Raw genomic sequence first — 144,179 nt, forward strand, 5'->3', positions numbered from 1 at the left:
ACACACGCTGTATGCTACACACACATCTACACCCAGAGACACACTCATACTGTACACTCTACACATGCATGTTTTTTAAACCAGCAAGGAACTAAAGAATAATAATAAAATAGATAACCGAGCAAGGAACTAAACTACATTAAAATTAAATAAACTGGCAAGGAAGTAGCAAGAATGACCAAGGAATATCCTTTTAATAGAAGCTCCACTTCCTTCCTCACAAAATTATTGTGTCTCTTCAGTTCCCTTCCTTCTGACCACTCCAAGTGAGCCTGTGGGCTGCAATGTGCCTGAGGCTTCCTTCAATAAACCTCCCTTGGTTGGTGTTCCCCATTAGGCTCAGAGGCCCCATTCCAGGGCCACCAGACAAACCTGTCAATGTGAACCCGGATCAACGTAAGTTACCTGCTCTTTGGATCTTGCATGAACCCTTGTGTGGAGAACACAAACCCATCCACCTAGCTTAGTGAAAGACCAAAGCACCCACACCAGAACTTTCCATGTGGCTTGGCTCAGGCAGAACGCTAGAGTGGGTCCCAAATAGCTCGTATTCGCTAAGGACACACACTTGAATGAGCATGTTCATAGATTAACTTCTCGAATCTTCACAATGACTCTGTGAGGTAGGCAAAAGTACTCATTTCCAGAGGTTTGTTCTCCATTAAGAATAAAGAGAGATGAAAAGCAGAAAGGATACATAATTTTCCTGATGTTGCTTCTGACATAAGTTAGACTAAAATCAAACCAACCAACCAACCCAGGACAGTGCCTCAGCACTTAGTAGGGGGTAGGAAAATGTTAACCGTTATTGTGAAATATCCATCTCTACCGGTCAACCAGCCTAGTAATAACGATTCTTTGAGGGAAGCATTGTTCCGTCACTTCCATGTGAAGAAAACAAGGTTCTGAGGAGGCTTATCACCTGCCCCATCACATCCTCCCACAGCGGCCAGATCTTTGAGCTACACTCCAGCATTCGTTCATGGTTCAGGCTACCCATCTGTGAGGCGACCCTTGTGGCCACTCTTGCATGCTGGTCATCTTCCCGGTCAGATATGGACAGGCCGACATCCCGATTACATTCTGTTTATTCTCCCTGGAGCCATTCCCAAACCTCAGAGAAGAAAAGACTTGGGTTTCTAGCCACAGAAAGCTGTAGGTATTTCCTTAATTTTGATTCTAATAGGGAATTAAATCTGGAACACTTGCCAGACATTTTTATTTTTCCTCTTAACTTTTACTCTTTATTTTCTTGGGATAGAACAAATATGCCTACCTAGCTCCAATCATAGCAGAGCTGAAATAACCTACTGCCTTGTAACATTTTGCCCACGGCCAACCCTCCACCACCTCATGTTCACTCTCTGCAGTGATATAAGATAACTCACAATGCTCACAGGGGCTTAGCCCTTCTGGCCATATCAACCTTTCTCATCTACTGGGATCCGGGATCTCTTGACATAAAATGTGTAGCATTACTGTTCGCAGAGCAAGTGAAATGTCACTGGCATATTTTAAGGTTTACCCTCGGCTAGCAGGGAGAAAAACGAGTCCTCAGTCTGAATTCACACCAAGAACATTCTAAGTGTTCTGTATTGGTCCTGACAGCAAGCCTGCTGGACTGTACAGAAATGGGTGTTTTGTCCTCTGACCTCTGTTGTCTTGAACAAAAGATTTACCTTCTCTGGGTATCAATCTCGTTCATGAAACCTACTTAACCCAAATGTTGCCCTTGAGCGAGGCTGTAGAAGGATGTTGAAATAGATGATAGCAGAGGTTGCTTTCAGATCTGTTGATAAGTGCAAGATTCTGTGAGCGGGATGGGTTGGTAGGATTCTTTCTCTCTGTCATGTAGGTTCCTCTGGGATGTGGGCTTGCTCTGTCATGGAACTGGGAATCATAGCGGGAAACGATGATTAGTTTGGGGGCGTTCTCATCTGCCCTCAGTAGTCTCTTCTGGCTTTGAGCCTCACCCCTACTCCCACCACCCTCTGAGTTCTCCTTGACTTGCTTGCTGAACCTCTCCACTGCAAAACCCCTACAAGGCAGAGGTCGAAAAGCAGCCAACCCAAGTGGTTCAAAGAAACAGGCACGATCTCAGCTCCTTGTTCTATGGCTGGTGTGTGGCCCTGGGTTGAGCTCCTTCGGATCGGATCAGTTTTTATTAAAGTATTAATGTATTTCTCAAGGGGTGCAGTGCACCGGCGGGACATCTGAAACCGGGTGCAGAACAAGAGTGCTGCGTGCAACCGCATCTGCTTCCCATTACGCTCTGCGAAAGACAAAAATACAGCCCAAGGAGTCTAAAAATACTTCCTAGTTGTTAGCCAAAAATGCATTTATTCTTGGATTCATAAAAATGCAGGCCATGTGAAATATGTAGGGGGCATGCACTGTCATTGAAAAAAATTGACCAAAGAAAGAGAAGAAAAAGTTAAACTTGAAAATCCTTTATTGAAATTAAAAGGAGAAGGTGGAAATGATAAGGCTTGGGGTATGACTGGGAAGCCCAACACGAAACACTTGGCACCCATTTCTAAGGACCAGGCTGCTCTCCAGTCCCTCCTCAGGAAGGCCCTGAACCCTAGGCCAGGCTCCCCACTCTCACCACTTTGGGGCAACTAGGAAGGCTAGGCAGGAACCTACCCCAACCCCAAATCTCAGCATCTTGGTCTGTGCATTGCTTCTCAAAGCTCCTGGGATTCAGAACCAGTTTTTTTTCCTCCCTTTAAATCCATGGGGAGCTGGTATTTTTACAAAATAATGTTAAGTTAATAAAAATGAAATTAAAAAGACATATAAAATGATCCCCACTCCTTTATTACTAGAGTCGACAGACACAAAATTACATTTCAAAAGTATTTTAAGGGGTTCCCGGGTGGCTCAGTTGGTTGAGCAGCTGCCTTCAGCTCAGATTATGATCCCAAAGTCCTGGGATTGAGTCCCGTATCGAGCTTCCTGCTCAGCAGAGAGCTTGCTTCTCCTCTCTCTACTTGCCTCTCTACCTACTTGTGCTCTCTATCTATCAAATAAATAAATAAAATCTTTAAAATATATATATTTTAAAAAAGAAAAGGACTAGGGGCAGCTAAGTGGCTCAGTCTGTTAAGTGTCTGTTGGACTCTTGATTTCACCTCAGGTCATGATCTCAGGGTCATGAGATCAAGCCCCACATGGGGCACCATGCTCACTGGGGAGTCTGCTTGAGATGGTCTCCCTTTGCCCCTCCCCTAGCTATTTCTCTTTCTCCCTTCCTTTCTTTCTCTAAAATAAGTAAATCTTAAAAAAAAAAAAAAAAAAAAAAGAACTAGTATAAAAAGTTCCTGAACACACAACCACAATATCTGTACTTACTTGACATGGATCAGTAAGAACTGAGTGCCACACTTTGAGCAATACTGGTCATCAAAGAGCATATATCTGAGAGGTTCACAGCCCAGTCTAGCTGTCCCAGGTGGTAAAGGTGTACCCTTGGGCATTAATAACCATTCTGAGCCTCTGATGTCTACTCTGGAAAATAGGATGATACCTGCTTATAAGGACAAGGAAGGATAGAGGGAACATGCCTGGAGGGGTGGTGTTTAATAAATGCTATCATGGGTACCTGGGTGGCTCAGTAGGTTCAGCATCTGACTTCGGGTCTCAGCTCAGGTCTTAATCTGGGGTCATGAGTTCAAGTCCTACACTGGGTTCCATGCTGGTAATGGAGCCTACTTAAAAAAAAAAAAGAAAAAAAATCAAAGGGTGCCTGGGTGGCTCATTTGGTTGAGTGACTAACTCTTGGTTTCGGCTCAGGTCATGATCTTGTTGGTCATGGAATCAAGCCCCACATGGGACTTCATTATCAGTGGGCTTCTGCTTAAGATTCTCTCTTTCCCTCTCCCTCTGTGCACATGCTATGTCTTTAAAATAAATAAATAAAACTTTTTTAAAAAATAAAGAAATTTTTAAATAAATAAATAAATAAATAAATAAACAAGTGCTACCAGGACCTAATATTTCCATTACCACCTGGGTTAGTTTCCTATTGCTGCTGTAATCACGAAAAATTTAGTGGCTTAACACAGATATACTGTCTTACAGTTCTAGAGGTGGGAAGTCTGAAAATCACTGAGCTAAACTCAAGGGGTCTGTAGGGCTCTGTTCATCCTGGAAGCTCTAAGGGACAATCTGTTTTTTATCTTTTCTACTTTCTAGGAGCTGCCTGTGTTCCTTGGCTCATGGCCCCTCCTCCATCTTCAAAGCCAACAGCATAGCATTTCAGATCTCTCTCTGACTCTGTCTGACTTTTTTAGTTTCTTTCTTCCTCCTTAAAGGACCTTTGTGATTACAGTAGGCCTTCCTGGATAATCCATGATAATCCCCTTATTTTTTTAAAAAAAGTTTTTATTTATTTGACAGAGACAGTGAGAGAGGGAATACAAGCAGGAGGAGTAGGAAAGGGGGAGAAACAGTCTTCCCGCTGGGCAAGGAGCCTGACGTGGGGCTCGACCCCAGGATCCTGGGATCATGACCCGAGCCAGAGGCAAACGCCCAACAACTGAGCCACCTAGGCACCCCTAATCCCCTTATTTTAAAGTCAGTTGATTAGCAAACTTAACTCTATCCACAACTTTAATTCTCCCTTGCCAGGTGATATCCATATTCATGTTCCTACTGAACATACTCAAATTCTGGGGATTAGAATGGTGACATCTTTGAGGGGCATTTTCTGCATATATCATTTGTTCAACAGACATTTATTGAGTGTCACTTTGGGAAATGTACAGTGCTGACTTGAGGAATACAACCAGACAGAAGACAGAGGTGGGTCTTGAGTTCATGGAGTTTGTACTTTAGAGAAGACTAACATCACACAAATTATTAATAAATACCGAAGAGTTAAAGTATATGATGAGCACATTGTCTGGGAATCCTGATGTCAGTTGAGGGAGAAGTTCATTTAATATATGTCTAAAGATACTATTCTGTGTGTGTTAACAAAGACCTTAATGGAAAGTCTTATAACAATTGCTTCAGACTTCCTGTATCAGAAAAACTTGGAAAAATTATTAAAACTGTTAAAATCTCAGGTACAGAGCCCAGGAATTAATATTTTTTATACACACTATGCACGTCATGAATACAATGATTCCTTCCCACATTACAATCTGAGAATCAGCACTTCACTTTCCAAACTGGGCTTGGTCAAAGCAACCAATGAAGTTTATCACCCCGCTCCAGGCCTTCTGTGTCAGATTCTTCAGGAAAGGGATTTGGGAATCTTCATTTAAAACCAATTGCCCGGGGTGCCTGGGTGGCTCAGTGGGTTAAAGCCTCTGCCTTGGGCTCAGGTCAAGGTCTCAGAGTCCTGGGATCAAGCCTCACATTGGGTCTCTGCTCAGCGGGGAGCCTGCTTCCCCCCCCCCCCCTCTCTGCCTGCCTCTCTGCCTACTGGTGATCTCTGTCTGTCAAATAAATAAACAAAATCTTAAAAAAAAAATTGCCCTTCCCCCACCCCCAACATAGACACCATGGATTCTTATAATTGGACAATTTTGGGAAACACAAGTGTAGTGGCAAGAAATAACCAGTGATCTGGGAATCAGGAAATTTAGCTTTTAATCATTTATTTTCTACTTTAGCAGATTCCCAGAACTCAAGGATCCACATTTATAATATTCAAACAGAGGTTTTGAATGGGACAATTTTGTCTCCCAGGAGATATTGGACATTGTCTGGATACATTTTTTATTGTCACAACTATGGAGAAAGGAGGCAAGAATGGGAGATAGGCTACTGAGAGCCCAGGGTTGTGGGGAAACCTCCTACAATGCACAAGGCAGCCCTTACAGAAAAGAATTACCCAATTCAAAATGTCCACAGTGCCAAAGTTGAGAAATCTTGTATTTAAGTGATTTTTTAGAATGTGTTCCCAGGGAAAATCTGTAGAGGAGAAGGAAGAGGAGAGAGAAGGGTAGAAGGCCAAACAAGGGTGAGGAGCCAGGCTATGGCCTGTGGAGAAGATCTGAAGAAGGCACAACCTCAGAGATGTTCTGGTCAGAGGCAAGGGAGCGCTAGTATTTATACCCCCGTAGTTCAGTCACTAATTGTGGACTGCCTCTGTTCTAGTTCTCCACGTGTGGGCAAAGAGAGTATTGGCTCCAGTGTGAGAACTGCCTTCAGCCAAAGACCCAGATATTGGCTGTTGGGAATGAAAGCATTCAGAAATCCATGGAGAGGAAAACAGTGAAAGATCCTTAAGGTGGAGGTAGACTATTGACAAAATCTGTTACAGTAGAGCATGAGTTTCTAAACTTCTTTTTCACTACAAATCTTTATTAGAAAAAAGCTCTTCTTGGAAGCTCGATATGTACTATTAGCAAACACAGGGTTGCATTGGTTGAGGAAGAGAAGAGTGGAGCCTGTTCCCTCCACCTCAATCCCCACCCCTTGTCAACTCCAGGCTCCACAGAGTTAGAGCTTCCTGGAGAACATTAGTGATACGCTGTGTAAATCTATCAGAGCTGCTACAACAAAGTACCACACATTAGGGGACTTAAACAACAGAAATGTAATCTCTCAGAGTTTTGGAGGCTAGAAGTCCAAAATCAAGGTATAGGGAAGGTCATGCTCTCTCTGAAGGCTCTAAGGAGAAAAATCCTTCTTTGCCTGTTCCTACCTTCTGGTGTTGCTGACAGTCCTTGGAATTCTTTGGCTTGTAGATGACCTTCTTCTCCCTGTGTCTTCACATTGTTTTCCCTCTGTATGTGTCTATTCCCAAATTCCCTCTTATAAGGACACAAGTTATATTGGATTAGAGCCCATCCTATTGACCTCATATGTATTTGGGGTTAACATATTAATCTACAAATTTTGAGAGATGCAATTCAGCCTATTACATACAAAATCCCTAAAATCATTTTATTATTAAGCTTTAGTGTCCAATATTTCTATATTAAGTGGCTAACTCATCCTTTAATGGTGTTTTTTGAAGATTTTGTGTGTTAAGATTAGTGACTTGAACACCATCCTCCAGAGTTCTCACCCTTAGTGAACCCCAAGAGCACCTCAAATTGCTACCTCATTCACAACCAATCCAACAGTCAAGTAAGAAGCCTGAGAGTCACCTACATGTACTGAGATGAGCCAAGCATTATTCATGAACATGAATAATACCACACACCAGACACAAGAGTCTCTTCACCGCTATTATCCTATATAATTTTAAACCACTCAGGAAGGTGCTCAGGGCAGGAATGTTATTCCCATGAGTCAGATGGGGAAACCAAAGCTCAGAGCATGACTTGCCCAAGTCCACATGAGGTCCAGCCTTCTGCCACTCACTAGTGAAGCCTAGTGCTCTTTTTAATAAAACCAGCTTACCTGGTTTCTTCCAGCTAATAAGGAAAGTTTTTATAGAGAATGAAACCTGTGTCCAATGCGTAGGAAAAGATGATATAATGTTTTTGACTAAACCAAATTTTCCTTTGAAGAAAAATTAGTTTACATCTTTATGAGTTGGTTGAAGAAATTTAACTTAAATTGAATGCACGTGAACTTAAATAGTGGGCTTATCATGTGTTAGGCATGATTCTAAGGGATTACATGTATTAATTTTTTAATTTTTACAACAAGCATTATTATTCACATTTCATGGATGAGGAATCAGATGAGAAATCATTCCTGCTGGTACTGCTCCTAAAAGTACCAGCTAATGGTAACAGCAATAGTAGTAAAGATATCTGAATTTCTTACATGCTTTACATACAGCTTTCCCTCTGAATATTCACAAGGACTCCAAGAGCTGAGTTTTTTTCATTTTCATTTCATGGATGAATAAATCAAGGCTCAGAGTTCAAGTAGAATGGCATGATCCCATGGTTTATAGATGATAGATCCCAGACAGGTCCATCCAGCTTTTTTGTTCCATTTTCAGACTCTCCCAAACAGCTGGTCTGACAAGAATGGCTTTTGTGTATAAGTTAGACCTTTGGGGAGAGGGATGTTAGCTCCAAGTCTCAAATACCTCTAGGGCAGTAAGTAAAGTATTCTTTTCCAGAATTGGGAAATACCGAGGAATGGGCATTATGGCTAGATATTCTTTCTAGGTACACTTTCTAAGCTCATGTATTTCTTTAATGATTTTCTAGATTAAGAAAAAAATACAATATAGTGTCATTATCTTCAGGCAGCAAGATGCTAAAGCATCAAATTGGCATCTAAGTAAATAAAATGACTTATATTATAATTAACTGAATTTTAAACAACCTATTGGTACATTTTAATATACTTTGAGTAAAAGTGACAATATGCCAGTAGCCACAGTTTCAATATGTAAAATAATAAATAGAACAGTTTCTAATAGATAAGAGACATTCAACACATGCCATTTATGTGTGTTTACATATACTAACTCATTTCACACAGAGGCTATCCCAAATAAAAAGCAGATATGGTCAATTTTTTTCTTCATTCTTCTTTTAAGCTCCTCCACCCATGAAAACTTTAAAGCTAGAATTTTGATATTTCCATAAAGTACTTTGTTTCTTAGCAAGAATGTTCTGAATAATATCAGGAATATAGGAGATGGGTAAGAGTGTGCGTGGGGATGAAGAGATCTTTGTCTTATTCAATATTTTTATGGATGACTTGACAATTATTTTAATTAGGCAATAGGGAAGCCAAGGGGAAATGGGTCCAAGTTATTTAGGAGAAGCTTATCCAGCTAAAACAATGGGTCAAAAATAATTTGGTCAAAAGCAGACAGGTTAACTTGACCATACAGTCAAATGACAATTTGGTAGAGAGCAAATATTCCAAACTCCAGAACTCCTTCCCCAGTTGGAGCAAATCTACCTGGTGGAAAACCATAACGTTCTTAGAAGAGAGGAGCTCCCCAGCCTTGTCTGGATGGTTGCTGTCTACTGGAATGGCCATGGTATCTGCAGATATCCCGGGAGGAGAGAGTCTACTTTCCCTTCCCAGGTCATCAGGCAGGCCACTGTGTCTCAGGGTGCCAGCAAAAAGATACATCAGAGAACAATAGAACAAAGAGAAGGAGAGGAGGCATCACTAGACTTGACATCTGGCTCATTGAAAGTCCCCAGAAAGCAATTCTATCACCTACACACTCACTACTTTTTTGAGAAGATGGAGGAATCACGATGGACGGTATCCCTGATGTTCTCCAGGACCCACTGGTGGCCAGGGTACATTTAATCCACACTTCGGTCTGCCCAAGAGTGCTAGTATGAATCCCAGGCTATTCGGAAATTTGCCAGAGTAAAGCAGCATCCTTTAGGAACCAAAACAAAAAACCAAAAAACTTTACCCTTTAATAGCAGTGGGGTTGCTACTTCAAAATTCAACATAAATATCAGCAACAGTGATGAAAAATCACATTGTTCCTTTGAAGACACATTTAGAAGCTCATAAGATTTTCTTTTCTCTCTCTTTGTGGTGAGTAGAGTGACAGAGAACACAGTAGTCAACTCATAAGCACCATTAACTGATTACATACCTATGAGCTATAAAGGGTTCTGTTTTTCTAAGGAAATGAAGGTCAAGGATCCACAAGATTATTTTAGTACTTCACAAGAGCCTTCTCATTCCTTTATTTCTCGAGAGCCTTCCAGGGGAAGGATTTTTCCTGAAATGGTCTTCTGAAGTTGGATCAAAGTAACTTGATTTGTAAGTAAAGTTTAGGATTACTTGATACACACTGTGATATACCAGCCATCTTCAGGAATGAAAACAGCCATTAAAAGTGCTGTAGTTAGAAACACTCAGTGTCAAGCACTGAGATGAATTACCCAACACCTGCCTGGCAAAGTAGACCCCATTGCTGGTGGGAGGTGAGCCACAGGGAAACCCTAGTACTAGGTAGCAATGCAATTGTTAAGACTTTTGGCCAATGATGAACTGGGATGATACACTGGTGGAAAGGAATTCATTAGGTGGGGCTATCTATCAGGTATTTGAGAAATATGAGGGAAATAATATTTTAAAGGACAATGGCACTGGATGGCTATTGGTAAGCTCAGTGATCTGGAAAAAAATAATGAAAAGCCAAGTGTGATTAGCAGACAAATATAAGTTAACAGTAAATGTTGGAGAGAATTCTCTGGTAGCATGTAAAGAGGTATAATCTCCTATGGTGGAGGGTTGAGAAAGCTGGGAAACAGCTGCAGGAATTTGACATAGTAGTTTAGTTTCCAGGAAGGTTAAACTCCCAACTAAGACAGGGCGCTGGTTGAAAAAGAATGGGACTTTGACACATGGAATAGGGACATCTGGCTTGATACCCTCCCTTCCTCTAACCTTCGCAGACTGCAAATGTGGCACCACTGCTTCCTACTAAGGGATAATATGCCTGTCTTTCTTGAAGGAAATACAAAAGTCCCTTTCCTGAAGGTAACATGCAACTTCTTCACTTCACAATCTGCTCCTACTCCCCTCCTGGCCACTAGATCAATAAATAGGGTTAGATTATAACATGATTGGGTTTTTGGTTTTACATAGTATATTCACTCCAGCATGCCCTCTTCTCTGAGACTGTTAATTCCCCTTTCACAGTAAGCTGTGGCAATATCTGGCCTCGCCTCATTTCTTTGGGCCTTCCTAGCATCATGCTCAAAACATCTCCTGGGGCATTTTCCCATTACTTAGTTCAATATTCTAGGAGAGAGTTCCCAAATCAATCAACCCTCCCTCATTTACCTTTCTATTGTTACCCTTTATAGAGGTGACAGTCATCTTATCTCCATTTAATTCACCAGTCTGCCTCCTACAGAAACCAGATGGATCCTGAAGGATAACAGTGGATGGCAGAAACTCAACAAGTAGTAGTCCCAATGGCAGCTGCTGTGACAGCTAAAGCAGATCAATATTGCCCTATGCTCACAGTATATGTTCTATATTCTTTTATAATCTTCTCAAAAAGAGTTTGATGCTTCATAGTCATTTGGAATGTACACTGGTGTGTGTTCACTATCTTGCTCCAAGGTGTGAACTCTCCCATTTTTTCTTCAAATAGAGTCTGAAAAGACCTGGACATCCTCTAGAACATCATATTGGTTTACTCTATGGATGGCATCCTATTAATCAAACCAGATAAGCGTGATGTGGTCAGTTCATTGGAGACCCTGGTGAGACTCGTGCACTCTAGAGAATGTGAGATAAATTCTTTGAAGATTCTAGGGTGAGTTATAGTAAAATTCTTAGGTACCCAAAAGCCAGAGGCCAGTGATAACACACTCTCCAAAGCAAAACAAACAAACAAACAAACAAATGAACAAATACTTCTTGTACCTCCAGCATTAAAAAATGAGTATAACAACTGATAGGCCATTTCTGATTCTGGAGGCAGACTAGTCCTCACCTAGAAGTGTTGCTGTAACTGGTAGAGCTGGTGACATGAAGGGCTGCCAGCTCTGAGTTGGGACCAGAAGGAAAGGACTTTGTAGTAGGTCTAGGCTACAAGGCTAGGACCCCAGAGTCCAGGCTACCAATTCAGAAAGTCAGGTGGAGGCAGAAGCAACCCATCACACAACGGAAGTGCCGCATCGAGGACAGTCCCCAGGCAGCACTAGAACATAAGCCAGCTGTATGGGTAGGTAGCTCAGATCACCATGTCCTCCATTACTCTTACTCTAGTACCCGTCCTTCAACTCACACCTGTCACCATATATGGGCTCCTTTAAGACCAGCTAACGGAAGAAGAAAAAGGCTGAGCTTTGTTTTCAAAGGGTCAGGTCATTGTGTACACCCTGGAAATGAATTGTGGTTGCATTACAGGCCCATTCAGGGCTGCCTTAAAAGACAATGCTGAGGAGAAATCATCCCAATGGGCAGAGATTTGAATGGTGCAACTGGTCTTCCATTTGTACAGAAGTGACTTGAGGTTGGAATATACACGGACCCACGAAGACTGCTGAGTGACTTGGCCAGATAGGCAGGGCCCTAAAGAGAGAAAGATTAGGAAATCAGGAACAAGGAGTCTGGAGTAGTTGCTTACAGACTGTGGCAAGCAGAATAATGGCCCCCAAAGATGTCCACACCCTCATCCCTCGAACCTGCGGATATGTTACCTCACATGGCATGGGACCTGGCAGATGTGATTAAGGTATGGTCCTTGAGCCTGATTTTTTAGGTGGGCCCAATCTAATCACATGAATCTTTAGAAGCACAGAATCTTTCCAGGCTGCACTGGGAGAAAGAGAACAGTCCAGGAAGGGTTGGAGAGATGGCAGCCCAGGAAGGATTTGATGTTTTGTTGCTGGTTTTGAGTATAAGGGGCTATGTGCAAAGATGGGAGAAAGCCTCACAGAACTAAGGTCAGCCCCTCACTGACATCCAGCAAAGATACAGAGTCTTCCATTCTACAGCCACATGGAACTGAATTCTCCCAAAAGCTGAATGAGGAAGAAAACTTACAGTCCCCCAGAGCCTCCAGAGAGGAATGTAGCCCACTGACACCGTGATTTCAGTTCAGGAAGACCCATACGGAACCTCTGACTTCCAGAATTGTGAGATAATACATCTGTGTTATTTTCAGCCATTGAGTGAGTGGGAATTTGTTATGGCAGCCATAGAAAATGAATGCGTGGATAGACATAGGATCTGTGTTTTGCTTCATTGATTTTAAGAAATATGTAGCTGGGATCATTACTTAGCTGTCTGTTCTGAGTATCAGAGTCAACCTCAACTTTGTCTATTGAACATAGACTCGGCTTTGCTCAGGGCCTCCCATGACGTAGGATTTGGTTCCTGCTCTGAAGAATTTGACAATCTGGTAGGAGAGGTAGTTACGATACAAACAGCACTTATCACCTGCTGTTACCAAGGAGAGAGAGAGAGACAGAAGAAAGAGACACAGAAAGGGAGGAAGGAAAGGGAAGATAGAAAGGGGGAAAAAAACCCAGATACAATTTTTAACACTCAGAAGAAGTTAGTCATCTTTAAACAAATGTTTAATGTTGAGATGATAGAAACCACAAAGGCTGTCCTGAGTATTATCACTGGAGAAGATAATCCACTTTCTTTAAAACTCACTAAATGTGGAGCCCCCATACCATGGACTATTGTTCAGCCTTTAAGTAGAAATTCTGACTTATGCTTTAATATGAAAATGCTAAGTGAAATAAGACAGCCACATAGTGACAAATCTGTGTGACTTTTACTTACAAGAGGTACTTAGAATAGGTAGCTTCATTAGAGGCAGAAAGTCCAAGGGTGGTGGCCAGGAGCTGGGGGCAGGGTTGGGCAGTTCCTGCATAAGGAGCTTCAGTTTGGGAAGACTAGAAAGTTCTGGAGATGGACCATGCTGATGAGGGCACAACAGTTGAGTGTTCGGTGTTAAGCTACTGAAATGTCTGCTTAAAAATGATTAAAATGGTACATGTTTTGCTATGTAAATGTTACAATGATTAAAAAATCAAATCTTAAAAACCTGACCAAGAGTCACATAACTGAGCCCTCTCCCTGCTAGTTCAGAATGGAGGATCCAGTCCTGCTCAGTTATGAAACGGGCTGCCTCTCTCCTGTTCCTGTGTCACTTTAGATGAGGAATTTTACGTAACAGGGCTCGGGGAGGCAAAATGTATCCTCCTGCATTTCCTGTCAATCTCTGCGTTTTAAAGGAAAACGGGCCAGAGGATAGGTTCTGCTCTGTGACCACCGTCCCACCGCAGAGCCGTGGTCAACCAACTTCATCTTTTCCCTCTTTCTCAAAGCTTGCCTTTCTCACAAACACAACTTTGGAATTGTCTGCTCCATTTTGGTTTCTTCTTTATAGACGGTGCTGTGTTCTTATTATTCCCTATCTCATCCCCTAATCTTGAATCCCTGTTGCTGGCCTCCCTAGATTGTCATTTAAATTGAGTGCGGAGTTAACGGTGTATGTGTGTTGAGGGGTAGGGGAAAGCATATTCTAGATGCCGCTCAATTTATAGTTTCCTCCTCTCGGCATTTTCAGCTTTCAAAATGGGTCTGGATATGGTGATTTTAATCAGAAAATAATGATACACACTTAAGTTTGAGAGTATATTTTGGTAGACTCTCTTTAAAAAAGAAAGCAAAGCTAAAATAATGAACAAAACCCATGTTGGAAACCTGGAGAGAGCATATTTTCTCTTGCTAATGAGGAATTAAGGTGTAGCATGCAGTTAAGCAAATTCCCCTTGATCTGCAGCAGATACATTGTCGTCCATTGGGTCAGTTTCTGTGGGCTGGCAGGGAGTTCTGGGAGCAGAGGAGCAAATGTGTTCCTGAAGAGAGATGTGAATGGTACGTAGGCAGACGAGCCAGAGAGATCCCACAACCCACAGCAATCATCCCAGGGGGAGTTCCTAATGACTGTTGCCAAGGGAAGGTGTACATAACATAAACTATTATAATATAAATTTTATTCTATATATAGGATATATGAATCTATAAGTGAACAGCTGAAGCCAGAGTCATTATTACCAACAGTAAATGAAAAAAAGATCTGTATTTTACTCTCAAATTTCATTTGCCACGTCGTAAGTAGTCTAGTATGACCTAGGTAATATATGACTATTTGCTCAGATTTATTGCTAAGGCAACAGTTTCTAATTCAGCAAGGTCTAAGAAATGAAATTTTAGAAGTGTTACAAGGAAAGTTTGGGCACAAGTTGAATTTCAACTATGTAACTCAGGAGGCTGAGTTTGAAGCTATTTTAATGATGAGGGTCTTCGGTGTTCTTTAAGGAGCTGCTAAGTATGGGAAATATTGTCTGCTGTGGTTGGGCTAGTGGTTGGGGGATGGAAGCAGAGCTGATCCAAATATTGCCTTAGAAAGATTGATAGTATTGGGGAGAAAGACCCTCTTCTTCCCTTCAACATCCATCTATCTGGACTTAGCAAATTGACATAAATGGATTAACAGGAGAAAATCAGATGTAGTAGCGTACTCCTCAAAGGCACGAAATTCCAAAGACAATGAGGTAATAGGAAGTTTGAGCTAAGGAGAGGAGTAGGGCCAAGACAGGCCAGTAGCAGGCCAGTTTTTGGGAAACAAAAATTGCCCTATTATTCAGTTAAGTTTTAAGTAAAGGCGGGTCTCTGTTAATAGCTTTCTTCCTGGTTCAGGTTCTCCTTTCCCATATAAATTGAGGCTATTGGGAACTTAGAGGAGAGCTTTTTCTGCACCTGCTTGGTTTTGTTTACTTTTAACTGAAAATAATGTTCAGGCCAAAATAACATATTTTGGGGGCAACCTGTCCTTGGCCCCTGCACTATCTGCTGAGAGAAAGGCCCCCTCTTTCCTTAGAGTTTGCCCAAGCTGAAGGGTGTAAGTCAGCAGCTGCAGAAAGCAAATTCTCTACCATGTAATTAAGTTTTTCTAAATGAAAAACTAAGATCCAGTAAAAAAAAAAAAAAAAAAAAAGCAAGAAGAGAAATGATCAGAAAAAGAGTTCTGGTGGCATTATCACTGTCCCTCCAGAGTCTAGCACCAATGACTGCAAAATAACAGGACAATAATATTTAGTGGAGGAATAAATGAAAATCTTAACAATTGGAACGTATCCTAGGTGTCTACGAATGATAAAAATGAGAGCTCAAACCATGCTTAGGTATCCGTGTGCTTTCCCAGAGCTATGTTGTTTTTGTCCATGTGTACACTTGAGTACAGGGCTAGGTCTAAAATCACCTGTCTACCGGACCCCAAGAGATGAGACTTCTTATCCTGCCCCACCTCCCACTGGGCTCTATCTCTGCAGCTAGAGTAGAATTAATTTTATCCACTGACTATTGCTGTGGGGGAACCGATTTACTCCATTTGTCTACAAAGGAGACATTTATTCCTATACATTGTAACACTTCCTGGTTTTGTATCCCTCAAATCTTTTAAAACTGCTGATCCCTTACCTGTATTCTGCAGATCTCCTCTTAAAAGATTTTTTTCCCTAGGGAATTTAGAATTCTCCCCTTAGGGGAGATTTTGATATACATCCCTGCTGAGGAAATTGGGCCTCTCTCCGGAGGCAGATGCTTCACCGGCTGAGCCACCCAGGCGTCCCTAATACCACTTTTTTTTTTTTAAAGATTTTATTTATTTGACAGACATGAGAGAGAGAGAGAAAGAGAGAGAGAGAGAGAGAGAGATCGATCACAAGTAGGCAGAGAGGCAGACAGAGAGAGAGGGGAAGCAGGCTACCTGGTGATCAGGGAGCCCGATTCAGGGCTTGATCCCAGGACCCTGGGATCATGACCTGAGCCGGAGGCAGATGCTTAACGACTGAGCCACCCAGGCACCCCTAATACCACTCTTAATGTTAAACTCCAGGAGCACAGTTCAGAGGGGCTTGGAAGAGGTGTTCTATCCCTTCTCAGCTGAGCTTCCACTGAAGGGTACAGATCCCAACATTCATTCCCACCGAGGGAAATGCCTTCCCTCCTGGCTGGGGTCCCTCAGAGAGGGAGACAGAGTCCTGGGTGGTTTGTGTGATGCCTGAGCGTTGGGGACCATGAGCCCTCAGAAGACCTAGGACACACCTACGGTGCCCTCCTCCCTTCCCTCTCCAGGGCCTGCCTTCAGAACAGATTCCGCCAGTTCCACATTCCACTAGGAGGGAAGGAGGCCTGTCTGAAGCCTGAAGCAGATGCACATTACACAGAAATGCAGCCTTACAGCCAACTTTCCAGGATGTTCCTTAGCAAACACGGGAAGAAAAGCCCTCGGCTGGCCCGCTCTGCCCTCACCGGGCTGAGGTGGAAGGAGCATGGAAACTCCAGAGCATACACTGAAGAACGTTTCATTTAAACTTCGGGCTTTATTTTAATTTTGTCTGACTGAAAAAGGGCCAACTGGGAAATGGGCTTTTTATTTCCCCCTGAATATGGCCAGGGAAACTGGGGATTTGGAAGAGCCGGAGGGAGCAGTGGGCACCTGGCAGTTCCCCGAGAACAGTTTGCACAGCTGCAAAAGGGAGTTTTCCGTGCACTCGCTCCAGGGCGAGCCAGAGGGAGGCGAGGGGCTGACTTCAGCGGGGCCTCCGCGGACCTGGTCCCACACCCTCTCCCAGTACTCACAAAGCCCCCCACCACACCCTGGCTTTCGCTTCCAAACGTGGAGCTTCTGAAAGGTGTCAGAGTCCTGGCCGGGGAAAGGGGAACCACAGCTGGGCAGAGGAGAGGGGGCCAGCATCTGGGCCTGGAGGAGAGACAGCCTGTCACGTGGCACAGCCGGTTCTGAGGGGATCGGACTGAGTGTGTGGTGGCCGGACTTTTGGCGTTGGACCTTCATTTCCATCTTGCACTGCTTGAAGCTGATTTAGAAAGTCTCTCTTTCTTAAATAGGAATGTATTTTAGATGTGCAAAATCTGCTTACCATATTCTCCTGGCCTATTTGCCTCCAACAGATTTTGAAAGCCTCCTTTGTCCTGACGGTGCCAGCGCCTAAGCCACCCAGAACGTCCAGTTTTCCTCCAGATCCGCATCTTGAAAAGCAAAGATTATTAGCTCAAAAGCATTTTCTTTCCTTGGAGACCGTCACATGGAGTAGACAGTGAATTTACGGGGCTAGTGTCTCTTTAATGTGGCAGTAGGCACGGTGGCAGGGAGGGGGCCCTTCCCAGAGAATGTTCTCGGCACTAGGAGCACAGACGGTTGTCTCCCTGGCCCCTGAGCTCCCCATTCATCTCTTCTCTGTTGCACCTCGGCCACTCATGTTCGTTACTGATCTGATCTTCACCCGTTGTTTAACCCGTGAGACTCCCGATTTCCTCCTTTGCAGAATGAGGATAATTTCTCCCGTTACTAAGCTGCTATGAATAGAAAATGATATTGTGGATGTGGAAGTGCTTTAAAACGTTCTAAATGCTAAGTCAATGTCTAAACGTGAGCAGAGAGAGAGAAATACAGAGGCCAAGTGTTCAAAAGCACCGTCCACCACCTTAGTGCTTACCTGAGGTGATTTCAGAGTCCCCAGTCTTGCGGAAAGAAGCAACAGCCGCTTGGGACACATCACAAAGTGATAAAGGAAAGATGCTTCGGTAGACATCGCCTCTTTGCGAGTCTTACTCTCTGCAACTCACTGGCCAAGGACTAGAAGACCCTGGCCGTGGTCCTGCCTGTTCCAGTGCCCCCCACCACCCCATCCCCTGCTGTCAGACATACTGACCTCCCTCATCACTGAAGTCAGGGCTGAGACTGGAAAGGAACTGGGGAGACACATTATCCACCAGCTGGTTGGTATTTGTGTATGTGGCAAGTATTACTTTCTATGATCTGGACCCAATTTTCTTACCATTTTCCCTCAGAAATTCTGTGCCCCAGTCAAACTGGAATGCAACATATTACTTAAAATTTCTACACGTTTTCAGGACCAAAGAAGGTGGGAAAGGAGGTCGGAGTAGAGGGAACAGCATGGCGAGGGCACAGAGGGAGAAGATAAGAAATCCTGAGTGAGGTTGGGGTGTAGGCTGGAGAAAGTGGTTTTCGAAAGGTGGTGTGGTTTGGATAGGTGGGGAGGACAGGTAAGGGCAGGTATATAGGGTTTTAGAGCAGGGAGAGCTCTCAGAGCCTTTCCAGGCCAATGGCTTTTTGATTGTATTCTGCAAATTGTCAAGAATTGTACAGTGTGGGGCTCCTGGGTGGCTCAGTGGGTTAAGCCTCTGCCTTGGGCTCAGGTCATGATCTCGGGGTCTTGGGATCGAGCCCCACATTGGGCTCTCTACTCAGCGGGGAGCCTGCTTCCTCCTCCTCTCTCTGCCTGCCTCTCTGCCTACCTGTGATCTCCCTCTCTCTGTCAAATAAGTAAAATCTTTAATTAAAAAAAAAAAAAAAGAAAGAATTGTACAGTGTGCTGCCTCCCAGAGGTCACTGTGTAAGGGAATTGAGGCTTGGGGTAAGGAGAGCCCCAGTATGCGAGAATCTGGACTCTGTGTTGGTTATCAATAAAAAACCTCATTTTTCTTAATTCACTCTACTTACAAGATGTCACATGAAGAGAGAGTTTTGAGTCAAAGAACAAGCAAGCAAAGAAGAATTGTAGGATCAAAGTGTCCAAGCCGGAAAGGGCCTTTGTAAGTGACTGGTGACATTTTAGTAAAATAGGTTAATCTCACCTACATTGCAAATCCTCACCCTGGAGCTCTTCTTTGCAGACTCTCTTTCACAAGATTTCTTTCCTCCCATTCCTGATTAATGTCCAAAGATGGCATTCAAAAGGTTGAAAACGTGGGTGGGGAAACAATGCTGGTAAGGCAGGGAACTGAGACAAGAAAGACAAAGAAGATGCCCGATGAAATTTAAAAAAGATAAAATACAGCCCTTTCCACAATAGGAAGGATAACTCAGAGAAGTTCTTCAGAATGTAGACGAAGAGGGGAAAGTCCTGGGTTATTAGCATAATAATTGGACAGGATGGAGAAATCATAAGTGTAGCTGATCAAAGAATTTGAAGAGGAAGGTAAACTTTCTCCACACCATTAAAAATGAATAAGGAAAAATTGATTGACTTAGTTTTAAAAAATATTGTTTAACTCACTTCAGGGAAATAAGCTAATAGACACTGATAGAGACAGTCTTACATAGGTGGTTTGCATGTAGAATAGATAGATACAAGGGGAAAAAAAGGAGGAACTATCTTGATCTTTACCATCTATTAAACACAGTTTTTTAAATATACTGTATTATTCTTAGTGAAGGGAGGAAGAGAGATGCGCCTAAATGTCAAGTTCAAGTAAAATTACATGAAACTTCTCCCTTACCCTGAAATTCTGCCCTCTCACACATACATGCATACATATCAACTTATAAAACTGGTAAGGAAGGAAATTTCCTTTATTTGGGAAGGAGAGTGTGTCAAACAGAGAGTACACATACCAAAGGGAGCTAAGGTTAGTGTTGTAAATTCTATCGGAAGTAAAATAATATGACCAACTTGATACTGCTATCAAACATTTTTGTGAAGGTCCTAAACAATTCAGTAAGACAGGGTAAAATATCAGAAAGGAAGAGACATAGGGTCATTGTTTGCAATATGATTATACCTCAAAACCAGAACTAGGAGAGTTTAAAATGTTCAGATAAGAGAAAAATATTTAATTATCAGTTATTCATATAACTGAAATATTTTAGAAATTCCTAAATATTTTACAAAGTTTCAACAATAGTCTTATGCTATTATATATGGGATCTTTTAAAAATTTTATTTTTCTAAGACTTCCATGAAAAACAAAAGACTTAAAATAAATGGATTTTTATATTGCATTTCCGCTTAGGAAGAGTCAGTCTCATATAAATTTCAATTCTTTCCAAACTAATCTATAAACGTAACATAATTCTAATAAGGTCTTAAGAACAATTTTTTTCTCTTTTTTTTTGGTGTAGGGAAACTACATTGATTCTAACTTTCCTTTGGAAGAGTAAATGCATAAGAAGAGTAATGAGTAGAGATCTGCCATCCCAGATACCAAAACATACTTTAAAGACACAGTAATTGAAACACTCTGGATTTGAATGATGTATTAAAAAAAGAGATCAGTGAAACAGATCAATGGCTTCAAACAGTCAGGCTTATCTGAAGCTACATGAATTTGGAATATGAAAGGCTGGCCTTGGACCTGCTGGCATCAAGCTGTGTGTTCATGATCATCCAAAGGGGAGTCACTCCAAAACAAGAGGCCAGGATGGAGAATGGCACAGGAGACCTCCATCAATGAGCCTCCCCACCGTGGACCAGCCAGGCTCAACGGTGGAAATGCAAAGACTACAAGGCCCCTTGACCAGAACTCAAAACAGGTCAATGATCCACTTTTTAATTTGAAGTCCCAGAGCCACAAGTCACCCAATGATAGCTATAAGACCAAGAACGAAGCAGGTGGGGGGATGCCCTGCCTTTCTTCTGACTTACTTCAGGGTTCAGTTTGGAGTCACACTGTGGCCGGGAGGGTGGCGCGCCGTGATCGTATAGTGGTTAGTACTCTGCGTTGTGGAGTCACACTGTGCCTTTCAGGGGAAGTGGTACAAATACCACTGTTCAAAGCCATGTTCTGAGAGGCCCACTGCAGGTGGGGACACGAAGTGGGGTCTACAGAACTTTCACAGAGAAGTTGCATTGACTCAGTTCCTCCTGTAAGTTCCCAGTGCACTTGTGAGAGAGGGCCCAGCTGGGCTCGGGCTGAACCGACAGTGTGGCCACAACCCATCCTTGGGTGTGGAAAGAGAACCAAGGTAGAACACACCAGAACTGTCTAACTCAGCCTTCTCTACATTTGTTGAAACCTGATTTCCTGAAGAGTGGTCAAATGATGAGTGTCGCATTCTGTTGACTTTTTCCAAATCGTGGGCTGCCATTGTCAAACCTTGGTCATGATGTCCTTTTCAGGCAAAATGGCTGAAATAGAAGCCCATTGACTTGGGCAGTAGTACATGATAGTAGTAGTAGATGATAGCTACTCGTAGATGATAGGAGTAGTAGTAGCAGTAGTAGATGGGGTAGTAGATGCTAGCTGCTTCAGATGCCAAACTCCTGGAATCTCAGTTTCTTCCAAGAGCAGTGGCTTATATTATGCTCACGTAACATTTCATATGAGTTGGGAGGCTTTCCTCCATCTTGTAACTTTGCTGTATATATCATCTGATCTCCACGTTCTCCTCTACACAGCATGTGAAGGACGGAGAAAGAATATTGATCTGAATTCACTAGAATAGGCGTATACTCCACTTTTACTCACAGTCCAATGCTGAGTGGTCATGTGATCCCAACTTAAAGGTAAAGGAGGCTGGTAGTTGTTAGAGGAATACATGGATAATCATTCTGTCCCAATCGTCCATGGCACACTCATAATACGGAGAATGTTTCACAAAATGTCAAAACGGAAGGACAGAACAATATAAAGAGCCTTTGACTGGCAGTGCAAGTACAGGGTTCCAGAGCTATTTCTGCCACTAGTTAACCCTTTCCTTCTCCATACTTCAGTGTCCTCATCTGTAGAAGATAAAATGGGGTTGCCTGACAAATATTCTTTCTGGGTCAAAAAGATACAATTCTATGGGAAGCATGTGGATGACCTCTCAGCATTTCTACACCTAGAAAGCCTTAACAGGAGTCTTATAGATGAGACCAGAAAGAGGAAGATGCCCCCTCAGAAGCCTTTCTATGGATTGGTCTGTTGTTCATTCTCTGAGGCCCAGATTCCCAGACAAAATGCCTACCATGAAGGGTTTCAAACCATTTCACATTCATTCCTAATGTTACAACTGTAAAAACCTCAGAGGAGAAGGGAGTTGGGGTAAATTGGAAGGGGAGGTGAATCACGAGAGACTATGGACTCTGAAAAACAATCTGAGGGGTTTGAAGTGGCGGGGGGGAGGTGGGAGGTTGGGGTACCAGGTGGTGGGTATTATAGAGCACTGGTTGTGCTGAAAAAATAATGAATACTGTTTTTTCTGAAAATAAATAAATTGAAAAAATTAAAAAAAAAAACACCTCTAGGAGGAAACTTATAATTTTGCCTTAAAATGTCTTTGTTAATGCTTCTGAATGTGATCAGCTCTGATGTCTCCCTGGTATATTGGGGAAAATGTTCTAGGTCTTATAAGGCAAGACATTTAAGAGCACTCTGTTCTGAACTTAGCTCCTAAATTCTCTGTATTCTTCAAGGCACTTTCTCCTGGAGAAAGCTGCAGTCCCTCTTTCTGCAGGGCTGGAAGGTACATTGCTCAGGGAGGGATCTATTCCATGTGTGGACCTAGCTGGCAGACATTCAGTCAGCATCTGCGTTTGGTATGGGCTGTTCGCTTAGGAAGAAAATTATGATTTATGCAAAAAGCCTAAGGCTAGAGAATATGGGGCCTGCAGGAAACACGAGGCAAAGGATATGTTGGGGCTGAGTGTTCTAGTCTTCTTTGTCTAAATAAGATGACCTCTGAAAAGTTAATGGGACCTTTCCTTCTGAAAGCACAGAGGATATCTCTGCGTCTTCTGTGAACTAGCCTCTCTGTCTCCTCCTTAAAGTGGGGTATGGGAACACCTGTCTCTGCCTAACTTGCTCTAAAGAGACTAGAGCTCCAGACTCTTGCTCTGGGCTAATCTTCTGACTGCCCGGATGTGAAACCGTGTTATCACTCTTGAAAGCCACCTAGCATTTCTCACCCTCAACCTATTTTGTCATCAGGGCAGTTCAGATGGAAATTTATTCTACATGGAAACCTCAAATTATTTTCCTGTTTTCTAACCAATAAGCCCCTTTTCCCTCACTGCCCCTGACCCAACAACCTTCCCCTCCGCTCCTCAGAACCATGCTGTCCCCACCCACTCCTTGACTCGTCGCTAAGGTTGGTTCCAGCTCTCTACATGTTTCTGTAAGAACAGTTGTTTTCAATTACATTCCAAAGCCTGGGTGAGCATTTCTGAAAGCAGCTTCCTAGTTTTCAATTGGCCGTGGCAATAGCAGCCTCGGAGAAGAAAACTCTTTCCAGGAAGAATGCAAACCTCACTTACTCAGAAAGTAATTTGAGGCTTCTTTTTCCATCGCACAACAAAAATCACTGAGGGTTTTGCTGTGCTCATAAGGAGAGGCTTCTCAGCAAAGCACTCTGTGTGGAAGTAAGTGCTTCAGAGGTCCGGATGAAGGGGCCATCACATAGACTTGTGGCTTCCAGAGCTGGCCTGAAAGCCAAGAAAAGCAGCAGTGAAGGTCCAGATCTTTCACTTCTGGAGAGAGTATGAAATTCAGGCCAAATGAGACCTTACAGTCTTCAAAACTAAGGTGATCCTTCATCTGTGGCATGAAAAGAAGCTTGGAAGTTCCTGACCAGAGTGCCGATTGATAGGAGACAGTGAGAAAAAGGCAGCATGATGGGACAGAGTAGGAATGATGGTATGTCAAGAAAGGGGGCCGAGGCCAGGCTCAGCCACAAACCATCTGTCTGTCTTGTGCTGGAGAAATTCCTTGTGTTTCTTTCAAATCCATTTTCCACCCTCTCCACCCCTGCCGTCTGTCTTGAGAGGCTGCTCCCTAAGGGCTAAATCAAGAGCAACCAGGTCTTCCAGCTTCTGGCTGGGGTCAGTTGATGGCAGGTCCGGGCAGGAGATCAGAGAGAGAAGGTGGACCAGGCATTGGTTCCCCAGCTTTCTCCCCTGACCCTAGAAGGTGGACTGCTTCTATCCGCTGGAGGCATAGCGAGACAGCCATGTTCTCCAGCTTCTGGAACCGTGCCTTTCTTTTGTCCGTTGTGTCTGAGGGGAGTGATGGCTCTCAAAGCTCATAAGTCCTGAGGGTATTGACCCATACTTTTCATTTCTCCTGAGTCCTGTTCACATGTAGAGTCCATGATGCAATGCTTCTCAGTGCTGTAGTTTGTGTGTGTCTCCTGGGATCCTGAAGGCTCTATCACCCAGTTCAGCTTCAGGGTGTTATTAGGGGTAGGGACTTTGCATCTCCCAGGGCCCCTCCATAGAGTCTCCATGGAACATTTCATGGAGAATGTTCCATGAAAGCAGAGACTTTCCATTCTTGAACTTGAAAACTGAGGTCCAGAGAAGTAGTCCATTTATCAGGTCTACCTCGCTTAAACTGTGCTTTAGCAGCCACTGGAGGGAGGGGGTGAGGGCATAGGATGACATGAGAACCCCCTACCCGTGCGTCAGTGACAGTAGCTCTGTTTTATCTGTTTAACAAAATCTTCAGCAGAAACAGCAAAATGTCAGAGAACGGAGATGATGGCCACAGAGTATTGTGTGCTGAGCAGAAAAGCTGGTATGAAGACTGGAAAGGAATGGGAGCGCTGGTGCCATTTTATTAGAAGAACCCGCACTCCTGGAAAAGTAGAAGGAAAGTGCAACGGAAGCATTTTGCATCGCCTGCCCGCCACCTGCCTTCCTTTTAGAATCAACCAGTTCTTAGAGCGCTAGTGTGGAGGGGGCGCAATGGCTGCCACCCCGCCCCATCACCGACCACAGAGAATTGTGCTCAAGCAGATGCCTGGCCCAGGAGAAATGCATCCTTGGCTTGGCTGAGAACACGAGCTTCTTTCTCTGGAGAATTTGAGCCAGGTGACCTCCAGTTGTCATCTCATGATGTTATGCCATAGAGCAACGGTCATGTGGTGCAGGCACAAGGGAGAGGCTTAGGCCTTCTAGAGGCTTTGGCTGGTCGAAGCAGCCGCAGAGAGCATCTTTCTTGGTTTCTCCATGTGGTCCCTTGTCTCAGCTTTTAATAACTGTGCAAACTCTGTCAGGCTGGCACTTTTTCCTTCTGTTGGACTCTAAGTGATTTCCTGGAAATTTACTAACAAATACCCTATTCTTCTGCTTGATTAAGAAATGAATAAATAAATAGATGGAGAAAGGACAAATCTTCCTTACAGAAGAATTCCACATGACATATGAAGATATTTCTCCTTTAGTCAATGAAACTTAAATTCCCTCCTTTTAAGTGTGGGCTGGACCTGGTGACTCCCTTCTAACAAACAGAGTACAGAAAGGAAAAATAGAGCTTTATAGTGAAGAAGCCTTAAAGATACTACCATAATGGCTGATCAAGGGGAATAGCACGAGCGACAGTCATGTAAAGTTCATGTACCCCCTGATATTTACCCCTTAAAGGGAAAAGGCATTTACTTCTGTGGCATTTTTGCTTTAAAATTCATAACTCCTATTAAATAATAAAAAAAAAAACAAATCAGGTAAGTCCAACCTGAGCGATATTCTACAAAATGATGGACCAGTCTTCTTAGAAAACAAGGAAAGACTAGAAACCCCTCTCACAGATGAGAGGAGACAGAAGAGAGGTGACAACCAAAGGGAAAGTGGCTTCCTGATTTACATCCTGGAAGAGAAAAGAGACATTGGTGGGAAAGCTAGTGAAATCCAAATAAGGTATGTAGCTCAGATAGTAGCATCACACCAACGGTAGTTTCCTACTTTTGATAAATGTACCACGGTTGTATAAGATACTACCACTAAGAGAAGCTGGATGAGTGTATGTGAGGACTCTCTGTACTATCTCTATAACTTTTTTATAAATCTATAATTATTTCAGAAAAAAAAAAAAAACTACTGAGAAGTTCAATGAATCTCCAGGAGCACCAGAGGACCAGTTGTGATGGATACAGATCCAACAAAGACTACAGAGCCCATGCTGGGCTGACACTTCAGGCTTCACCACCACTACCACAAAACTGGGAGCTTATGTGTCATTGCTGCCTCTAGAAACTGGATGTCACTTCTGCTACCACCATCTGTCACCAGAATGGAGTTGGGACAGCCCCTGCTTCCTCCCATTGCTGGCTATGCTTACACACTAGCTGCAAGGAGATTGGGACTTGAGTATTTGACATTTCAATTCTATCTCTGGAAAGGAGCTCTATTTCATAAAATAGGACATTTCCCAGACATAAGTATGCTTACTTGATGGAAAGAAAGATAATGTCCATAATGGACATTGATTGAGGTGATTGAGGTCATCTAACTGGAGTGGTCAGACAAGGTCCGTTGGAGGAAGTAGAATGTAGATAGGGCAGTGCTGTAGTGAAACCAGATTTGAAATAAAACTAAACAACATTTGGCACTCAGCCCTGTGGCAGAGGTGAGATTCTAATAAACAGAAATGCGTCATTCTCACACAAAAGTTGTGTTGAACAAGCAGTACATAAAGTGTAAGAAGAAAACCACTTTATTTTTGTCTTCTGCTGAACCTTTCAATCAACTTTGTGGGTCCACATCTACTACGTTTTCAGTCAGGGGTAGGAGATGTCCTCAAGAATTTTATAGTCACTCTTGAGTAATACACACAATTCTAGGGGTCATTTTAAGTCACAAATTATAATTTCAGATTAGCATTAAAATGTCAGCCTTATGTAATAGTCAAAATTTCAAATTTGCTTCTAAGTTGAGCCTTCTTCCCTTCCTCTGGTTTGGGCCTGAAGTCAAGGAAGGAAAGGGTTGCTCTTCCCTCACATCTGTTCTTCTGACTAATCATGTTTCAGTCTCCCTGGGGTTGAAGCCCAGTAATGGTAATAGGTCACGGGAGCAGAAAAGTTTCTACTTATCTGTAAAGTTAGATTTTATAGTCTCTGTTTTTGTGCAAATTTAAAGTGACTTTTCTCATGAGCTTTCACGTGGTTCTTCAGAGATTTTTGGAGATCTCTTATCTGCAACTCCTTGGCAGGGCAAATGCAAATCTTCTCTGGCTGGTCACTTCCTTTTCCCTTTATTTTCTAGAAATCTAGGAGTTCCTCAGCTTCTCTCTACTCAAATCTTATGTTTCTAGGCCACCCTCTTGCATAGGACCTAAGATAACCCCATGCCAGCTTGCTCTCTGGACCCACTGCTAGTCCCCAAGAAACACTCATGTATTTACCCATTGACCTGACAGACTCTGGAAGGCCTGACCTCTATCCTCTCATGGGCACGTCTCCATTGTACCACCATAAAAGCAACCGGTAGTCTCTCTCACATACTTTAGACAATTCTGTTCTCCTCAGATGCAGGGAACATATATTAAGCTCAATGTAGGTCTCTCGAAGCCCTTTTTCCTAAGCTTACGTTGGAAGTTCAGACACTTGCATCCCTTTTCCTGAGGGTAGAAGAAAGGTAAGACTAATGACCAGGAAAAAAAAAAAAAAAGCTCTAAAATTCTTCTCTACCTGTTTCCAATTCCTAACTCTTTTCCACCCAAAATACAAAGGAGGAGTTTGAGTTATCTAGCCTCTTTCTTGTCATTTCTTTTGAAAATATTTCAGCGTGGTAAGCCTTTTGCTTTCAGCTGTGGCATCTCTTCACTTGGTGTTTTAGATGAATCTTCCCTTTTAACATCTTGTGATGCTTGGATATCCATCTTCAAAGCAAAACCAAAACCCAAAAAACTTGTATGATCCCTCTTGTATATTCCCACTTGCTAGAACAACCTGAATTTCAACAATCATCTGGGGGTGTGCTGGGTTAGGGACAGCAGCAGACACAGCCACCTGTGGTAGAACAATATATGGTCAACTTCTCCAGTGTATTTCTGGTGGATTCTCTTATCGTAGAGGCCTACTCAAAATGCCAGTTATCTTTTCAAATGTGATCTGTGCACTACACCAAAACAAAATTTTTCTGCTTTTTCTTCAGATTCAGATTTTCTTCAAATTCAGATTTTTTTCTTTTTCTTTTTTCTTTTTCTTCAGATTCAAACATTTTAAATGCCTAAATTCATTCTATTTCTATTCCACAGTAAAACCAACCTTTCTAGATAAAACTTGTTTGATTTCCATTCAATATAAATTCTTCTGTTTGAGCTCATGCCCCTGAAGTGAGAAGCTTATAGCAAGAGTACTAACAGAATGCAAAAATCTTCAAAAAATACTAGCAAACTGGGGTGCCTGGGTGGCTCAGTGGGTTAAAGCCTCTGCCTTCGGCTCGGGTCATGGACCCGGGGTCCTGGGATCGAGCCCTGCATCGGGATCTCTGCTTGGTGGGGAGCCTGCTTCCCTCTCTCTCTCTGCCTGCTGCCCTGCCTGCTTGTGATCTCTATCTGTCAAATAAATAAATAAAATCTTAAAAAAAAATACTAGCAAACTGAAGGCAGCAATATACAAAAAAGATTATACATCACAACCAAGTGGGATTGGTTAGTTAAATATCTTTTTAAAAAATCAATTAAGGTAATATATCCTGACAGTAGAATAAAGGACAAAACCACATGATCATCTCAATAGATTCAGGAAAAAAATGTGACAAAACTCAACATTCCTTCCTGATAAAAACACTCAACAAACGAGGAGTGGAAGGGAACTTCCTCAGCCTGATAATAAGTATCTACAAAAACCCTACAGTTAGCAATATATCTACCAACAAGAGAGAGAAACTTTCTCCCTAAGATCAAGAACAAGACAAGGAGGTCTACTCTCACCACTCCTATTCAACATTGTACTGGAGATCCTACAAAGGGTAATTAGGAAAGAAAATTAAATAAAAAGCACCTAGTTTAGAAAGGAAATAAAACTATCTTCACTTGCAAATGAAATAATCTTTATATAGAAAATCCTAAGGAATCCACTAAGAAACAATTAAAGTAAAAATACTACAACAGACTTTTGGGTTATAAAATCAATATCCAAAGATCAGTTGTACACTAGCAATAAACAAAACAAAAATTAAATTAAGAATATAATTCAATTTACAATAGCATCACAAACAATAAAATATTTAGAAACAAATTTAACCAAAGAAGTGTAAGACTTGTACATTGAAAGCCACAAAACATAATTAGGGAAAAAATAAAAATTAAAAAAAAGACCTAAATAAATGGAAAGACGTCCCATATTAATGGATCAGAAGACTCAATCACTCAGCCATAAAAGAAGAATAAAATCTCATCATTTGCAGCTTCATGGATGGATCTAGAGGGTATAATGCTAAGTGGTTTCACCCATAAGTCGAATTTAAGAAAGAAGACAAATGAACAAAGGAAAAAAGAGACAAACCAAAAAATAGACTCTTCTTTTTTTTTTTTTTTTAAAGATTTTATTTATTTATTTGACTGACAGAGATCACAAGTAGGCAGAGAGGCAGGCAGAGAGAGAGGAGGAAGCAGGCTCCCCACTGAGCAGAGAGCCCTATGTGGGGCTCGATCCCAGGTCCCTGGGACCATGACCTGAGCCAAAGGCAGAGGCTTTAAACTACTGAGCCACCCAGGCACCCCCAAAAATAGACTCTTATATACAGAGACACACTGGTTGTTGACAGAGGGATGGTGGGTAGGGGGATGGGTAAAATAGGTGATGTGGATTAAAGAGTACACTTACCATGATGGGCACTGAGTAATGTATAGAATTGTTGAATCACTGTATGGTACACCTAAAACTAATGTAATACTGTATATTAACTCTACTGGAATTAAAACAAGTAAGTAAATAAATAACTTTTTAAAAAGATACAGTAGTCTCTAAATTTATCTACAGATTCAATGCAATCTCTATCAAAATCTTTCTTGCCTTCCTTGAAGAAACTAACAAGCTGATTCTAAAGTTCATATGGAAATTAAAGGAGCCCAGAACAGCCAAAGCTATCTTGAAAAAGAACAAAGTTGGAGAACTCACTTTCTAATTTCAAAAGTTACTGTGAAGTTACAGTAATCAAACAAAGTGGTAGTGGTATGAACATGTATATTTTATATGTTATATATATGTCATATAGGATATAGACATATATATCACATATATAACATTTAATATAGATGTTATCGATAATGGAATAGAACTGAGAGTATAGAAATAATCTCTCACGGTCAACTCATTTTTGACATGGGAGCAAAGATAATTAAATGGGAGAAAGAACAGACCTTTCAATAAGCAGTGTTGGGACTAATTATCCACATGCAAAGCTTGACCTCTACTTCATACCATAATCACCATATATTAAAATTAACTCAAAATGAATCAAAGACATAATTTTAAGACCTAAAAGTATAAAGTCTTAAAAAAAAAAAGAGACCTACATTTTTATCAGTTTGGATTAGGAGATGGTTTCTTAGATACAAGACCAAAAATATAAGAACAAGAAAAAAATAGATAAATTTGACATCACAATTAAAATCCTCTGTGTTTTACAGGACATCATCAAAAAAATAAAATGACAACCCACAAAATTGGAGAAAATTTTTGAGTATCATATATCTGATAAGAATTACTATCCATGATATGTAAATAACTCTTAAAATTCAAGAGAATAAGAACAAATAATCCAACTTTTTTAAATGGACAAAGGATCTCAGTAGACTTTTTTAAAAAAAGATTTTATGTATTTATTTATTCATTTATCAGAGAAAGAGAGCATGCGCATGAACAAGGCAGGGGGCAGAGGCAGAGGAGAAGCAGATTCCCTGCTGAGCAGGGATCTCAATGCGGGACTTGATCCCAATCATGACCTGAGCCAAAGGTAGACACTTAACTGACTGAGCCATCCAGGCATTTCTTTAAAGTAGTTCTACAAATGGCCAAGTACATGATTGCATAGCTCCATGAAAATACTACAAACTATCGAATTGTATACCTTGAATGGATTATTTGGTATGTAAATAATATTTCAGTAAAGCTATTATTAAAACAAATGCTGAGACAGTCTTTACCTTGAGAAACCATGAGCAGTGCTGAAACGAAATGCAGAAGAATGTTTGTAAAATAATACAAAATGCAATAAATCCTGGTCTTGCTACAAGTTGCAGTGAATAAGTTATTGTTTCTCAAACCCAGCACAACCAGCAGAGACACTGCAATGAAAAGTTAGATTTTTAACTAGATGGTGGTTTGGTAAAGCTCTGACTGAATTTGGCTGATTTCAAAACAGAGACTGGGGTTAGGGTCTGTGGCTACTACAAGACCTGCGGGCTCCCAGCGGCAGGCCGACAGCACTGTCCCACTGGCCTGGGCTGTGTGAGTTGAGGGGTCCCTCAGGGTGCAGGCCCTCAAGATGATAACCCAGAACTAACTGTTCCTAACGGTCCCGCGAGAACCGTGAGGCAGCGGACCCCCAGCCACAGGGTCCATGGTCCCAGGGCACACGACACAAGGAGAACTGTATCTTAGCCTTGTGTCCTAGCCTGGGTTTCCTTAACAGCAAAGGATCCTCTGTGAGCGGGAGCAGGAGTGAGGGCAGGGCTAATACTCAGGGCAGGAAGAGGGCCCAACACCCTTATGATTTGTCTTCCACCTGTGGGACATTCTGAGAAGCCCCACGGAATGCATCTTAGAAGAGTTCACTCCTGAGCTGACAAGAAGACATATTTAATCCCCAGTTCCTCTTCACCACTGGGTAAGGGCTGTCCTGTGGGGAGTTAACCTCCCACTTCTGGGTTGTGCCAGCCCAGGTTCCCACAGGTGTGCTGTGGAGACAGAGGGGCCTGGGAACACCGCGCCTTCACCCAGAGCCCTAAAGATGCCTGGAATTGGCAGAGCTGGAGGAAGAAGCCAAGCGGAGAGAATCTGAAGCGATGCTTGAGACTTGAGAGGTGTCTGATGCAATCATCCGCTAGGCTCTGTGAGGTCTCAGGATTAGCAGGGCCCAGTGAGGCGTGAAACCGTGGGCGCTTTGTTCAAAAATTACTGGAATTTCAAGATGGCTACAGGAGAGCATAAGCCAAGCTCAGAGCCCTCTTGAGCCCCGTGTGGCTTCACTGGTTGCCTATGCCCCTGAAGCTGGCCTTGTTCTGGACTCTTAAACAGCAACTTACCTCTCATCCCCACGCCTCCCCCGCACCCTGCCATGCGTGCGTGCGCGCACACACACACACACACACACACCCAGGGGATGGCCTGTGTGCATCTTCCTAAGGAACACCCCCGCTGAGGAACTGACTTTCCTCTTCCGTGTCTCTGTCTCTCCCTCAGCCCTGGCCACACAACTGTAAGCTCGGCCTCCATGGGGGTTGCTGACTCCGCTGGGGTGTGCTGAGGTTTTTTCCAGGCCACAGTCAGATCTGGGCAAAGCAGAGAAGTTTTCATAAAGCTGCTTAGTAGTTTTCTATAAAGTTCTTTATTATAAGATTTTTGTCCTTACTTAAGAAATGAAATTATGGTGATGGCAAATAGCATTTTTTATTTCGGCAAGGTATGATATTATTTTCTTTAAGTGGCAGTCCTTGGCCAATGCTGGACTTCAGAAGAAAATTACTAGCCTGTGAATGCCTGAGAATAATGGGATGGGAGGTGGGAGAAGGGGTCCGGGTTTAAAATCAAAGACCTGGTGGAGGTAGGGATTTGATCGTGTTGGGACAGGAGGGGAACAAACCAGGGTTTTTCACCAACAGTTCAGCACCTCCCATCCCCCACAAGACAAGAGAACCGTCAAGACCCATGAGCTCCAGCCTGGACCTTAGGAATGTTCCTGGTGTGCTCTTTCTTTCATCCAGTTTCTGGCCAAGGCTCTGTCCACTGAGGAAGGGGAAAGCACTGCCTGCCCAGTGGGACATGAGCGCTGGGGCAGCTCCTCATCTTAAGAACACATCCCCTATCTTCCACTTACCCACCAAAGTTCCACTATCGGTAACGTGCTGCTTTGGGTAGAATGCGAGCCCTCTGGTTTCTTTAAATGATTGAGTACATCGGTGCTTTAATTTTTATTTCCTAAAGATCTATTTATTTATTTGAGACAGAGCATGAGCAGGAAGGGCAGAGGAAGAGGGATGAGCAGACTCCATGCTGAGCACAGAGCCCGATGCAAGGCTTGACTTATGACCGTGAGATCATGACCTGAGTGGAGACCAAGAGTCCAAGGCCTAACAGATCATGCCACCCAGGTGCCCTGCATTACTTCTTTTAAAATGCACTGAAACTGTACATAAGAAAATGTTTCTGTGGCAGTTAGTATGGTGCCTGGTGCACTGAGAATGTTATACAAAGATGATTATGATCGATGATGATGATGACATTAACATCACTAAATCCTAGCAAAGCCCCAAAAGATAGGTGCTAATATTATCCCCAATTTTTGGCTGAGGAAACTAAAATTCAGAGAGGTTGAATAAGTTACTCAAAGTCACACTGCTTGGAAGTAGAGAGCCAGGATTAAAATAGATGCAAATAGTGTCCCTAGGCCTGCTGGGGCACTTTGAGGGACCGCTGGTGCAAGATTGGGCCGACGGGGACTTTACCGGTCCAGTGAACTCCCCCATTCTCACTGTACCACTGGATGGGCATACTAGCTTAAAAGCACTTCAAGTGAAAACACGAAGCCCTTTCTTAACCTCTATTTCTCTTTGTCCTTCTTTTTCCATACCTTCCTCTCTCTTGGCACCCCGTGTGTGACTCTGGAAGAACCTACTAGAGGAAACAAACCAGAAAGGTCCTCTCAGGACATCTTGCATCTGTAATATCTGGAAGCAGTATCTGATATTTAGTTTCATATACCCTAGGTGCCTAATAAATGTCCAATCATGAGAAGACAGCCTCTCTCAGGTATCTGTCAAGCAGTCAGTGGTGTTACTGGAGCGCCCTAGCCAAAGGCTCCATCACTGAGCATGCCCCACAGAGAGCTCTATGCCCACTTTCAACCCTACATCTCTCCCTACACATGGCCATGCTCAAACTCATTACAATGCTTCTGAAAGATGTAGGAAGTATTAGCACAGTCCTACTGTCAAATTCAGGAAATGTCATCTAATATGTACCATCACCTACCATTACGTACCATCCACCCTCCAAATGTTTCTACTACAGTCCTGGAAATCTGAAAAACCAGTGAGTAAAGGTAGCACCTGTCCCACAGCATCTAATTAATGCAGGACTCCAAGGAAGAGCATGAAGGTGGTGGACCAGGGTCCCTGAAAGATTAGAATTGGTCAATGCCTCCAGATATGGAAAAATGTTAGATGTTGACTCCCAGCCCACCGCAAAGCATACCTTCTTTTAACAAAAATCAGCCATTCTTCTGATATTAACCTTTGACATTCATTTATTAAATCTCCAGTGATTTGTTAAGAGGCAGTGAATTAATTGTGACAAAGACTAGGCAGTTGTAGCTCTGTGTATGGGAGAAACCATTTAAAACTGATTTTCCATTCCCAACACTTTAATTTTCAACACTAAACAAGCATTTGCCAAAACTTTTTATTTCATTTTTTTATTTGAGCCAGCACCAAATGGTAGGCATTTTTTTTTTAATTGAATCCATCTGTAAATCAGAAGAATATTCTAGATGCTCTGGAAGAAAACTTTCCAAGCTCTATTAATTACTGAGTCTTGACATCTGGACCTCTCGCTGATATTCTTGCTCTAGCAGGCACACTCACAAACAATGTGCAATATCATTTCAAAGCACCGGTGTCTGTTTCGTTCCAATATGGATACTAATTTTATTTGTTTGAAGTTGCAGAGTTATCAGGAAAAGAGGACGGGAAATCAGAATTTTTGGCCAGGTTGGTAAACCTAACTTCACAGATCTTTTGGTCGAATCAAGCAAGAGGCCAATGTGGTCATAGAGCCAACTCTATCTGGCTCTTCCTCAAAGAACAGGCATTCTCCTTGCCCAGCCAAGAGAGAACACAAAACCCACTAACTGGACGCAAAGCTGTCCCTCAGCTTTCATTTTCTGTGCGCGGGCTCACGCACACACTGCTGTTCTGTTCCTTCTGAGTGCCTGGCTGCCTAGAAAAGCTTGAGAATAATTCTGAGTTGCACCGTGATCACACCAACTTTGGGTTAAGGCTCTCGGTCCTCCTCCTTTCTAAAAGGATTAAATACAAAAACACTTGAAAGGGGTGACATATAATTCAGGAATGCAGAAAGGTAGGGGAGAATCACTTTAGGAAGAAGAGTGGAGAAGTTTTCTTTAGTACCAGCTGTCCATAGCATTTGATCCAGGGCTCTAAGACATGGGTAGTTATTTCTAGGCCTAAATATGGTATGCTTCCTTTTATTCTGTAGATTATGAAGTCCGTTTCCACAAAGATCAGTTAAAATTGGGTTGGGACAGAAAAGCAACCTAGAGAAGCAGAAGAGGGAAAGGATGAGAAAAATTCTCGTGCACATGGAACACATCAGAAGCGTTAGACATCTGGGGACACTTTGACCTCATCTTTACCTTTGTAAATATACTGCCTCACTTTTTTTATTTCCTCCTGATGTGTCCCACCTGTTAATACAAGGTAAAATCTGTTCCTTTGTCAAGGAATATAAAGAAATGAGGCTGCCTGCAAGTTTTTTTTGGTTTTTAATACAACCTCTTTTAAAAACATTTGCCAATTACAGTTTCAACCACATAATGGAATTTTCACTCTTTTATTCTGTTTTTAGGACATAGTTGCTGCTTAGAGTTGGTAATGAGTTTATTAATCTTTCACTGGGTAGACAAGAAGACCCTTCACTGTGGCATTAACCAGGGTTTCTCAACCTGGGGATTTGTCGAAGTTTTGGACCAGAAAATTCTTTGTTGGGGCTGTTCTGTGTAGTGTTGGATTTTGGCAGGACCCTTGTTTTATACCGAGTAGCACCTGTTGTGAGAACGAAAAATGTCTCCAGACTTGCCAACTGCCCCCCTTCCGGGGCAATGCTTCCTTCCACCCTAGAAACACTAGCCACTGGCTTTAAGACAATCATTAAAATATGAAAAGGAGATATTAAAGTAGACACCCCTCTGAAAGGTCAAAGTTCTTATTTCCCAAGTGTTTCATATTTGAGGAGTATTTTAGTAGATCTTATCCACTGCTTAGCCTCCCCTGATTACATGGTGGACTCATCCACTGAAATCTGACGTGGCAGAATCTTCTCCCGCCCCTGGAGAGTTGAGTCATGAGAATTCCATTTCCTTTTGCCCATTTCTCAGTTCTGGTCTGAGACATAAAAGGGGGAAAATGTTTGAGAACTCCTCCTTTTGTAAGATTAAAAATAATAGTAATTATAAATAAGTTCCTCTCTAAAAAAAAAAAAAGTCTTTTTGCCATATCTTTTTTTTTTTCCCCACTAGAATGTCTGTCTTTGAATGTGAATGTACTGCTTGGAACATGAGCAGCCCCTCACAATCACGAGGAACTAAGGGGGGAAAAAAAAAAAAAGAAGAAAGAAAGAAAGAAAAAAAATTAAATGCCAACAGCTTGAGGAAGGTAAAGCAGAAAGAACAAAAGAACTTCAGTCCTTGATGATATCTTTGAACCACTGAACCAGCCTTGGAATGTCCACTGTAGGCTGCTTGTTAGTTGAAATAATTCAACACTTTTTTTGCTTAGCCAAAGCAATAGCTGGCAAACTATAATTTGTGGAACTAAGAATAGTTTTTACATTTTTAAAAGGTTGTTAAGAAACAAAGGTTGTTAAAAATAAACAGCGATATGGGGCCCACAAAGTCTAAAATGTTTACGACGGGGCCCTGCACAGATAAAGTTTGCCAATCCCCAATCCAAGCCACTCATAGCTAATGTCTTGTGATTTGTGACCCAAAGCATTCTTAACTAAAACAAGTACTCATATCTTTATTTTACAATTATAGAAACTGAAGCCTGAATCTGCCAGTCGTAGGCTCAACCAGACAAGTCAAATACAAATTTGCTATTACTTCGATTCATTGTAAAGTTAAGCCAAATTGAGGCATCACAAAATATTTAACAGACTTTTCTATTTCTTGGGGCTTCAAATCATATTTGTACCACAGGTTTGGTTTTACAAATTAGAATAGATAAAGCCTCTTGATAGAATACAGTATGCTCAGTGAATACCTTCAAAGGGGCGTCAGACTATTCTACTATCTGGAGCACCAAGGCATTTCCTGTCCTAGGAAGTCAAACCTCGAGACCCCATGGAGGAAAAGACATTACAGAAATACACTAGGAATGAACTCACTGATTTGATAAATCACCTCTTCTGCTTGCTGAAACAGTTCCTGAATTTCCTTGCTGACTCACTTAGAATGAATCCTTAGTGAAAAATATCCAGAGGCTTCCTCCATTAACTTTAGCACCCAAGTTAATACTGCTGATCCCAGTTGGACCAGCATGTTTGGTAGCACCTTGATAAAGGATTTGAATATTGGCAAAATCTTATACTCAGGGTCAGGTCCCCAAGAAGGCAGACAAAGCTCATTGTGGAGAGCACATCAGAGGAGTGTTGTATGAGTTACAATAAACACTTGCTCCCATCTCACCACGGGGGGCCATAACTGAGCACTGAGTGACTGGCAGGGCTGGGTTTTCCTCAGGTGATCCATCTAACATTTCTTTGGCCTTGTATCCCAGTCCCTATCCTAGTACAGTAGGTGGTCAGTCAGGAACAAAAGCCCTCAGTCTACACCCAATACTGGTTGTGCTTCAGGGTTGGGTTGGTTTGTCGGCAGAGCTTGACCATATCGGGATCCAGATTCATCCATGTCTCCCAAGGAGCACATTTCTCCACTGGCTCAGTGGCTGGAGAAACCATTTGCTCACTTTGTGGGTCCCTGAAAAGACTGACCGGGGGATTGCTGGAGCTTTTTAGAAGGGGTGTCACTGTGACAGTGGGAACGGTTCTGCTCCTTTCTGGCCTAGGACTTGGGGTTGTAGGTTCCAGATTAGTCTGGGGCTTGATAAGAGGTTTTGTCTTTTCTACCTTCTGGCCCAGCAGCCAGACACACAAGGCCACTGCAGTTACTATCAGCAGGAAGACCACCACAGCCAAGGGTACAATGACCATCAAAGGGTAACTGCTCTCCCTGGGCTGGGTGGGTGTTCCAGGACTGGTGTTGGTAGTGTCCGGTGGCCAAATGACCCTGGTTGGAGAGGCCTTGCCATCCAGAGTAGGCTTTTCACCACGGTGTTGTCCCCAGGGATTTGTTTCCTGCTGCCTGGTCTGGGCCAGCTTCCCCAGAGTTTCTGTCTTTGCCGTGGGTCCTGGGGAAACCATAGGCTTTCCCCGAGAGAGATCTGAAGTCACAAGGTTATGGGCAGTGACTAATAAAGAAACATCAGGGGTAAAGGTTTGCAAACATAAGGGGTCAGGTGACACTATGCTGAAGGCGAGATGACCTATTGCTGGCTGTATGTGGTCTGCCCTGAGCAAGAAGGTGAAGGAGTCATTCAGCATATCGATGTCTGTTAGGTTGGCATGTGCATGAAGCATCAACAACCCTTGGTCAATGTCCCTCTGAGAGAACAGAGTAGCATTTTCCATTGCTGTGTCTCGGCCCACTCTTCGTACAAGTCTCCCATGGACAGGGGGTTTGGTCACTTCAAATCTGGGATCACTGTTAGTCCTATTAGCAAGCTCAGTGGCATCAAGGTCCTTTCTTCTCAGCGGATAAACCACCCTGTTGGCGATTGTCAGGTTTGACCTAATCCGCAGTAAAGGCTGCACTTTGATGTTCAGCATTTGTCCCGTCAGGTTGCTTTCTGGTGTAAATAGTGAGAAATACAGCTGGTCCTCTGAGGCCGTGAGATCTGTCATATGGTAACAGAGTCTTCCTGAATGCAGGTCTTCCTGCTCAAAGCTGATGACCACCTGGTTTTCAATGAGCAGATGCCCATGTTGGAGGGGACTTGTCATCTTGTAAGTGATTTGAGGGCTTTTCCCATTGGTCATTGCTGATAAGTGAGTATTGGTGATGGGGACAGTTGTTTGGCCTTGTGGGAGAAGTAGGTCTGTGAGGTTCACAAGGGTGATGGAAATGGGGATGACATCCAGGTGGAAGAGCTTATAAAGTGGGCGGTGTTGGCCATCAGTTACACTAAAGTAAAACACACCCGAAGATGGGCTTCCATCTTGTATAAACCATACCTGAGAGTTATCAATGTCAGCTTGTGTGAAATGGTGAACAGGTATGTCTGGATGGTGAGCCATTGCTAAAATGCCATTATTAGGATTACGGATGATCATATATCTGATCTCCTCTGGAGGACTGTCTAGATCTTCCACTCTTAGGTTTTCAGGTCCCACAACCAAACTATTCCCCTGCAGAACCTTCAACCGAAGCCCTTTTGTCTTTAATTCTGGTGCCTGGTCATTAACAGGGGAGATAGTGATGTTAAACATCTCTTCAAGGAAATTGGCCTCTGGTTTGGTGGTAGACTTGCTCTTTTGTTTTGGCCAAACAGCAAAGGTAAAATTATCAACCAGAGATTCAGAGTCATCGTGAAGGTATAGGATTCCAAATTTATTAACTATATACTGAGAGAAGTTGGGTTTTCCTTTGGTAATATTCCTCTCTCCAACCATAATGGTTCCATGGTGAGGAAGAGATGTAACCTGGAACCAGATTTCATAATAAGATCTCTGAGATTTGGGCAGTTTCAACAAGAGGTTGGAAGCATCTAAATTAGATTGATCAATGAGAACTTTGTCTCCCTCCTTGACAGCAGCTCCTGTGAAAATACAAATATAAAGAACAAAGTGGCATTTCACTAGAACTTTCAGATGACACCTGTAAAATCTCTTTCTCTCTCAAATTTCCCAATCCTAGTGGATTATTCTAAACCCCTGTGTTGCTCAAGATCATGAATTAGCACTGTTACTCAAGGTAACAATGCATATAACAAATTGTATTTTAAGTATACATATCCTAACTATTAGGTCAGTATTTCAGGCAAGAGAATTCTAAAATCTTGAGATTCACTTTTAAAATGTTAATTTTCTCACTTATCTACCACTGGACCTTCTCTTGCCGTAGAAACAGGTGCAGCTTTCAATACCCCTTTCCTTTCAGGAACTTGCCCTATTGTTATTTTCATTTTCTATAAATGGTTTCCAATAGTAGGCATGGTAAAGTCCCCATTTGGAGTTACAAATAAAATCCTTTAGAGCTACTTTTCCATCTTCCCCCTAATTACAACTATTAAAGCTTGTGAGAGTAAAAAAAGCCTCAGAGGAAGAGCACACATAAAGAAATCCATTTTTATAACTGTATACATTTTATTTCAAAGGTTGATATCATGCCATTTCCAATTCATAAGGAGAATATTTATTTCTAAATTGTCCCTACTTTAATAATTACAGATAAGCCACGGACCACATCTTTTAGTGGCCTTACCTGTATTTGCAAGCAGACGACTCTGCCGACCAGGCTCAGTAATTTCATATGAAATAGTAATACGAAACTCCTCAGGACCTAGAGCTGCTGGTGGGGAGGACATTGTGAATGTGAAAGAGTCTTCTGCAGTCCAGCCGGTGTTCTCATGGTCCACATGCTGGTATAATATCAGCCGTTCACTGACCTGTGCAGACAGGAAGAAGAATCAGCCCCTGCCTTCCTGGATAATATGAGGACTAACACATATCCCAACTGAAGGAGATACAAGTTTTCTTCAGGGTTTATTCTCATGCTCAAATTAGGCACATATCTATGCAAACACAAGAACATTAACAATACGGTAACCTATTTGTCGGTGTGAAACTCAGTGTTCAGTTGCAAAAATAGTTTATCAGAGAAAGAAAACACATTGCTTTTGAGATATCTAAGGCTATGGTTTGTATATTATAGAAAGCATATAATGAACCTTCATTTGCCACTCTGATAATTTTAAAAACTATCAACTCAGAACCAATCCTATTTTATGTAATACTCCTACCCACATTGTGCTCAGTAGCTTATTTTGAAGCCAACCCCAAACACTGTTTTATCTGTAAATGTTGTAGTAAATATTGACAAAGATGGCTCTTTTAAAAACATAATCACAATACCATCATCACATCTAAATATTATCAACAGTTACTTAATATTATCAAATATTCAACTAGTGTTCAAATATATCTGATGATCTAGTACATGGTTTTTTGTTTGTTTATTTTACACAGTTGGTTCATTTGAGTCAGGATCCTTAGTAAGTCCCCACAACACATTTGTTTGATGCTTTTCATAGGAGTCTCCTAGTCTATAGGTTTACCTTCTCTAATTTTTTTTTCTTATAATTAATTTGTTAAAGAGTTTGGGTCATTTGTCTTACACAGTTTCCTATATTCTAGATTTTGTTGGTTACATCCCAATGGTATTGTTTAACATGTTCTTCTGTCACCTATATTTCCAACACGCTAGTAGTTAAATCTAGAAATGTAGTAAGAATAAGACTTAAGTTTTTGTTAAGACTGTTTTACAGGGTGTACTTTATATTTCTTCTGCATCTCATTACAAGACTGCTTTTTGGACATGTTAGTATTAATAGTTGAATTCAAGTGTTGCCAGGTTGATTTATCTATCTTAAAGTTCCCCACCAGCCTTATCACCTGATAGTTTTATAAAGTCATTGATATGAATGCTTAAGTCCCTTATTTTTGCAGTGGCAAGGCACTGATATTTTTAATCATTCCTTCTTCATTCTTTTCTGGAATTCTTCTATAAAGAAGAACTTTCCCTCATCAGCTATTTGGCTACACTGAGGTACAGCATATGCAGGAAAGACAGGATAAATACTCGATTTTTTCCCTTTATGCCAATTTTTAGAAAAATGAGTCCTGTGGCTCCAATATGCAAACATACCCATTGGTTTTTGTTTTGTTTGTTTTGGGATTATTATAAACACATGAGTCTTAATATATGATATATTTCGTTCCATTGCAGTTCTTACTCTCCTTGATGTTCAGAGTTTCCCACCTCACTTAGGGTATTTTTCAAGATTTAATCTAAGCCCCTGATGCCTAATGCCTATCAATGTCTTGTCTAGCTCAACTGATGGAGAGGGCCCCACCCAGTGTTTTATTGTCCAGATCTCTTATAAGTTATCATAAAATTCACAGAGCAGTTGAGTTTATTTCATCAGTCAGTATTTGGAAATACTGTATTAATTAACAGAAGCTAACAACAGTGACTGCAAGTTCTAAATCTCAAACCACAGAAGGGAAGGCTTGAGATAAAATGTCTCACCCTTTCCTTCCTATAGGTCACTAAAATGTCTCACCCTTTCCTTCCTATAGGTCACATCTTTTTCTGACCTGCCTTCTATTATAGTATCTGAACTTATAGGTAGGTTGTTTTCAAGGTGTTTATGTCCACGTCAGAAGGGTCTAGGATAAGTTATCATAAAATTCACAGAGCAGTTGAGTTTATTTCATCAGTCAGTATTTGGAAATACTGTATTAATTAACAGAAGCTTGGTTGTGTATTGTTCTGGCTCAACACTGGTGCAATGGATGCACCTGGAATCAGAGTTCTAGAAAGGCTTTTGGCCTAGTGAGTTTCCACAGAATATGAGCTTCCTGTTTCCAGAGTGTCCAAAAACTGTTAATGAGTTTTTTTTCCTTTCCTATTCAAGAGCAAGGCAAGAAAATGCTGTCATTTGGGGATTTTAAGGGGGGAGAAGAAAGTATTGTTTCTCAACATTTCCTCATCAAGAAGCAAGGTCACTCATGAAGAATTGGTTTCCCCAAAGGTAATTTCTGGTAGTGACCACTGACTTGATCCCCTAGAAGTTTCTGGGGGAAAAATATCAGTTTTATTTAGCAGTTCTACTATTTCTATTCTTAGCTAAAGAGTTATGATAAAATATTCATCCTAAATGTATTGCTCTTCCTAAAAACAAGTGACAGTGCCATGGGTTTCGGACTGGAGAGTGGTTCCTAAAGTTTCCCATTCTGCTTGAAAGAGGCATACTATTATAAGACAAGAGACATCTAGCTTCTTAATATTAAAAGTAACATAGTTTACTGACCAGGAGGAAAAAATTTTCTTGGAAGCGATCTTGTCCTTTGCTTCTTTGGTTTAAGTAAAAATTAACTTCCCCCCAAAATACACAAGTTATTGGAATAATCTAAGGGTCTTGTGATGTCTACAGGATGAAGAATGATAGTCCCAGGGAAAGAATGGTTCTCAAGATGAGAGCAGTTGAGATGAAGGTCAAAAATCTGAGAGAAATTAATTGGAGAGGAGCCCTAACCATAGCTGTGTACTTTGGAAGACTCCTGGAGGAGAGGTCTGCTACCAGTTCTTTTTCCAAAAAGTCATTCCAAAAGTGAGAAATTGTGAATAATGTATTGACTCATTCTATGCTGGAGAGTGAGAGAATCAAATTAGATTCATCCTGAGTGTCTGAGCTTCAAGACTGGACAGCAGGTAATTGAAAGTGCCAGAAGTAAAAGGGAATGAGTGTGGCTATCGAATGTCAACTTGGCAGTCATGCCCTGAAGGAGCTTTGGGGTGAGTAGAGTCTTTAATAGATGACAGAGAGCTTTAAGAATCAGATTCCAGGGGCGCCTTGGTGGCTCAGTCAGTTGAACATCTGATTCTTGATCTCAGCTCAGGTCTTATTCTCGGGGTTGTGAATTCCAGCCCTGCATTGGGCTCTACCCTGGGCAAGGAGCCTACTTAAAAATAAATAAATAAGAACCAGGTTCTAAGGTGTGGGTGTACGCATGTGTGTGTGTGGTGGCAAGGGCTGGAAAAGGGAGAAGAAGACCAACACTTATAGGGAAAAGTGTAAGGTAAACCTCAAGAGAAGGATCTCAGACAGGATTAGGAATTTTGAATAAAAAGTGGCCTTAGGGTCAACTTCCAACAGCTCTGCATATTTCTGCTGTATTAAATATAGATAGATAAGCCACTTAGCTGAATACCTAGGCTCTGAGATTAAGGAGACAGGAGAGAAGTTTTTATTTCCCACGGATTTAGATTAGCCCAGATATTTTCTCTTTTACAGATGGAGTCTTTCTGGAATGTCATTAGAAATTAAATTTTGTAGAATTCACAACTAGTAAATGCAGAAGGAAAAACAGAATGAGCAAAACCACCATTTGGCAATCACTACAGTAATAAATATTTCACAGGTAAGAATCCAAAAATGATTACTTATACTAGTGAGCTAAGTTGTGCTGAGAAACAGGGTATTTCAATAGTTCCAAAGTAGTTCCTCACAAAATACTTAATTATAGAAAGGGAAATAGTGAGTTCGCCAAGGAGAAACCAGAAGGAGAGGACCTAAGTGGGGGACATCACCAGCGACAGGGCGGAGTGAGCACCGGTGCTTCCTGACGGGAGGCTGGAGAAGAACTTGGCCTCTCTCATGCCATTCCCACCAAAGCACACAACCTGAATCAGACTGTGAGGAAATGTCCAATGAAACCAAAGTGAGGAACACTCTACAAATAAGTGGCCTGTTCTCCTCAAAAAATGGCCACATCACAGAAGTCAGCATGACTGCAGAATGTTTTCAGATTAAAGCAGACTGAGGACACCTGCGAACTAAATGCTTTGTTTTACACTGTGGATTTTTTCCTTTAGGATATTCTTGGACATTCTTTTTTTTCTAGAGGATATGCTTTGAAACAACTTGTGAAATTTGAATAAGATCTATAGATTATATAATAGCCCTGTATCAATGTTAACTTCATGATTTTGAAATTATACTGTGGTTATATGAGAAAGGCCTAGTTTCAAAGAAATATGAGCTGAGGTATTTAGATTAATCATGCCTGCGACTGACTTTTAAAATGTCAAAAGTGTGTGTGCATGCGTGTGTGCGAGAGAGAGAGAAGAGATATGATAAAGCAGATAGTTAAAAGCTAACATTTGGGCAATAAGGATGAATAGTATACTTTATACTCTTTTGCAATTGTTCTGTAAGTCTGAAATTATCTCAAAATAAAAAAGTTAAAAAAATAATTCTAAAAATGAAATCCCATAGTGTTTTACTATATCAACTTTAGAAAGGGACCAATGGTTTCTTTTCTCTGATGACCAAGTATGTGCAGAATGACCTGAGTAGTCCTTCCATTTGAAATGACAGTATGATAACACCTCCTTGGGTCTCTGAGATCTGTCTTCTGGATTTCACATCCTTGGTTACTACAGAACCACAGAAAAAAGTATTTGTCAGAGGCCAGAGGGATAGATTTGGCTCCAAAAAGGCCAGGGGCCCTACTGACTTTTCTGTGCTGGGTTAAAGTTTACAGCTGAGAGGCTGCTGAGAAGCTCAGAGAGGGTGGGAATTAGGGAACTCCTCTCCATCCCCCCAATCATTGTCCTAGTTGGGAGCAGAGCTGAGATCAGGAGCCAGATCTCCACACTTGAAGATAAGAACCCTTTCTCCTAGAGCACTGTATTGGACACCGCTTGGCTCCAACTGCCTGAATGATTACTCTTCTTCCTCCAAGGAGGAAGAGGACACACATTAATATAAAAATGGAAGCAGAGGAGTGTAGCAGAATTGGAACCACGGGTTGATCAGACCTACATTCAAATATAAGTGCTTCCAACTTTCAGCTCTGTGACATTTATGCAGGACATTTAATTTCTCAGAGCCTACATTTCTGCATTAAAATATGGAATAACATTTCGCTTGTATATATACACTTAACCTAGTTGATCTTTTGCCATATTGACATTCGAACCCACATGCCCTGAGCCTTTCAAAGTCTTTCAGAAAAGTATCTAAGTCCTCATTAGCCAATTCTTTACTAGGACATCAGAGGATTCTGGTTAAGGTGGAAGGTTATACATATGTTTTTTAAAAATAAAGAACCATGGCATGAAAATATGAAGCAATGAGAAATTTCTAAAACATGCCTAAAAAAAAAAAAAAAAAACTTTTCTTCATAAAGCAAAGAAATAGTTGGGCTGGAATTTTGGCACATACTGCAGAAACTTACTTCCAGTTTCTTTGTAAATAAGTATTAGCTCATCATCCTATGCTTGACATTTCAATAAATATTTGTTTAATGAATAAGCTACTTAAGAAGTGCTTTACAAAATTTAATTATAAAGTATGTTTATGCAATGAAACAGTAGAAACAAGGCGATCCAAGACATTTCTAACCCATTTATTTAACAAAAACACAAATAGTACCTTTTACTGAGCCCTGCATATGTGCCAGACACTCTGCAAGGCATATTATGTAACTCATTTTATTTAATTTTGTTTTAGGGGCCTTATTATATCCACTGGACAGATTAAAAAAAAAAACCTGAGGGTGAGAAAATTTAAATAATTCACTCACAGCCAACAAGTGGGAGAGCCCAGTTTTTAATCTAGTCCCACAGGACTCTAAAAGTCACGTTTTTTTCCCACTGTACTGCTCCTTCACCATTGAAAGCTCAATGAGATTCTAGGCAACTAAGAAATTCTCAAGATATTTGCTCCAATTTTAAGGAGTTTAATAATATAAAAAGTCAGTTGGTAGGGATGGTTAGAGCAGACAGATGCCATTTTGTGGTCTGGCCTGGCTAGGACGTAATCACTATTGGCCAGAACTTGTAAGGATTCAAAGAAAGAGCTCATTTTATATACTGCATTCACTATAAAAGGAAAGCTAAAGAAAACCTGTGTTTTATATTTTCTTTTGTATTATTACCATTGTATATCAGGTACAAACTTTCTTGTAGGACTTTAGAGGAAAGAAGGTGGACTCAGGGGAAAGGAGTTTCTACTTGGATCAGGGCTGAGGGCAATTCCTTTCTGGTCCTGAGGTGACCAGCAGACAACTATTTTCTTCAGGCTAATCTCTTTAAAGATGAAGGCATTTTTATAGTTCCTCATTGTTTGACCACATGATTTTACACAAACCTCAGTGTTCTTCAGATTTTTTTGTGTGGGTGGCCATGATATCGTGTGCGTGTGTGTGTTGGCAAGATATAATTCTTAAGCATTCAAATATTACAAAGGGTCATTATGAGTGTCTTGGATGAACTTGGGGTGAAATGGGAGCTTTGATACAACATCCTTGGTGGAGTCAACCATGACATAGAATCTGACCATTTTTTCCCTCGAATTGTGTGTACATTCTGTAGATCCACAAAAGTACACATGGACAGGACTGAGTGTTAAGAGAATAAAATTGTCAGACCAAAGATGGCCAAAGATGGGCTAGAATGTTCTGGAGCATCTCTTCATTCTGAGGGTCTTTATAAATCCAGTTTCCTATGGTCCTGATAAGAACACAGAACATTAGTCTTTTATACTGCTCTCTCCCATGGTGGGCCTTAAAAGTCAATCTCAGGTTTGAAATTCCCACTGAAGAAGAGAGTAACCAAATTATCTTGGTGTCAGCTGGGAAAGGGGACCGGGAGAAAGGAAGATATGCAGCACGTTCACTTGGTTCTGCACAACACGATGCCTTTGTTAAAGGTCCCAGTCTCTAGACAGGATAACTGTTGTCCAGAAGAAGCAAGGGAAAACAGAACTGGCAAAAAGTCCTATCGTGGGCAGATTTTCATTGAGAAAGGGGGCTGTAGAAAGCCAAACACTTCAGAAAGGTAAGGTCTCTAAGGTTCCATGTAGGTTAACCAGAAAGTCCTATAAGCTAACACTTGGAAAACCACAAGGTCCCATGCTCCTGAAGGATTAGCTCAGGCAAATGACTCCTCTTTATGTGCCCTTGCTTACTTCTATCAGGGCTGGCACCATCATGTGAGCAGAGAGCAGTCAGGTCTGGAGAGCTCAAGGTTTCCAGAAGAGGTGAGAAGTCTGGAGCAGCCCAGCGAGTGGCAGCTTGGAGGGTGCCCAGGTACCATACTAGAGAAAGTGGAACTGGTTAAGTCCTAGAAGTGATTCTCCTTAACGGGAATGGATAGAAGACCTAAGTTCCTAAGTGGTGCTATCTGGAAGTCTCCAGCTAGAAATAAGCAACTGAAAACCAGGTCCAAATAATTACACTTGATCCTCTATGACAGAGCCAATCTCCACATAAAAATGCTAGATCAGAAAGCTTTTCAAGGAGCCCAGCAAGATAGCCATTTATAGCCCTACTTGGCAGAAAGGTCCAAATTCACATTTATATAGAAGTGAACATTGATTCTCATGGGCTTTATGCCATTACAAGCAATGGAAACCTTTAATAAAACTACCAGTCGGGATCACAGAAAAGGTGATTCATCAGGAAACACCAGAAGGTAGTATGTGACATCTTGCTTTTTTTATACATGAGTTTGGTTGGCTAAAAATGCCCCCCTTCTCCACAAAATATCAGATCCAAATCCCTTGAACCCGTGAATATTACCTTTTTTTTTTTTTTTTTTTTTTTAAGATTTTATTTATTTATTTGAGAGACAGAGAGTGAGTGAGAAAGCACTAGCAGGGGGAGTGGCAGAGGCTTCCCCAATAGGGAGCCTGATGCGAGCTTGATCCCAGGGATCCTGGAATCATGAGCTGAGCTGAAGGCAGACGCTTAACTGACTGAGCCACCCAGGGGCCCCGAATATTACCTTCTTTGGCAAAGACTTGGCAGATGTGATTAAGGATCCTGAGATTGGAAATTCCTCTGGACAACCGAGGTGGGCCCAAACTGTATTCACATACATCCGTACAGAGGGAGACAGAGGGATATTTGATTCAGAGAAAAGAGAAGATACAAAAGTGAGCAATGGAGGCAGAGACTGGATGACAAAGCCACACACCAAGAAGTGCTGGCAGCTACCAGAAGCTTCAAAAGGCAAGGAAGGAATTCCCCATTAGAGCCTCCAGAGGGAGAACAATCCTGCTGACACCTTGAGTTTAGCCCAGTGAAATGGAGTCTGAACTTCTAGCCTCCAGAACTGTGAGGTCATGCATTTCTGCTGTTTTAAGCCACCAAGTTTATGGCCACAGGAAATTAATACAAGGAGAAAAGAGAAACCACTCTCACTGAAATGGGAATTCATTCTATCTGCTTTTTCAAAGGAAGAGCCAAAGTTCTAAGAAAAAGAAACGTATCTGGTTATTCGAAGCTACTGCGCCCGGACCCAGGAGCCAAATACCAGTTTGAACAGTGAATAGGTGAGCAAGTGACAACTGAATATTGCTACACGTGGAAAATATGCTGGCACATAGTCCAGTGAATTGTGATGGTAAAACCAAAACTGCCAAAATGACACATGGGTGGTAAATGTCCAAAATGACTACTGAGTCTAGTTAGCATGGAGCTTGCTAGTGAAGAGACCCCAAGAAATTGGGGGGCGAGGGGCAAGAGTGATCAGTAACACAAAGACACTGATCCTTCTCTGCTCTGAAAATGAAAGGCGCCAAGCTTAACGATCCCATTGGGCTCTCCATTAAGTTGCAATAAATTAGTTTCTGTTCTATTGGAAATGTGCTCACAATTTCTCAAAACATCAGTGTTATCTTGTGCAACAAACTCAGACTCTGGGAGAAAAGGTAACTGGACAGAATTCACAATACCACCCATGCATTGTATTATTTTCTAAGTGTGGCCCTGAAAGGCTGTGTTCATTGCATTGCAGTAACATTGACAAAAATGGATGATCTTCTCTCCACAATAGCTCAGAGGTTTAAATGCAATTACTGGCTTTATGGAAAAGAAAAAAGGCCAGACATCAGAAACCTCAAAACCAGAACACTTTGCTTTTTAATGATTCCAAATGATCTAAACATGCACTGGAATGAAAATCACTCAATTAGCCCTCGGCTCTACTTGGAGTGCTTCATAGAATTCAATTCATACTTTTTTGTTCACACATTCTTTGAAATAAACGATAAAGCTCCAAAGCTGTAAAAAGTTTTCATTTCATAAAATTTGATGATTCACCTTCTCTGTGTCTGTGTGTGTTTATTTCTTCAGGGTAGAAGAGAATGTTACTTCATTATCTTGGTAGGTTGACATGGCACGGTTCAAAAAAAAGTGAATTTATCTGGGATAAGAAAATATTTTGAGCTATTAACATTACAAATGTATTCCTACAATTATCCCTACATCCAGAATATGATATTAAGTGTAATGGAGGGTCTAAATTTTTTCACAAGCTATAACTATCCAGAGTCAGTGATTAAAATGGTCATTTTTGTTTATCCATCAAAAAAGCAAGAAAGGGTGTAGGTTTATGTGCAAAATGATTCAATGGCCTTCTCCCCCCAGCTGAGGATGGTAGAGAGCTGGAAACAATTTCGTCCTTTAAAGTAAAGGTGTGAAAGCAAACTCAACCATCAACTGCCTAAAACAATCTCTTAGCAGGTCATTGGCTAACAAATCAGAAAATCTGAAATTAGAAAAACCGGTGAAGAACGCCAAAAGCAATCAAAGCCATTTGATTACATGAACATGGCTGAATAGTTCTGAACTTCTATAATTGAACTTGATTCCTGCCTGAGTCATATCTCTCTGTTCACCAACCAGACTGAAGGCTGATCAAAGCACGAAATACATGCTCAATAAATGTCTTTGGTAAGTCATTTCAGAGAAAAGGTTGTGATTATCTTCATCACCTCCAAAGTCTGTCTCTACCACTTCTTTTATGTCTCAAATGGTTCTGGAGCTGCTGGGGAGTAAATCTGAGCCATCATGAAATGGCTGAGCACCAGCCAGGGTCCTATTCAATAGAGGCCATAAAATTGCAGATTTTAGGCAAAGATTTACATTCTATTTGCACATGAAAAAGGAGAGAGGATCTGGAAATGGGAAAGCCAGGAAGATGAATAATAAGTTTCTTCCTCTTCCCAAGTCACAAATAAAACTGCATTTTTAAAGACACAAGCCTAAACCCAATGGGAATGTCTTAAATTAATGTCAGTTGTACTGAATTTATTGACTCCATTGCCATTGTATATGGCATATACAATGACACCCCCTCCCCCGATATAATGTACTGCTTTAATGTCTTCTCATTTTATTTTGACAACAACCATGTTGTTTTCATATTCAGAAACACACACACATGGAAAGAGTCAGGGTTAGCACTTTGGTTTCTAGTTTTACCATTTCCTCAGTGTACTCTTTCCTCTCCCCACATTACTGACATGTTTTGTGACTACTGAAGTGGAAGAGTAGTCAGGGTATTTCAATGACATTTATTCATAGACATTTAGTCAAACAAATCCTGCCAAACCCACCTCAACTTGGCCACAGCAGCTGCTCTGGGGAGGAGTCCTTCCTCTGGCTCTCCAGGCTCAGGTCACTTGGACCCCGCCCCCAGCCCCGGGGCCTCATTCTGCCTTCCAGCCTCTCCTTTGCTCAAGGTCGAAGTGCTCTGTCCAGGCATGAAGACCTGACCTTGGCTATGCCCCCTGCTCTTATCATCATTCAGAGAAATGTGTTCTAGAACACCAGGGGCTCTTCCCCAAAGGAAAAGAGTAATTAGGTTACGGGGTGACAGGCAAATGTCATTCTCTTCTGATGACCTCATTTCCATTCATTAAATCACTGTAGCACATAAGGATAAGGATGGCAGCCAATTCTGGTGTCCCAGAAAAATTACCTCCCCCTGCGAAACCAGTCTTTTGGCTACTGGGAGAGGCAAGGAGCCTCTCACATTTCCAAGCAGCATTAGCTATCATTTAGTTCAAGTCTGCTGCGTGTGAAGCGGTATGCTAGGCATTCGGTACCCATGATCCATGCTAATCCATACGCAGGCTCCTAGAAGAAAGGACAGCCTGGTAGATGGGAGCATGACCTAGCGTCAGAGGCCCCCGGGGTCGAATCCAGGTTCCTCGGCCCCTGGGCTATAACTGTAGGCCGGTTGCTTAACTTCCCCCATGCTTGAGGACAGCACGTGGGACTGGATGAATGTTCAGAATGGCTTCAGTTATCATCATTACCGTTTTCCTCATTTTACAGATGAGGAAATTGGGGCTTAAGAGATATGTGGTTTGCTCTAACCCACAGAGCTAACCCAGATCTGATTTTAGGGGCCAAGGGACCTGTCCTCTGCCACAAGCAGTTAGCAGAAGATCAAGGAGCAGCAACAGGGCGCTCAATTCCCAAGTGAGGTGTTTGCCTCATGCTCACACACTACAGGCATAGAGAGTGTGTGCCCCTGAGCTGAATTAGATGCTGCTTTACAACACAGGAATTGTCCCGTCTAGGAGTATACTTGCATAAAAGCCTGATACACAGTCTGGTGCCTTGTGTACAAGAAAAGGAGCCTGCCTTTGTCCTCCGAGACAAGAGCACTAGGCTGGGCTGCAGGCACGGTGGGTGTTTGGCTTGGACAGGGAAAGGCCTTGCATGTTGAGAAGAGCCACACACCTGGTCCATTCGAGAAGACTGATCTCCCCTCTCACCACTCCTGACTTGTGGCATGGCCCCGGCTGTGCTTCCAGACCAGCCTGCCCCTGTCTCCACAGAAAAGACCAACAGTTGGGCCGAAGTCTCCTGGTCCCAGACACCCCTTTGCAGGTCCCTTGTAGCCCTGAGTCCTAAACTTACCCTCCCTTGCCCCAGCCAACACCTGCCATTGCAAATACATTTCCTTGACACTTGCCTCTTGGTTCTTAAAGTGGAAGGAATCATGAGAGGAAAAAGAAAACCTTAAAATAATGGGATTTTAATCAATCAAGACTTTTATTACCTGCCCCAGAGCCTTATAACTAGTTTGGGGGTTTTAATTCCTGTTTATAATTGTGTTGTATTATAAAAGTAGTTTGTTTTCATAGGAAAATGTCTGTCAAACAGCATTCAGATTACCAGGCTAGCCCCCTGTGGTAGATTGCTCTGTTGTTCCAATTACTCAGGGCCTCCTCTCTGTGGGTGACTAACGGACCTTCCCCAGGCCACTGACATCGGGTTCGCTCATGTGACTTTCTTTAGTCAATGAGATGTGAGCATAGGTGACACATGGCACATCTGAGCCCAACTTTAAGAGTCATCACGAGGCTCTACCTTCACTTCATTTTCCTCTGCTCTAAATACAGCCGCTGCCCAAGAGAGGGGCTGCCCTTTGACCTTGGGTCCTGGAATGAAGGAGAGACAGAGAGCAGACCCACATCCGCCCCACAGACTGTGTATAGTCTCCACTTTGTTACTGTTAGCCACTGAGATTTGGGAGTTGTTTGTTACTACTGCGTAAGTACTGGATGCTGGCTACCATATTCACTACAGCTTGGTTGGACTAAACACATCTAACAGAGTTTATATTTTCAATGAACACTAGTGGAAACTCGTGCTTGAAACAATCACCATCTGAAAAAGTGGGTTTTGTTTTGTTTTTTAAAGAACTAGGGTTAGGGCCAAGGCATCTTTATAGGGCTGATATCATTCTTGTCATTATTCAAAATGCAAACTGACCCTGGGCAGGCTTTGATGCCTTTGGGCACATTAAGCTCCTTAGAGAATTTAGTTTTTGACCTAATTTATTTTTTCTTCCCCTAGAGCGCATCTGTAAACAAGAGAATTCATACTTCCTCTTTTGGGTGCTACACTCAGAGCTTTTGCTAGCCTCATGATCTGCTCCCTTAAATGCATTGCAGACAAAGGCAAAGACAAGGCAGAAGCCAAATTCAATTTTGCTGCAATGCACAGAAGAGAAATGGCTTGGAGGTTAAAGGCGGACATGTGGTTCAGTCTTGCTGTTTCTTCTAAACTTAGCTTTGGAGTAATTATTCCTTAGAATTGTAAAGCCACAGCCAAACCATCAATGAAATGGTTTAAGAATGGAAAAAGAAGGCTGAATGGCATCAAGAATTAATTACATTCAAGAAGACCATTTGGGAATGTAGACTTGTAGAAGATAAAATCACATACAAGCAAACATACCTAGTAAGTCACATTCCTAGCATGCAAAAGAAAAAAAAATATATATCAAAAGGCTTGAAGACTTATCCATTTAAATAAAAAGGTAAGTGGATGGTGGTGATGGTAAAATGCTGGTGAAGTTTAGAACACATGGTTCTGGATACAGGTTAAACACACACACACGGATTATGTACATATATACATGCTAAATAATGTATATAATTCTACACGTTAAATCTAGATGTACCCAGACATATCCTGAAGAATTTACTCCTGCACCTCTGCTTTGGGTTTCCTTTTAAATCTGTTTTCATGATAAAAGGACTCCTTTTCATTTATTAGACACAGAGTTTGAAGTTGCTTAGAGTTTTCTGAAAACTGTGTGTGCCAAGTGTTTCGTTTGAAAACCAGCACAGCTGAAATGGTCATTGCTTGGGCCAAGGGGTGCATCGGCTGGGCTTCACAGGGTGAAGACAAGCAAGGGGCCACCGTGCAGAGCCTGACAGCCCTGCCCACCTGCGTGGACGCCAGGACTCACCAGATTCTGTGTAAACACAGAAACATCCTCCGTGCTGTTGTCAGAATTGACTCGAACCAGCCTTCCGAGTCTAGGGGAACTTATAACCGTAAATGTTACAGTTCTGTTTCCTGTGCTGTCCGCGTCATTGGTCACAGCTCTCAGGTCACCAGATGAAAGGGGCTTCATGGAACCTAAGTGAAGATGAAAACATGCACTGACGTGTGAAGCATATGAAGGCTGCCAGTTAACGAAATGATCTTTATAGACCCCTGAAAATTCTGGAAAGCACATGGTTACATGGGGGGACTGGCTAGCATGAAACTGTACCTTGAGGGGCCAGTGATCCCCAAGGCATCTACTGAAGGACGTGATTTGCTCCTGGGGCTGGAGATGAAGGAGGAAAATCAGATGAGATGAGCTCCTCCATCCCGGCCTGCATGGCTTACGGATCTCCAGAGAAAAGAAGCAATGCCAGTGTGTGGGCCCTGGCTCAGAGTGCAGAAAGGGGAGCGGCTGGGTGCCCCCCAAAATGCAGGAGACAGCGCCCTCCCCTGGGAGGACAGGGGTGTCCTGGTTGATGGTGGTGGCAGGTGCTCAGTGGAGTATCCATCTGTGGACATCTGGGGAACAAGTCACATCTGGGGGACAAGTCACTCTTGAACAAACATGAGACATCTCCAGAGGACCCCAGACAGGCAGGTTGCAAGGACACTGTGGGGAGGGAAGGGGCTGTGCAAATGCCAAGGGAGGAAGAACTGGGAAGACATGAGTTTGTGTGCTAATGTGACCACATGTGGCAACTCAGAGCTAGAGAGTCTGGGTGACATTCACGTTAGAGCAGTGTTTCTCAAACGGTCTGTGGTGAAGGATCGGTGTTTCCCCTCTCCCCTAATCACACCTCTAGTCTTATAAAATACAATAAAATGCCACAGCAATGTCAGATTGCTATAAACAATTCTAAATACTTTCTATTCTTACCAGCTCACAGATCAGAAGATCCGTGGACCACAGTTTGGAGGCAGAGAGTTGGAGCACATACCCGTTTAGTTTGCACGGGTTTGGGGAATGTCCCCAGCCAGAGAGGGTGGCAGGGAAGAGATTCTCATAGTCCTCCTGGTCCAGAATCTCACCTTATCTCTTCCATGTTAGCCCTGGCTAAGGGCTTTATCATTATGCCTCGCACAGGTCACCCTTGGAGTAGGCACCCGATAAATTGTTTACGAAGTTGAGTCAACCACCCAAGAATGACTAAGCCTCTTGAGTGACATTTGTTTTGGTTTACTTACCAAGCATCGTAGCCTTAGAAAGCAAGGGCCACCAGTTATCTTATTTAAACCATATCAGGCTCTTAAAAGTGGGGACTGACTACAGCTAACACAAGGGGAAGCCAGCTGTGGGTAAGATTTTCAGATGTGCAAGCATTGTTCTGAGCCTTCCGTATGGAGGCTCCATTTAAAATGCAACATGGGGCACCTGGGTGGCTCAGTGGGTTAAAGCCTCTGCCTCTGGCTCAGGTCATGATCTCAGGGTCCTGGGATCGAGCCTCGCATCAGGCTCTCTGCTCTCCTCTCTCTCTGCCTGCTTCTCTGCCTACTTGTGATCTCTGTCTGTCAAATAAATAAATAAATAAAATCTTTTAAAAATAAATAAAATAAAATGCCTAGTGACAAACGCAAACATGAACAAGAGGAACTCCATCAGACATCAGACTTCAAGGTGTCTGCTCAGCAAAGGAAACCATCACCAAAATGGAAAAGCAGCTGATGGAATGGGAGAAGATATCTGCAAGCCACATCACTGCTAAGGGGTTCACATTCAAAATATACAAGGATCTCATCCAATTTGAGAGCAAAAAAAACCAATGAGCGCAATTTAAAAATAAGCCAAAGATGTGAAGAACTATTTTCCAAGAAGACATAGAAATGGTCAACAGGTACACGAAAAAGGGCTCCAAAAAAAAAAAAAAAAAAAAAAAAAGAAAGAAAGAAAGAAAAAAAGAAAAAGGAAAAGGGCTTATCATCCCTCATCATCACAGGAATGGGAATCAAAACCTCAGTGGGGTATCACCTCACACCTGTCAAGATGACCATGATCCAAAAGACAAGAGATGACAAATGCTGATGAGGGATGTGGATAAAAGGGAAGCCTCGTGCACTGCTGGTGGGAATGGAAATTGCTGCAGCCACTATGGAAAACAGTATGGAGGGTCCTCAAAATATTAAAAACAGAACTACCATCCAGTGCAGCAATCCCACTTCTGGGTATATATCCAAAGCAAGCAAAACCATTATCTTGAAGAAAATAATTATATATGTAAGCACATATATAATATGTATTATTTAAGCTTTAAAAAAGAACGAAATTCTTTTTCATTTGTTGTCATTTGCAACAACATGGATGTCTCTGGAGGGCGTTATGCTAAGTGAAACAAGTCAGACAGAGAAAGACAAATACTGAACGGTATCACTTACTTAAGAAAAAAGAAAATTTAAAGAAAACCAAAAACCCCAGTGAACGGTATCACTTACTTAAAAAAAAAGAAAATTTAAAGAAAACCAAAAACCAGAAACAGAGAGTGGAAAAGTGGTTGCCAGGGAATGGGGGGAATGAGAAGAGGTTAATAACAGGTACAAGCTTGCAGTTATAAAATGAATAATGAATTATATAAAACGAATGAATAGCACTATACTGTATAGTTGAAATTTGCTAAGATAGTAGAACTTAAATGGTCTCTCACACACACAGAAAAGGGAAGTATATAAGTCGATAGATGTTTTAACTTGATGGGGTAATAATCCTTTCATAATGGATATCAAATCATCATCCTATATACTTTGAAGAGCTTCAAATTTTTTTAGTTATACAAATAAAATGTAAATCTGAAAAATAAAACAATGTGAAACAGAGCAAAATGTCTGAGCCCCTGGGATAGGCACTAGGATCCGGGGGTGAGGTAGGAATGTCTGGTTGTGTCAGCCTCAGGAACATACTTGGGCCCCGGGTCAGGACTGCCTCGGCACAATTTTGGCTGTTACACACAAGTACTCAGGTGATGCTTGCAACTGCCTCCCACAGTTCTCTTACTTCTTTGCTGCTGAAATTTTTGCAGACACTGCCCTCTTCCAGCTTCTGGGGCTGGGGGCCCAGGATCTGAGGTCACCTGGGGAGGCCAAGAGGATTCATTCTGTAGCCTCAGTCAGTGTTACATAAAGTCAAAACTAAGGCTCACTCTTTGTTACCTGCCAACAGAGGCTTTCCTCATTCCATCTGGTGGATCGTGTATTAATGTGTGCAGTCTTTGGACACCCAAACTTCTCTATCTTCAGCTTTTTTCAGACCTTGTTCCCAGTCACTGTGCCTTCTTAATTATCTCCTTGCTATAAAAGACTCTAATTTTCACTAATCCTCCCCGTCCGGAGCTACCTTCAGCAGGTGGGGGATGGGAGGGACTCTTTCTTTAAAACAATATCATTTAATTTGTCTTAGCCTTTTGGGAGAGAGGACCTACCAGAGATGTTCCAGGCCAAGAGCACTTTTTTCCAGCCAGGTTTATCAATCCCTCATTCCCATGTCCAGCTACCTAACCCACAAGGGTTCCTAGGGTTTCACTCCTAGTCAGCAGTCATCTGGGCATGCTCAGTCAGCAAGACTAGCCGGCTCCATGTTGTAATGGCCGGATGAACGTCTTCTAGCATTCAGCCCAGTTCACAGACTTCTAAGGTTCAGCCCAGTTCACAGAAAGCCAAACCTCAAAAGCCAAACCTCATTTCCCCCCCAACCCACCTCATTTTATCCGAGCATTGATAGTTTCATCAGTAATCTCCAGGCACTTAATTTAGGAAGGATTTCTCTCAGGTGCCACCCAACTGAACACTCCATAAAGTAACCATCCTACAAGGAGTGTGGTAATAAAAAGGCTCATAACCATATGTGTTTGTCAAGTCCTCGCTCTATATGCACCTCTTCGAGATTTGAGAAGCCAATCAGCATGTTAAAGACTAAGTCTCGGGGTAAAGAAATCTACCTTATTCTTCTTTGAAATCCAACATTTCTCAAACATACTTATCTCCTCTTGTGTTTGTTTCATGAAAAGCAACCACCTCCATCATGGTCACCAAACCAGAGGGCCTTGCTCATTTCTTCAACAGACATTATCAAGTATCTCGTACGAGACAAGCCGTAAGAAGGAATAGAGATATACTAGGAAGGAGCATGGACAGTCTTGCCATTCCTTTTGGATACTTGATAATCCTAAGAAATACAGATTTGTTTCCTCACTAAGAAGGGATAACAAGTCTCTGAGAGGTTAAATGATTCGCCTAATGGTCAAATGTAGGTCTCACTGACTCCAAAATGAGCATTTTTGTTTTTATTTTTTTTTTTAAGATTTTATTTATTTATTTGAGAGAGAAGAGATAGCAACAGAGATAGTGAGGGAGAGCATGAGTCAGAAAGGAGAGGGAGAAGCAGGCTCGCCGCTGAGCAGGGAGCCCCATGTGGGACTTGATCCCAGGACCTGGGATCATGACCTGAACCGAAGGCAGTCCTTAACTGACTGAGCCACCCAGATGCCCCTCAAAATGGGTATTTTTAAAGTTGACACTATATCGTCTACACCGTACAACTTTAAGATCAGTGCTGGAATGATAACTGAGTTAGAAAATGGGATGAATCATTCAACAAACCCAACAGATTCTCCTTTCCACCTTCTGAACATGCTACCATGCCTCTTCCCTAGTCTTCACCTCTGCAGCCATCCTGTGCCCTCTGGTATGCTCCCCTCTTTGTTGCCATTCATTGCAATGCTACTCACTCTGCATGGGCAGCTCAGGAACTACCTTGCCAAGCAGCACTCCCTGACTATTCCAGTCTATGGGGAATTTCCCTCCTGTGAACACGTACAGCTCACCAAGTCTATTCCACTCACTGGACCCCTAGCATATGTTTTGGATGGTTAGTGTACTCTAGAGGGTAAGTCTCCTATTTCCTCAATTAGTAAGCCTTTCATTTTTTTCCCTTAAGGCTTGACAATCTTTTCTTAGAGCTCTTAATTATCTCCCACTAAGTCTTGCAATATTCAAATCAGTGTTGCAAGATTAACGAACTAAAAGGTTTTACAAATCTCTGCTTTAAACTTGAGCAACACACTGTGATTTCCTTCTGCTTTCTTCTCTCCCTCCATTCCCACAAAGGACAGATGGCCCATCAGTGAGATGTGATTCCCTCTGTAGCGTGCTCGAACCCCAGGGGGATTGAAGGGACACAGTCTGCTGTGGATACCCTTCACCAGTCAGCTTATTTTCTAGACCAGTTTGACAAAACTCTCAAGGTCAACCCCTCCTCAACACTCTTTGTAAAAGAGCCAAGCACCGTTTGGATCTGTACAAAAACTGGGTCCCAAGGCCACAACATGTTCTAACATGTCACAACTAAGGGTAAACAAACAAATGCATTTCATGGTAGCATTCAAGGTGAAAACCCGGTTATAAAACTTTCCGGGAAATAAATTTTGCAAGAAGAAATAGAATGTCCGTGCATTCATGTGTGTGTGTGTGTGTTTATGTACACACATCTATACGCAAAATAATGAAAATACACATTAAGTAGCCATTTTCTCTCTGTGCACACACAGAGTTCATTTAGAACTGCAGTCCTCCTTACTTTAAAATAACGGAGTTACAAAATGACTTTCAAATATGGCAGGGCTCAGAAGCTATGTTAACCTCAAAATATTCACCCGTTAAGTATTCTTATAAGTATTTTGGCTCACTCTACAAAATCCTTACAGGTCTCAAGTCAGGGCCACTTTTTAAGACTAAGTCCACAAGGAAGTCAAAACAGTCTGGCCAAAGTCTGCCGGGCGGCTGGAGAGAATCCAACTGGTACGGGATCAGTGTGAGTGAAAACAAATGTTGACTGATGCCGGGTTGCAAGATTTTCCTACTCCAAGAGAGTGAAACACACAAAATGTCTACGTCATCATTGCTGTTGATTAAATCACTATGCGTATTTTCCTGGTTGTGTATAACCATCCATCAATAAGATCAAGGAGACAAAATAAAAAGACTCTATGATGACTGCATTCCCTGAGAACGAGTATTCTAAAAATTGAGACGGGCCTGGAACACAGGCACGCCCGGAAAGGAGAGAAGCTGCCGTGATTCCAGCACCAGATTTGGGGTTGGAGTTGGCACTTGCTCTTGGGGCTTATGATTCCTGTTAGTTATATGCTTTGTAACCGCCTGAGCCCCAGGGTTTTCTATCAATTTTGCATCATTCTCAAACAGAGGCGATGCAACTTACTCTTATATACGTTATTTCCTTGAAATCCCTCATACAATCCAGTGCGGTAGGCGCAAATGTAAAACACAGCAGAAGCCCAGGGTATGAATAGCATCTGGATGTCCATTCTAGAACAGGAATAGATTTCCTGCTATTATGGTTTTATAAAATCTATTGTTCTATAAAAAGGAATACGATTTCCCTGATATTTCAGAACATATAGGTCAACTAGAGTCCGACAAGAGCAGCCGGACCTGACAGCTGACACCTGCAGTCACAGAGGGAGGGGAGTACAGAGACCCCCACTCCTCTCAGTCAAAGCTCTGCCGAATGGATGATCGAGGCAGAAATCACTCAGAACCTGCTCCCTGCAGGACCCGCCATGATGGGAGGGGGCAGTCCTCAGGGAGGAGGGGGAGTACGGCATCTGTCATCATCCCCCCACAACTTCACACAGCCGCAGGGACCAACATCCTCGGGCGGCCACTGTAGAAGCCAGCTGAGCAAGGCTCACTTGTGTCCCTAGAGAGAGGAGGGGATGCGGTCATCGGAGCCACAGCCACGCCAGGGACTTCCGAGGCAGAACCGAGTGGGCCTGCACCACTTGGGACATGAAGCTAGGAAAAGCCTCAACGACAACTGGACCCACTGACCCATAAGGTCCATTCCAACTCAAAAATCTGTGACTGCAGTCATCATTCCCACCTCCACTCTGGTGGAGATTTTATCAAACGTAACAGCCACTTAATGGAGGTGCCCATGAAAATCCAACCTCCCTCCCACTGGCCACGAGCCGGGGCTGGAAACAAGTCACAGCCAGGGAAGGGAGGGTAACTCAGAAACCAAGAATAACAGACCACAGGTGCTAGCTTGGGGGAAGCTTGAAGAAAGTTGCCGCTCACTCGGGGCTGGGTCCAAATATTAGACAGAGGGCTAGGAAAATGATGTGTTTTGCATAATTCCACAAAGGTGACAAGGGAATCTGGGCCCCTTTCATATATTTTTCTTGCTGAACTAATGTTCAGTGAAACAGGTGCCAGAAACACAGAACTTCCTAAACTGTAGTGGCTATAACTCTCCTTTAATCTGACACAACCGTCATCAGTTACGAAACTAGACTTGAGCCAGAAGAGATGAAAAATGTTTCATCTTTTGCAGATTTACTTTGATTTTAGAACACTTTTTTTCTTTTTTCTGGTAGATTACTGCCTTTTTCAGAAGACTGGGGTGTAGTAGTTTGCTTATTTTTAAACACTAAATGGCACCCTCATTGCCTTGGGAAAAAAATCGATAGACACATCACAGTTATTCCCAGAGAAAAATTATAGAATATAAAAAGATTTTGGAATAGAAAAATCTGTGTTAACGTATCTTTAATTGGATTTTAATAAGATTTCTTTTCATGAGCTCAAGTGCTTCAGGCAACTAAAAATTGCAACATTTCTCCTCAGACACTGTGTTTCTGCTGAAGTTACAGTGATGTTTCTCCAGGTCTACCTTAGAAGGATGTGAGCCTTATGCGCCATTTACCGGTTGCACAGCTGAATGACATCATCTCTCTAAGCCACAAATCCCGCCAGCTTCCTGTAAATGTATCACCTACCTCACGTGCGTGTCAGGAGTAAAAGACTAGTACCGTCCGTGCCCAGCCCTGCGGACCTCAATTCTGGCTATACTTCCGAACCACCTGGAACTCAAAAAAATATGATGGCCAGGCCCAACAGCAGAGACTCCCCGTTAAACTGGGGTAAGTTGGGGCCAGGATGCAGCTGTTTTTGGAAGCTTCCTGGTTGAGAACAACTGGGTTAGAGCGACCATGGAATAACCATAATGGATAAAGTGATTACCATCTTTCTCCATCTCTGTTTGACTGGTAACACGTATCAAGTACACAAGTGACTGTGTAAGAGTTTTTTTTTTTTTTTTTTTTAAGATTTATTTATTTATTTGACAGAGAGAGAGAGAGATCACAAGCAGGCAGAGAGGCAGGCAGAGAGAGAGGGGAAGCAGACTCCCTGCTGAGCAGAGAGCCCAATTTGGGGCTCTATCCCAGGACCTTGGGATCATGACCTGAGCTGGAGGTAGAGGCTTAACCCATTGAACCACCCAGGCACCCCAGGTTTTTGTTTTTTGTTTTTGTTTTTTACTGTAATATAAATTTTATCGTTTTTCTATTCAATCTATCTTACTGCATTTTTAAAAAAATAACAAGTTTAAGAGTTTTTTCTTTTTTCATACCCCCTGCCAGGGGCTAAGTCTTTCCCTATCCCTGCTGCAAGGGCATTCAGCCAGAGGCTCACTTTGATTTTTCCATCTCACTAAGCTGAGATTCTGGGCAAACAGCAATCCAGAGGCTTCAGGCCCCTGAAGCCAGCACTCAGTGAAATCCCTGATGCGCACATGGTTTCTATATTTAGAAAAAGAAAATCCAAGATCTCGATGATCACCACAGAGCCTGGCTCTCCTTGCTTCATCAAGGACCCTAAGGAGAGAGTAGGGGAATGTGGATCATAGGTCTCCCTTCCCATGGCCCTTGGCCAGCGCCAGCACACCCTCTCTGCCTAATGAGGGAGGGGAAAGAGACAGGGGGTGGAGAGAGACAGCCTTGCGTTTGCCAAGTGCCTGCAAAGAGAGGAGTCTTTCAGGACCTTTGTAACTGTTCTTGGTATCACTGTAAGGTAAATGATGACACTATTTAACCACGCAGGGAGCGCTTTCTAAATAAACTGAAAACCACTTCACCCCAGATGCTCTCAAGTGAAGATCTTACCTGGAGGGACGCCTGGGTGACTCAGTTGATTAAGTGTCTGCCTTTGGCTCAGAGGCATGATCTCACAGTCCTGGGATCCAGCCCTGTGTCGGGCTCCCTGCTCAGCGGGGAGTCTGCTTCTCCCTCTCCTTCTGCTGCTCCTCCTGCTTCCGTCCTCCCATACGCTCACTCTCTCTCTCCAATAAATAGGTAAAAATTAAGAAAATAAAATCTTACCTGGAAAGATGCTCAGTCCTCGGTTTACTTCTAAGCTAAGGGTCAGGGTTCGAGCGGTGATGCTAAAAATCTGTCGAGGTGCAAAGTTCAAACCATCGGTAACTTGAAAATTAAAGCCTCCTGACATGGGTCCTTCAAAAGAAGAATTACATTCTGGTCACTCTGGGTGTTGGGCAAAAGCGATCCACTTTCGCCCTCTCTCCCGCAAAGCAACCCCTATCAACTAGAGAAAGTGTTAATAGAGTCACTGAACTCCCCAAATCAAATACTGCCAAAATGTGATGCTAGAAGAACATTAATAAAGGTCTAAAATCCATACTTACCCGTCCCCCTTGCCCCTTCCCCATGACTTAATAGAAGAAAGTGTTACCTCCAAGAAATTAAAAAAAAAAAAATCTTTTTAAACATATTCACCACCTGCATTTTATTATTTTGGAATACATGCATGTCATGTTCATGTGTACACACACACACACAAGCAATTTCTAAAATTCTGATATGCCAAAAATCAAAACTAGGGGGAAGAAAATAACACTTAGCCCCTCCCTCCAAATAATTTCTAATTATTCACTGATCTCGAACTAGCTCTTTTCTGCTAAGGTGGTAAAGAGCGGGGAAAGATCCAGGCCGGCTCTTGTTAAACTCCAGCAGGAAGAGAACTGTACCCCCACACTTCTGTCAAAGGGTTAGTGGTATCAATAAAGTTATAAATGAACGTATGCATGTGAGAGAAATTGAGACAGGCCCCCTATCGATCCCATTCCCAGGAGAGCTTTACCAGTCTGACTCACAAAGCACCAGGCGAGCTCCCAATGTAGACAGCCTGATGTTCGCATTCCCATCCCCCTTTGAAAATGTTCAGCCAGCAGTAAATCTGGAGGCCCCCAGGTCTTTGCATCATGTAATGGGTAGAAATGTCCTCTTTGTTGCCCTCAGGGACATGTGGCAAGGAACAAAGAAGGCAGGGTCAGACTCTGCAATTATGTACAAGTACTGCCTTAATAACACAATTTAATAAAGGGCTGGTCGATGGCTTGACAGCCTCTTGAGTTTCTGAGTCTTCACAAACAAATGCTATAGACTTTTAAAAAATTTCCCAATACACTCAAGAGTCATCGTTTTTAAAAAGAGAGAGAGAGAAAATTGGGAGTCAGCCTAATTTCGAACAGGGGACCCACGATCAAATTTTGTTGGTTTGCTTGCTTTTACTAGAAGTAGCACTCTGAAGTTGCATTTAATGAAATATGAGATGAGGAAGAGAATGCTTTCTGCCCCTCGGCACTTTCCACATTTCACGAATCCAGAAACAATGTGGAAACGGAATCAAAAGGGACCCTATCAAAATACGTACTAGAATAGCATCCTGGGAAAGCCCTAACTTATCACACTGACTATGACCTTAGAGAGCAAAGGAGGGAAACACGAAAGGAGGGGAGACCTGTAGATTTTCTGTTGCGTAACCCCAGATCTTTCCGACAGTACTTTGCAAAGGGCAGCCTTAAAGGACACAGCCTCCCACATCTTGGTTTTATCAACCTACTTAGGTTGTTATCTGAAAAATGAGTTAGATGAGTGGTAGAGCACTTGGCAAATATAAACGCTAAGAGAGACTAACGAAACCAAAGCCTTCGTTTGGGGCTGATGATGGACAGATGGAGCAGGAGAACCAACTGGTCTCAGCAACAGCCTGGTCTGCTCGGGGCTCCAGCCACTTTACGGGCCATTACAGCCTCGGTAGTCAGTTAGAGAATGTAATGGACTGATTCTCAAAGAGAATTACCTTTAACTCGCATTCCTGCCTTTTTTTTTTTTTTTTTTTTAGGAGAAATTATTTCCTCTACCAGCCAAAAGTGAACATGGATCTGGTAGTGGACAAATAAATAAATCCAGAGAGCTAATTTTCATTTTAGTCCTACAAATAGCAAATGCGCTTCTTTAACCTGCCCTGTCCTTCAGTGGGGGCGGCTGGCGGAGAAAGCACAGCTTCAGGGTCAGTGCAGCTTACTTCGTTCTGAGCCTCAGTTTCTTCATCTTTAAAATGGGGTCACTACTCCACATGGATCAGAGGACTTGTGCAGAGTAAATGAAATGGGTCTCGTGACTGAGCCACCTGTGGCACCAGGGATAGCCAGAGACTCAAGGATTCCTTTTCCTTGTAAACTGCATTGCTGTAGAAATCTGGAACTTCCCTTGGGGGAGTCTCCAGAGCCATTCTCTCTATTTTGATAATTCCTTAAAAAAAATAAATAAATAGCCTTACTAGGCCCTCATCTAAAAAGACTTGGATTGTTGGTATCTAATAATCAAAACCACACACAAAATTGGAGGAAATTTCCTATTACTTCAGTATCTCTTTAAATGAATCGTATTTTATAAGTCAGCTCATTGGTACACATTTAAAAAATGAGAACATACCTACATGGAAAAGATCACCCAGTTTAGAGACAAGACTTTGGTTCCTATGTGGGGAGATTTAGTATCTCATCACAATAAAATTAACCCCACGGGTTCCCGGGCTACAGGCTTAGAACTACTAGTTGAGAGCATTCACATAGTAAATTATCTTCAGATTATTTGGGGATTCTTTGTACGAGCTGCAGAGATAATCAGGAAATCACTACATCTGAATTTAGAAGATTTTTTAGTCTTTATTTTCTTGAGAACATTTTTCCAAGAAGTTCATAAAAATGGCTGACCAGCTCTGACTGGTAGCTTTCCCATCATGCTCCCTGGCTCACGGCCCCCGCCCCCATTCCCTCGGCAGCTGGGGGAGTGGGCTCCTTCCCCCCTCCATCCGGTGACAGGGGCAGCCTGGAAACAAAGCCAAACTGGATCACCCCTTCCTCAGATTTACAAAATTACTGATTAACAGACGGAAGAAAAAAAGCCTTTTAATGTCCGGGTCTCTTAGGATTACAGCTATCTTCATTCATTAGTTTATTCATGTGTTTATTTATTTAACAACTATGTTTTGTTAACAACTATGTTTAAGAACACTAAAGTCTCCCTCGCGTCTGGAACACGACCTGGCTCATAAAAGATATTCAATATTATTTCACTTCTTTCAACACATTTTTATTGAGCACCTGCTTGTTCTCCTCACTTTTTGAGGTGCTGAGAACCTTAGAGCAAAGAAAACAAAGATCCTGCTCTTGTACCCTCTGGTATAGAAGACAGACAGCAAACAAACAAACAAAGCAGTCTAAGTTACAGTGGCAGGAAGTCAGGAAGGGATGGAGAGGGACAGAGAAGAGATGCTATTTTAATGGGTGGTCAGGAAAAGGCTCTTGGGAATGTTCTATTTGAGCCTAGACCTTACACGACCATGTGAGTAAGCCAAGTGTGAGTTATAGGTACTCTCTGATGTTTGCTATCATTAGCCTTACTACAACGTGCCACTTAAAAAAAAAAATTACAGACCCCAGGAAGTCTTTAGATGACTTGTGGTTTTCAGTCGCAACTACTAGGTTTGACTATCATGTTAACCTCTGGTTGAAACACATTTTAGTTTTGCATTACTTTTCTCTATGACATACCCGTGTGTACAAACACTAGCTGGCCCTTGTTGATCTGAGCCTGGGTGAAGTTCTGGATGCTTCGGTCGGGAAAGGACTGGAGAGCCAAATGCCCGTTGCTGGGTGGAGTGACCCAATAGGTGAGGTCCTGCGGGGAGGAGTCCTCGTCTTCTGCACAGAGGACACCCCTGGTAATCTCAGTTACAGAATTTGCCCATACCTTAAAAAGAAGAGAAGCATAGATCTTGCAAAGACCACTTCCGATCATATCACATAAGTAAACCGGATACTATGCTACTCTGGCCTCTTGCACAAAGATTTAGAAACTAAAGCAATTCGTTAGAGCTTTTAAAGCATGAAGGTCCTTTTTTTTTTTTTTTAAAGATCTTATCTATTTATTTGAGAGAAGGAGAGAGCATGAGCAGGGGGAGAAGCAGACTCCCTGCTGAGCAGGGACCCCCCCCCCTTCCCCCGCTCAAGCAGGGCTCTATCCCAGGACCCTGGGATCATGACCTGAGCCAAAGGTAGAGGCTCAACCGACTGAGCCACCCAGGCGCCCCTAAAGCATGAAGATTGTAAATTCAAAACAGACACAGAATTAAATACCAGACGAAATTTGGGGCATGCTGTAGTGTTCGTTTAACTTTTGAGGTTTATAAGGTCCCAATAAAAAACAGTATTCATAATTATTTCTTCAAAATTAATTATTTAAAGTGAATATTTATTTATATAAAGTAAAATAACAAGAAAAGCTGGTAGTAACTAAACACCTTTTGCATGCCTGGCATATGCTAAGTATAGAAGCATAGGCTAAGATTCTCCATGGAGTCTCAGATCATTGTAGACCCTACCTCATAAGGTGGATTTAAGGACTGCTATTCATTATTTTAAGAAGTGGATAATTTCATCAGCTCTTAAATATTGCAATGCCTCCTGTGTGGATAGCTCATCTACAACTATTTCTGAGTAATAATCTCTGTTTTCCAATTACATTTAAAATCTATTTCACTTGCCTAAACATCCTAGTTCCACAATTCATCATTTATTGAGCATCTATTATGTTCTGGTGCCTGTTCTGGATGCCTGCAACCCATCAGTGAACAAAACAGAGTCCTACCCTCACGGAGCCTACATTCCAACAGAAAGGGATGAAGGACTACAGGGAAGAAACATGAGGCATAATAAAGGAACGAACTATAGTCTGTTAGAGGTTCATGGGCACCATGAAAAAATTTAAAATAAAGCCAAGCAAGGGGCTCAGGAGTGGGCGAATGTTAAATCAGAGGCTCATTTGAGAAAACCTGGAAGGAGGTAAAAGAGGAGCCATGTGTATATCTGGGGAAGAACATGCAGGGAGAGGGAGAAGCCCTAAGGTGGGAGCGGGCCTCATCCACCTGAGGGCAGCAAGAAGGTCAGTATGGCAGGAACAGAGTAAGTGAGAGGAGGAGGCAAGAAGATGCATCAAAAGTGTAACAGAAGGGCAAATCCGGCAGGATCTTGACGGTCACTGTAAGAACTTTGGCTTTTACTTGAGTGCAATGGGGCATCGTCATGGGGCTTTTGGGGAGGAGTAACTTGGTCTTAACAGAACCCTGTGGCTTCTGTGTCAAGAACAGATCATGGAAAGGCAGGAGAAGAAGCAGGGACACTGATTAGGAGGTGACTATAGTAATCCTGGAGAGAGATGAGAGAAGAGAGTGACCCAAAGTTGTTGAGGTGGTAAGGCGTGGTCGAATTCTGGGTGTGTGTTGAAGGGGAAGCCAACAGGGGGGTCTGATGAATCAGATGTGGTGAGGCGTGGAAGAAGGCAAGGGGGCAGAATGGCTTCATGGCGGGGACCTCAACACCTAGAAAGACGGGGTTACCACCAGTTGAAATGAGGAGAGCTGCGGAGGGGGTGGGTTCTTGAAGTAAGATCAGGAGCTCAGTTGTGAACATGTTGAGCTGAAAACAGGTACTTAGACACTAAATCCCATTTGAAAGAAGGAGGCTCTTTCGAGTTTCTATAATCATGCAGTCACATGGTATTTCACGAACACTAAAAATGGGTGGCATTATCACTCACTAAATTTTCACATTTCTATCTGTATTTATAAATGTCTTCCCTATAGAAACACCATGCACATTTTCAAGCTTATGTCATTCTGTGCTCTCTGACTAGAACCTTATCATCTTCTATGCTTGATACCAACCTATTTAAAAATTTAATCCTGAGTGATTTAATAGTTACCTCTCTGATCTAAAAGACTGTTTTCTTTAGTAGTATAGGGAGTTTATGAAATATCTTAATTCTTGCTCACTTATTCCTAATAACTATTTAAACAGAATTTAAAGAAAGGAATATCAGAAATTATATAAGATTCCTAACTTTTCATGTGTGGCACAACATGCCATGTTAGCTATGTAACCTTGCGCACATGTCTTAATTTCCCTGTGCCTTAATTGCTTCATTAGTAAACTAGGAATGATAGAATTATTATATATAATGAGTGATTTAAGATATGTAAAGTACTTAGAACAAGCTTCACCTGGCAGATAGTAAGAATTCAATAAATATTAGCTCTATGATATCCCCTCCTCTTCATCAGATTCAGTTCTGAGGATTAATATAATTTTTTTAAAACATTACTTAAAAGTCATTTGGGGTGTCATGATTATGATTATTGGAACATTCTAGAACATGCACGGTAGGTTTTGTTTAATCCTCTCCATAATTTGGGGTGGGATAGTTCATCTGTTTCATGATGGTTTTGTCGATGGATGTTCCTGTATCTTGGCTTTTGGACTATGGCCACTGAAGATTTTTCAGCCCTAAACTCTAAGGGCATCAATTCTTTAACAGCTACCAGAAATGCTCATCAACCTAATGTTCAAATCATAAGGTTTTGGTCTTCAGTTAATCCATGGAAAGTCTACAGTGTTTATAAAATATATAATCAGACTATTGAACAAAATTCCACGGTCACTAATTCTACTTTTCCACTTTTCATATTTTAAAATCCATCCGAGTATGGTTTTTTCCTTTCTTTAAGAACTCACGCTGATTCAGAAACATACTGCTATGCTTGTCTCGTGACTCTGAGATGCTCATTTTTTCCAACACTGTGCACACAAAAGCTGAATGAAGCATGTTTTCCACGGCAGCTACTCCTCCATGCAACTCTGCTTTTGCCCCTTCTTGCTTCTGGAATATACTATCTTTCAAAACAACTGGAAAACCTGCCACTCAAAACAAGAACTAGTAACTTGAGGTCTTTATTTCCACTCCAACCAGATTTAGTTCAAGTAACAGCCCCACTCTTTGGGTGAGGCTTGACTGAGAGCAAAGTCCTTGGCCATAGCCATTTCAGGTAGATGGGGAGAAGAAAAACAAAGATTGAAACTTGAATGTGGAATTCCAAGTGATCCAAAGTCCAAGAGACATAACAGTTTAAGGAATACATACCTGAAAAAAATTAGCACCTTAATTGGAACACATTTTTAAAAATTCAACTTTAACTTATAAACGGAAGGTCAATGGGATTGAGAAACCTAATTATAATCCAGGAAAATCCTAATTATGATTCTAATGTTTAAAAAAAACAGAACTTTGTTTTGAGTTTCAGATGAAGAATGTGAAATGTTTATAAAATTACTATCCCACTGTCTGACCCTTCTAAGCCTTCCGTCAAAATCTCGGGCTTTGCTGCCTTAATTCGTCCACGGTCCCTGGCTCTCAACGCTCTTTTTAGTGATGACAAGTGCTTGTGAGAAACAAACAAATGATTCTATTTTTGGTATAAAAGACAACAACAAAACAAAATGTACAGTATTGAAAGCCAAAGTTGAAAAACAGGAAAATGAAGCCCCCTTGTGGACACAAATACATTTGATCAGGTATGCACCAAAATTTCTGGTGATGCTTGAATACAAAAGTACTCAGTAGAATATATTTCAGAGTAAAATGCAAAGGATTCACCAGAGTTGGTCTAATCCCAATGCCCAACTCCAGTTTGTCATGACGGAAATGATTTTCTGTACCACTGAATGACTTTGGAGACCAGCCAGCCACAGGTTCTGTGGCTAAAAGAAATGTTTAAAGTAGGTCAGGAGAAGCAAGTGTTAGGTTATGCTGGGACAGAATGGTTAATGTTCAGATTTCTGCCTTTAAACTCCTATCCAGAGTCTGAGATGCTATCAGCTGGTCTGCCCACTAGGCTCCTACTTCCTTTTCCCAGGTAGACTACAGAGAACCCTTCTGGCCCCTTGCTCCAAGCTCTGATGACAAGTAAGGAGTGTGGGTAGTCATATAGGATAATCTGAAGGTCTTGAGAATGTTCTGTTTGAAAAGTCAAAGACAGCATAAAACCCCACAACTATGGTGGTTAATTTTGTGTCAAGTTGACTAAGCTGCAGGGTCCCCAGATATTTGGTTAAACATTATTCTGGGTATTTCCAGGAGAATGTTTTTGGATGAGATTAACATTTAAAATATGTTATTTACTTATCTATTTTTTATTTTTTTTAAAAGATTTTATTTATTTATCAGACAGACAGAGATCACAGTAGGCAGAGAAGCAGGCAGAGAGAAGGAGGAAGCAGGCTCCTGGCTGAGCAGAGAGCCCGATGCAGGGCTTGATCCCAGGGTCCTGGGATCATGACCTGAGATGAAGGCAGAGGCTTTAACCCACTGAGCCACCAGTGCCCCTGAGATTAACATTTAAATCAGTTGATGGAGTAAAGCAGAATCACTCTCCCTTACGTGAGTGAGGCTCATACAATCAGTTGAAGACTTAAGTAGAATAACAAAACGCAAAAACTGATCCTCCTGTGAGTAAAGAGAATTCTTTTCTGTCTGACTGCCTGGGACATCAGCTCTTCTTGTTGACCTTCATATGGGAACCCAGCCCTTGGCTCTCCTGGGTCTCTAGCCTGCTGACAAAGCCTACAGATCTTGGAACGTGCCCAGCTCCATAATCATGTAAGCCAGTTCCTCGTAATAAATCCAGATATATGTATTTTTACATACATATGCACTAATCCACAACTCAGTCATGGTTTTGCTGTCAAGGAAGAGGAGGCTCAGAGAAATTTTGCTGAAGTTGAGCAATTTATAAACCTTGAACTCTGTTTTTGAACTTTAACCCAGAACTTTAAAGGCAGAGAATGCGATTCTTACCAGATAAATAAGTGAATAACTCAGAGAGAGCCAGAGTCAAATGACCACATCCATTGAAACTGGGAAGTTGTACTCTTCCTGGACCAGATCTAGGTTTTCCAGGGAAGAAGATAAGAATAAAGGAAATGGCCCTTGCCTCCAGCGACTCTTCCCTTTTTCTTGAGAGAAACGCTCTGGAATCAAGGATGGGGGCAGGGGTGGGAGCAAACTGCCTGAGCAAGCTCAAGGTTCTTGGCAGAGACTGTATTTCCTTAATTTAAAGTGAAGACGGAGACAAAGGCTAGCATATACACATTCTTCCTCTCACAATTTAATGTTCTGAAGATCTTAAATTGACAGGAATATTTCAATATAATAAAGCTATTATTAAGTTGATGGTGCCTCTTATAATGAACGGCAACTCTTAAAACGAACGGTACCTCAGAACGGAAAGCCAAACCCACAACAGGGCTTCAGTTCCTTTCCAGGAGGAAGCCCAAGAATTCACTGCTTTATTCCTTGGTCTCCCTCACCTGCAGCGGGCTCCTGCTTTTCTCCCATTATCGGTCTACATTTTAGGTCTGTCCCCTGGATCTTTCTCATCCTGCAGTTTTGCACCACAGGGCAAAGTACCCAAATCCTCGGCTGAGGTTCCTGGGTGAACACGTAGGTGTTCGGTACAACTGCTGTGGACCTACTCCCTGAATTCCACGTGAGCGGGAGCAAGAAGCCCTGCAGCTTTGGGGCTTTTTTCTTCCTAATGAAGACAGCCCTTGACCACGTGGATGCACTGAGAGAGCTCGAGGCAATCACAGGTAGCAGGCAAAGTGGCAGAGCATGGTCGTGAGACAGCCAGACTTTCCACTCCTTCCCCTAGCGCCGCGCTGGTCCTCAGTCCTCCCATGAGGAAGAGGACATCAGTAACAGCAGGTGCTCTGTAGGATTGTGAAAATGACACCACTTCCGGAAGATGTCCAGTACTGTACTCCGTAAGCACATAATAAATGTAAACTTTTATAACTATAATATAAAATAACTATAATAATATAACTTTTATAACTATAATATAAAATAATATAAAAATATAAACTTTTATAACTGTGCTTAATAATCCTGGACACCTACGATCCCTCCCTCAAGCCAACAATGCAGCGCTTAGATCGCTTTGCTAAGCATGAGTTCAGGAGATGGAAACACCCCAAGAATCTGTGAGAACAGAGGAAGGCCTACAAATGGGACCAGCTAGAACGTCCAATTCCCAGGACTGTGGAGTAAACGCAGGATAAAGTGACACGTTCTGAAGGTATCATTGCCCTTAGTTTTTCACTCAACACATAGAGGCCAAAAAATGAGCCGAGCCATAAAATAACATAAAGCACTAAAAATTCCATTCCTAAATCCAATTATATTGAGCAAATAAAAACAGATTTTTAAAAACCCCAGCCTCTTTCCATGTTTAACAACATAACATTTTCTAGGGAAGTTAGCCCCTGGTAAGCTCTATTCCTATCCACCATCTGACTACCCAATTTCCTCTGGACTTCTAAAGAATCTATTATTAGCTAGTGACCCTCATGAGTGGTGTAAACAAGGCTGAAGTTGTCAAAAACGTGTGTGGAAAGATTTGTTTTTAACCAATTTCAAAGTGAACACCTTCAGATTCCTGTGTCTGGGCATACTCGATGAATGTGTCCCCTAGAGGCTGAAATGTGTGAAGGGTCAAGGATTCTTCCAGAAATGCAGCTCTCCTAAAGAAAGAAAGAGCCAAGGCAAAAGCCTGGTTTCTGAAACATGGGCCAGTATTGGTGGGAAACTGAGAGTTTATACTTTCATTTACTCATCCAATCAGCAAGTATTTCTTGTTTATTATGTGTCAGTCATTGCTGGAGAAAGCCTGAAAAGGGGCTTGGACAAGTCACTGGGCTCGTGTGCTGCCACTCTGTCCTCCGCCTGTCATTTAGCTCTTAGGCAATTTCCTCATCTGTCCAAAGAAGGAAATGGTAACACATCTCTCAGTGAGCTATAAGCCCTTAGAGTGATACCTGGCACGTAATAATGGCTAGCAACTATTTTGTGAGCATTTGCTATTATAATAGCTACAACTCTTCTCCAAGCCAGAACAAATTCATGCCCAAGTCTTTAGAAGAAGGGACAGTAAGAAGGAGTGGTTTAAGACCAAGACAATCTACTGGGTGAAAGCTTTGGGATACTTGAGTGTAAACTGACACAAATGGGTTCACCAGCATTGACATCGGTATGCTGGTGTGGGAGAAAATGGTGCCATAAGAGCCAGAGGAACCCCTACGCATCAAGCCCTCTGTGTGGCCAATAGAAGCCATGACATTGCTTCAGGGCCCCAGATCAGGACAGGAGCCAAATGGTGGACATCATGTGATTGCCAAAACATGTTTATCTGTGAATGCCTAAGAAGCACCCCCAGGAGATTCTCAGAAAAAGTGAAGGGTGACGGAAGTTCCCAGAAACAGCAAAATACCCTCACATGACTGTACAGTGGTTTTTTAAAAATCCTGATACTGCTATAAGCCTTGGAGTTTTTCAGTAATAATGCTACCATTTATTGAGTCCCAACCACATGTTAGGAAGTGTGGGAGAGTTTTACATCATTTTCTCTCTTACTCCTCACAACTCTGCTTCTATTTCCCACCACCTCAATGACAGCACACTGAAGGACTAAATAAATTGCCCAAGGTCACACTTCCAATACAGGGAGGTGATTCTCACCTTCCCAAACTAACTAGAAAAGGCTGTACTTTGGGAAATACAGTGCAAATGACACCCACTCAAGAGAGACAACACGCCAGTAACTCATTGGGACTCCTCATCTCCCAACGGTTACCCAACAGAATGTCCCCATAAGAACTGCCATTTATTTAAAACCAGTAGGAATGTGTTAATCATACATACAGAGTCATATTATTTAACATTAGAAACAATACGAAAGAAAATCAAATGGGTAGCCCCAATGTTATTATGATAAATCAAAAAGCACAGAGCACCTACCTGAAGGATTCTGTTGGCTGTTATTACCGGAGCCTCATCATTTACTGATTCCACAGTCACAAAAAGAGTTTGGGGCAAGCTCTGTTTTCCAAGTTCTGAGCTATTTGCCAAGACGGTGAAATCATCAAGAAGCTCTTCGCTACCATCATGCATGTAGTAAATCAATTCATTTTCCACCTATAACCACCACCAACAGAAATCGCCAACTTAATGAAATGTGATTTTTAAAAATACGAAAATATAAAAATATGAATTAATTACTATAATCCCAATTTTTATGTCTCTCTACAACACAGGAGCATGGGTTCATCCTAGGAGGTCTGATTCTGAGTGTAAATTATGTTGGGAGGGCTAGTTTTCATGACATGATGCTAGGTCCTAGGAAAAAGGTGAAAGAGAAATGGAACAATGCAACAGACGGTGTAGGAAAGAGAGCACTGGACTGGTAATCAGGAGACCAGAGTCAAAGGCTATTTCTAACACAGAAATATGCTCTAGGTAAGTGATCCAATCCAGCTGTCCTTTCCATGGAACAGCACCCACTAAAATTCAGACTCTATTTGTTTACTTACAGTGACTAATTTGGAGTTGTGGATTACTTTGCTAGACAATTCAGAATGCTAGGTTTAGGCTCCAAAACTCCTACCCTTCTACCCATTTGTTAGATTTCGTTGTTTGGAGATACCTGGAGTAGAGCAACTATTAAGTTACCCCAGACTTCTCTTTTCTGAACTAAGCATGCCTTATTCCTTTAACTGTTCTTTGTATGAGAGACTATACATGTAATCTCCTAGTTCTGTTCCTCCTTCAGAACACACTCATTTTTTGGGTGCATCTCTTAGCAGATGTGGACCATAACTAGCTATCGAACTAGCTATATAACTAGCTATCTTCTGTGAACAGAATATAGGGAAATATATCAAAATCAAATTTCTATCAAGGCAGATTTTCCTTACTGTAATAACACAAATGAAAACATTCACTTTTATCCCTGTTAGATTTCATTTTCTAATTTTCATTCTGAAATGGTTATCAAATGAATTAATTACTCCTCTTGGATTTGTAATAACCACAAATTTGATCAGAATGCCTCTCATGTCTTCAAGGCTCCGATGGAAAATACTGAAGAACACAGGATCATAATTAGAGATGAAGAAAATTTCAAAGCTAGAAGGAAAGTTGGCTTCAGTGAGTCTGTGACTCAAACACAAAATGGCAGAGAACTTCCAAAGCCCAACAGGAGTAGCTGAACTTCTGAATAAGTCTCTGGGGTTGTGTTTGTTTTGATAAAATACTGCCAGAAATTTTAACAGTTCAACTTTGCCCGTTCCTATGGTGCACTTCCTTTGAGCAAATACTTTTGATCTCTCGGAGGTGCTTCTGACAAGAGTTGAAAAGTTCAGGAAGAGTCTCAAGGGAAAGTTTTGGCCATTTGTCTACAGGTGCTATGAGAATTTCTTTGGAGTTCTGTGGGCAGAGGAGTTCCAGACCGCAGGCCTGACCACAAGTTCTGAAACACGCTGTTTTAAGCTACTTGAAAACAAACATAGAAGATGGCATTGATCAGAATGTGAGAGAATTTGGACTTAAAACGCTTTAGGAACCTAGGATTTAAGACAGATTGCCTCCTCAGTATCTTTCCTGGAGAAATAGAGCATTTCTTCAAAGGAGTGGCACGCCCCCAAGTTATATGCCATTTAATATGTATTAATGTAAAAGTAAAGAGAAGATTTGGTCGGGGGTCGCTTATTTCTCAACTTCCAACACTAGAAAAATATATGCTGACCTGAAATTAAAAGATATCATAAACTTGTAGAAAATCTTGGAAGACTGAATAGTGTTTGGTTCCCTCTCACCAGTCATGTTCAGGGCAGTGCCGTGCCTCTGCTCACTTTCTCCCTCTCTCCTTGCTCCCCATCCCCCCCCCCCCGCCCCGGGGTTAAAGGTGAAGTAGAAGGCCCTCCCATGCTGGACCTCCCTAACCTCATTCTCAGCTGTCTCCCCTCCCCCACCTGTGGTCAGCCCCACTAAACCCCTGGCTGCTCCCCACCCAGCTGTTCACTCGTTCTTCCCTCTGCCTAAATACCCTCCCTCTGAGTCCACCTGGCTCACCCACCCATCCCCTCCTCCAGGTGTCTGCTCAGATGCTGCCTTGTCAACGGGACCTCCCCTGACCACTTGATCTGAAACCAAACATACACAACACTAAAGGCTCTAGCATTTCCCAGCTCCGTTTCCTGCTTTCTTTTTCTCCATAACACTAATCTTCACTCAAGATGCCTTCCATTCCACTTAATTAATTTTTCTATTGTCTCTCTCTGCCTCCTTCTTTCTCCTACCAGGGCATTACAGCATGGAGTGATGCTGGGTTTGTTCACCCTGTATCCCCACTACCTAAAACTGGCGTGCCTGACACATAACAGACACTCAGAAACGATCTGCTGAATGAATGAAGGGCTAACATGGCCACGTGCTCTTCCAAGCCACTAAACACTATAGCCACCAACTGTTAAGGGTTGGTGGTGCTTTACATGAGAACCATGATGTTGCAAAGCCTGGCGACCTTAGAGTCATACAGGAAGAGAAAGCATGAAGGGGTCATCTGGAAGAGCCTGGACCTTGACTGTGAACAAGGCTACACAATACCATAGATCCTAGAGGGAACACACATACTTAACATAGAGATTTCAACCAACTATTCTAAACACACACTTCTCACAAAGCACAATCCCTAATGAACTGGCCAAGACAGGACTCAAATTTAGTGCTTGGTCTCTCACTTAGCATCCCTGAGGTAAACGGTAGTAAATTCAACTTGCACCAGAGCGAGTGGTCATTTTGGATGGTTTGTCCCGCCTTTGTGAAGGAAGACATGATGAAGAGATGCCCACAGGAATTCACTAAAGGATCACCGTCCCCGGATCCCCATCAGAGAAGCACTGATTTCCAAGGTTATTTCCAGCCCTCAGGATTCTCTGCTTCTTCCCACGGCTCCCTAATGCCTCCTGGTTCAGTCTAACCCTCCTGATGTGTAATTCAAGACTTTCCCCAGTCTGGCCTCAGTTCTCTCTGCTGCTCCTGAGCCCACCTGCAAGTCTTGTGGGCTATTTCCCGGCCTCCACAACCCACTCACTTTAATGCCTCCATATCCTTTGCCATGCTGTTGCCTTTGCTCATGTTGCTCTTTTGTTGTTGCTCCCTGTTTCTCCTCTGTTACCTCCCTGCTCTTTCCTTCTTTCCTCAAGTCTTGCTTAAGCGTTATTCCCTCTGTGAAGTCTTCCCTATTCTCTTCAATTAGAGTCAGATGCACTTCCTTAGCGCCACTGTGAGAAGGCCGTGCGAGGCCTCAGACGGCCCCTTGGGGTTAGAGCAAAGCTTGTGTGCCTATTGCCCCCGTCCCCCAGCATCTCCTGCGGGCAAGGAGTATGGCTCCTTACTATGCTCCTTGCACAGCAACTTGAACAGAAGGGTTTAGCAAATCTGTTCAAGTCCGTTGATAAGATGAAATCCTTAGAAGCAAAATAAAGCAGCCCACATGGGTTTACAGCTAACCAGACAAAGGTACCTGGAGATGCCAGGTCGGTGTTCATGGCTTCCAACCTGAGGAACGCACATTCCCAGGAGCTTACACAGGAAATGTTTCTCAACCTTGAGAAAGTAATGGACATCATTCTTTTATTCATGATAAGAAAGCCAAGTGTCACACTAATACCAACCTAGCCCAAAGCAAAGAAACAGGACAGCAGCCCTGAGTTGAGCAGTTATTTTACACTGAACGCCAGGCTGGAAGTTGCATCCTGCTGCTTGACTGTGGGGACTGGGCCATTCAGCCATTGTTCACTGCGCTTACATAGGGCATGGCACAGAGTACGCACTCTGTCAGCGTCTGTTAACTGAATAATGGAATGAGTAGATGAGTAGACCCACTTACGACTAAAGTGCGTCTGCGTTAACTATCCAGGTGTAACACTTCGAGCGGGCCTGACAGTGTGGACCTCCTCCAGCAATGGGCAGCCAGGGTGGCACAAGCTAGAAACGTGTTGACTTAGTAATCAAAGTGGGAGAACCTAAAGATGTTTCACCTAAAGAAGATAAAGTCCAAGGGAACTTGATAACTTTTTCTTTCAAATATTTAAGAGATTTCAGGAAAGGAGGTATGACTTGTGCTGTGAGCTATCAGAGTCAGGACTTAGAGAAGTGTCTAAGCAGCAGACTTCAGGACTAAATGAGTTTGAAAGAACTTTCTAACAATTGAAATATTTTTAAACCGGAAGTGCCCATTGCATGAGGTAATGAGTTTTCCACCACTGAATACACTGAAGCAATGGCTAGATAACCTTTTTATGGGGTTACCATGGAAGGGGCTTCTAGCATCTGCTAGGAGGTTAAACTAGATATTCTTTCAAGTCTCCTCACTCCTGAGAGTCCATTAATCTAAATAATGAATAGCATTTTTTTCTCTTATCCCACATGCCCAAATGTATTAACTGAGAATTATTACCTGTTTCCTGGTAAACTTCATTAGCTGTACTCTTGGAAAATCAGAATTTTCAACATAACCATGTTTTGGTGGTTTGAGTAGAACAAATTCACAATCAACTCCCTCAAAATATTTGTTTGGGATTTTGAGATGGTCTTCCAGAAGTGCTTTGGAACCTCCTTCTCGGACTGTGAAATTTTGTACCTCCAGAGGAATCCGCTTAGGGACGATATCCACTAAGATTTCAATTCCATTCACAGCTTGTAAATCATTCACCACATCGAGCAAAAAACGGTCGTGTTGTTGGTCAGGAGCTGTCTGCACATAAAGAATAGCCCCATCATCAATTTCCTGTTGTGTAAAAATCAGAGAGGACTTTGCATCGGCACCGAAGCTGCCTTCTTCTGGTAAAGATTTCTGGAGGTATCCATGCATCGGTGGAACACTGACAATGAACGTTGTCTCGGAAGTAATATTATCTTCGTGGACAGTCTGAAGTTCATATATGCGATACACAGACACAGAAAGGAAAACAGGTCAGTACTCACAAGAGTCAAGATCCTTGATGAACCAAATGGTTCTCTGTTAATGCCAAAAAATGTCTTAAATTACTACCAGGGTTGATACAGAGTTTAAGCCTGGGTCTGTTCTGGTGACCATGTCAATATTTGCATTTAGCTGTGGTTGCAAAGAAAAGTTATGGTCTACAACACTTGACTCACTACTAGTGCATTAACAAGGCGTCATTCACAGCAGCAAGACACCCAGGACTCAGCCAGCTGACTTAAAAGAAATAAAATGGTGTAAGGACAAGGAATAAAAGATGGTTGAAGAAGCAGAAGTTGAATCACTTAAATTGAAAGACTTTAGAGGAATTTCTTCTCTCCCCTTTTAGTTAGCTCAGCATTTTCGATATATATTTAATTTATTGATTCAGCAAAACCCATCTCAAAGCTGTCATTTGTAACTGATTTAGAGTCACTGAGCTACACACGCCCCCTTGTGGTAAAACATAAACTCTCCAAGAGCCTAAAAAAGGACTGAGAAATGCTGGGGAGGCCCGAATTTCCTTAAGCTAACTCATTCAGTAAATGCTTCTGATTTGAGTTCACTTCCTCTTGATGTTATTGGCTGCATTTAGCAAACAAGTAAACTCCTTTACTGTCCCGAGGGTAGATTCACAACAGCCTGTATTTGTGGCCAGCTGTCATAAATCACAGTTTACAAACCCTGTACAGGACTACCCTAAAACAAACACTCTCTCCTAACTCTCATCAGCAGGGCTTTGCTTGCTGGAAGTTTTTAAGTAGGAGCCCCAGGAAACCAGGTAGTTTCTGATGTAAGGTCTCACCCTTGGCATTCCCGTTGTCTGTGCCAGTTTTATCCATCCATTTCAGGAAACAAAATGAGGCTAATTCATAACTAAGGAAATTAACTGTGTAAGATAGCATCCTCTACTGTTTTAGGAATCCTTTTCATGTTTAAGCTGCTCTAAATTTATATACCCTGCTTCATCACATCACAAATGTAATCCTGACTAAATGAAATATTTTTAATGAAATAAAAATGAAAAAAAAAAAAAGTAAAGCTCTCTTAATTTACAATAATATGTACATCACTTCCTAATTTCCAGTTCATCCTACACTAAACAAACATACATATTGTGTGCTGGTGTGCACTTGGCCTTAACATAAGGCTTGGTCACTTATACTCCAACTATAGCACTATCAGTAGTATCAGAATCATGAAACCTTCCAGCTTTTCCTTTCAATGGCATTTACATTTGGAAAAAAAAGTCATTCTGAATACCAGGGAGAAATCAACACAAAAATAGCTCTTAGAAGCAGATTACTCTGGGAGAATAAGAATGCTCAGTGGTAGGACAGTTACCTACCTGGAGTCTTCCTCTATTCAGTTTTACTGGTTTTCCTTCTTCAACTATAAGGGTCTTGATGAGCGAAACTTGGGCGCGATGTTGGTGTCTTTCTGAGTACACTTGTACATAGACGCCCACATCTATATGTATCTCCTTAACTTTCACTGTCAGGTTGAACACATCAGAGTTGCCGCTGCCATCATGCCTATAAATCACATGTCCCCGCTTCAAGTCATGCTGGGAAAATGAGCGGGACACTGACTGGTTGACTAGCACTCCACCATGCTTTGGGGGCTGTAGCACGTGGAATTCGATCTCGTGGTCTGTTCGGACATCTTGGTTTGTGGTGACACTGAGGTTGGATGCTGTGAGGCTGCTGTCCTCTCCTCTTTGTACAATCAGCCCCGTGTTATTGGCTACCTGGATGTAGGGGTCTGACACACTGACCTCAAGAAGGGATGATGTATAATGGACACCATCTGTCACGAACAGCACAAAGCGGGCAGAGTCTGCACCCCGATGTCTGAAAAGCACTCGCCCTTCCCGCAGGTCATCTTGCCTGAACTGGTAGAGTTTCTGAGTGACATCATTGGCTCTCACCAGGTCCCCGTTTGGGATGCCCCGTCGGGTGTAGAGCAACTGGCCATCATCAAAATCTGAGTCGGGATCATGGTAACAGAGATCTGCCAAGGTCAGTAGGCGCTGGCCATTCCTTACAACACAAAAGACCTTATCTACCACACGTACTGGTTTCTCATCATTTTTTAACTCTACAGAAATGCCAACTTTGATTTCTGTAGATAAACGTTCTGCGTCAAGATGCCTGACCACTCCCTCTCGGCCTGGTCCTGAGGCGGAGGCCACAAGGAGGAATTCATCATGTTGGGTCTCAGAGTCATCGTGGACATACATCAGCCGCTCCCCCACTATGTCTCGATCAGTGAACGTAGTGATATTATCACGACTTCCCAGAGGGTCTGAAAAGTTGACCAGTTTCAGCTCCCCATGTTGAGGACTCTTGGTGATTATATATCGGAAGGTCTGATTGTCCGGTGTTTGAGCGAATAATTCCGATTTCGTAATTAATTTCCCTTCTCCTTCTTTTACAGATAACCCTCTGTTAGTTACAATAATAAGGGTCCTGTCTGCTTCAAAGTTTATTCTGAAAGTATAATCTTTGGATTCTATGTGCTTTGCAACAATCAAGAACCTGAAGATATCTTCTGTGTCTTCCCTAGGCCTCTCCCGTGGCTCATAACTTATCTTAGAGTCTGCAATGTCTTGCTGGCTGAAGACGGAGTTTGTTTTTAGAACTTTATTGCCAACTAGCAATTTTCCTTTCTTAGGTGGTGTCAGTAACTTAAAACGCAGTTCTTTCTGAGTTACACTCATACCCTCTGTCACAGCCTGCAAGTGATCAGAGTTCAGTACTTGTCTGCTCAGCTTACTGACCTCGAGAGGAACATTTTTCAGAAGTACAAACTTTAGCCAGTGTACGGTAATGGGAAATACCAGCTCTTCACTGACTTTGCCTTCTATGTTCACTTTAAATTTAAAGTGATCTGTAACATTTTCTGGCTGTAGTTCTTGAAATGTGCTATGGTACCGGACCCGACCCCGATCAATGGAACGTTGAGAAAAGGTACTAACTTGTTTCCATTCACCCCTTGACCCCTGCTGCTGAATGTGACCAAATTGGGGTGGATGAGTGATAGCATAGCGGGTCTCCATCTCGTGGGATTCACCGTTAACCTCCACTGACAAGTTACTCCGTGTAATCAGAACCGCGCCCCCCTGCTGGACGACTACCCCAGTTCTAACAGCCACTTCAAAGTCCCAAGGAATAGCCATGACCCGTAACACTACGGTATTGCTAACCAGCTCTCCATCGCTTGCTCTCAGAAGGATTCGGGAGTTCCGATGACCTCTGTGCACATAGAAAATGTTGCCATCTCTTAAATCCCCATGCGTAAAACTATTAATGGCTTTCCCAGGACCATTGGTGTTTTCTAAAAACCCAGAGTCTGAATTGAAGTTGCCAAGAACTGAGAAACTAAGACTCAAGGAATCTGTGTCAGGGTCTGACACGTCTATTACATTTGGAGTCAGTTGTTTCTTAGAATTCTCAAAGAGGAGGAGCAAGTTTCCTTCAGGGAGTTTAAGGACTGGGGCATCATTTACTGGGAGGACAGTAATGTTAAACACATATGGAACATGTCCTCGCAGATACAATGGCATTTCCTTCCTACTCGTGGATGAGATTGAAAATGTAAAAAAATCCCTAGGTTCTTCTGAGCCATCATGGACATACCAAATTTTCCCTTGCCCCAAATCTAACATAGTGAAAGCCTCCTCCATTCCCTGTGCAGGCGAAACATCAATTTGAAGGAACCCATGCAGGGGCATTTCCTCTATTTTAAATAGTATTTGAGAAGGATGGATGCCCACATCTTCGGATGCTACAACCACATTCATGTGCCTTTGTTCCAGTAAGGCTCGCCCACCCTCTTGGACCTCCAGGTTATTCAGACTTAAGAAATAGCTACTCGCCTGGTGAAGAAAAGGCTTGCGTGCCTTGGGGACGGTAGTGGAAAGGGGAACTTCTGAACGAAGCAGGTTTTCTGCTGTCGTTATGAAAGGGTTTTCATTATCACTACTCTGCAATTTACACCCGGCGGATACATCTTTAGACACAAGGGCATTCTTTAATGCTCTCTTTACGGAGTTGGCTTCCAAGCCTCTTAAGCACCCTTTGAAAGAGACTCCTCGAGCAGATTTCCTAGGCACAGAGACAAGTTCTAACTTCTTAACTTCTTCTCCCTTACGGTTATCAAGACCTCCCACGAAGAGAGGACCTTCCGATACAAATGGTTTGCTTTGCAAGGGCAGCAACGCCCTCACCCCTTGCTCATCCACCATCAGGTCCAGATACTGTCCTGTGAGTCTGAGTTGAATAATGTGCCACCTGTTGTCACTAACTACGCTTAAAGAAGAGAGCTGGGTGTTACTTTTGCTCCTTCCTACATGAGCTTTCAACAGACCATGAACTATTTCCAAAGCAACAAAATTTCCTTGTCTACCTGGCTGAAACAAAAGCAAAGCTTGTTGACTACCAGTCTGCAAAGCAAATTCCAACAGCCCTTCCCCACGCACCCTCCATTCTGGGAAGGTGACGTAGGATCTGGAGCTAAAGAAATTGATGGCCTCATCCTCTCCTGCAAAAAATTCATCACTGCATCCTAGTGACACCTCATACACCTTCTTAAAACCAGGGTAAGGCCTGAGGGATGCGAGGATCTCCCTCTGGTTAAATATCACACCCTCCATACATCCACGGAAACCGGGAAGCTCTCCATCCAGGTAAGGGAGGTCAAGTTCACCATGGCCTGCTATGTAGATTCCATGTTGAAAGTGCAAACTGTGCGTCCCATGAGTGATTTGGCCAGTTGTCTCATAGTGTTTGTCGATAACCAGAGAGATAGTGTTTTTAACATAGTACAGTTCCACGAAATGCCAATTCAAGTCATCCACACGACGCCTTTGCTCAGAAAGGAGCACTTGTTCACCTGCACCCAAATTCACCCTCACCTGAAAGAGAAAGAAGCATAATTAATCAGTCTCATCTCGTAGTATCTTACTGAGAAAACAGGGCCATCCACAGAGAGAGAGAGAGAGAGAAACTTGGACTTGAAACCACTTTCCACAGGTATGGACTACACGATGAGGTTTAAAATTTTCAGAGTCAGACTATGTCAGGCATGCTGGTGAAATCAGAGGCTATCCCAACTTTTCTAATGGTACACATTTTTATTCTAGTAAAATAACAGGAATAAAATGGATAGATATTTTGTTCTCTTTCTCTCTCATGGTTTTTCCTCCAGTAATTGAAAACTCACACATTTTTAAAGATTTAAGAAAATCTTACCCGTAAGTTTCCTGATAGAAGCTCTATTATACAGTACTCATTTTTCCCAGCTGCAAGGAAAAGTAATCCCTGCGGTTTACTGGTTTGAAATTTTAATTGAAGAGATAACTCAGGCAAAACTTCGATGATGTTGAGCTCCACATAGCTTTCACCATAAAAAGATGCTAGGGGAAAAATTCAATAAGGAGTATAAATGAGTAAATTCATTACACAATGACAATTCCACTTTAGAGTGTCTTCTCCCTTCAGGGACTGACCTTGCTGAGGAAAGCGGCCCTGCCCAAAGCCATGGCCAGTTCCTGGGGTAGCCCACAGTTCCAATGTGGGGGTACAAAGGTTCAGTGTTCTCTTGCCCCAACTCAAAAAAGCCCTGATGGGTCAGTCTCTCTTCAGAACTCCCAAGAAGGGTGGTCAAGCCTTCTGTTGAAACTGAATTGCAAGTCTACTTCTCCATGTACCCAATCCCGCTTCCTTCCCTGTCACAGGGATAATCCCACACCAGTGGTGGTGAACTGGTGTAAGAGGAGAAGGGACCACATTATTCAGCTATAAAAGATCAAGCCATGAAAGATACAGGGCAAATAGTAGCTATGAAGACTATGAAATTGGCTGTCTATTGCTAAATTTGAATAAAGCTTGGAAAAAAGAGAAGGAAAAGGTAGGAGAGATCTGCTGATAATTAAGTGTGAAAGCAAGAGGGCTTCCATGGTAGCATATAGAGTCCCCCTTTCCTACAGCAGGAGACCAGTGGAAGGTAAGCTCCAACAAAGCTAAGATCCTGGCTGGGAAAGAACAGAACCTTGATATAAGGAAATGGAGGCATCTGGGTTGATGTATTCAAATACCTTGGGTCCCTGGTTCTCTCTGGACCCTCTTAGCCTACAGAAGTGGCCTATTTCCCTATTAAAATTGGCGTGCCCTTGGCTGGAAAAGGATGCAGAGGCTTCTCCCCACAAGCAGCACTTGACCTCTGAAGATACACCCCCATCTCTCCTCCTGGCCACTCGATCAAAAACAAAGGTTAAGTCACAACATGACCTGTGTGGGGACATGTTGGGCTTGATAGGGGTGGAAAAGGACTAGACCCTAACGTAGCTGTAGGACCTCTTCAGGTGTATTCTACACCTGGTAGCTTCCAGAACACACATGCGACTGAGGGTGCTGATCACGGGGGCACATCGTGAAGCTGGATAAGGAAGAATTTAGATTTGGGGGAATTCTCCAAAGGTACTGGATGTAACACCCTGGCAAAGACTACCAGAAACGGTGTGAACTCACTGCTAAAGTGGCTCCTAGATGCATAGAAAATGCGAAACATTTTCTGTCTCACACTGTGAGCGACACAACAGAATTACCATGACAGATGGATGAGAGAGATGAAAATGGTACTTCTGGGATGGAGCATAAATAAGACCAGAAGGCACAATGAGCGCACAAGATGGCAGCCCAGAGCTCCATCATCACCCTTCTCGCGCCAGCACCTTTCCTCTGCTCACGCATATGGCTGCATGGGCGAATCCATGGTGCCAGCTGATGGAGAAACAGAACACCTGAGCACGGTTCACGGATGAATCAGCATCATCCAACGGGAGTCTGATGAGAACAGCCGCCAACTGCACCATAGCTCCCCTTAGCGGTGACCATGAAAAACAGCAGCAAGAAAAAATGCTCCAAGTGGATAGAACTTTGGGTAGAATATCTAAATATCTAATCATCCACTTGACACACAGAGAGAAGTGGACTGAGGTTCAGATAAAAAAAAAAAAAAAAAAAAAAACACTGATCGAGAGTGGCAAATGGCCTGAACAGATCGTCAAGAGCCCAGGACGCAAAAGACGGAAAAAGTAGGAACAAGGAGGTCTGGGATTGACACGGATCACCTCTGCCCCCCCATAGGTTGGCACAGCAGGAGGCCATGGTGCCAGGGAGGGAGACCCAGTAGTCTGGGATCCCTTTTACTGAGGCTTTCCTAGCTACTTCTACTGCTGAATGCCCAACAGGCCTCCAACAGAGTCCAACACCCATCCCCAGTATGTTACTGTTCTTTGAAGAGAGACCAACTGTCCACTCGGTGTTGAGCTGACTTCAGTGAAACCCTTTCTTTTTTAGACTGGCCAGTGATTCATTTCAAAAAATAAAATATCCACATATTCAGGGTATCTATGTGCCTTTCTTGCCTCAGATAGCACCATTACATGAAGAGCTCATGGAGTGTTTAATCTACTAACAGGGGAAGCCAAATAACATCACATCAATCAAAGACATGTCCTTTACTCCAAGGAAGGTGTGGTAACGGGCCCAAGACCATAGGATCCACTGGTCCCATCATCTATTACACGGCTGAGGCTGAGGCCCCGAAAGAGCGCTGGAACAATCTGATGAAGGTACAGCTGAATCACCAGCGCAGAAGTAAGACTCTAGTGGAGTGAGGGTCTGTCCTCCAAGACTTGAAGTGAAAGATATTTACATGGTCTTTAAAGATCTTTAAACACCTCCTGCTATATCTCCAGGAGATATAATATATGGGTCTGAGAACAAATGTCGGTCCCTAAGAACAGTCCTGGATAAGGCTCCTGCGTGATTATCTCCATCTCAGATTCTGCTTCCCGAGGAACCCAGTCTTCAATGTCTGCTTCTCTGTTCCTACAACACTCTGCGTATTCCTTTATTCCAGCATTCACCATGTTGTACTGAAATTCCTTGCTTATTCATCGATCTTCTGGAATAGTCTGTGAGTTTCCTGTGATCAGGGGCCATCTCTCTGTTTATCTTCGCCTCTCTAATACCTAGCACAGTGCCTGGCCACAGGTGGCATAGCAGATTCTGTTGATAGCTCACTGAGATCCCTTTTAACAAGCTGGTATAACCTCCTCCCGCTGTTTCACTGTGTTATCCAGAAATTTCAGTGAAATTACACCCCCTGCCCTAAAGGGGGACCTATAGCCAATGACTGACTGAAACAGATGCATAAAATATGTAGAGCTCTGTGCTGCCATTCATATCCTAGAGCTCTCTCTGGGATCAGGCCAAGATTAGGTGAGCTAAACCCAGATCTTTGCTTGGTTTCTTCTCCTGCCCAATCCTGCTTCCTTCCTTCCAGCTCTCTCCTGGCCATCTCACTCAGCATTTTACTTTCACAAGAATCCCTGCCTGTGCAGCTCTCTTTTGGGAACCCAATCTAAGATAGGTAGCAAGCAAGCATTTCATGAACGAAACTACACTAACCTAAGAGACCCTTATTTTATAGTTGAGTAAACTCGGGTCTAGAAAAGCTTAGGGACTTATGTAGAGTCAACAGGTAGTTCAAAACAGAGCTAAGATCCAAACCCTGCATTTCCCACCTCAAATCCCCTGTTTTCACCAAGATAGAAGCTGATACAGAGATGACTATGATCTCTACAAACTTTCTCAGGTAGGTATAAAGACACTTTTCTGGTTAAAAAACAGCCATCAATAATTAAATTCAAGAAAACAAGAATGCAGCAATGAAGTAAAGAAGATGAAACAAGCATTTATAAGCCCACTAGCTCTCCTACCTAGTGTATGTGGTCCTGGCCTCCTGGTTACTGAATCCCCTCACTCTGATTTTTGACTGACTTAGAGGCTGTATTGTTAAGCTCTCAAAACCAGGAAATGTTTTCTAAATAATAAAATCTACTGCTGAGAATGACTAAGTAATATTATATTTTCCCACAGTTCACCTTCCTGGCACTAAATCAATTCCAGGATCAGCTGGTGGCTAGAAATTTCCATTGCCTCAGGGGAAAATCAAGGAAGCAGGTTTAAAACTTCCGGTTTGACAGCCTGAAGCCAGTTGCTCCGAATGGATCTCAAATTTTATGGCTTCTAGTAAGTGCCTCAAAATAACAATAAGAAAGCAATAGAAACACAAGAAAAACTGGGTTCCAGAAGAAGAAAAGTGATCTTCACCTACAGAAAAGGAAAAGGTGTGACTTTAGAATTATATGGGTAGGGCAAGTCAAGGTGAACAAAAATCAGAACAACTTCCTGGTTTTATATGCTTATGTAAAAGGTGACAGGGCTGAATGGAAGCCAAAGTTTGGCAATAAGGTGGGTAAAAGACTTTCCAGGGAAAAGTAAACATTTCTGTTTCTCTATCATTTCTCCTGGGGTGTGGGGTGGGGAGGAGGAGTAGGTATTTGATTCATTTTTTTACCTTAGAAATAGTTACCATTCCCCCCCTGCCCCCAAAACTACAATTTCCTGTTTTTGTTTGTTGGATTCCAGTTTTGCTTCTTTGGGAAGCAAAGCAGCTTTGGGAATACTCTGGTTTACTATTTCTTGAGCACCTACTGTGTGCCAAGTACTATCGGGAGCTGGAGGCAGGAAGTTACTGAGACTAAGGGGTTTGCGGGCTCTCCGAAGAGAAAGGTGCTCGGAAGGAAGAGTATATCCAATCCAGGCGATATTAATTGGGCAGTTGGTACAACAGCGGCTTGTTTGGGGCCCCGCTGCGGTAAGAAGGAAGGAGTCCTGTGCCTAGGAAGTGTCTCTCCCTAACAGATTAAGTGGCCCATCCGACATGTACTTCCACTGTCCACAAATTAGCAAATAAACCACAAACATGGGGACTGAAAGGTGAATGACATAGACTGCCAATCAAGCAATTAGAGTGCCTGGGAAATGGAGAGCACAGCAGAGGCTCTCGGCCTAGCCCAGGAGGTGGATGGACTGAGGTGTTTCCAGCAGCAAGACAATGGCTTCCAGAAATACCTAGCGAGGGACAGATGTGAGCAAGAGGAGATAAATGAGGGGAGAGAAAGAGAAAGAGACCAGGGACTGTAAAGATCCAAAGGTCCAGTCTGGCTGAGCACTGTGTGTGTGTTGGGGGGGGGGGGACCCGGCGGGGGACAGCCAGGGTGAGTGCTGCAAAGTTGAGGGGGGGCGGCGTGGGGGCAAATGGTGGGACTACTAAAGGCCTTCCCTGAACTGTCAGTTTAAACTGGTGACACCTTTCAAGACCCTTATCATAAGCTCTAGTTACCTTCTTGATTTGCTTCCTGGGTTATTACCATCTCCAATCCCACACCATCCCAAACAGAATGTGAGGTTTTGAGGGCAGAAGGCTTGGCTAGTCTTCGTCACTGCTCAGTCCAAGGTGCCTGTAGGAGTGTCCAGCACACCGGAGGCACACCATAATGGCAACTTTGGAAGCTAAGGGAAGGGTTCAAACTCAGCTCAAAGAAAGCCATAAAAGGATCAAATAGGGAAATGCCATGCCCAGATTGCAATTTAGAGGACTCTGGCTGAAGTGCAGAAAATGGGCTCAAAGGCATGGTAGGGAGTAGGGAAGCAGGCAGGGGGAGAGGCAGGCGGGTTCAAGAGATATTTTAAAAGCTGGACTGTCTAGGAGGGAAGGGAAGAGGTCAGGGGGCAATCTAGATGATTTTCCGAATTTCTGGCTGGGTATCCACCTACCGAGAGAGAAGTTCCGGTTTTGTTTTTCTTTGTTTTGTTGGCACATATATGATGAGAAATTTTCAGTTACTTGGGGAGTAAACGGCTGACTGACCAACCGGGTTCCCCACTGGCAGGGACCCACGAATGGGGTGGGGTCGCCTTACAAACCATCTAAGAAGGTTGTAGCTTATTCTGCACACAGCAGGGAAGATCACGGTTTTTAGTGGGGAGGAGACACATCAGTTCTGGATTTTAGAAAGATCGACCTGGTGAGTGTGTGAGGGCAAAGTCAGAGTGAGTTAGAAACTAATCAGGAAAGTATTCCCAAAAAAGAGATTTCAGAACTGTCTGCTTTCCCTGAAAACTAGAGCTGCCTTTTCATAATAATCCCATCATGGACAATTTTATACTGTACCTTTTTATGTATTGCCTGTCTTCCAAACATATTCTAAAGATGATATATCATAAGTGTAGAAGCTTACTTTGAAAATTAAAATACAAAACCACAAAAACAAACTTCTCTACTAAAGCGTCTGCATTATACAAAGTCCTAAGCTGAGGTGCTCAAGGAGGGTCAATGTTATAAAGCAGCTCTTCCTCACACTGACCCTGAGAGGCGAGTCAATGTGCTTGGAACGAAAAGCCACACTTTCACCTCACAAATCTTCTCTGAGGAACGTCTACAGTGTTTTACTGTGGCACTGACATTGCATGCTTTATCAAACCAAGGCCGAATATTTATCAAGTGATATCTAACCATCCAGAACATTCTGAGAAAGAAGACAACTTCCAACTATGAAATAACATTTACCATAAACATTACCATAAACATTTACCACAGACATTACCATAAACATTTACCACGCCTGAGAGGCCCAACCTCCTCGGTTCTCATTAAAAACAAACCCCAACAAGGGACATCCTCAGAGTCTCTCCCACAAAACTCAGGTCCACGAATACAGAAGTCAAGCAACAGAGTCAGTGAACCAAGAGTTATTGGCTCCATGGCCGTAGGATGAGCAGTTGCTTAGTTGGCTTAGGGGGTGACAGGGACCTCTGGCACCACATTTCTCGGCCAAATATGCTGCTGGCCCTGTAGGAAGGTGGGGAAGGAGGGGCTAGCAGGCCCTGTGGGCCACTGGGAAGATGCAAATCTTGGGTCTGCAGGTAGGGCCAGAGCAATCTGGGGCCCAGGAATTCTTCTTGTAGAACGGGACTCACCACATTCTCACTCCTTGCTCCTTCCCCAAACATGAATCTCCATGCCAATTGCTCAGGTTGCAAAGAGAAGCCAGCCCATGCCCTGCCCTGAGCTCCTCTCAGGGGGGCATTCTCTGCCTCACACCTGCAGATCGGGGTCTTGCACCACTCCAGGGGGAGCTATTCCTGTAGGCTCCATAGCTGCCCCTAGCGAGGCTGGAATGAAGAAGCAGGGAGGCACTCCTGACACCTAGCTAGGTGCTGGTTGAGCTGACAGCGCCCTCTTTAGTGACAGAGCCCACATCCTAGCTTAGAAGCCCTGCATATGGCCCTCCCGCACAGCTGTGTTTGCTCCCCGGCTCCCCAGTTCCTATTGCTACTGCAACAAGTTACCCCAAATGTAATGCCTTAATAGGACAACGATCTATTGCTTTACCGTTCTGGGGACTAGTTAGCCCTAAGTTAGCTTAGGTCTCACTGAGCTAAAATCAAGGTGTCTGCAGGGCTGCATTTTTTTTCCCCCTGGTAGTTGGTGGGGAGAAATCTGTCCCCGGCCTTTTGCAACTTCTAGAAGACTGCCACATTTCTTGGCTGGTGCCTCTGCCAGCAGTCACATCATTCCAGCCTCTGCTTCCAACGTATCATCTTCTCCCTCTTACAATGCTCTGTGTTTGCTTACGGCCCACACGGATAAGCCAAGATAACCCCTCATCTCAAAATCCTTAATTGGATCACAGCTGGGAAGTCTCTTTTGCCACGTAAGGCAACATATTCTCTGTTCTGGGCATTAAGAGTGAACTTGCTGGGGAGCTGCTGTTCTGCCTTCCACAGCCCCCAGGTACATTGGGTCGTTCGTTCAGGGGCTCGGATTTATTGGTCACCTGTCATTTCTAGGTATTAGACTATGTGCCAGGAATACGGAGGGGAATAAAGCAGAAGCACTGGGAAAGGCCCCAGATGTAGAAGTTATGAGTTTTGTTTGTGTTTTGTATGGACCATGCAGTTCTATTTTTTAAAAAATATTAAATGACGGTATTTTAAATAAAAGAGATTATAATCGGGGCACCTGGGTGGTTCAGTGGGTTAAGCCTCTGCTTTCAGCCCTGGTCATGATCTCAGGGTCTTGGGATTGAGTCCCAAATTGGGCTCTCTACTCAGCGGGGAGCCTGCTTCCCTCTCTCTGCCTGCCTCTCTGCTTACTTGTGATCTCTCTCTGTCAAATAAATAAATAAAATCTTTTAAAAAAATCTTTAAAAAAAAAGAGAGATTATAATCGAACACCTGAATTTTTGGGCTTCCCTGCATGCACTGGCGGGGTACCTGTCCATTCCCACAGCGGGGGCGGGGAGGGTATTGGGGGTGAGTGGGGCTGGGGCCACCATGCTGGGTCCCTTCCTGCCGCACCAGCTGATGCTTGGCTCACAGCGACACACTGGTCATGGTGAGCATTTGGGTCCGGACACCACAGCCTTAAGCAGAAATGGCAAAGTGGAAAAAAAAAAAAGAGAGAAGAAAAGAAATGGCAAAGTGGGGTGCCAAGATATTCATTGTGGAACCTGAAGAAAATATTATAAATTCACAGCTTGCCTTAATCTAAAAAAAAAAAAAAAAAGACTCTAGAATAATAAGAATTCTTTATTCAGTTCTAATTTACAGACTGATGGCTGTCCTGCCTCAGTTGTCCAGGTGAGACCAGGCATGTGTCTCACCTGCTGGGTACCAAGTCTCCCTGAGGGTGCAGTGGGAACTCTACAGGACAGAAAGATGGGCACTGATGCCTCTCTTTCCCATTCACTGACATCACCACACACGGTCTGCCTGGACACCTGAGCTTACAGTTGTGTTATGTCACTGTAACTACACAAATCCTCACTTACAGGATCAGTTGCTTTTTAAAATTCCCGCAGATAAGCTAGAGATTAAAAATAGAAACAATTCGAGGACCAGTAAAGGCAAAAGGAACTGGAAGGGCTGGCCTTTCATCAGCGCGGGCCCAAAGTCAAAGCAGTAATATTCTAATGAGATCTGATAAGAAGGTCGTCAAAAATTGTTGAACTATTGACAACATGAGTCTAGGGCTGAGTACGTGTTGTACCTTGAGAAAGTAGTTAGTGATAGCAGGATTGATATTTGATTTGCAAATAGGGATATGCTGAGAACCAACACTAAGGCTATTCTTACTGAGACAGTATCTGTTTACCAGACAAAGTGGCTTCCCGCTATGGCAAGACTCTCCAAGCTGAGGACACAATCAGTCCCTCAAGGACTGAGAACAGAGTTCACCTACGTTTGACAATTAGATTTCTTCAAAGCAACAGGCTGAATCATCCAAAGAAGTCAGAAAGAAACCTAAAATCAGATCCCACATCTAGCTACTCAAGAAGATGTTCTTCAAAGTGCCCCAAAACAACTTTTGATGAGACCACAGTGTCCAGTATTTGGGCTGCCATTAGAGCCATGGGTGAGGAAATACGTTAAAAATATAAGAATCCTCCCTTACCTATGATTTCAGTTACCCATGGTCAGTCATGGTCCGGAAGCGGATGATCCTCCTTCTGACATATCTTCAGAAGGTCAATGGCAGCCAAAAGCTACGTTACAAAGCCTACACCATTCACGTGGTTCATCTCATCACACAGACATCTCACAGCACCATGTGAAGGGTGAATGCAGTATAATAAGATATCTTGAGAGAATGAGACCACGTTCATGTAACTTTTAATATAGTCTATTTTTACAATTATTCTCTTACTATGCCTAATTTACAAATTAGACTTTATCACAGGTATATATTATAGAAAAAAACAGTACATGTAAGGGTTCAGTACCACACATAATTTCAACATCCACTGAGGGGCCTGGAAAGTATCTCCTGTGGGTAAGGGGGAACTACTGTATATGCTATGGAATTCCGCAAACGTTTCCTATCTGCATTCTGTACCCCTCCATGGGTGTCTAATCCGTTGGCTCTTAGCCTCATACCCAAGGTAATCACGCAGATGATGAGGAAAGAGGGTAATGAGTAGAAAAGGAGGGAAATGAACATTACTGAGCAGTTGTCTGGCAGTAAGAAAGTCTTACACAGTGTTTTACTCGAGCCTCTCTGAAGAAGTCAAGTATTTCAATTGCACAGATGCAAAATTAAGACCTAGAGAAGGAAAACTAAGATTTCCCAAAGCCAGTCTGAGAACACAAGATTGCACCCAGGTTGAAGCCCTAGCCCATCTGACTCCAAAATTATGGACTTGACCATCACCCTACATTGACCACTGGTTCAATCAAACCGTTCCCTCGCTCCCAGATCTCCCTTTCTGCAACTGGAACCTTGCCTCTCAAAGCCACATCAAAGCCTCAGACTGCAGCCCCAGGCCTCCAGTACTGGGTGCAATCCACCCTTAGGGCCAAGCAGGAATCAGGGAAGGGATAGGAAAATGGGAGAAGGAGCTTGGAATGGCCCACACACAGGGCAGGGCCTGGGAGAGGGAGTGCTGCAGTCAGACCCCAAGCAACTGGGGTAAGAGTGAAGGGTCCAGAGTACAAATGCCATCCTGGCTGGAACTCGACTCCCAAGCTCCTCGTGAAATTATGAGGTGGTGTAGGCAGCAATGGCACTATTTGTCTGTTCTATGCCTAAAATGTAAATAAGCATGCAGATTTTAATCCGAATCCTACAAAGAGATACAAGGCCTTTGATTTATAATGTTTTATCTTTAAAAAGTCTCAGAGGAAGTCTTTCATTGAAATACACTAAACTACAAGGAGCCAAGGAGGGCGAGAAGGCCCAAGTGCACGACTGGTTGTGTAAAAAGTCCCAATAATTAGTAATCCTTCACTCCTGGAAAGCGCCATGGAAATGCAAAGCATTTCCAGTGACTGAGGTCCAGCAAATGCAGGTGAACTTGTGGAGATACTTCTAGAACAAGAGGCCAGGCCAGCAACCAAAGAATTTCGGGACGAGTTTAAGGCCCCACAGGCCGGCAGGTCCCCGCAGCCGAGCACCTCCCACTGGCCCGGGCCAGGCGCAGAGCTGCACAGGCTCAGAAGGGAGGGCGGCAGGATTCGTTCGCTCTGCTGGGAGTGCACCCCGGAGTCCAGTTCCGAAACCCGCGGTCCGCGGCGAGGGCCCTGCGAAGCTCGGGAGGGGCCCCCACCCCGGGCCCTCACCCCGGGCCCCCACCCCGGGACTCCCCTGGGCTCCCCGGAACTGGCGGGGCGGGCCTCGCGCGGGTGTGTGGGGTGGGGGTGGCTGGAAGTTTCCCGCGGCGGCGCCCACACCCCCGCGCAGGGCCGAACAGTCTCCTCCCCGCCGCCCAGCCCAGGAACGTCCGGCCGCGGAGCTCGGGTCGGGGTCGCCGCGCGGCTTCCCGGGGCCGCCTGGAGTCCCGAGAGGGCCCCCACCCTCCGCTGGCAGGCGCGGCGCGGCCGGGGAGGGGACGGGAAGGGAAGTTGGGCGCGTACCTCCGAGCGCCCCGCGCGCCCCGCAGAGCCCCAGGCAGGCGGCGAGCAGGACGAGGCGGCGGGCCCCGAGCCACCCCATCCCGCCACGGCGGCCCCGCGCCCGCGCTCGCACCCGGGCGGCGGCCCAGCTACCTGCGCCCGCCCCTCTCCGCCCCGCAGCCCGACCAGGGGGCGCCGCCTCCAGCCAGCGCGGGGGGCTGGGCCGGGGCGGGGAGAGCCATTTGCGACCTGCAGCTGTTGCGCGCCACCAGCGCCCGCCCGGGCCGGGCCTTCTTCTCCCAGGCCGCGGGCGAAACCGGGCCGGGGCGGTGGGGGGACCGGCGCCCAACAAGGCGCCGAGCGCAAAGGGTACGTGGCCCCCGCTCGACCGGGCGACAGGTGCGGTGAAGTGACATGGGCCAGCAGGAGGTGGTGACAAAGAGAGGCTGGGGAAGGACTAATGGAGGAGGTGGGCTAGTTCCCCAGACCCGGCTGAGGGCGGAGGGTTTGTTCTGCCCTTTGCGGTATGTCCAGTGTATACCCTGCGCGTTGGCACCGGCAAATATGTGTTGGATGAACGACTCGGAGTGGGCGGTGATAAGATAACATAGTCATTGCTTATCAACTGTGAACCTCGTTTGTATTTAAAGGACGGTCCCCCAGGGTTTTTTTATTGGATGTTTTGGAGCCTCTGTCAGGAATTAATCAAGGCCCAAGGGTCGTGTGTGCAAAAACTCACCTTGTGCTTTGGGCCACATCTTCACAGGGAGAGCCTTCACCCAGGTATGAGTTTTCTGGTAAAATGGACAGGACCACGATCTGACAAGAACAGGATTTGACCAATAAGAGCCAAGGGCCTTCTAGATCAACTTCTCTTTGCCATGAGTTTCCGGGGCTCTGTTCTGTGCAGCGCTGGGGTTTGACAGAATGCTAACAAAAGGGCTGCAGGGGCAGTCAATGCCAGTGACGGTGTATTCCTGATAAAATTAAGGATGATTTCATATCCCCTTCCTTTCCTTTTTTAGTTCTGCAGTAAAGTGAGGTTTTGAGGTGTGTGTGTGTGTGTGTGTGTGTGTGTGTGTTTAAGCTCAGAATCCAATTTTGACCTTTTTGTCAGCATACAATCTGTAATTTGTTTTACTTGGGAGCAGAGGTGTTTGGCCTCCTGAGCACCTCCCTTACCCCTTTCTTCTGGCAACCTAGCCCTGCATCTCTAGGGGAACTGCTTCCTACTTCTTGCCCCTTTTCTGCCCCCCACTTCTGGCTGACTCTGTCCTACCAAAGCGTTGGAGGTCACATAAGTCTGCCTGGGGCTGAGAGGTCAGTTCAGCTCTGACTGCACCAGGCATGCAGAATTTCCCCTGGCAGCCTCAGGGATGCACATAAATTTAAAATATGGGCGATGCCACACCAGATTCCCCAGAAAGGCCCCGGTGTGCACCAAGGAGGTTTTATTCAAATGTCACCTCTGGTTAAGAACACAGGCCTGGTTCTTTAAGAGATCTGTGTGCAGATCCCAGCTTGGGTACTAGAGACACTGGTATGTGACCTTGGGCAAATCTCTCATTTGTCTTAACTTTGACACAACTTTGCTCGTGTGATTTAGCTAGCTCATAAGGAGTGATCGTTGAGCATGACCCCTGGTACAAGGTAAGGAATCTCTGGGCACTCTCATCGTACCTGGTAGCCCAGCCTAGTCTATGGGGCTTCTCTGGCTGGTTTCTGAGCATCCTTGGAGAGACACACAGTCCTAAAAATGAATCATCTTTGATCTGTCCTTCGGGTTGGAGGACTCTTATTTTCCTTCCATGAGCTTAGCCATATATACTGCTAAAGACTACTCATGTTATCCACAGAACAATTCTGATACCAGTGCTAATGTGTAGGCCTCTCCCCCCCCCTCCACTACCAAGCAATACTCTGACACCAGCTGGGTACCACTGGACCCAGTTCTGGCACTATCTTTATGAGATTCCAGATTAAGGACTCAGTTACACAGGACCGCCCTCCACTTCAGATGCTAATCACAGGTCCAGACTGCTATGAGGCCTTCTGACTGAGTGGTTATAGATCAGAGGCTCCCAATGCTCCCCTACTGGGGATCAATTAATTTGCTAGAGTGGCTCACAGGCCTCGGGAAACCAGTTTACATATTAGATACTGGTTTATTATGTTGGGCAGCAGGAATTTGCGTTCCCTCAAAGGCCCTTGTAACTGGACTAAGAACCAAATAGACATGAGATAGATTAACAGATATATTAACAGATAGATTAAATTCAAGTTTAATAGTTGTACATATGGGGAGTCCACAGAGACATGGAAATTCCAAAGACAGATAAAATGAAGTAGATATGTCATTCTGAACTAAGGAGAAGGCGGTAGAGATCTGGGATTTCAGAGGAAAGGAGACAGGTGCTCTTGTACCCCTGTACCCCCACTACCCAGAGAGAACTTGAAAAATATCAACTTGTGGGAATCAATTTGAACTTGAAACTGGGTTTAGGAATCCCAGGTGAAGACTCAGGTGAAGAGCAAGGTCAAAAACAAAGGAGCTTCTGTCCTGGTGGAGTTTGGGGGCCGCCCAGTGGTGCATGGAATCCTTCCAGTTCACCAGCCTAGAAACTCTCTTAACCCCTCCTTTTGGGTTTTCATGGAGGCGGCCATTAGTGATGGGACTCAACCTTTAGCCCCTCTCCCCTCCTTGGAGGTCTGGGGATGGGACTGAAAGTTCCTACCTTCTAATCACAGAATTGGTTTCCTTGGCAACCAACCACAACCTTTAGTTTACCTGAGGCTTTCCAAAAGTCACCTCATTTACATAACAATAGGGCCTTTTTTGTTTTTTAAAGATATTCTCATCACTCAGGAGTTCCCAAGGGTTTTAGCAAAAATTAAGCAAAAAATTAAGACAAAATATTAATTTCTTATTATAAATCACAAATCACACCACGTTAATAATTTCTGGCATTACCCCACTGCCCATAGTAGTTCTGATTTTTTTGAGGTTGAAGAATCCTAGACCCCGTGGGTGGGAGTCCCTGTAGCTTTGGCTCTAGATGTGGGACAAATCGCATACCTTATAGCAGCATCACTGTCTTCCCCTATAAATTGAAAGGATTGGGTTAAATGATCCGTAAAGTCCCTCCTGGCTCAAAATTCTATGATTCTCATTTGTCGTCATTGGCATCAGGACAGCCCTGCCTGATTTAAATAGAGCTCTTTTAATTAGTGCACAGAGAAACTTGAAATATTTGAACTTCTTTATTCAAACCCAGGCAATGATTGCTAATAAATGTGCAGCTTTTAATTTAGAAAAATCGCTCAAAGTGTCAGGATGAGACTAGGAGCTATCTTCCTGTAGAGTGCCACTTGTCCCTCTTCTTTAAATTCGTTGTAATCACTTACACGCTTCAAACATCGCGTGCGGTCTCCCGTCAATTTCCACAGCAGCTAAGACAGCTCTAAAATAATGAGAAATTAAGACGCTCGGTGGTTAGGAAAAGCCCAGTTGTAAATATGGTGACGCTAGGGATGTTTCTTTACAGTGTCTGGTGGGGAAATCTACGGGCATGAGGGTCACACTCAAATGTAGTTGCCGTGGCCGGCACTCAGCGGTTAAGCTTCAGCAACAAGAATTATTCTATTTGGGTTTTAATCTGAATACTGGTTTGCTCAGAAATAAACATATAAAGAACAGAGGATGAATATAGAGAAATGAAGGGATAAGAGTAGAGAGACGAGCACCGGTTCAGTGTTCACTGAACTCTGTCTCCCAAATGCGAAAGGCAAAGGAAGATGAATTCAAGCGTCTACTGTCAAGGACAGACGTGGCAAGGTAGAGAGAGGTGTAAGAAACATACAGCAGTAGTTTTAACAAAGGTTAATTAGGGCCTGGGCCAGGCTACTGGGCCCGAGATCCTCTTCTCTGAAACTTTCCATGGCGCATATACTTCTGATGATATGACTGTTTGAGCGGTCACCTCTGATTTAGCCAACTCCACACCCTCTGACCCCACAGAATTGAGCAGGGGTGAGTTCCTGATCTGAAGGGCAAACAAGAATGTCAAAGGTGATACCCTCTCAAAGCTTTCAACCAAGAGGAACTGAGAATACAATGAATTTGTGGCAGTTACGGGGCCAAGGGGTCACGTGGAGATAGCGCCTTAGTGGGCATCAACCAAAGACCCACGTCACTGAACTCATGGAAGAACAGAGGCTATGAGCCCAGAGAGAAAGCCACCTGTGTCTGTCTCAGTGTTTGCAAGAGGAGATTGGTCCCTTGTCCCAGGGAAAACCTGATTATGAGGGACAGTCAGAGCCTCAGGCAATCGCCGTTAGTGGTTTCTCATTCCCATAAAACCCAGATAGGCCTCCTGAATTTTGTTTCCATGAAATTCTTCTGAGCTCTTCTGCTAAATCCACACTTTGCCGGAGCTAGTATACAACTCTAGCTTTCACAAATCCAGGTGTGCATGAATGATTATCTTTCTATATTTTTCCCAAACTCAGCTTGCTTTCAGTTTTGACTTCCCAGTTTGCTGTGGTGTATCTCAGTCAACTGAGGTTTTTGCTCCTGCGTCTCCCTCCCTGAGTTGTGTGGAAGTTCCGTGGGACTTAGGTATAGGGCCAAGACATCAGGGGAGACTGAGAGAAGAGGCATGGTGGTTCGCTGAGACATTCCTCACCCCATATGGCCTTTGGATGTCAGTCTATACAGGCTTTATAGAGACAGTCTCAATCCCCCATGAATAGCTCTGTCAGAAACTTTTCTGTTTCTCCCAAGCTACTCTGAATATTGTCAGCCAATCTGGGGCAGGACTCTTTGTGAAGCTGGGTAAGGCCTTGGCTGCCAAGACTCACCACAGATATTTTCTCTCCTGGTGTCTTACTGTCTTCTTGAAGCCCATAAAGCTCCATGTAGGGATTGCACTGCTTCCATGGGGCCCTGCCTTCCTTTAGGATCCACCAATGTCACCATTCTGGCTGCTTCCCCTGATTATCCTATCCCCCAAGGCAGGAAACCCTATTCCTCTCAGTCTGCTGGGTGTTGAGAGGAGCATTATATAGACCAAGATGGAGTTCAGCCACTCAGGAGAATTAGATATGAAATCATGCATGTGATTATTGAAAAATAAAGTTAGCGTTCTTATAAATCTGAGATGCAGATGGGGACTTGTATCTGCCATATTCAGGAGCCCATCCAGGAGTACTGAGAACTCTCATGGAACCCAACCTACTCCCAGATTAGTTTGAAGGTGATTAATTTGCAGCAGTTTCTTTGAGGCAATGGTTGTGAGCTCAGCGGCGTTGATATTCGGAAATGAGGTGAACTCTGAGAAGTCACTGCTAACTTTAGAAACACCAGTCTTCAAAAGATCATCTCTGGATACTTGAAATCTCTTGGGAAGTCAACAGAAAGAAAGAAGAAAGGGCAAATGCAACCTTGTGTGAGTTTGCCACAGAGATTAAATTCTCTGAGTTCTAGAAAGCTGCCTGAGGAAAGTGAGGGTGTCTGTCAAGGATTCTGAATTTCTCAAAGAGCAGAACCACCAAGCAGGGGGAGCAGAGGGATTCCAGCCAAACCCACTACCTGCAACAGTGAAGAGGTTCTTCTTACCTTGCAAAACCCACACAGCTAAGGCCATACTCATATACCACAGTGGCCTGGAGCCCATGCAGAGTCTCTCATCCAGGCCAGTGGTGTGTCGGCCCAGCCTAAAGTGACTGTTTCAAGATAGATGTTCTGAGTAGAAAAGGGGAAATTTCTCCAAGTGGGAAAAGGCAAAAGGTTTTTGCTCTTCCTTGGTTGTAGAAAGATAAACACTTGATGGGAGTTTCTACGTCAGAGGAGAACCCACAGCTAATAATGTGGAAGCCGAGGCATGTTTGCGGATGGTTGGCAGGGAGAAGCTTGAAAATTGGGGGACTGGAGCTGGGCCAGTCTTTCAGGAACCTAGGCCCATTCAGCCTTTTTCCGTGGGAGGTCAAGAACCCCCAAACCCAAGTTTACATATTAACTGTAAGGGGGGGGGTACAATACAACTGAGCAGCAGTTGGGTAACAGCCCCATGATTTGTGGAGGTGTCTTTTCATGTAGGTTCTATAACCTCTGACTGGGTGAGTGGTAAGAGGTTCAAATCCCAGGTCGAGCGCTCAGTAGGGCAAGCTATTGAACCTACACACCTCTGCTTTAGCATCTGAAAAATGGAAATGGTGAAATGAGACCATCTACATAACATGCTTGGTCCCGGATAGGAGGCAGCATTTTGGACTGCTAACTATACCTGCCCTTAAGGAAAGTGAGCTCTCTCTTCCTTGAAAGATTCTGTTCAAAGACGTGCAAAGACCAAGGGCAAAAGGAAACAGGTGGGTGTGGAAGGAGGCAGGGATTTGTTTCATTGAAAAAAAGTTACTCCCCTGTACTAGTTTGCTTTCCAGGAGCAGAACCCCACTAAAGAGACTTTACATAGAACAAAAGGCCATAGATGATGGACGTGAGGGGGACAGGGCCATTTTTGGGGTTTGAGCTAGACTTTGACACATGGGTGGAAATGTCATGAGAACCCAAGACGAGGGGACCCAAAGGCCTTCAGAACTGTTTTTCTAGAGTGTGAGGATAGAAGTCAGTTAATAAAGCAATGAGGGTTGTCCCAGAAGCAAGTCAGTGTGAAGAATTACACTTCAAAAATCTCCATGTGTTACCTGCCTATCCTTGTCTGTTTTCCTGTCAGTACCAATGAAGTGATGGGAAAAATATTTGAAATCACATGACTGTGCACCATGATTGCCGGGTAGGGGGTGTCCCCCCACAGTCTGCATTTTGAAACCTATATTAAAAAGAACGAGAAGGTTGGGTTAGCTGGTCTCGGAGGTGTCTGCCAGCTCGGACATTCCATGCTGCCTTGAACAAATGGACTTTTACAGAGGCTTTTCAGCAACACAGAGCACACAACGCCGGCTCTTGTCTGTGGCCACAATGGCATTCTTGTAACCTTCCCACGAGCGGTGAATCCTCTTCTTCCAACTACACCATTTTCTGCTTCTCATTCAGAACCAAGCCTCCACCAAGCCACGGACTTTGATGTGAAGTCACCCACCGAGTGACAGGGGGTCCCTGTGGCCAGCTCCAAGTGGGAAACTCTCCCCACAAACCCACCCACAGGGCTGGTGTAGAGTCAGGCCCCGTGTGAAAGCCCTGCGTTGAGTCCCCAAGCTCCAGGGTAGTTTATGGCCACTTAATATGTCCACAGGAGGCGTGTGGACTCCTCAGCAACTGGGAAACCAGAGTGTCACCACCACCCACTGACCAGCCCCAGGGACTCAGACCCAATACCGACAGGCACCAGGCCTCATTAGGGAAGACACATTTCTGCCGAACTTGCATTTCTAATACAAAGCTGTGTTCTGGTAACCCTAGTTAAGGAAACATAAGAAACCACGAGCAACTATTTGGGGCTATCTGAGTACAAAAAAAATGATTTTTAAATTGTTGAACTCTGCTTTCCAAAGACTATTGCCTGCTGTATTTGGCCTCCCCCTTATGGAAGTTATACATGTGACTGAGTCCTACCTCCAACCGCAGCTGGTGAGCCTGGAAATATGAACATGACCTAAGGGGACCCCTTGGCCACGAGGATCCTGCAGATCCAGAGCCCTGAGTATTAAGTCTCTTCCAGGCAGAAATAAAGAGCCTCACCCACTTTTTCATAGCCCCTTCTCAGCTCACCTGCCTAGGATCCTGTGTGTCTGGTGCCACCTGCAGGAATGGCTGAGTATTCGATATCTTCCTCTGGGATTAGTTGATCCTAACTGTACTGGTGACAATGACTTTGGAGGAGACCACACGTGAGCAACCTGAGAGAGACGCCAAGAGACCGGGGGTTTCTAGTCGTACGGGGGTTGAGGAACTCTCGAATGTTTATTACAAATGCTCAACCGTGCTAAAGCCATCCAAAAAGAAAAAAAAAATGTCAAGTGAGATGAAAATGAACACCGTCCAGTGGTCTAGCCACTTAGATAAAGCTAATTTTGATGAGCATAGCTCGAATAACTCAGTGGGAGACAGAAATTATAGTGCCCTTAGTGGGTGGAACACAACGAAGGGACATCATGTGTGCCTCGTGCTTCAAGTGTTTGGATGGAAGAGGAGGAACGAAGTTAGAAGAGGAACGAAGGAAACATAATATCAGGAAAGGGATTTGTAGAATTAGAGCTTGCTTTTAGATGGGGAAGAAGGAGAGATGGACGATCCCAGGAGAGGGGATGCTAGAAGCAGGCCCCAGAAGAAGCAGGAGGGAATGGGGTCCAGACACAAGTTCACACTGATCTGGAACTGGAAGAGAGAAGGGGAGGATGAACGTGAGCATCTGGCAAGGTATAGGTCAGAGCCCTGAGAACTGAGCTTGATGGCTTCAGTTTTCTCTGTGAAATGGGATGCAGGGTGTCTGCTATGTGTGGATGGGCTCCCCCTGGGTCAGAAGGACTTAGAATAATCCTTGGTGTGATCCTTCTTCTCTCTCCTTTTGGTGTAAGTTGGGGCTGAGGACCCAGAGGGAGCTCCTCCAGGACCAGCCAAGAGGCTCCCTCGATTCATGCAAATCAAACTCGAGCCAGAAATCATGAAGACAGAGTACACGGAACAGCTTGAGTGGCAGAGAATAGTACACAGGCTATCTGGGAGATGCTCGGAAAGGAAAGGAGAATGAGTCTCTTCACTGCTTGGGGGCTAGAAGTTTATATTGGAAAGGGGTCCAGGGTGTGTGTTCCTTTAGGAATCCAGGGTCGAGTCTGATCAGAGGTGAGGGACAGGTGCACAGTAGGTTTTATGTTATAAATCACTGAAGGTGGGGGTCACTGATGCCAGTGTCAGCTGGGGTTTGTTCAAGGCGAATGTTCTGGAACATGATAAGGATCCAGCCCTTAGATGTTATCAGGTGTTTGAGGCCTTGGAGACACTCAGAAAATGACTCACTTTCTTGCTTCCTCCTTTGCATAGGAACATAATGGTTTTTACTCAGATGCAAGGAAAAATATAGAACATGAGTAAATATGGTCTAGCAGGAAATAGCAGAGATGGACCCCCCCCCCCTTTTTAAAAAGATTTTATTTATTTATTTGACAGAGAGCAGCATAGCCAGAGAGGGAACACAAGCGGGGGGTGGGGGCAGGAGAGGGAGAAGCAGGCCTCCTCCTGAGCAGGGGGCCTGATGTGGGGCTCAATATGGGGCTCAATCCCAGGACCCTGGGATCATGACCTGAGCTGGTTTAACAACTGAGACCTACAGGTGCCCAAGGGGGAGCCTTTCTAAGATGGAGTCCCTTCAGGTTCCTTATCTTCCTTTTGTTACATAAAATTGTTTATATGTACATTGACATTACTCCTGGTATATCCAAGATAGGCCTGGTTTAGGTCTGTGGTCATGGTATAATTACATATAGTAATAATTCAATCTCTATAGTGTCCCAGTTACATCAATAAACTATATATATTTGAGAGAGAGAGACTGGTCTTTCTTCACTCTGCACAACTGTGTTCTTTCCTTCCATGGTACAAACTCCTGCCTCAGATGCAGAGGAAGTCAAGTATAATACCAACCCAGTGTTGGCACTGTTTTAGGTGGAGTAGAAGGCTAAGTTTTCATGACATCTGAACTTCTGACAGTTGGGTGGCGTGGAGACAAGGACATCTATCAATGCTGCTTCTGTAACCTATGCGTAAGGAGACAAGAAACGTTTATGATTTTAGAGATTTCTCAGGACAAAAGCCAACATCCTTACAAAGGCCTACAAGGCCCATATGACCTGTGATTACCTCCAACCCCCCACCGTTCCCTCTTGTTTACTCCTCTGTGGAAAAGAAGATGGCCTCAGAATGTATGTGAGGACAACACTGTGGGATGGACGGAGGGAAGTGTCTAGAAGTTCAGCAAACTCCACAGCCCAGATCCTTAACACATCAACGTTACAGACTTCATTTCATAGCCTAAGACAGACCCCAACCACCACCGCCTGAGAGTGCCAGAGGAGCGCTGTGGGATTTCTGTGATACACAGATGGAGGTCGAGGGAACTTGGCAAAGGCACGGGAGGGGAAATCTAGGGATCGCCAGAGGATGGGGAATAAGGTAGCCCTAAATTAGCAAACATCAAAAGCTCACATGGAAAGAGTGGCAGTTGCGTGCCTTTTCAAGAGATTACCATGCTTCCTAGCCAAACAACAGCAACCTGTCATTTTACTACACTTTATCTCCTTTCTATAAGTAGCAATTTGTGAAACCTAAAGCTCTAGGGAACAATAAGACACCAGATATGTCTGGGGTAGGGTGAGAAGGAAAAGTTGACTCCACACTAGACAATCACCCTAACTGCGGACATTCCCCCCTCAGGGGCTTGATGCTCCCAGTTTCCTCTGCCCGGATTATGTCTGCGGGTCTGTGCTGACACATCCTTCGATGGGTCACCTTTGGAAAATAACTCCTTATCCCACTTAACCTGCTTAACTTTCCCCCATGGCGTCTATCACTGAACCTGGTATTTATTGTCTGCTTTCCTGTGTTATGATGTGGACTCCAGGAGGGAGGGACATGCTTTGGTCATTGCAGCAGCCTCAGGATCTAGAGCCATGGGTTTTTAATGATAATATGTTGAAGGAATGAGTAAATAAACGAATGAGTAGGTTATTAAGAATATTAATGCCGTGTCTTCATGGAATTTTGTAAGTCCTCATGATCCAATTGAGGAGAGGTTCTAAGAGAATAAGTGATTCTTGATTCTCACAATATGAGTAGGTGAGTGGTCTCTTTACCACTCAGGAAAATGTACTGGGCAAGAAAACTATGCTCAGTTTCTGAAATCAAGGATATAAAAAATATTAATATTTAAAAACAAAAACCAGGCGGAGGAGGCATTATTGTCAAACCCATGTTTCAGATTGGCCTTGAGATGTGGAACAGCATTTGCTCAAAATCATCTAGCCGATGAGTCTTAATCCTAGGATTCAGTCTTCTGACTGAGTATAGAAACTGAATCCAGTTTCTATAGCTGAACACACCTCCCTTCCTACAACAGAGAAAGAAAACTCTTTCTGGTCACCTCTCACCTGGTCTCTCATCCCAGCTCCCCAATACCTGTTTGCATCATGGTCACCTGTCACCACATCCAATGGCGTGTCTCTGTTCTCATAATATCCTACCTTTGGTAGCATTCAAGTTGACTCTTCCCTCCTTGAAGCATTTATTGTTCCTGGCTTTCATCCCGCATAGCCTTCTTGGCAGGCTCCTGGTGCTCCAAGCAGCAATCTCTGCCTGCCGCCAAACCCCGGAGCTCAGCTATTCCTCCTCCTTTCTTCTCCATCTGCAAACCCTTCCCCACCCCCTGGTTTGAGGGAGTACATGGAAATGACTCCCAAATTCGTATCTCTAGTTCTGAAGATACTCCTGGGTTTTAGCCCTACTCGCGTTGCCAAAAGCCTTGTTATGGACTGAATGTTTGTGCTACCCACTCCCCATCCATGTGTTGAAATCCTACTCCTCCATATGATGGTAAGAGAAGGTGCGACTTTTGGGAGGTGATTAGGTCATGAGAGTGGAGCCCTCATGGTGGGATTAGTGCCCTTATGCAAGAGACCTGAGAGTTTGTCTTCCTGTCTCTGCTCTTGGCCACGTGAGGCTAGAAGATGGCTGTCTGTAAACCAGAAAGCGAGCCCTCACCCGGTTCCAGATCTACTGACGCCTTGATCTTGGACTTCCCAGCCTCCAGAGCTGTGAGAAATACATGTGTATCCTGTAGGCCACCCAGTCTATGGTATTTTGTGATAATAGCCCAGGGCTGCACAAGGAGAGCTTACTCGCCTCCCCTCTCAGAGGTCAAATAGACATCTCAAAATTAATGTGACAAAAATAGAACCCTTTGTTTCTGGCCCCCAGCCTGGTCCTCCCTCATCTCTGTATCTAAAACCACATGGACCCAGTGGTTCAAGTTCAACCTTAAGAATCAACTTTCAGGGGCGCCTGGGTGGCTCAGTGGGTTAAAGCCTCTGCCTTCGGCTTGGGTTGTGGTCCCGGAGTCCTGGGATCAAGCCCCACATCGGGCTCTCTGCTCAGTGGGGAGCATGCTTCCTCCTCTCTCTCTGCCTGCTTCTCTGCCTACTTATAATCTCTGTCTGTCAAATAAATAAATAAAATCTTAAAAAAAAAAGAATCAACTTTTATTCATCTCTTCTTCTTACATCCCAAGTTCTGCATCTCTCCTTCTAAACATGACCTGAATCGGCCTGCCTCACTCCATCTCTGCTGCTGCCCCATGCTCATCACCATCATCTCTGTGGCCTAGCCCCAGGGGCTGGAACAGTGGCTGCCACATAGCAGGTACTCAATCAATATTTGATGAAGGAATGGATTCGAAGGTTTGTTTTTGTTTTTTTTTCAACTAGGAGTTGCCAGTTTGGTGATTTCGTGGGTGGATACTAGAGAACCAGGAATTCCTTCTGCAGCAGAAATTAGAGACCCTGGAAAAAACTTAGACATCAATGAGGTGTACCTACCATTACTCCAAAATGCTAGCCCTGCCCTTGCTCCCCTGGGACCTTTCTGTTGCTTTGCAATCTTCATGACATCTCATAATGAGAATCTATGCTGGAGATAAGACCTGGGGTTTCTCACAGGGAAATAAAAATCAGTCTTGGCTTCTTCAAGGACTGTTCTCCCAGAGCAATTGGGAGTGAGACCTTAAAATGATGGAAGAAAATTAAAGCAGATAGGCGCCAGTGGGGATTTTCTTCTGTTTCCTCGAAGAGTTAGCTCTAGAGACTCAGGGCGGTGGGTGGTGATTCCTTTAGCCAAAATTAGATTCCCGGTGAGCCCATCAGCACAAGCCACCCAGAGGTCCCTTTTAGGTCCCACAGTTGCCAGAACAGTTGCTGAAACTGAGAAGGGGCATTCCAAGTGACACCATCATGATTTATCTGCATTTCTCTGCATTCCCTCTAGCCTCTAACCCTACCCTCTCTCCTTCCTATTTAGGAATCAGGCAATAGCTTCTGTTATTCTCTCACAAGAGAGAAAGACACATATCTAGAGGGAAATGAGATGAAAGAAACTATGGGATGAGTGAGGACTTTCCCTGTCTGCTAGTAGGAGGGTTGGGACCCAAAGTTGAGCCTCTCTAAAACGAAGGCCCTTGGGCGCCATGATACCCTGGCTCCCATACCCGCAGCCCTGAGCCAGGCACTTTGCTAGAATATTCATGGACACCAGCAGGGGCTTGGAAGATGTCACCTGATGAAGTGGTATCCAGGAAACAGCTGTGACTCCATCACAGTGTGTGTTTTGGGGGACCACTGCTTGGTGCTTCATTGAACCTTGTAGGATCAGAGAGATCCTCCTGGTGGTGACTCACCCCACTACTCACGTCACAAAACATGGGGAATCCCCGTGTCCCTCCTCCTCATGAAACCTGGTTTCCCGACAGAGACTTTCGAACGAGAAGTCTTGCTCAGCTCCTCACAGCCATTGATGGGCTGCTGACACTGTTGCAAACCGGCGGTCTACATTTGTTTGACCATCAGCAAACGTCCGGTTCTTTTTTGGTAGATATTGGACGCTCACCTTTTGGTGGTTCGAAGTCAGGGAGGCCAGGGTTGGAAGACCCCATCTACACCATAACCCACTACAGGGTGGTGGAACCAGAGGGATACATTCCCCCCAAGTCATAATTTAGTCCCACAGTCTGTGGAGGGGAGAAGAGGCCCATCTGTCCTGGTCACACAATTGCGTTCACAGGAATGAGTGGGCACCCATCTTCGTAGTCAAGCCCAGTGATCACATCCTCCTTCTGGCTAGCAGAAGTAGGTCCAAAGGGATTTTTAGATCTGGAAACCAATTATTAAAACCCTGGGCTTTGCAGAATTTTAAACACCATTCATTCAAGGACAGTGAGTCTTAAAAAGAATCCAAATCAAACTCTATCTCACACCATGAAACTTAATACTTATAATTATCTGACATCCCTTATGCTACTTAACATGCTTTTTAAGGTTTTATTTCAGTAAGAGTCCTTTAAGTGCCCTGAAATTGACTCCTGGGGTTTAGATTTCTGTTTAGCATTCTGCATGACTAACCCTGTGATTTTCAAAAAATTATTAATCACCTCTAGAAAGAAGCTTGGAGTGAAACTTTACATAAAAATTATAGTTTAGGGGCGCCTGGGTGGCTCAGTTGGTTAAGTGTCTGCTTTCGACTCAGCTCATGATCCTAGGGTCCTGGGATCCAGTCCCAGGTCCGTCTCCCTGCTCAGCAGGGAGTCTGCTCCTCCCTCCTCCTCTACCCCTCTCCCCTGCTTGTGCTGTTGCTGGCTCTCTCTCTCTCAAATGAAAAAATAAAAAATCTTTTAAAAAATCATGGTTCGTACAAAGGATTTTAAAGTAAGTTAATCTAAAGACAATATAACATTATCTCTGCTCCTACTTGCCAGGAGTAAGCCCTAGTGCTACCCCACTCATGGGTAGCCGTCCTCTTCTTTCCAGTGTAAAGCAACCAGCCATCAGTTTCTCCATTTCTATTTCTCGCTCACTCATAATACTTCCTCCCCCTTCCCTTCTCTGTCTCCGTCTCTCTCTCTCTCTCTCTCACACACACACACACACACAGCACACATGCAGACCTTCAACTTCACTTCTCTGCCTGAGTGGGAAGGAACAGAGGAAATTAGGCAACAGTGTGCACTTTCGCCGACCTCTGTTTCCCTGGCTCAGCAAAACTCACGATTTAGTTCATTTACTCTCCACGGGGCATTTTCCAGAAACCATAGGGAACATGAATGCTAGGCGCATGACTGGAAGGCTCAGAAAAACCTATTTGTGTGAGTGTGGGGTTTCAAAGCCTACAAAAGCTGTGGTGTGAATGGCACATGAGTGATCCCCGCTGCACCCAGTATGGACTCTGTGATTGAAGGGAAGTGGCTTCCTGGTAACACACTCACCTGCTAGGGCCCCAGGATAAAGGCTCAGAACTTTACTCCCTCCCCAGTCACATGCCCTCCCCAGCAAGCCACTGTGTGGGGGTCACCTGTCCCTCTCTGTCATGCCACACGGCAAACCTTACTTAGCACCCGCCATCCAGCCCCCGCCATGAGCTCTGTTGAGTCCTGATGATTGGAATGCCCACATCGTTATTATATACCACACAGTTAGATCTAATATTTTAGAGAGCCTCATGGTATCTTGCACGGGGCAAGTCCTTCACTATTATTTGTGTCCATTTTCTCTGTCGTTTACTCATTCACTTATTCAATGATTTTTAGACTCCGGATGGAATATTCAAAAGTGACTCCAAAGGGGTGATTTCAAGGTAGATTAGTTCTTCCGTGTTGAGCTCTGTTCTCTGGGACCATGTATTTCAGGTATGTAGAAAAGGCATGCAAGTCAGATCATGGAGACAAGAAGAGTTTGAAGGGAAGCTGGTTCAGGCTGTAAACTAGCCTACCTCTCTTCCCAACATGTCTCTTGGATCGATAAGAAAAAAAAATTACTAATAATAACAACAACAAAAATTAGTATTTGAGAGTGTTTGCTTCTTGCTGGATGCTGCTATGAGTGCTTTTACTCATTTAACCCACATTACAACTTTAAAAGATAAATACTATTAATATCCCTGTTTTATAAATCTCATGGGGCCTGGGACTCTGCTGTTAGGGATTCATTTAAACCACATCCTCCTTCCGGCAATTCCCTCAATTTCAATGCACACGCTCCTCAGTGTGACAATGTGATGGAGTTCTTCAGATGAAGGACAAAGCTTCGTGTAAATTACTTTCCAAAATGCCTCCCCTCCTAGAAGTGTGCACTTCTTGCCAGAGCTGGAGGAGGGCTCTGAAGAGGAAGCACAGGCAGGTGCAGAGACAGGGAGTGGGATAAACACCTCCACCACATCAGTCTGGGAGGCCCGGCCCTGGGGTTTAACCGGGCATTGACCGCCCATGTGGACCAGAACAACTTCTGTGTCTTTTTAATGCATGGACCCCACACTAAACAAGAGTTTGGGGAAAGGGAATCTGAGCCTTAGAACAATGGCCTGCCATGCCTAGACCCGGCATTCAATCCACTTTTGGTTGTCAGGTGAGGGTGATTTTGCCCCCCAGGCCACATTTTGCAACATCTGGGGAAATTTTTTGTGGTGACTTGTGAGAGAGGAGCCGGGGTGGACCAGTATTTCGTGGTTAGAGGCCAGATATGCTGCTACGCATGTGACACTTGCTCAGGACAGCCCCCTCACCACAGAGATGATCTGCTCCAAAACAGAAACAGTGCTGATGTCGATAAACCCTGTGAATCCATTCGGAGCTGCACTACTGCACTCCTACGGGGTGGGGGGGGGGTGGGGGGGAACGCCCCGCTGGGAAGTGATTAATCCTCAGCCCAAGTCCCAGGGGCGCCCTCTAGTGGCCATTGCGAATCTCTGGTGCCTAAATCCAATGGGTGCCTCCAGGTCTCCATTCTTCATGGAATTGCTGCAAGGGGGTGTCCTATCCCTGACAGGTACTGTCCCCTCCCCCACGCACACGAATTTACCTGACAGCATGCAGCATGAGGCTTCTTTCCTCAGGAGAACTCTCCTCTAATCTCCCAGTCCGTTAACTTTATGGAAACAGCTTTGTGTGACAAGACAGGTACAAAGGTTTCCTTAACTGAAGTGGGAGCACGAAAACCAGGGAACTCTTTCTCGTTTGTGCCAACTAAATCGAACAAGTCAGTGCGGGGCCTTGTACTCCCCAACGCAGCAGAGAGGAATCTTCGTTGCTCTCCTAGAATTATTAATGAGCTTAGCAACAACAGCATCCTCCTTCTGGTGCCCATGAAACCAGCGAACCTCCTTACTTGTGCGTACATCTCTGTGACACCCTCTTGACATTGATCCTCCATCCTCAAAACAATAAAGGGGCATTATTAGTGCTTTTCTTTATTATTTCTGTAATTTTTAAGCTCTTAGATAATTGCTTTGATCCTTATGTGAAGTTTGCATAAAATGCCAAAATTATTGGGAAAATGTAAGCCTGAGACTCATTCTAGGTCCTTTTCTGACTGAGTCGAGTGAAGCTATGTGCTCTCCTAGTCCCCAGACCATGTCCACATAAGTCAAGCTAGGCTTCTGCTAACTTCGTCTGATCAAACCACCCAGCCTGCTAGAATTGATAGGGGTAGGTGTGGAGGGGGGTGTGCCATGCTTCCCAGCCTCTAGAGAGCTGATCCTTTCAAGTGACTAATAAAATACCCATGCAACAGCGATCGAACTATGTGGCCGCAGCCCTGGGCTTCCCAGGTCTCATATTAGCCACCTCACCCCTCCTGTGCTGGGAGTTGTGAAGAGGTCTGGTGAATGGTTTGCCAACCTGTGGAAAGCTCGGAATCCACCAACTTAGAATGCTTCAAAGATTTTACTTTCAAAGGCAGCCTTGAACAATAATGACCCAAGTGGTTCTTTCATCCCACGCATAACTTGACCATGGACACTTTAGAAGAAACCAAAGAATGAAGTGCTGAATACCAGCTTGTAAAGTATAAATCATTATGGCTTCTTGAGACTGTATATGTAGGAGGAAGAAGTGTTCATGATGCTTAGTTTCAAAGCACTTATTTTTTTTTCAAGGTAAAATATGTTACTCAAACATCAACTCAACATGAATCTCTACTTACAAGAGAAAATTCACCCTTCCATGAGAAGGTTTGGAGACCTGGTCAACCATGATCTGCAGCATCCGCGAACGGGTCTTTTTTAAAGTTTTGTCTTGGCGGCAACAGGTAGTGAGGAATAGCTCGAGTGCTCCAGGCAACAAAAGCTAATAAGGGAGAATTCGGATAGTCATCTTCAAAGTTAATAAACCTAACCGATAGCTTCGATCACTAGAAAAATAATCTCTCCAATTCCCAAGCAACAAAATTTCTGCAAGGTTAGATTTAGGATTCTGAAACGGGATGTGCCACTTGAGGGCGCCATCGGGTTTTAAGAAAACTGCTCTGTTGAAGTGTGGAGTTCTATGAAATAGGACTGAGTTTAGGTCTCACTTCTAGGAAACGGAAGGGAAACTAATCTAGTCTCTTTAGACTCAAACAGCATCAACCAAGATTCAGCTGACAAGTTCTAAATTCCCTTTTTACAAAGCTGCCTTTATCCAGCCAAATGAAATAAAAAAGGATACTGTGTTAAAAGATGCCCTGTGTATTTTTGTAGAAGAGACAGTTGCTTAAGATCAACATTCCAATGGCAAGTGAGAATAATAGTGGGAACAAATTGCATAATACGAGCCTTCTGACTTTAAACTGGAAATCAAAACTGTTCGGTTTCCATGGGGAAAACTTTGCTTTACTTGGGGGTTTGAAAACTCCCAGAGAGAAGAAAAGCTGCTACATGATCTCAGCTTCCTTATCAGGCTTTGGCTGCCTGACGCAGGTTCTGTTGCAGCGGGGACCAGCAGGAGAAGAGAGAGAAGGCTGGCATTCCTAAAGAAGGTGCTGTAGAGACCTCCTGTGGGAGAGAGTATGTGAAGGCTCTAAAGTGTTCGAGTTCAAGAAAGTGTATCAGTGTTCACGCAGAATTTTCAGAATGAGATATCCTGTAGGGGAGTCGACCATTAGAGAGAGTTAAAGAGAACAGAACAGAGGGGATTGATCCCAGTTTGAAGTTCCTGTCCCTGCCTTCTACCTCGCCCAGTCTGGCCAATTTTTGGTACTCAGTGTGAGGTCCATGCTCTCCGTGGAGCTGTCTTTTATTTTTACGAATGATCATTTTGTTTCTTAAATTTTCTTCTGCCATTATTTTGTTCTAATTGTTTCATATATGAAACCAGCCTTCCCCCACAGGACTGTAAGAACCCTGAAAGCAAGAAACAAATACTCTATCTTTGGAATTCCTTTGGCCCAGCCCAGCAACATGTCAGGCACATAATCAAAGTTTCAAATTTACTTAGTCGTCTAAAGAGAAATAAGAAGATGAGAAACGTTTCCTACCACTTGCTTGTCTTTAAAGGAAAGGAAGGTGATTACTATTAGTGAAAAAGCTTGAGAATGTCAAAGACTTGAACAGAAATATGGATTCAAGTTTAAAAAACACACTCATAGGGACACCTGGGTGGCTCGGTGGGTTCATCCTCTGCCTTCAGCTCAGGTCATGATCCCAGGGTCCTGGGATCAAGCCCCGCATCAGGCTCTCTGCTTAGCAGGGAGCCTGCTTCCTTCTCTCTCTGCCTGCCTCTCTGCCTACTTGTGATCTCTCTCTGTCACACAAAAATAGACTCAAAATGGATGAAGGACCTCAATGTGCGAAAGGAATCCATCAAAATCCTTGAGGAGAACACAGGCAGCAATCTCTTCGACCTCAGCTGCAGCAACATCTTCCTAGGAACAATGCCAAAGGCAAGGGAAGCAAGGGCAAAAATGAACTATTGGGATTTCATCAAGATCAAAAGCTTTTGCACAGCAAAGGAAACAGTTAACAAAATCAAAAGACAACTGACAGAATGGGAGAAGATATTTGCAAACGACATATCAGATAAAGGACTAGTGTCCAGAATCTATAAAGAACTTAGCAAACTCAACACCCAAAGAACAAATAATCCAATCAAGAAATGGGCAGAGGACATGAACAGACATTTCTGCAAAGAAGACATCCAGATGGCCAACAGACACATGAAAAAGTGCTCCATATCACTCGGCATCAGGGAAATACAAATCAAAACCACAATGCGATATCACCTCACACCAGTCAGAATGGCTAAAATCAACAAGTCAGGAAATGACAGATGCTGGCGAGGATGCGGAGAAAGGGGAACCCTCCTACACTGTTGGTGGGAATGCAAGCTGGTGCAGCCACTCTGGAAAACAGCATGGAGGTTCCTCAAAATGTTGAAAATAGAACTGCCCTATGACCCAGCAATTGCACTATTGGGTATTTACCCTAAAGATACAAACGTAGTGATCCAAAGGGCACGTGCACCCAAATGTTCATAGCAGCAATGTCCACAATAGCCAAACTATGGAAAGAACCTAGATGTCCATCAACAGATGAATGGATCAAGAAGATGTGGTATATATACACAATGGAATACTATGCAGCCATCAAAAGAAATGAAATCTTGCCATTTGCGACAACATGGATGGAACTAGAGCGTATCATGCTTAGCAAAATAAGTCAAACAGAGAAAGACAACTATCATATGATCTCCCTGATATGAGGAAGTGGTGATGCAACATGGGGGCTTAAGTGGGTACGAGAAGAATCAATGAAGCAAGATGGGATTGGGAGGGAGACAAACCATAAGTGACTCTTAATCTCACAAAACAAACTGAGGGTTGCTGGGGGGAGGGGGTTTGGGAGAAGGGGGTGGGATTATGGACATTGGGGAGGGTATGTGCTTTGGAGAGTGCTGTGAAGTGTGTAAACATGGTGATTCACAGACCTGTACCCCTGGGGATAAAAATATATGTTTATAAAAAATTAAAAATTTAAAATTAAAAAAAAATTAAAAAAAAATAAAAAAATTTAAAAAAAACAACACACTCATAGTGGACGTTTGTCCTTCTTAATGTCTGCCTAGTTTGCCTAGTCTCCCATCCTCTGTATTTATGAGTCCATGTTTTTTTGTTTGTTTTTTTAGATTCTACATATAAGTGAAATCTTACAGTATTTGTCTTTTTCTAACTGACTTCTTTCATTTCGCACAAAACCTTCTAGGTCCCCTCATGTTGTTTCAAATGGCAAAATTTCTTTCATTTTTATGGTTGAGTAATATTCCACTGTGTATGTGTGTGTGTACACTGTGTACCATAAATAAGTCACAAAGATGAAAAATACAGCAGAGGAAATATAGTCGATAATATTATAATAATTTATACGGTGACAGACGATGACTATACTTATCCTGGGGACACTGAGTACTGTACAGAATTGTCAAATCCCCATGCCGTGTATCTGAGACTAATATAACATTGTATGTCAACTATATTCCAATAATAAATATTAAAACATGTACACACACATATTAAATTTTCTACCCTTGAGGCTGCTTCTTCTTCTTCTTTTTTTTTTTTTTTTTTTTTTTTTGAGGTAAATGATCCTATAACCATGCAACAATGCAAGAGCTGTGTTTTAGGAAAATGAATCTAATAATATTGTAAATATTAATCAGAAGGAGGAAAAACTAGCATCTAATACTCATTATTATTTATCAAATGCTGACTGTGTGCAAGCCTCTTTATTATCTTTAAGCTCCAAGAATCTTTCTTGGAGAGAATTAAGCAACTCATCAAAGGCCTGGAGCAAAGGCGTGGTAAAACTGAGATTCAAGCTCTGAGTATGCGATCCAAAGGTTATGATCCCTTCCCTACGCTGAGGCCTGTCTTTCTGGGATAACGGGCCAAGCCAGCACTCAGCCTGGGCTGGGGGGAAATGGTGATGAGATGTGGCCGCAGCCCTCCTCTGCCAGCTCAGCCTTCGTGGGTGGCGTGAGCACCGGCCCGTCCCTGGTTCTATCAGGGGTCTGGGCTCCAAGCCTTGCGGGGGTTGCTGTGTGACCAGCTGGAGGCCTCCCATCTCACTGTGGTCTCATCTCAGCACCGGCCAGCCATCTGGAGAGCGGGGATCGCATCCAACTTCTCCTGGCACTTCCAGCAGGGCCTTGCCCATCACTGGCACTCAGCACGTGCGGAATTGAACCTTCCAGAGGGAGACAGGAAAGTCCTACCTCCAGTTATGGCAGTAGGGCTGGAAGGGAAGCGTGGATTCCACTGCCAATACCAAAAACATCTAGAATTAGCAGCAAGTACATGTGAGAGTTAGGAAGGCTTTCACGTGATTCTAAGAGTCTACGTCCAGGAAAAAAAAACCTCCTCAGAGGAGAGGTGGTTAGAGTGGGCAGGGGTTGGGCATGACACACTTGGAGCGTTACACCGACATCCCAGACGGAGTCCTCTGGTCCTAGCTCAAAGTTGTGAGACCGGCAGCTGGGAGACCAATCAACTGGGAATGTGTATTCGGAAGTTGTTCTGCCGATCCTGGTGGCCGTGACCTAACCATCATCCAAACTTTTGCTGCTTTTCATTTCCTCTCACGCCACACTACTTGCCCAGAGGCACCATTGCTTTTCGTCCTGATTATCGTGGATGCGTCTTTCCTGGTTGCTGTGTTTGCACTCCCGGCTCACCCCTGACCTGTGCTCCACACAGCAGGTGACGGGATCCTTCTAGAATGGCATTCAGTTTGCTCCTCAGCTAAAGCCTGGCCATGCCCACGTGAGTCCTCACAGAAGCCTGCTTGGCCCCACCTGATGGACAGCAGCCCCTTCGGCATCCTCAGACCTCACCGTCCATCAGCCCCTGCTCTGCTGTCCCACCTCTAGCAGCACCAGCCTCCGGCCCGCCCCACGGGTCCCACCCGCACCCTGGGCATCTGCCCGTGCCTGCTTCTCCTGCTGGAAGCCTTCCCTGCTGCTCATCCCTGGGATTCATCCCCTTCCCTACTGGAGGACTCTGCTCAAACGTCATTTTCTCCTTAAAGCCTCCTGTAACCCCTCACTTTCCAGTGACAGTAACCCCATCCCAACCGACTCTCCTGGCCCTGTATTTTTTTTTTCCCCTCCCCAGGGCTTATCACCCTCTGCCATTCTGCATATTTTCTCTGATTACTAAATTTCTGTTAATTGTTTATTGTCCATATTCTGACACTAGAGGCTGTGTGTGTGTTTCAGGAAGCATTAAGAACACTGCCTGACGCGTGGTGAGCAGTAAGTGAATGTTAGTGGAAGGCATGTTGAATTATTGGTGCAGACTAATAGTTTTAGCTGAGAGATTGCCAAGGGCAAGCACATAAAGAGAGGAGAAGCGACTTGGTTTTGTTTTGGTCTTTCTCTTTTCAAGTTTTCGTTTAAATTCCAGACAGTTTTAGGAGACAGCATGAGAGACGGGGACTTTGAACAAAACTTGGGCACAGAGCACCCAGGTCGGTGGTCACCCAGAGTCTTACTGCTGAGCTGGGACATAAGCCTCTCGTCTGAGTCCTGGATCACCTATTGGTCAAGACACCAAGCAGCTTCATCTCTCAGAGACTGGAAAGCCCACTAAGGGTGAAGGGTGGGGGGCAGTCTCAACCGTGGGAGACGGTTATCAATGGTCATCGCACGTCAGGACACTGGGGCACGGAATCGCTGCTGACAATCTGACATCACATGTCAGATCCCGGATGCCCAGGAGAAAAAAATAGAGGATAGTTTTTTGGTCTGTGGCAGTGGCGGTTACTTTAAAATAAGGCAAGAATCAAATGGATCTCCAGATGTGAACTGTCATCAGAACACGAGATAATTTGTTGAAACACAGCAGTAGTTTTTCTAAATTGTCCCCTGGAAGCATGGAAAGATCAGTATACTTTCTCCAGGAGCTTTAACTGCCACCAGAGATGTCTAAAAGACCCTGGGTTTTGTATCACCTGATGATGCGGTGACCATCCCGTTTCCCCTAGCTTTCCCTTATAAGTCTTCTGTTATTTGCCTGGAACTTTGACTGCACAGTCAAGGGGGTCATGTGTCTTGAATCAGGAAACATGGTCTATTGTCTTCTGTCCAAACCCACAAGATTATTTCTGAAGACATCAGCCCATCATAAGTCCCTGGAAAATCGGTTCAGTGAATCAAAGCTGTGTGGTTAATTGCCCGTGGCCCTCCAGACACAGCTGGCAGGCCCAGGGTTCAGCCAAGCAGCGAGACTCCATGGCAAATATCTGCTGATTAGCTCTGCAGCCAGGCAGGAAATTGGAAAGCCAAAGGGCATAACCAGATCTGTGGAAAATAACTGCCTGCTCATCAGTGAATCTAGATATGAGAAGACCTCAGAGAGCATCATTACAAAAATGGCAAACCTCTGCAGTTGTCAGCAGCGATTCCGTGCCCCAGTGTCCTGACGTGCAATGACACTGATACAATCGTCATCATCGCCACCATCGTCATCAGCCTCAGGAGCAGAACGTAACTGTTAAGTTCCCACCGTCTGTTCAGTGCTACTCGGACCATCCAGCAAGCATTTCGTCCAGGGGTCTCATCATTTAGATGTTCACTGAATAATCCAGAATTGTTGCCCAAGGCTGACGCCACCTTTCACAGAGGCCAGCTGCCACTGGGCTGATGGCTTTTCTCGTAGTTGTTGTTTTAACCTTTCTGATATCATGACTCATGCTCTCATCAGACACAAGCGACATTGGATTCCCTGCCTGGGAAGAATAATGAGCTAAACTATCTGAATAGTATTTTCATGAGTATGAACCCATTTGTTCCTCACAAAAACTCCGAGGGGCAGGTGTTATTATTTTTTTTTTAATAATTTTCAAGTGATAAAATGGAATCTCAGGTAGGAAATGTGGCCTATTGATTCATAGTCTTGGATAAGTGGTAGAGTCCATGTTTGAGGACTCCAGGAGAAAAGAAAATTCCAGAGACCTCTAACCTTTCCAGAGGAGAGTCTTAGCAGTTCACAAAGAAAAAGAGAGAGCATGAACCTTCACTTGGAAAGATATTGCTGACACCTCTGTGTATGTGTGTGTGTGTGTGTGTGTGTGTGTGTAAAAGGAATGAGAGAGATAGAGAGAAAGACAGAAAGAGAATGACAATGAATCCACTCGTGCTGATTCAAGAAGACTGAGGTCAGGAAACAACATGCATTTCAGTACTGAGGTTGAAGAACAGGTTGCTCATAGGGTCGCTGGTGGACAGAGCCCACGGGGCCCCTCCTGATAGGCAAACCAGGGAGCCCGAGGAGTTGAGACAATCAGAATAGAACCTACATCTGGAAGGGAGAGAGTTCAGTCTAGTTGACTACATTAAATTTAAGAAGCCACAAGTGGCTACTGAACTAGAAAGAAGGGACCAGCCATACAATCATTTCAAGTTCCTGAATGGGCCTTGATTCTGGAAGGAGAGAGAACAAGGAGTATCTGGAAATGGCTGCACAGTGCAGCAAACCTGTGTGAGACTATGTGACAACAGACCCCGCTCTGTGACACTGTGTGACAGCAGACCCCGCTCTGTGACACTGTGTGACAGCAGACCCCACTCTGAAGAGTCGTGCCCCACTCTTTCTTACCTGAGTGATGGTCTCTGTTGCTCTTGCTGCTCCTGCCTGGCCCTCCCCTGTCCCTTCACCTCCCTTTGCCCTTGAACTTGGCTTGATTCTACTCCCCATCCAGTACCAACCTAGACTGGACTTCCTCACAGAAACCTTCCCACTTTTTGCTCCCCGTGCCTTCTAAGACACCATTTTTATAATTTCTTCTTAGGTTCCCTTGTGGAATCTGTGCCCCATCAGAGCAGAGAATCTGCCCCTCATGTCTAGTAATGAGCCTCCAGCTCCTAGGAGAGAATCTGGTACAAAGAAGGGGCTCAGTCAGTACTTTTTAAATGGAATTGAGTGAAGATTTTGGATTCATGTTAGTGGACTCAGCAAATGCTGTGATCCAATGATGAGATGATGCCATTTCAGAGGAGAAACATGGACGGAGGCTATTGTCCTTGAGGCTTTATCTTTGAAAGTACTACTTTCCTTCTGTAACTTTTTCTTGTGTTGGTTAACTTTCCAGTGTCATCATCTTCTGGAATTCATGTCAAGAACATAGAACAGATTGATTTCCCCTCAGGGGCTAATAAGGGATTCTCCATGTTTCAGGAAGATCTATTGCTTTGGAACAAACCACCTCAGCACTCACTGGCTAAAACAACAATTATTTATTCTTTCTCACAATCCTTGAGTCAGATACTGAGTTAGGACTTGCTTGGGCTGCTCAGCTCCACAGGGCATTGGCTAGTGTCACTGACTCAGCTGCCTCTAGGAGGCAGTCAGGCTGGGCTTCATGGCCCAAGAGGGCTTCACTTACAGGTATGAGACATGTGACCATGTCCAATGTCGGAAGACCTCCATGCTCCTTCATGTGGCTTCTTTCCCCACAATCACTTCTCCTATGGCAATCAAGACTACTTCTTTACAGCATGGCATCTGGGTTCCCGAGGGAAAGTAAAAGACACTGAGTTCTTGAAAGGTGGGTCTAGAATTGACTTCTTTGGCTCATTCTATTGGCTAAACTAAGTTACAAGGCTGACTCATACTCCAATGGAAGGGAAATAGACCTCATCTCTTGGTGGATGGAGCAGCAGGTATGAACAGAGAAGCAAGGAAGAGACTGCTTCCCTAAGTGGAGACTCTCTGCTACACTTCCTATTGTCACGCAGCTTTAAGACCTTCCCCTAAAGCAAACTTCTCCTTTCCTCATCCCCCAATTTAAGGCCCAATCTGAGCATATTAACTTTCTTTGGTGTTTTAAGTCTATTTGCCTTCATATATCTTAAAGGAAAATCTGGTCCTCAAAACATAAACAAAAAACCAAATCTGTGTCAGATGCCCAGATTCTTGACTAACTTGTAGATACACCTGTTTGCTGAAAGTCTCCTGATACTATGTGGAAATGAAATGACATTGATCAGCTGCATTCAGACTCAGAAAAAAAGAGAGAGATGACAAAGTTGAATCTGACTTAGGGGCTGTATTTTATGCCCAAGTCATTTTGTATTTGCAACCTGTTTGTGCTACTGAGTTAATGAGACTCTTTATAGAGACTTATGAACACTGAGTAATAGGCCCAAAGATCAAACACTGTGGCCACCCAAAACACCAAGCCAATGAGCACCACAATCGGTGGCAACAGAACGTGGTGCCTCGTGCCCCCTGATGTCAGCTCCCTGAAGAATGCTACTTGCAGTGTCGCCTCCAGTAAATCATTTCCTGAGGATGACTTCAAATCACGGATTGTGAAAAGGGTTGTATCACCCAGTGAATTATCAAGCTGCTCAGGCCAGCCCGTGCCTCTACCTACCCCCTCTCTGGTAGTGTCCATACCACTCAGGGTACCTTGGAAAGCTCCTAAGTTCTGAGTTCAAGACTCATCATTGTTGTTTGCTAATTGTGAGGTCTGGGGCTAGGTGAGTCTCTATGTCCTCTATGACTTCCTTGCAGGACTAAAGCAAGGATCAAATGAGAAAATAGATATAAAAAGTAATTAGCAAACCTCAAAACATTTCTACTGCTGGTATTTCTTTTAATGACAGCCTCTCCTAGCATATAGACATCCTTAGCCACAGTCATCGATGACCCAGGGGACTAATGTGTAAGTGCTTCCTCTCCTAGTCACTGTTCTAACTCTACATATGAACTCTTTTGCTCCTCACAGTAATGCAAAATGTATTAATTATTATTCCCATTTGACATATGACTAAATAGAAGCATGGGAAGGGTAAGTAGCCCATCCAGAGTATTCCAGGCAGAAAATGATAGAGCCTGGATTTGAATTCTGACAGTCTGGCTTGATAATTCATACTCAACCACTAAGTCACACCATTTCATCATCTTAGAAACCATAATTGGTCCAGGAATGGGGCCCTTGGTCAGTGATAATTAGAGCTGTTTTGGCACTGATGTGTGGACAGAGAGAGAAGGAAGGTTTCTTTCTGCTGGAATCAGGACAGCCTGGAGGCAGAGACAACTATTTTCACTGACTCACAGAAAAAACCCTCTGCAGAATGGAGATCTCATACAGGGTATATTGGTCAGGGAACCTCCTCATTATAACAAACAATCCAAGTAAGTTTATTTTGAGCTCTCCCAATGGTCTAACACTAATCATCTCGAGTGAGCAGCTCACCTCCAAGGAACAATTTGCGACCCATTTTCTATCGTTTTGGTACTGAAAAAATTAGATGGCTTTCTGTTGTAGCATGTCATTGGGTCCTTCTGGACTTAGTTCAAAAGTGTGATTGAATAAAAGACAAAGGAATATGTGTGGGTAGAGAATTTAACAGCCAGACTCAGAGTTCTCCACTATCTTATCCCAAAAACAGATGTCTAAAGAAATATCTAAGGTCAAAGAGAGAGAAATTAACAGTTGGGTCTTCCCTTTCTTTATATCTCCTGTCCAGACTCTCCTTGCTCTCAAATTTGAGCCACTGCCTCCTAGCAGTGGATTGCTAATGGAAGCAGGTATGGGGTAGGCATTGCTACCTTAGAGGATTAGATGCAGGATTCTGGCACAAAGGCATACAGATGTCTGGAAACAGAGGCACACAAATAATTTTACTACTTTTGTTTCATGTTAACAAGCTGAGTTGGACATACTTTGTAGCCAAAGGCTGAGGTGCTCATTAACATGGTGAATAAGATCTAGCCCCTGCCCACTAAGTGCATGAAGTAGATGCTGTATATAAATGCTTAAATGTGACCAGTCTACAGTAGATGTCTGGGTAAAATGCTTGAGAAACCAGGAGGTGAGGAGATTAGTAAAAGCCTCGCAGTGTTGCTCCCAATAAGCCTTTATGCATCTGTGAAGGAAATCCATGGACAAGAAAGCTTTGGGATAAGCTCCTCGATGTCACACCATTCCAGAACTGAAGAAGGCTTAATCCCGAGGATCCGACAACACTGGCACTTAGCTCAGATAATACAAAGAATCTAATATCCCTCTGCTGCATCATTAATATCAAACTGTTTCTTGAGGAAAAGTACAGATCAGAGTCAATACTCACTGACTCCTGAGCTTCCCTGAAAGCCAAACTCTTCTGGGACCCTTTCGTTTTTTCTTTTCTTTTCTTCTCCTTTCTTCTTCTTCTTCTTCTTCTTTTTTTTTTTTTTCCTTTCTTTCTTTCTTTCGTTTTTTAAAAATTCTCCTCTGTCTCATATCCCTGAAAAGGACTATTTCTTTCTTTTTACCTGTGATTCAGGGCTGTTTCATTTCTATGCTATTTTGTGCTATTTCCTTTTTTATTGTCTTTGGCTGAAGCTTATCTACCTTCTATAATTTCCCGAACTTTAGACTTCCCCTCCTGGGTGACTTATTCAACTCAAAATGGCACAGTTATTTCATGAGCAACTCATCTTATTAATTGCCAGGGAAGCTTGGGGTCAAGTTTGAAGTACTGGTTGTATAAAATGAAACATCAGTCTCTATGCATGTGTGACTCACTCATCTGACGACTTAGTCAGGACCGACAGGCTCCGTCCCCTTCCCTCTGGCTTTCCTCCACCCTTCCATGTGGAAAGGGCACCAGGGGTGTTTCAGGGCAGGTGACGGCACAACTAGTCATCACCCTGGGATGGTTTTGCCAGTGAAAGTAGGCACTGACAAATCATTAACAAGCATTAACTGACACACAACGGGCATAAACTGGGACCGTTGAGGCAAGCCAATAAGTAAGATCATCCAATTATTAAGGTTCCTAAGGCATTCTTTTGGTGACCTTCGCCTTGGGTAGAGAAAATATTTTCCTTTTTCTGCACAGTTAGGGCTTTCCAGACAAAGGAAACTAATACCCGAGTTAAAGGACAGACTTTGGAAATGAAATGGTCTTAGATCTGAAGCCATAGGCTCCCACTCATAGGGTAATAAAACTTAACCTCCCCAGGAGGAAAAGGCTTGCATTCCAGGGAAGGGACTTTCCCCTTTCTCTTCCCGAGATAGTTGGTTTACATTCGAAAGACTGACACTGACAGGAAAGCAAAGGGGCTTTTCTCCCTCTTGCAAAAGGAGGGTTTCAATGGATTTTTTTTTTTTTTCTGGCTATGGGTCAGACTTTCTTGGTTCTCTGTGTGTATCACAAATTTTGTTGAAACTGGGGACATTTTCAAATAATGTCATGTGCCAGTGCTGGCAATCAGACCCACCCCTTTTCTCGGTCGTCCCCCATTTGTTGCTGCCCGTTATAGTGGTTTATTCAGTGACTCTTCTGCACTAATTCTGTAAAATACAGATTCTTTGTCATGTGTTATCACTGAAGTCGCTATTCAGCTTTATAATCAGCTAATGATCAGACAGAGATTTTCTTAAGTGCCGGGAACTAATGAATCTTGCAGTCTTTGCCATGGGGCGCTGCGTGCATGCTGGGCCGTGACTTCAACGTTCAGTTTACAGCTCTGCCTTAATCTTTGCTTCCCACAGACACAGAGCATCGAAGTCAACCAGAAGTGACAGCTTGGGGTCTCCAATTATCACTCATGGGCAAGCACAAAGCCCTATGTCTGCCCATGGTCATCTAGGTTTTCAGGAATGTGTGGGGGCATTTCAGTTTATCTACAGATGCTTCGTTCTTTGGCATTTCCTTTCAAGCTTTTGTTTATTGTGTGTCCTGACTCTTACCTATCATTGCAGGGCAGCTGTGAGATAGCTGTACTTGCCTACAAATGTGGTCAACAAATGATCCTGGAGAAAGGTTTTTACCTTTGGGGTGGCTCTCAGGTCAGATCAGGTAAAGGAAGTCTTCTGGTTGGGGTAGCCAAGGGTGCCACCCGATGAATCAAACAGTGGCAGTTCTTTGAGAATGAGGCTTGGAAGGACTCAGGCTTTCTTCGGTTCTTTCTGGTACTATGAATGCCGGCTGTGACTCTCAAGACTACCCCTGAGCTGGGGAACAGGGCATGAAAATAGGGTATATTAAAAATGCCACAAACCTCAGTTTTCTTACTGAGCTTTGGTCATTTTTTCTTCTCTCAAAGAGTTGTCTATATTTATCCACAAGAGAGTAGATGTCTCAGAAATCAGAGTCTTGAGGCAAAGGCTTATGTGTCACTACAGTATTAAGGAATGTAAGCCCAGGGGCAGTAGTAAGGGACAGGGGACACTCACAGGGAAGAAAGAAGAGCCAATGCACAGTATGTGTCACCGAATTAGCTGCTATTAAGTGACACCAATGAGCAATACCACTGGATCATTTGATAAGCCTTATAACATCACAGAACAGTTGATCCAAGGGAGGAAATATAGGTATTGGCTCTCCTATTCCATTTGCCAAAAATTCCTTTTTCCTCTAGGTTGTGATTGCACCATTACTAAGCAAAGTTCAAGAACATTCCACGCTTAGTAGCCACAGGGAATCCCCATAGCAGAAGACTGTGAAGACTGCAACAAGCACGAGGAAAGATCCCATCAGTGTACCGGATGAAAGATGCTTCCGGCCCTCACAGGGCGGCTCCCAGCCCTTCCAGAGCTGACTACTGGTTAGAAGCTGGAACAAGAGACAGTTAAGGAAGAGGGCTTATGAGATGGTGTATAAGGAGGGCTTGGCAGAGTGGATAAAGACGATAGTGATACAAGTCATGAAGATATCGATCCAAATCTGTCAACTCTAGGAGCCGTAAGAAAAACATTAAGCTGAGTACTTTGTGGGATTCAGAGAAGGAAGTGGGAAGGCAAATTGGGAAGGAGAGGGGTCAGGGAAATTTTCATGACTGAGGAAACATTGGAGTCCAACTCAGAGTGATGGCGGGGTGTGGCAAGGAAGTGGAGTTTGTGAGCTGAGGGAAGCAGAGCCGCATTCTAGCAAGGACAAAGGTGATGGGGATTTAGTGCAGAAAAGCCCCTTAGCTAAGTTCTCCAAGAAGCAGATCACTGGCAAGGATTTGAATATAATGGTTAATTTGGGAGGTGACACAAGAAGTTCTGTAGAAAAGAGGGGAAGTGAGAGAGGGAAGGGACAGAAGCCAGTTCAGGTGTGTCCCATGAGCAGGTCACCTCGGTCACTCCCGAGACCCTCGCAAGACTGCGTCCTTCAGAGAGCTCCCCACACAGGCTCGCTCGCTGGAGGGTGAAGAAGTTGGGGCATTCTGCAGGTGCTTTCCTTGTTACTGCTTGTGGGCAGCTCTAGCCGCATCACCTCTTCGGTTTTCTGCCAGCTCTCTCTGCAGGCTGCTCAGGCTTCTGGTGGGAGAATCCTTCCAGCAGAACCACTATGAGTTCAGTAGAGACTCACTGATAGCTAAGGGAATGATGAGTGTCGTGGGGATATTAGCTGAGCACTGACAGCATTTGCTCAAAAGTGAGGACTTAACTTGGAGAACAAGGAATTAACCCATTGGGCAGGAACTGGAGCGTGTTTATAGCCAGGGACACAAGGGCCCTCTCAAGCTTAGTAGGTTATGTAAATAAGTGACATGTGCGGGTAGGGGACCGGGGCACCCTGAGGTGACCTGAAAGCAATAGCTGCTACTAAGATCTAGCTGACGGTGACTCTGCAGAGATGGGAGCCCAGTGTCATCGAATCTTTCCATGTTTCAGGAGATGCTGGAGATCGACCTCTCCGTGTGTGTGTGAAATGCCTCAGCATCTAAATGTGAGCAACTAATTAGTCATTTAAGGCAAGTGATAATTCAATCAGTAATGGAAATTGGTAATAATTAACAATCTTAGTCAGCAATTTAAATTAGGAATGAAGACAGACTGAACAAATCTGCAGACTGACTGAAGAGCTCGCAGCCTCGTCGTAACCTCTCAGGTGATGGTAACAGACATAATGGGAAACCTAACACGGTTGGGCTGGGGTCCTATCATGAAGAAACTTGATTTCTTGGCTTAGAAACTGTGCTGAGACTGGTTTGCACTAAAAAACAAACAAACAAAACAAAACAAAACCAAAAAAAGCCAGCGAGTACTTCGGAGCTGGAAAGCAGAGAGATACGAGTTCTGCTAGATAAAGGTTGATCTGTTGATGGAGTAGAGAGTAGGTGAGAAGGGTCTTCTCAAATTTTCTTAGAGGATCTTCAGCTGGAGTGAAGCTTGGTTGCCCATAGCAGTAATTCTCTCTTTAATATAACTTTTGAGGACTTTTCTCTCTTCACTGTCTGACCTCCTCTTTTCCCTCCTCCCACCTTCCTGGAATCACTCCCCAGAAAAACTGCCTGCATCAGAGTCTTTATGTAAATGTCTGCCTTGGGGGGAATCCCCAAAGAGATATTACCTATTCTATCTTTCAACAAGTCATTGTATTTTTAAGCTGCCCTTTTTAGATGACACTTGAGTGATTACAGATGCCCCTTTTAGAGAAATTAAAAAAAAAATCCCTTGTTATAAAAGAGGGACAGTAGAGTTGGTGATTTGGGGCACAGTTCTAGTCCACAGTGGAGACATTTTAAGGCACAGAGCATCTATAAATACCCCAAACACCCGTGTAAACTCTTATGCGCAGGCTTTTGTCCCGTGTGAAGAAGAAAGTATGCTCTCCCATTTTTACAACATCACTGGGGACACATGGAGAGCCCATGCCTAAATAAGCTGCTTCATTCACTAGGGAAAGACATAAGCGACTTTTTCTCCACGGGGATCAATTTGAACTGCAAATGATGAATGTGGTAAAAGCTGAGGGAAGTCAGAATTGGCACTACCGGATACAACCACTGATTGATGAGCTGCTGTGAACCCAAATGGTCAAGCAGCATTCAAAATAGGTCTACAAGCCCTATAATTCAATTTAAGTGGAAAAACTTTTAAAAACCCAAACCATCTTACAGTTTTCACTGCATTCACATAAAGAAAAGTTGAGTTTAATGTGGAAATAAACTATATCTACATTTAAAAATCATTATGCTCAGAGGAGAGAGAATGGTATGATAATAGAGTACTGGCAAGGGCAACTTTTCTCTGTATAAATTTATATTCCTACATTTTCCATTGGCTCATGTCCTTCTGGATTTCCTATAACCCATCAATTCTTTAACATATTGATTTATATTTATTTTTTGAGTAGCTACTGTATTAAAGATATAATGCCGTGTCCACAGAGATCACTTGTGGACAGTTCTGGTCTTCCTTGAGCTTAGAGTCTAATAGGAGAGTGAGGTAACACAAAGGATTAGATTTTCAAAGCAAACTCACATGAATCCGTCATCTTACCGAATATCAAGCTTTATGAATAAGGCAAGGATACAAGCACTCACGAAGCACAGACAGGCAGAGGGAGGTCGGGATTATCCCATGTGACTCCCCAGGTCCTTCCTTCCACACTCGATGTGTGCTTTCTGGACAGTGTAGATAAAGTCTCTAAATGACAGTCATGGATCAGCTTACATAGCAGGGAGCATTTCATAACCAAGAAAACTATTGCTTATAAGACCCTCTCCAGGGAATAATGCTTCATGATCCATAAATTCCAGCTATGTTTCCCTAAACAAATCAAAGACATCCTGTTAAGAGCAATCCACAGAAAAAGTCTCCTCCTAGAAAATACAATTAGTCTATTTCCTAGAGGTTTAGTTATTGTGTTGACAAAGAGATTCAACAAGGTCACCTGCCTTCTTTTCTTTCCCTTAAGGGTTATTCTCCACCCCTCCCCCCAAGTAATGGCCAAAGAAAAATGGATCATGAGCCAGTTGCTTCAACTTCTTCTACTTCCTCAACCCAAACATCTACAAGACTCAACAGAAATCAGTTACTGTTATAAGATGTCAGGTGACTGGCATCGAATCAGAGGATGGCAGAGCATAGAAAATTCTACTATCTGGGACAGTTCATCATGTACACGTTCTATTATCTGAAATCATGGTTCCAACCTATGACCAACACACCCAGGGATCCTAGAGACCACTTGTGTCCATTCTTTGAAGACTGAACCAACCAAATGAAGATATGAAAGATGGTGATAAAGTAAGATCATCACTGTGTGAAATACTCAGTCTAGTACCTGGAGCTAATGAAGAGGAGGTATTATTAATATAAGTGGCAGGGCTAGAATTAGATCACTGTTTGCCTGGCATCAGTTCAAGTCCCTTTCCACTATGAGGTCCATATCAAAGCCATAGTTCCATCTTTCTCTCATGGAATACACAAGCACAGGGGAGAGTGGGCTTTTCTCTGTATATCACTCTCTTGATCCCAAGACACCATCCCTGCCATATACTCCATACCACTCAATACCTCTTTTACATAAGTGTCAGAACCATTGTTGTGAGGGCTTCTGGCTGGGGGAGTCATTCCTTGACTGTTTCTGAATAGAAACTGAGATGCAGAGGAAATGGAAGAAGTGGAGACAGAGGGGGATTTGCTTCCCAGACATCTCCTCCCAGGGGTGCACTATGTTCAGATGGGGACAAAAAGCAAATGCAATGTTAAAGACCAAAGAATTTAGACTACAATTTTTTACTGTAAAATGACCCATCAGTCATTTGTACTGATGAAATGCTTATTCCCTGAGTTTAAACAGCCAAGAGACCATACAAAGGAGATAGTCCTCTAACAATGGTGTTCTCATTCTGAGCTGACAATTGGAATCATCTGCTAGGTCTGAAAAATACCAGTGCGCCACCTCCACTCCAGATTCACTAAATCTAAGTTACTTGGATTGGAACCCTGGACTCCGTATTTTTAAAGCATTCAAATGACTCCAATGTGTAGTCTAACAGCCTAAGATTAAAACTAGAAAACTGAGTAATAATTTCACAGACTCAATACCATTATTGAACATAAAAAACACAGTTTAGATCTATATTAACTTCCTCTTGCTGCTGTAACAGATTATCACAAATTTAGTGGCTTCAAACAACACAAATTTATTGTCTTACAGTTTTGGAGATCAAAAGTCCAAAATGGGTCTTCCTGAATCAAAATCAAGGGGTAGGCAGGGCTGCATTTCCTCTGGCAGCCCTAAGGGAGAATCTTTCTTTTCCAGCATCTGGAAACCACCTGAATTCCTCAGCTATGGTCCCTTCCTCCACCTTCAAAACCAGCATCTGCAAAATCTCTCATTCTCTCTGCTTTCACAGTCACATTTTCTTCTCAAATGCTTCTCAGGACTCTTGTATTACCTATCCTGATAATCCAGAATAATCTCTCCATCTCAAGAGGTTTTTTTTTTTAGATTTTATTTATTTCTTTGAGAGAGAGAATGAGAGAGAGAGAGAGAGAGAGAGAGAGAACCAGCAGGGGGAACTGCAGAGGGAGAGGGAGAAGTCCTCTCCCCACTGAGCAGAGAGCCCCATGGGGGGTCCATCCCAGGACTCTGGGATCATGACCTGAGCTGAAGGCAGACACTTAATCCACTGAGCCACCCAGGCGCCCCCATCTCATGGTCTTTAATTTAATCTCATCTGCAAAGTCTATCCTTCCTCTAAAGTAATATATTCACACATTCCTGAGATCAGCATGTGGATATCTTTGGTGGTTTTTATTTTGCCCACTGCAAAATCTTTTAAGAATGGAGAAATGGTAGCAGGGGACATCACAGTGAAGTCACCTTTGGCTGAATAGTTGGGTAAATTTTAAAAAATTGCTTCGACTCCGAGAATGATACTGGCAGTCCTACCCTATCACCCAAGCAAAACAGAGAGATTTCAGGTGTGGATTCTGTGCTGATTCTCACTGCTTGCTGGCTCTTTCCCTTCTTGCCACCGCCCAAGCTCCCCAGTAAAACTTTAGGTTTCTCTTCAGGCTGCTAGACAAATGCCTTCATGTTTTTTATAGTAAGTAGATTCTGAAAAAAATTGGAAAATTATGGGTCTCCCATCTTTGTTGAGAAAAACATCATTTATCATAAAAAGAGAGGAACACAGTCAAGCAGTTGAAGTATCGCCCCTCACTTCTTTCCTTAGCTGGGACACACATGCACTTGTGGGGACACACTTACAAGTGGAATTGCCCTCTGTTGCAAATCCTTTCAAAGAAGGAGGGAGAATCTGTGGTCATTCTCTCTCTTAACCATCTATGAGAATAAAACCCTGCAAACAGACAGGTACCACGATGCAGAAACCTTTTCAGAAATCCTCCGGGGTGGTTATCCCATTTTTGTCCACCATTTCTAATCACCCCGGGAATGATTCTTCCTCTTAAGGTCCCACCTTGCACTGCTTGCAATTGCAAAAGAGATACTTTGATAGATTACAAATTGTTTTCAGTAGCTGACCTAGACATAACATCACCACTTCCTGATTATATTGATATGTGTTTCTATTATTTGCTTATTTGCGCCTCCAGAAACAATTCTTTTTTGTTGTTTTACTGTAAACAGCATTGCAAGGTCTCTGTATTAAATCATAATTATTTACCCATGCAGTTCATGCACCTTTGTCCCTGGGGAATCTGGTGACGTGAATTTACAGGAACATCAGGGAATTTCTCACCAACAGTTTCCTGTTATTGATATGCTTTTGTTTAGTTGCGATCTTTTTTTTTTTTTTTTTCTCATTCGGTTTCTCAAGGGAAAAATAAATAGGCACGTGACCATGATCACAGTCGTGGGATATCATCTGGGAACCTCACGAATGTGTTTTCATCAGGGGCTGGACACTTTGGCAAGGCCAACGCTGTGGAATTGTAGAGACAGACAATTGGTTATCATTCATTTGTTCCCTCAGCTTTCCCACGTGCTGCTGATAGCTATCTCAGTGAATGTGTATTGCCTCATGCAGGAGAACTTCCATAGTCTAGAAAGATCCCGTGCTAAAATAGAAAACAATTCAAAAGACTTATCAGTGAGAAATAACCGAGTTTTCTGAGTTCTGAAACACAGAAATCCAAATTGTCACCTGCCCAGTAACAGTATAGTTTCATCAATATAGATTAGAACTCTCATGAGCCAAAATATTTGTGCCGATTAATGTGGAAAACCCATATTACTTAATTACTGCATTGAGAATTTACAAAACTTGGAATGATCAGATATGTACAAAAGTTTTCTTATCATCACTTAACTACCTATTTATCATGATTTTCAGGACCATTTTAATTGAAAGGTAAGAATCTTTATCATCAAAAACATTCAGGGAAACACAGCTGTTTTTATAAATCCTCTTTTCTATATCAATATGCCTACAAAACAGGAGCTGAAGACTGACATCAGCAAACCCTTTCCAGAACTGTACTGTCCAATACTGTGGCCACTAGCCATTTGTGGCTACTTAAATTTAAGGTAGTCAAAATTAAATAACAGTAAAAATTGAGTTTCTTCGTCACACTAGCCATTTTTCAGATACTCAATAGCCTCATGCAGCTAGAGGCTCTCTTCTAGAAAACATACATTATTGAACATTTCTCTCATGGGGCAATAAGGTTCCGAGATGGGATTCAACTGGCATTAAAATCCAATAACTAGAAAGTTAGTACCTTTTGAGATGAACATATACTATTGGAAGCTGCAGCTAAGCTTCAAACTTAGGTTTGAACCCTTTCCACTTTTATATTTCCTGTGACTGAAGTGGTCTTTTTTTTTTTTTTTTAAGATTTTATTTATTCATTTGACAGTGAGAAACACAGTGAGAGAGAGAACACAAGCATGGGGAGTGTGAGAGGGAGAAGCAGGCTTCCTGCTGAACAGGGAGCCCTATGCATGACTCGATCCCAGGACCCCGGGGACACGACCTGAGCCAAAGGCAGCCTCTTAACCCACTGAGCCACCCAGGTGCCCCCTGAAGTGGCCTTTTAAACTCAACATCTCTACATTCCTTGGGTGCTCTCAGTTTTTCTTCATTTTGGAAGCAAGTTAATAAGGGATATAGATCTGGTAAACCTGAAAAATGAATCAGGAATATTAAAAAAGGATTGCAAAGCAGTATTGTGTCCTGGGGTGCAAGTGCTTACTGTGGTGAGCTGCCCAGCTGCCGGCTGCTTCTTCATTCCCCCACCCCACCTCACCTTTGAGCAACAAACTTAAGTGCACAGCTAGGTGGACATCAAAGCCTGTAAATACAGAAGTCAGTTGTTTGAAAATTACCTTTGTGATCTGTTTGCATTTCACACGGAGCCCTTTCCCTCTTGGGTCTCTCAAAGTTTATTGCCCATCTCCCCACTCCCAGGTTCCCCTCCAACCTGTTGATCCCTTACATATGCTAAAGAGAAAAATGAGGGAAAAGCCTCCAGTTCAGATTTTCAGTCCTTGTGCTTTCTGATCTTGAGATTTATGACCTTGGGCAAATGACATCTCCTTTCCGAGCCACAAATCCCCCTTCTGCAAAATGAGGGCTGGTCTACAGGTTGCTGTGAAGGCTGCATGGGGTGACAAGTGTGATGATGGCATATGAGCATAGAGCGCACGATTGCAAGGGGCTGTAGTCGCTAGTTAGTTCTTGTATCTCTGGCCTAATGTGAGGTTCTGAAGGCCATAGCATCTAGAAGTCACATGGAAAGAAAACTGAGCCACTGATTTTCTCAATATATAGAAAGCCCCAGGAAGGACATGTCAACTCATTGTCAACTCTAAGACGTTTGACCAACATTTTTCACCTTGTTCTAGACGTATGTGAATCAACGCTCAACATTAAAATGCTTGTCCAAGGCCCCACAAGTCTTGGCTGGTAAGGGCTGCTGGACATCGTACACTGAAGTTCCTTATTAGAAACTAATGTAATCTAATTTATACGATCTTATTTAACTTGCCTAATCTGGGTATTATTTTCAAAACTATTCAGTAAGAAGTAACATAAACATAAGCATCACAGAATAAACAAAATCACTGTGTAATGAGAAAGAAAGGAGGGGAAGCATCTCTCCTAATAGAGCATTGATTATTCATACACAGTTGATTCTGTTTTCCCACTGAAACTTCACTAGAAGATTTTTCTCCAAGCAAAGCGATAAATAACTTTTGTTCTATCCCTTTGGTACATAGTCATCTCAGATTTGATTCTAAAGAGAAGGATTTCCTTGTTGATGAAAGAATGATTGATTTTTAAGTTCATGAAATGGAATTCTTGCCAGGATGACCCCAGCCAAGGCATTTTTATGCAACAAATCTCTGATTGGGCTTCCAGCACACCCCTGCTGTTTCCCCCCACTGCCTGGGGATTTACACAGACAGGGGGATCTTAAATGTCATTACAGAGCCAAGTTCTCTGTTGGACAACACAGAGCATTCCTCTGCAGTTTCAACAGTTTCTCTTTCCGGCATAATATGTGTCATTTGTAGGTAATTAACCTTGTTGTTCCTTGGTTTCTTCATGTGTAAATTGCCTGCTCATCCCACTTAACCTGCTAGCCCAGAACTTGGCACATGGAAGCTATGTACCAATCTAAGCCAGTCTCCTCTTCCCTCTGGAATTTGCAGTCAATTCCATTTAACAAGCACTTACTGAATGCACAAGACCCAGACGCAGCAGTAAACAAAATGGTCTCTGCTCTCGTGCCTCTCACTCTCCAGCAGGGGTCGTAAAACAAGCCCGAGAATAATAATACAAGGGAAGACACGACAAGTACCTAAGAGGGGGACAAGCAACCTTCTAAGGAGACACAGAGGAAGGAGAAAACAATGTGACAGCATGGTAGACTTCCCTGAAGATTTCAGGTTTGTTGGCAGGGGACGGACAGCACATTTATAACAAAGCAGTACAAACGGTTACACATTAAATCAGAGATGTGGCCGTCCAGGACATGTCCCCAGCTCACCCAGCAGCGAGTTTGGGCTTTAAGCCCCTTCATCTTGCCTGGTCTCAGCCTCTCTCCATCTTATTGGCCTTCTTTCTCCTCTGTTCTTTCATCTCCACAGCCCTACCTGGTCTAAAAAAATGGAATATTGTTGTCATGGCTTAGATCAACTCACTACATCTCCATTTCCAAAATGGAAGGTAGCAGGCTTCTGGGATGGTTAGAGAAGCAGCCCAGAGTCACCAAGCTGAAACTGAATGACCCTCTCTCTCCTCCCCCTGCCCAGAAAAATAAATTCCTTTCCTTCTTGCAGAAGAAGGAGCTCATTCTCCCCTAAAGTTATCACATCGCTTCCAGGCGATGGGGGATGCTGCCTTTTTTTTTTTTTTTTTTCTTTTGCACTGCTTTATTCTTCCTTAAGGGAAATTTTGGTGTCAGATGTTAGAATAGTAATATTTTCTACAGCCACCAGTCCTATTTATGACTTATCACACTTTCATCCTTGTCAGGCTTCCTTTAGGGCTAGCAGGGGGCAGGCAGTCAGCTAGTGTGGGCAATCAGTGTGCTCTAGTCAGGAACTAGAGAGAGAAGCTAGAGTATACTGGAAAGGTCTCAAAGCCTTACATGCCTACCACTTCCCCATCTCATTTAGGGAAAGAAGCTCTAAATGGCATTTTTTTTTTTTTTTTGCCCCAATTCTGTAATTTTTACCACTGCCCCTGAGTGAAACCAAGCCAGCTTCTGTCATGTTGATAGGGCTGAGGTGAACAGAGCTCAGTGCCTGAGCCAAAGGAAGGGCTAGGGTGAATGGGCCGGACAGAAGAAAGCCAGTCTCCTGGGGGAATGTGTGCAAATCCTGCCTAATGAAGGCCCTTCATCCTGAATGGTGGCACATTATCCCAGTTAAAGCTTTTTGGGGGGCAATCAAATGTTAGAATCAGCCAGGAGCAAGTGAATGTTCTGAAATGTTCTAATTTCAGCAAAATCTCTCCACACTACTGGCTTTCCTTTCCTACTCCTGACCTGAATCTTCCATCCTCCTCCCAAACTGCTTTTCGGTTTACTTCCAGGGTGTGCATCACTGTGGGCTCTCATTATTCAAATAAAGGGCAACCAGGTCTAGGGGTAAAAACTGGGTGGGTAACCTAATGATCTAAGCCATCAAAGTGGCATTTGCTGGCATTTGCTGCATAGAGAGTTTGAGGATACCTTGTCTGGCACTCAAAGTGTTCTACTGGGTTTTGACAAGCTTCATGAAAGCTTCTATGCCCTTACCCCTCTATCCATGCTAAGTAACTCTCAGTGGCTTCCGGTTTCTCCTAGAACTTGGATGCCAATGGGGATAAGCAGGACCAAAAATGTCAGGGAGTTTACCCCAGGGGTCTTCTCCCTTCACTAATGGGAGCCAGGAGCTGAGGCACACATGCTCCTCCCTATTACCTCACAGGAGTACTACTCTGAGGTCCTTTTCCTAAAGTTTCTAATAAGGCCCACAGATGGGGGACCAAGAGCCCCAGACTGATCAGCTTGATAACACATTCTAATAATGCCTTTCCCTGCTCCCCTGTTCTCTTTGCTTCGCTTCTCTCCCACTCCCTGTGAGTACTTAAAAATACATGCAAGACTTTATCACCAGCTCTGTTTTTGGGGAAAGATGTCTATCATAAGGCAAAACACTGCCCAATAACTTTTGTTTTTGGTATAAGAATTTTGTCTTCCTAATATTAAGATTTCATATGGGGGTGCCTGGGTGGCTCCAGGTCATGATCCCAGGGTCCTGAGATTGAGCCCCGCATTGGGCTTCCTACTTGGTGGGGAGCTTGCTTCTCCCTCTCCCTCTGCCTGCCACTCGGCCTACCCATGATCTCTGTGTGTGTGTGTCAAATAAATAAGTGAAATCTTTAAAAACAGAAGAGATCTCATATAGATGGTGTTCTTCCCAGTGAGTGGATGCACAGTGGTCCACTGATGGAGACTCAGAACCCAACATGGCTGCTGCCAACTTAGCTCTCAAAATCTCAGTCACTAGGCAACGGCCTATCAGAAGCTGAGTCATTCAAAGACAATATGAGCAAATGACATCTTCATTATTGCAGGGTGTGATGTAGGGTATGGCCTGTATGGCTTTTGGGTAAATCCAAGAACTCATTCTTTTATATTTGAAACCATCATTGGTGATATGGGGTTTCACAGAAGTATTTTCATTTTTGTATTTAAGTTTTAAAATAATCCTAAAATATATGCATATGCAAGCATTACTTTCTAGATTTGCCTTAAATACATTTTTACCACTTCTTTTTTGTTAATCTTTTGGTTTCACTTTAGGTCAGAGTATGACTTTTGAAAACAAATAGATTTTAGCTTTTTGTTATCCAATCTAATAACTTCTATTTTCTTAATGTATGGGCAGGGAATCCACTTATACTTCTTAAACTTTCTCATATATTTGAATTTATTTCTTCCTTTATTGTTTAAACTTTATTCTACTCATAAATTCAACAGAAGACAGAAACAATAAAAAAAGATTGTAAAGTTTCCTTATTTGTTCCTTTTTTCCTTCTTGAGCTTTGAAGTTATTATTTTTATTTTTTGTGGTTACTCTTGAGTATGTATGATTTTTGGATGACTTGAATTTTTCTTGCTCAGTTTAGTAATTCTACCCTGAACAGATGAAAGATCTGAATTCTTTCAATTTTATCTATTATTGTAATATTGTCAAAATTCAGTTTTACCTGTTTTGAACACATGCACACACACACAATGATCATTTTCCTGTCGGTTTTTAACTCAATTTACCAACTTAAAAAAATTTATTTCTCTATTCACAGTTGTGTCTTTAATTCTGTGTATATTCGTTGGCAATTTTCCTTCTGTTGAGGTAGATATAGGAACAATTTTTTCACTAAAGACCTGTGGATGGTAAAGTCCTTTTGTACTTGTACATCAGAAAATGCCATTATTTTGCCCTTAACCTTGAGTGACAGTTTATCTGGATATAAAAGTCTTGTTGCTAGTTATTTTCCCTAAAACAACAAAGATATTATTCCAGTTTCTAGTGGCATCTATTGTTGCCAATAGGAAATCACTGCCAGATCAATGACCCTTCCAGACCAAACGTTACTCTTTTTTAAGTAATCTCTCTTTTCACTCAGGAAACTCTAGATTTTTTTTTTTTTTTTTTTTTTTTTTGGTCTTTATTCCTAAATTCTACAGTTCCACTAACATGTAGCTCAGTGTATATATATTTATTTTTATTTTTATCCTCTGGGGTAAAATATATTTTATATTCCCAGGATTTCTAACTGACTTTTTTTTAAACCCTCTATTCTTAATACATTTCTTTCCATTCTCCTTGCATGTGTGTATGAATTTCTGTGTAAAAACTTAAATGTATATTTAGGAGCTCAGGCCTTATAAAATTAATTTCCTTTTCAGAAAATTCATGCTCCAATTGCTTGTTTTTATTGGCTTTCTTTGCATGTATATCGGAATTCTGGTGTGGACGCATATTTTTGAGTGGAAAGTTTTAGGATTTTGTTCTTGTGGGATTTTTCTCTCTCTCTGGCTTCCTCCTCCATGCTCACATCCCTATCTAGTAGTTTTGTAGTTGACTCCATCAGATGCCACTGGTCCTGCACGTAACCTAACAGACCAGGGAGTTTCTGAAGGGATGGTTGTTGCAGAAACTAGAGATTCATCCATCTATGGGCATCTTGGCCCATAGAACTACATTGGCAGGTTTTCCTCAGTTTGAAGCCTCCTTAAATCAGCTCTGGCAAAGGTTTTAACCTCCCTCCACCATCTGCGAAAGCCTACATGGTCCCATGATTTCAAGTGAGTCTGAGTCCTCCTTGGCTGCCTTTTAAAATGCTTCCTTGTCCCCACCATCCTTGCAAAAATGAAAACCTCATTTCTGATGCAGATACAGCTCAGCAGGCTCGTGGCTTTAGCCATTCTCACCGCATTCTAGCATCTTCCATTTCATGAGGATTGTTCATGAGGGCATTTATCTTGTTTTTAATCTGGATGCATCTTTTTTACTTTTTCAATATCTGTGATTCATGACTCAAACATGAACTATTGAGACACTTTGACAGAAATTGATCAATACTTTTATATTCAAGGACAAAAGAAAAGTATATTTGCTTTTTTTTTAAAATAATACATCCCTTTTAAATCATAGCTCTAGTGGTGAAAAAAAAAACAAAATGGGAACTCATTTTAAGTTGTAAAAGATAACTTTGTAATTTAAAATTTTCAATGTGTTTTCTTTCTTCTGTTAAGAGGAGAAGTTAAGTCTTTGTTATTTCTGGAGACATTTTAAAAATGTTGGTGGCAATGTGGTTTTATAGTAATTTTGGTTCTTGACTAGTAAGTCATAAATATATTCCATTTTCAAAAAAAAACCCAAACATTTAACATAAAATAAAAGATTGCCCTGGCAACACAGTCTGTATGAACTAAATTCCAGGCTGAACATAGTAAGTATAAAGCTAATGACTGCTTTGGAGAGCTACAGAAATATATGGCAGGATTTTCCATTTAAACTGTAGGATAGGAAATTCAAAATATGTCTATGGATCTTTTGGCTAAACTTTTTCAAATGCACTCATTCTTTTAGCAAACACTCCATTTGAAAAATAAAAATAAAATGTACTCAAAAGCAATGTTGAGTCTTTAGTTATCTTAATATTGGATCCCAAACATATTTAAAATTTTAATTATTTATTTATTTGCTTATTTTTACCTTACTAACTTTCACATTTATACAAAGTGCTAAAACAAGCAACAAACTCTAAACCTAACAGCAGAATTTGGAGCCAATAGCACTCATTTCCTTTTTCATGAAGGATTTTATTCTTCCCCTGGATTACTGCTTTCTTCACTCTTACTGGCTCTCCATCTCCATTCTGGAATCTTGCTAAAGAAGACTGTACTAGTTTGCCCAGATTCAATATAATTTAACATGGGCTGCCGATGATTAACTAGAGTGTTGGTAACCGGTAAATCTGTGATCCTAAAGCATCCCCAACCCATACCTCTTCAAGGTCACTTTACCCCCTGCTGTTCCTCCTGTTTAGGTTTGTTCCTCAGTGGGTCTGCTAGCCCAGGACCCCGTTTCCACAGAGATGATGAAATAATAGTGTGGAAAGGCCCATATGCACATTTCTGGCTTTCTAGTAAATGGATCCCTTCCAGCAACCACAATTTCTATAGAAGGAAGGTATCTACCATGAATCACTGCATGCTTTTAGATCTGCCATTTCACTCCCCACTGGGGAGTCTGGAATATCGCTCTCTGCCCATCTCCTTGTCTAGTGTTGGAATCCATATGGTATCACATCTAGAAGAGCTTTGAGGACTGGGAATTCTCTACCCATGTATGGATACCACTTGTATTCATCCAAATCTGGATGTGAGGTCATCCCACAACATAATAAACAGCCTGACAGGTCAAATTTCCTGCACACAGTACTTACCATTCTCATGGTTTCCTTACTGGACTACATCTACCTTGAAAAAGTTAAGAGCACACTTCTCCACCTGTCGTTCTGTATCTGTTCCACTGGTATACACATACAGAACTGAGATCATCATTATGCAACTGTGCACAGAGTTGTGCTCAGCTTCGACCTTGTTTCAGGAGAAAATCAACTCCCTATATATAGCATTAAAGACCTTGTGCTATCTGTGTGGAGCCTGCCTTGGCAGCTTCATCTTAAATTTCTCCAACCCCTAGATACATTAGTCACAGAATTACTTAAAATTCCTTCTATGTGCCATGATCTCACACACCTCCAGGCCTTTGCATATGCTGTTCTCTCTGTTCTTGACCTACATTGTTCCTCACCAAACCGTTATAAATCTCAGTTTATGTTTCCCTGAGGCCCTGGTCAACCAAGACACAACTTACTTCAGAGCTTAGCCCAATATATTGCCCTCTCTCAAATAGTCTGCTCTTCTCCTGAACTGTGAACTGCTTTTGTAGATCCAGGATCTGGTTTATGGAAAGCAGCTACTATATTTATTGAATGAATAAATCAGTGAAAACACATCTTGTGAAAGACCAGGGTTGATTAGTAGGGCCTGGTTCATTCATTCATTTATTCACTCATTCACTCATCCATTCATCGATTCATTCATAACTAAGCACTTGATTGCCCCTCTAACATATGTGAAATGTTGGACAAGCCTTATCAAGGCTACAAACTGACCTTCACCTGTCTACGAGGAGCTTACATTCTGTTCAGGGTAGTGACACGTACAAATAACAATTCAAGGCAAATCTTCAAACCTAACTCATTGTCTCAAGTCCTACTTACAAAGGAGCTTTTTTTCTATTTTTACTATGTGGTCACTTTGGCTGTTCCATCTAGAGTTTCTTTTACTTGGCCTAAAATTAAATTTAATCAGTCCTGATGGAATTGTCTTTTCTCTGGTTCCTGTCTATTGTTTGCCAAGAGCCCATGGGTAGAGTGGTGAGCTACCACAATACCCAAGAGATGCCACACAACACAAAAAAATGTTTTTCGATTGTGCCTAAACAGCAAGCAGCAGTGATTCCTCAGCCATTTTCCTGCCACCTGAGGAGTTGCCTTTAAATCTGAAGAGTGATTTCCGTTTTGCATTTTTCTTCTTCATATTAATAAAATCTCAAGGACCTGAGCCTTGAAGAACTACCTATGGAATTTCCTTTTAGTTTTTTTCCTCAAATTCAAGACAGTTTATTTCACTTCCTCCTTGATTTTTTTCCCCCAGAAATATTTTTATCTTTTTTATAGTTTATCTGAACTTAGGGAACAGGCCTGGTGATATAGAGTTTGGGTTGGCAAAAGACACTTTTCAGTGGTTTAATGAAAATTGCAGAAGATTACCAACTAGGCAAATGAATTATAAAGGTGGTTCTCCCAGCTGATGAATTATAGAAAGGCGCTTCCTTCAGGAAGAAGAGTTTCAGAGAAGGTTCCATAGGGCAAATGATCACAAAAGGGCAGGTGCATCTTGATGAGCAAACATGGGCTGTGTGGAAACCCCCACTAACCCTCTAGGCTGAGTCTTTGTCCCAGGTTGAATTCCATGTAAAGCCAGCTCTGAAACGGAGATGGATGTGCAGGTGGTCTGTTAGGGAGTACTCTTGGAGCAACACCAGTGGAAGGGAAGGGAAAGGAAGGGAAGAGAAGGGTAGGGAAGGGAAGGGAAGGGAAGGGAAGGGAAGGGGAGGAAGGGAATGGAAGAGAAGGGAAGGGAAATGAAGGAAAGGGAAGGGAAAGGAAGGGAAGGGTAGGGAAGGGAAGGGAAGGGAACAAGATAGGATATATGGAAAACTGAGCTGTCACAGAGTCTCCATGGAAACTTCAGGGAACCCTGCTGAAAGATTTGAAGCTGGAATACCATTAAGAGAGATACCAAGTAGGGCAAGGGGACTAGGCCTATAGACAGCCATGTAGAT

The 144,179-nt window shown here is 43.3% G+C and overlaps 1 protein-coding gene across 1 annotated transcript; it reads right to left on the bottom strand.

Moving 5' to 3' along the window:
* Positions 1-34,359: 34,359 nt before the first annotated feature.
* On the bottom strand, positions 34,360-101,469 carry LOC131831123 (chondroitin sulfate proteoglycan 4-like). The gene is made up of 13 exons (XM_059173342.1): positions 101,413-101,469; positions 100,458-100,595; positions 97,292-97,371; positions 96,574-96,998; positions 85,495-85,658; positions 81,588-85,157; positions 79,715-80,185; positions 75,214-75,390; positions 67,077-67,275; positions 63,541-63,672; positions 54,291-54,463; positions 40,422-40,605; positions 34,360-39,756 (listed from the first exon to the last, which is right to left on the bottom strand). Exons 1-13 carry the CDS (start codon positions 101,467-101,469, stop codon positions 37,709-37,711), a joined length of 7,818 nt encoding a protein of 2,605 aa, XP_059029325.1. The 3' UTR covers positions 34,360-37,708.
* Positions 101,470-144,179: the final 42,710 nt, after the last annotated feature.

The sequence above is a fragment of the Mustela lutreola genome, chromosome 5, assembly GCF_030435805.1.
Source record: "Mustela lutreola isolate mMusLut2 chromosome 5, mMusLut2.pri, whole genome shotgun sequence".
In the NCBI taxonomy this organism is placed as follows: domain Eukaryota; kingdom Metazoa; phylum Chordata; class Mammalia; order Carnivora; family Mustelidae; genus Mustela; species Mustela lutreola.

Excerpts from the sequence above, each read along its gene's own strand:
- LOC131831123 (XM_059173342.1), bottom strand. The coding sequence starts at position 101,469 with ATGGAGCTTTATGGGCTTCAAGAAGACAGTAAGACACCAGGAGAGAAA. Across the intron at positions 67,276-75,213 it reads CAGCCAACAGAATCCTTCAG|GTATGGGCAAATTCTGTAAC; the intron begins GTAGGTGCTCTG and ends CTTCTTTTTAAG. Across the intron at positions 40,606-54,290 it reads CTGTGTTTACACAGAATCTG|GTCAGTGAACGGCTGATATT; the intron begins GTGAGTCCTGGC and ends CTGTCTGCACAG.